A 121277-nucleotide genomic window follows, 5' to 3' on the forward strand; every position below is an offset into this window, starting at 1 on the left:
ACATCTAGTAATAACAAGTTACACAATCAGTAGGGGATCAAATAATTATTTTCCTCATTTGGCATCAACAGGGCTGGCATGGTAAATAACAGAACCAAAGACTGAGCCGTGTTGGACTCTTCTGTCTCTGTTTACAGGATCAGAGGTGATGGATCAGCTCTGAGTTCAGGGTTTGAGATGTTTCTCTCCCAGATGAAGACCACAGGTGCTTCCTGGACTGATTCTTTCAGTTCAGTCGATGCTTGTAACTGTCATCATGTTATTAAAGTGAAAAGCCACAGCTAACGGTGTGGAGGCTGCAGAGCACAAACCCACACAGCTGCAGGAAGGAGGTTTGATTGGCTGTCAGCAGTTTGTTCTGTTCTAATAACCACTGAGAACAGATTCATATCTGCTGCTCTACAAACTCATCATCTGCCCTCCATCTCTGTGGTTTGTTTCTGCTTCCTGGAAACATTGTCTCTGTTTTTATTTAAATGAACATTAAAGGAGTCCAATTAGAGAACCATCATCATTTATTCTCAGTGTTCTCCTAAATCCAACTGACTTATAAAACCAAGTAAAATAAAACATTACATGCTGCAGAAATAACAAGAACATTTAGACCAAATCATAGGATTTGCACCTTAGAAACACAAAAATTACAAAAGAAAGCAAGATAAAGTTTTCTCAAAGAATCTTTTTCTATTTCATAATTTAGTTGCAAAATAAATGTGGTTTCTTTTGGGCAAAACAGCCGACTCTTCTGGGAAAAATCTGTTCAAAACAAAACTTTTGTTAAAGTCAAAACTCTGCTGGAAATGATTCTGATTCTTTAAAAGCAGCTGGTTCTGCTGTTTGTTCAATTTGTTAAGAAAATCTTACTTTATAAATGTGAAGGAGCTCAGAAGTGATGTTTATCTCACATTAAATTAAACATGAATAAATCATTTTCAGTGAGGATTAATAATTAGGTCATTAAATAATACAGTTCAGCAGGGAGCAATTACAAGCTCAGACAAACAATGAAAGGAAATAGATGTTAGAAATGACACTGCATGACAGAAACATGTCATCATCTTTTCTGCAACCAACCACAAAGTTTTAAAGCCGACTAAACTGCAGCAAAACAACGATGAGAGGAAGAAAAGTTGGAGAGAAAACAGTGAGTCAGCAGGTGTTCAGATGGTGGACGGTCCCTTGGTTCTGAGCATCATCAGCAGAGAGAGTCCACAGCAGTACACCAGACTCTTCACTATCAGCACCGTGTAGAGCAGGCAGAGCAGCTTCACCCTGCACTGAGACTGGAAGGACACTGACAGACACACAGAGACACAGAGACCTGAGACATCTAGAAATCCAGGTGATGATGAGCTGAAGATGATCATGTATTTGTCAGCAGGAGATCTTACAGTCAGCTTGCTGCAGAGCTGCCAGGTCTGGTCTCTCTGGAGGACAGGAGGCTGCTGGAGCTGGAAGCTCTGGAACAGAAAAGGAGTCAAATGTTTGGAGTTGCAGTGAGAAATGTCCGTCCTCTGCTCCTCTGCTCTCTTTGACAGCGTCTCCACATGAAGCTGAATCACTGCTGAACACAGTCACCAAGCCTTCATTACCTTGTAGTGTTTGGGCCTCCACTCTGCCTCCCTCATGCTGGACAGAGCAGCTGTATTTAGATGAGCCGTTCTCCTGCCGATGGACCAGTAAGATGGAGGCGGTACGACCCGACTCTCTGAGCTCCAGCTGCTCTCCCTCAGCAGGGGGCAGATCCTCCAGATCACCGTCCTTCTTCTGTCTTTTCCAGGAGATCTGGACCAGAGGAGGAAACATGTCTGAGGCCAGACACAGCAGGGAGCTCTTCCCCTCCAGGTGGGCTCTGGATGCTGCTGGGTACACGCTCACCACGGGCTTCACTACCTTCTCATCTGAAGTTGGACAGCAGCAACAAGCAGCACAGACACACATTGACACAGTCAGCAGCAGCTTCCAGCACTGCACTGCATTCAGTCTGATCCTGGAAACTACATGGACTCTGATCACTAAACTACTCATCAATACAACACAAAGTTACCTGCAGACACTGGATCCACCTTCACATCAAACACTAACTCATGGCAGCTCCACCAGAGGTTATTATTCTGAAGGAACGCTACTCTTACTGGAGAACATTTCTGGTTCCTCTCCCCACCTCCAGTTACTTCACTGAATGAAGAAAACATGTTTGACCCAGAAATGCAGCAGAACCAGACAAACACCTACAGCTGATGTTAAAGTGAGACTTCTTCTCCACAATCTTCATGGTTCTGATGTTGGTTTCTCTCTGCTGGGCCTGCCGGGCCAGATGGAGGTCAGGTGAACATACAGTAAACAGTAGATATCGTCACTGGAGGACCTTTGACCTGTTCTTGGGGTTAACTGTGGTCCAGTAGGTAGACCAGTCATCTGGAAACCTGAGAGTTGTGGGTTTGATTCCAGCTTCCTCATGTCAATGTGCCTCTGAGCAAGGCACTTAACCCCAGGTTGCTACCGATCTGCGTGTCGCTGAATGAATGTGTGAGTTAGTGAGTGTGACTGGGTGAACGTGGTTCTGGTGTAAAGAGCTTTGAGTGGTCGGTATGAGTAGAACAGTTCTATATAAATTCAGTCCATTTACCATTCTAACATATATATACAGTCATATTTAACACATTAGAATCTGGTTCTGATCAGGCCCGTTTGTCAGATTAGAACCTTTAGAAAATAACAACCTTTCAGCAGGTATTAAACATACTTCTCATTAATCCCACATTTCTGTATTAAATGTTTTTATTGGTCTGATGTAATATTCTGATTTTAAATGCTGTGTTTTCATTGGCTGGAAGCAGAAAATCATCATAATTAACAGAAAAAAAGACTTAAAACATCCGTCTGTGTGAAATTAATCTATATAATGTGTTTCACTTAGTGATGGAGTTATTGGAATAAATCAGCTGTTCAATAATATTCTCATTTATTGAATATGACTGGATATTAACTACTGGAAGAACTGGTTTTTAAAAAGCTTCATGTTGTAAAAAATTAGATCAGTTTCTTCTGCCTGAATTTCTTTTCTAATAATGTCATTTATTTTTACTCATTTCTGATTTTATTCTTTAAAATACCAGAAACTACGGAGGCCATAAAGGGACTTTGAAGGGAAAATAAATACATAAAGTTTCATGTTGGCACCAGATACTTTCTACCAATTCATTGTGTGACTCTCAGGATCTTTCAGAGTGTTTCAGGCTGCTGTGTTCATTGAACTGGAAATACGTGACCTAATGGTGCTATATTTCCAGTTTGGGCTGCAGACAAAGACATTGCTGCGTTGCTTGCCAGACGTCACCGTTATGTTGTTTCAGAACCACATTTAAAACTAATCTGAAGCTGGAGAAAGTATTTGGTGCACAGGTGAAATGATCTGCTGCACCAGAACCTTTATTATTTATTTTCCCTTCAATGTCCCTTAATGAGCTCCGTAAGAATCTACACCTAATTATATATTTTAGTTTTCCATCATTTTCACAAATTAAATCAGATGTTCTGATCCAACAGTTACTCAGAACCTCTGAGCTTCAATCATCTGATCATTAATCATCATAAAATGTCAAATTACATTTTAATGTAGTTTTCTATCATTCATATTTATAAACTAACATATTTAACAACAAAGAATATTAAAATAAATTTTTTTCTCGTTGAAGTTTAGATTTTTTTAAATGAATCAAGTTTATAAAAATCTTGAAATAAAATCTGATGAAATTTTTCAATATTTGATTTTTCTGAAGTAATTTTGCTGAAAAGCTGCAGATTTCTGACATTTATCTGATTTAATGAATAAAATAATAAAATGTTTAAAAAGCTCAGTGATAAAATCATATTAATATTTGTTCAAGATAAGCTGGTAAAATATTAAATCTGCATGTCCAACATGTCAATAAAATACTTTTTATTTCTATTTATGTCAGAAACTAAAACGCAGACATTTTATGAATGTTTCACAATTTTTCTCATGTTTGATCTTTTGTTTTATTATTTTTCTGTTTGATTTAATAGAAACAAAGTTTAATAACTTTAACCCACAGCTTTAATAACCTGAGTTGTTTTAATTCATCATAAAATTATTTAACTAAATTATTTATTTCATGTTATATGATTAAAATCTTTTATTTATTTCTCTTTTTATTGAATAGCTTTTCTACATATATATATTTCATTAAACTGGAACTTGATTTTTGTTATTTATATGTATAATATATATATTTATATATTTATTATAATGTTAAAATATTTTTTATTCTGAATAATAATAAACAGAAAATCTTTAATGTGAAAACATCCGTCTCATTGAGTCATTAATAAAGATAAAATATTAATAAAATCCAAATTAAAACACCATCTTCATCATTTCACAGTAAAATATTTCATGGATCAAACATTTTGACTCTAAATCATATTTTTCAAGGTTTTTATGGAACAAGTTTTCTTTATTTGATGGAAATCAGACAGAAAACCAGGCAGAGAAAAGGAAGCTGTGCAGTAAACGGGCCGGGCTCCGAGTTCTGACCCAGAACCGCTGCATCCAGGCCCAACAGTGTGAGAACTTGATGCAGCTGCTCTACCCACTGATCCAACCTGCAGCCACACTGAACACGGGTCAGAACCAGGACGCTAAAACCATTTGATTCATGGCAGGAAAATGTTTCTGTTGCTCGACTCTGAAAACTCAGAAACTTTGGAAGTTTGAACTCATTGAAACATTTTTACATCGTTGCTGATCAGATCACATTTAGGGTTTTATTACCAGGGAAACTTTCCAACCTTTAAAAGTTAAATCTTTGATACATTCAGAGACATTTTTCATCTTTTTCTGTCTAAATTATATTTTCATTTGATGCATTTTCAGCAGATTAAACAGGATTATTAAAATGATCAAATAATAAGTAGTTTGAAATCCTGAAGCAGCAGAAAGTGACTTTAAACACATTTTAATGTCTATAATAAACCAAGTAACGGAAAACAAATGTTTCTTCTTACCTGTTACATACAGTTTGGTTCCAGAACCAATCAAGGGTTGCCCATAGGTACTGCCATCACTCAACCACACAGTGAGAAAGACGGCTACAAAAACCTGTCTGCTGTTTTCTGGTCTTATTATATTCAGTTTTTCACTGTCAGCTACATGAAACACTGAGTTTTAGCAGTTAGTAAATGTATAAAGAATATTTGACAGTAATTAGACGTTTATCAATAATATCAGCAGATATTACAGGGTTAGAGTTACTGAGAGTTTCACATATTATTCTCTAATATTTGTAGAAATATTAAATTTATTTCATAAAGTTGTTGAGAGACTTTTTAACATGTTTTTATAAATGATTGATATTTTCATGATGAATTCTCTACTGATGATAAAAACTAACATGTAAATCCTGAAGCAGCAGAAAGTGACTTTAAACACATTTTAACTTCTACAATCAAACAATAAATGTTGCTTCTTACCTGAAACATACAGTTTGGTTCCAGAACCAAAGATGTGGTACCAGAACCCTCCACACAGTGAGAAAGACTGCTCCAAAACCCAGTCTGCTGTTGAATGGGTCAGCTGAGGTGAACCGGTCCAAATGATGAAGCAGGACCATATTTCAGCTCCATGATGTGTTTCTCTAATGTTCACATCAACATGACTGTCTCTTCTTCTCTTCTCTTTTAGCCACACTAGCAGCATGGTTCTGATGTTGATGTCAGTCAGTGGGTCGGTCCACTACTTTAGTCCACATGGACTGGATCTGGGAGTTAGTTCAGATCTTCATGTTGTCCTCAGGATCAACTGGAATAAAGTTTGCTGCTTCTTCATGATTGGATGCAGATTTAAAAAGTGTCTGAATGAGAAGAAAACAGTCCTGTAATATGAGCTGATGTTCAGGAGATCATACCTGAACTGTCTTGGAGACGTTGCTCTGAGCTCCTGTCTGGATCCTTGGCAGAAACATCAGAAATGTGCTCTGAAGATCCAAAGCAGGTCTGAAGGAAGCTCTGCAGACATCATGTATGAAAGCTCTCATCTCTCCCAGTGTGTCTCCTTGTTTGTTGGGATGTTGTCTTGCTGAAAGTCTTCAGTGTGTTCAGTCTGAGCTGCAGCTGCTGAAATCTCCTGTGATCATGAATGCTGCATGGTGGTCTGTGGTTTCCTGGATGCTGATGGTGTCATGAAGCAGAGTGAGAGCTGCGTCTGAGTTGGGAATGGAAACACATCAGGAGAACAGAGCTGGACTCACAGGAAGGAGAAGGAGCAACACTTGGTCATCAATATTGTCCCATCTGGAGACTGATGTTTGGAGTAGATGGAGAGTGTCTGCAGCTGGAGGACAGAGGTGGAGGTGTTGGAGGACAGAGGTGGACATGTTGGAGGACAGTGGTGGACATGTTGGAGGATGGAAGTGGAGGTGTTGGAGGACAGAGGTGGACATGTTGGAGGACAGTGGTGGACATGTTGGAGGACAGTGGTGGACATGTTGGAGGACAGTGGTGGACATGTTGGAGGATGGAAGTGGAGGTGTTGGAGGACAGAGGTGGACATGTTGGAGGACAGAGGTGGACATGTTGGAGGACAGTGGTGGACATGTTGGAGGACAGTGGTGGACATGTTGGAGGACAGTGGTGGACATGTTGGAGGACAGTGGTGGACATGTTGGAGGATGGAAGTGGAGGTGTTGGAGGACAGAGGTGGACATGTTGGAGGACAGTGGTGGACATGTTGGAGGACAGTGGTGGACATGTTGGAGGACAGAGGTGGAGGTGTTGGAGGACAGAGGTGGACATGTTGGAGGACAGTGGTGGACATGTTGGAGGATGGAAGTGGAGGTGTTGGAGGACAGTGGTGGACATGTTGGAGGATGGAAGTGGAGGTGTTGGAGGACAGTGGTGGACATGTTGGAGGACAGAGGTGAACATGTTGGAGGACAGAGGTGGACATGTTGGAGGACAGAGGTGGACATGATGGAGGACAGAGGTGGACATGTTGGAGGACAGTGGTGGACATGTTGGAGGACAGAGGTGGACATGTTGGAGGTCAGAGGTGGACATGTTGGAGGACAGAGGTGGACATGTTGGAGGACAGAGGTGGACATGTTGGAGGTCAGAGGTGGACATGTTGGAGGACAGAGGTGGACATGTTGGAGGACAGTGGTGGACATGTTGGAGGACAGAGGTGGACATGTTGGAGGACAGTGGTGGACATGTTGGAGGACAGTGGTGGACATGTTGGAGGACAGAGGTGGACATGTTGGAGGACAGAGGTGGACATGTTGGAGGACAGAGGTGGACATGTTGGAGGACAGAGGTGGACATGTTGGAGGTCAGAGGTGGACAAGTTGGAGGACAGAGGTGGACATGTTGGAGGACAGTGGTGGACATGTTGGAGGACAGAGGTGAACATGTTGGAGGACAGTGGTGGACATGTTGGAGGACAGAGGTGGACATGTTGGAGGACAGAGGTGGACATGTTGGAGGACAGAGGTGGACATGTTGGAGGACAGAGGTGGACATGTTGGAGGACAGTGGTGGACATGTTGGAGGACAGTGGTGGACATGTTGGAGGACAGAGGTGGACATGTTGGAGGACAGAGGTGAACATGTTGGAGGACAGTGGTGGACATGTTGGAGGATGGAGGTGGACATGTTGGAGGACAGAGGTGGACATGTTGGAGGACAGAGGTGGACATGTTGGAGGACAGTGGTGGACATGTTGGAGGATGGAGGTGGACATGTTGGAGGACAGAGGTGGACATGTTGGAGGACAGAGGTGAACATGTTGGAGGACAGTGGTGGACATGTTGGAGGACAGAGGTGAACATGTTGGAGGATGGAGGTGGACATGTTGGAGGACAGAGGTGAACATGTTGGAGGACAGTGGTGGACATGTTGGAGGACAGAGGTGAACATGTTGGAGGATGGAGGTGAACATGTTGGAGGACAGTGGTGGACATGTTGGAGGACAGAGGTGGACATGTTGGAGGATGGAGGTGGACATGTTGGAGGACAGAGGTGGACATGTTGGAGGACAGTGGTGGACATGTTGGAGGACAGAGGTGGACATGTTGGAGGACAGAGGTGGACATGTTGGAGGACAGAGGTGAACATGTTGGAGGACAGTGGTGGACATGTTGGAGGACAGAGGTGGAGGTGTTGGAGGACAGCGGTGGACATGTTGGAGGATGGAGGTGAACATGTTGGAGGACAGTGGTGGACATGTTGGAGGACAGAGGTGGACATGTTGGAGGATGGAGGTGGACATGTTGGAGGACAGAGGTGAACATGTTGGAGGACAGAGGTGGACATGTTGGAGGACAGAGGTGGACATGTTGGAGGACAGAGGTGGACATGTTGGAGGACAGAGGTGGACATGTTGGAGGACAGAGGTGGACATGTTGGAGGATGGAGGTGGACATGTTGGAGGACAGAGGTGAACATGTTGGAGGACAGTGGTGGACATGTTGGAGGACAGAGGTGGACATGTTGGAGGATGGAGGTGGACATGTTGGAGGACAGAGGTGGACATGTTGGAGGATGGAGGTGGACATGTTGGAGGACAGAGGTGGACATGTTGGAGGACAGAGGTGAACATGTTGGAGGACAGAGGTGGACATGTTGGAGGATGGAGGTGAACATGTTGGAGGACAGAGGTGAACATGTTGGAGGATGGAGGTGAACATGTTGGAGGACAGAGGTGAACATGTTGGAGGACAGTGGTGAACATGTTGGAGGACAGAGGTGAACATGTTGGAGGATGGAGGTGGACATGTTGGAGGACAGAGGTGGACATGTTGGAGGATGGAGGTGGACATGTTGGAGGACAGAGGTGGACATGTTGGAGGTCAGAGGTGGACATGTTGGAGGACAGAGGTGGACATGTTGGAGGACAGAGGTGGACATGTTGGAGGATGGAGGTGGACATGTTGGAGGACAGAGGTGGACATGTTGGAGGTCAGAGGTGGACATGTTGGAGGACAGAGGTGGACATGTTGGAGGATGGAGGTGAACATGTTGGAGGACAGAGGTGAACATGTTGGAGGATGGAGGTGGACATGTTGGAGGACAGAGGTGGACATGTTGGAGGTCAGAGGTGGACATGTTGGAGGACAGAGGTGGACATGTTGGAGGACAGAGGTGAACATGTTGGAGGACAGAGGTGGACATGTTGGAGGACAGAGGTGAACATGTTGGAGGATGGAGGTGGACATGTTGGAGGACAGAGGTGGACATGTTGGAGGACAGAGGTGGACATGTTGGAGGACAGAGGTGGACATGTTGGAGGACAGAGGTGAACATGTTGGAGGACAGAGGTGGACATGTTGGAGGATGGAGGTGAACATGTTGGAGGACAGAGGTGAACATGTTGGAGGACAGTGGTGAACATGTTGGAGGACAGAGGTGAACATGTTGGAGGATGGAGGTGGACATGTTGGAGGACAGAGGTGGACATGTTGGAGGATGGAGGTGGACATGTTGGAGGACAGAGGTGGACATGTTGGAGGACAGTGGTGGACATGTTGGAGGACAGAGGTGGACATGTTGGAGGACAGTGGTGGACATGTTGGAGGATGGAGGAGTCAGCAGACTCTTACTTCATCCAACCTGTTTTCTTGTGATCTCATGTTTCCAAGCAGGAAGCTGAGCTGGTGGAGATGTTGGTGTTCAGGTCTCCTCACCTCCATTATAAACAGGTTCACTCTCAATAAAGTTGAACATGTCCATCATTTCTCTGTCCACAGCCTTGTCCCCAGTGGTGGTTTTCTAAAGATAATAATCTTGTAATCAAGAACAAATGAAAGGTGTTAACTCGCTGTGGTCGAGACATTTTCTGGTGATCTACCATAAAATCATTCCTTATGATCAGATATTTGCTTGAGGAAAGTTTTTCATTTTATGCTCATAAAGTGACATTTGCTTAAAAATCTTTAGTTTTTCTCTTGTATTCAGTTTATTCCATCAGCATATCTGTGTTTAGACAGATTCTGTCCTTGATGTGGTAACATGATCTGAATATATGTGCACTCTGTGGTTTCTGATGATGTCACGATGGGGAAAACTGTGTGTGCTCTTAGTGCTGAGTCAGTGTGAAACAGATGGAGAACGGGAGAATGAAGTAGAGAGACGCAATGATCACTGATCAACTCCACACACAATTAACAAGTTGTTCCCAGCAGGATTAATTAAGCTAAAAATTTAATTCACTTTGTTTTAATCTCAAGATTATATCCAGTCCTCCTGCATCCATATGATGCAGGATGACAGGATATAATCTTGAGATTATCTTAGTTTAAATTCATGTTTGTTGTTTGTTTGTCTGGTTTCTGCCAGGGTCTCACAATGAAGTGGGAGAAACACAGAAATGTTCTGCTTGGGAAAACTTTATCTTCCTCAGACATCCAAGTTCTATCTAGCTCTAAAACCACATCACCTTTCCTACTACTCTACACTGGTGGCTTTTGCTAAGATGAAGGAGAGTGACTTTGGGTACAGCATCCAAGATGTCCACAAGTTAAGGGAGCTCTAGGCCTGCATACACTATTTTTTGGAGTTATTCGTGTAAAAATGCAAATATTCTAGTCATTTAATGCTCGCCCCGAAAACTTTAACTTCTTTAACTTCAAAAATGAATCTCGGATGTCTACCCAGAAAAGTCCAGGGCATGAGGATGACCATGTTATCGCTGATGCTCCCCCAGCGCCCCCTAGCATGCCGGAGAGTCTTGAAAAGTTGTTTGTAGAAATTTAAAAGATGAACGACACGCTGCAGAGCATTGCAACTGACGTTTCATCAATTAAACAAGCAACAGCATAGCTGAATAACACGGTGACGGTCATGCAGGAGATACACCTGGAAGAGGTGTTGGAGGAGCTGCTGAACAACAAGGAAAGTAATAATAAACAGAACTGTGGAGCTGAGTACAAGTCCTTGAAAATCAAAGCAGGCAAAATAATGTGAGGTTGGTGGGCCTAAAGGAGACCTTTGGTATTAATGGGTCACGGCTTGACTGTGTTCGAGAGATTCTCGCAGAGAAACTGGTGGGGAGTTGGAGATAGAGAGGGTGCACCGGCAACCAGCTCCGATGCCGATCACAGACCAGCCTCCAAGGCCGGTGTTGATCCGTTTTTTGAAGCAATCTGCGAGGGATTAGGTGATCAATGCAGCTAAGGAAAAGCGATGATTTGTCTCGCCTATCTGTTTTCCCGGACATGTCTAGAGAGCTGGCACAGAAGAGGAAAGTGTTCACACCGGTGAAGCTCAAGTTACACCAGCTGGATATTAGATACACACTAGCCTTTCCCGCAGCACTACTCTTCAAATGGAGGGAGCAAAATGTGAGTTGGAAGGCTGTCGAAGCTGCGGAGAAACGTATTAATGAGCAATGATTGGTAGAAACTGTGGGATCAGATAAATGGAGGGAGGTGAGCTTCTGTCTGGATCCAATGTTAGTATGTGTGTTTAGTATTAAAGTGAATGGATTCCTGTGCAGGCCGACGAGAGGACGTTACCACGGGAGTGGTGTTAACCCCACGGATCTTATGTGTTATCATTTTTCTTTTCTTTCAAGTGTTTCTCTTATAAGGATTTCAAAAAATAATATAAAGAAACCTGTGTACTGGAAACATTGGCACACAAGAGGTTTAAGCGCATCACTGTAAAATCCATTGGTGCATCTTACTAAAAGAAGGAAGTTATTCTTACTCAGTTTTGCTAAATAGTTAGAGTAATATATGGCATTGAGTGTAAAGACATAACAATATTCTCTCACAACCCTGTCCTGTCTGACCATTTCTTAATAACTTTTGAGTTCATTATCAGGCGATGCTGTAACAACCTTTAAATAATATGTTCCACTTTTAATTTCCTCATTATCACAGAAAAACACAGTGGAGGGCAATAATTTTGTTTCTGCCCCTTCACAAATTCATTATTTTGTTCATAGTGTTTCTTCATCATTACGTGATGCATTAGACAATGCAGCCCCCTTGAAAAAGAAGGTAATCATTAATAGGAAGCTAGCTCCTTGGTTTAATTCAGATCTACTTTAAAGCACAATGTTAGAAAATTGGAGAGAAAATGGCGCTCTACACATCTAGAGGATTCCTGCTTAATCTGGAAAAATAGCCTACTGTTGTATAAAAAGACACTTCACCAAGCTAGAACAGCTTATTTCTCATCATTAATAGAAGAGAACAAGAATAATCCTAGGTTTCTCTTTAGTACAGTTGCTAAACTTACACAGAGTCATAGCTCTGTTGAGCCATCCATTCCCTTAACTCTTAGCAGTCATGACTTTATGGGATTCTTCTTAAATAAAATTGATTCTATTAAAAAGAAAATCTTTGACATACTCCTGAAGATGATTATTTCATCCTCAGCAAGTGAGACAACATTGGAAATAACTGCAGAACCTGATCTGTGTTTGGACTGTTTTGATCCTGTGAAGCTTCCTGAGTTATCAGAAATATTAGCTTCATCTAAACCTTCAACTTGTATGTTAGACCCAATCCCAACCAAATTATTTAAGGAAGTGTTCCCTCTGATTACCAGCCCCATTTTAGACATGATTAATCTATCTTTAGTAAATGGATCAGAACCACAGGCTTTTAAGTTAGATGTAATTAAACCTTTACTTAAGAAACCCTCACTTGATTGAGATGATTTAATAAATTACAGACCTATATCCAATCTTCCATTCTTATCTAAAATTATTGAGTAAATAGTTGCTAATCAAATGTGTGAACATTTATACAGCAATGACCTGTTTGAAGAGTTTCAGTCAGGTTTCAGAGCTCATCATAGCACTGAAACAGCTCTGCTGAAAGTCACTAATGATATTCTTATGGCCTCAGATAATGGACTTGTGTCTGTTCTGGTTCTGTTAGATCTCAGTGCTGCATTTGATCCAGTTGATCATAATATTCTCTTAGAAAGGCTGGAATATGCTGTAGGGATCAGGGGAACAGTGCTAGGCTGGTTTAAATCTTATCTGTCTGACAGATTCCAGTTTGTTCATGTAAATGATAAATCATCTTTAAACTCCAGGGTTAATTGTGGAGTACCACAGGGTTCAGTACTTGGGCCAATTCTCTTTACTATATATATGCTTCCAATAGGTCAAATTATCAGGCAGCATAGGATAAATGTTCACTGTTACGCTGATGATACTCAGCTTTACTTATCCATAAATCCTGATGAACCCAACCAGTTAGATAGACTACAAGCATGTCTTGAAGATATAAAAACTTGGATGACTTTAAATTTTTTGCTTCTAAATTCAGACAAGAAAGAAGTTGTCGTCTTTGGACCGGAGTCTTTAAAAAAGAAACTGCTTAGTTGATCACTTAACCTGGATGGCAATAAATTGACCTCCGATAATAAAGTAAAAAACCTTGGTGTTAACTTTGACCAGGACATGTCATTTAAATCCTATATTAAACAGGTTTCTAGGATTTCCTTCTTTCATCTCCGGAACATTGCCAAAATAAGAAATATCCTGTCCAGGAGTGACGCTGAAAAACTAGTCCATGCATTTGTTACTTCAAGGCTGGACTATTGTAATTCTTTACTATCAGGATGTCCACAAAATGCAGTTAAAAGCCTTCAGCTGATTCAAAATGCTGCAGCAAGAGTTCTGATGAAAATTAAAAAGAAAGATCATATTTCTCCTATTTTAGCTTCCCTTCATTGGCTCCCTGTTAAATCCAGAATATAATTTAAAATTCTCCTCCTCACATATAAAGCCCTTAATGATCTAGCTCCATCATACATCAGAGATCTGATTGTTCCATATGTTCCTAACAGAGCACTTCGTTCTCAGACTGCAGGTTTACTGGTGGTTCCTAGAGTCTCTAGAAGTAGAATGGGAGGCAGATCCTTTAGTTATCAGGCTCCTCTCCTGTGGAACCAGCTCCCAGTTTTAGTCCGTGAGGCAGACACCCTGTCTACTTTTAAGGCTAGGCTTAAAACTTTCCTTTTTGATAAAGCTTATAGTTAGAGTGGCTTAGGTTATCCTGAGCTATCTTCCTTATTTTTTACCTCCCTGTTGGTTGGAGTAAGGGGGAGTAAGGTTTAGCCTAAACCGGCTCAGTTATGGTTGAGGTGCAAACACACCCTCCATTTCTGCTACCTGTATGAACCCTTCTCTTTACCGATGGTTATAATCAGTCTGACAGAGGGAGGTATCCTAATCCTTGTGGTTTTTAGTATAACAATGACCATCAGTGGGACCCTTTGTGGGGTTCCTTGAGACGACATTGTTGTAAATAAGCGCCGTTTAACTAAATAATCTGAACTGAAACTATCTGTGTAATTATGCTGCTATAGGCTTAGGCTGCTGGAGGACATAATGACCACTTTCACCCTCTTCGCTACATTCTCACACTACTCTCCAATTTTGCATTATTTGCTGTTATTTCAGTTTTTAACTTTGTTCTCTCTATTCTCTTCCTAGAAGCTACACCTGGCCTGGCTCTGTGTCTACCTGTGACACCTTTCTGAAGAGGGGCATCGTCCGAGCTTCTGCTGGCAACAACTTAATGCTCACCTTCTACAGATGATACACTTGGCCCTGTCTTTCAGTGTTTAACCCTTTCTCTCTCCTAGACATGGCTACTGACTGAGCTTCTACTGTGACTAACTCTATGTTCTCTCTTTCAGACTCTAACCTTGAAAACTGGCTCAGAGTTTATCTGTTCTTTCTTTCTAGATGAAACGACTAAAGGAGCTACATCCATTAACATTTACTTTTCCTTCCCATAGAAAGTACTCCTGGATCAGTGCTTCTTTGTTCTTTTTGTGTCTCTGCTCTGTTCTCTCAAACCCCCAGTCGGTCGTGGCAGATGGCCGCTCACACTGAGCCTGGTTCTGGTTCTGCTGGAGGTTTCTTCCTGTTAAAAGGGAGTTTTTCCTCTCCACTGTCGCTACATGCATGCTCAGTATGAGGGATTGCTGCAAAGTCAACACCAGTGACTGTCCACTGTCTCTACATGCTCATCCAGGAGGAGTGAATGCTGCAAGTCACTGACTGGATGCAATCTGCTGGGTTTCCTTAGATAGAAAAACTTTTTATCTAATTTGAATAAATAACTGAATCTGACTGAACTGTTCAATGGTTAGGATTAATCAGAATGTATGAACCTGACTGTTGTGAAGTGCCTTGAGACAACATGTGTTGTGAATTGGCGCTATATAAATAAAACTGAATTGAATTGAATTGAACTTTTATGAATTGTGTTAAGTAGATCCAAACGTTGACAGTGTAAGTAAAAGTGATATAGTAACTCACTTCTAATAAGTACACATATATCTTTATAAAATTTTGAGTTTTGTTGCTTTAAACTATTTAAGTTGTGATCACTGAATTATTTTTATTGTTATTATTATAATCTATATGCACACAGGGGTTGGACAATGAAACTGAAACACCTGGTTTTAGACCACAATAATGTATTAGTATGATGTAGGGCCTCCTTTTGTAGCCAATACAGCATCAATTCATCTTGGGAATGACATATACAAGTCCTGCACAGTGGTCAGAGGGATTTTAAGCCATTCTTCTTGAATGCCTTGAGACAAAAACGTGCTAAGCCTGTCAATGGAGTTAATTGTTAATTATATCTTATCCTGTATGGAGAAATGTACCAAGTTTGCCATGTACCACACCTTTGAAAAGTTCAATAAAAACCTGAGTTCTAAAAATAAAGATGAAGAAGAGGCTGTTTGGGATGTTTTTTCCACCTCAGTAATTTTCTTTTTTGCACAAGACTGACCCCATGTTACCAACCATGAAGATGCTGATGCTTTTATGGAGCTTCTGTTCCTCACCTCCTAGCAGGGTCATAGTCATGTTCATATTAACTGAGCAGCAGCATCTCCTCACCCATCCTTAGCCTGCATAGATGTAGAAAACCTAAAGGTCAACAGTAATGTTATTAAAACACTCCTTCCATGATGCATTTTTCTAAATCTTAATCCAAGTTTTCTTGTTTATTACCCCAGTAAGGGTCAGATCTGAGTTATCTGGTCTGGAATAAAAGCTTAAAGGCCTTATCTCACCTCTCTTCACCTCTTTTCAATGAACCGTCTGTTTTTGGCCTTAAAATAAGATTTTGACACTTGTTGTGTTCAGAGTGATGAGCAGTGTTGATTATCTGCTTCAATGTAGACCAAAAAAGTTCAGTTTTGGTCTCTTCTGACCAGAGCACCTTCTTCTACAAGGTTTCAACAATATCTCTCTAAACAAGAATAAAAAAGTAAGTCATAAAGAAACCATCCCAGAGTTCAGTTTGTCTCTGAGGTAAAAAAGATATTTCACATAAAATCAAGAAATATTATAAATAATTAAATACAAATAATTATCTATGTGAGATGGAGGTGAAATCAGTGAACCTGGGCTGTGGTTTACTGCTCTCTTTCTGTCACTAACACTGTTTGACATCAGTTCATCTGGAGGTTTTTGTTCAGGCTGCAGGGATCATTTCTCACTGTGGTTCCAAACTTATAGCAGCCGCAGTAGTAGAAGGCTGAATGATCGGGTTTAACTGTATTTATCTTCAACTCACAGCCGTTCTGTGTGTTGCTCGCTGAGAAATCATCTTTCTGAGGATGATTGAAGTCGTTATATATGGTAGAATCTCTTGTATCAAATCTAAGTATCACTTTGAATGTTTCTGATTCTTTCTTCTGGTACCAGGTTACATAACCACCATCACACTGATCCGTTCCTCCACAGCTGAAGGAGATGCTCTGACCTTCTCTCCTGGTCATAGTTAAATCATCCTGACTCAGCTGTGTTGCCATGGCAGCCAGCGCTGTACAGATACAGACAGACAGGTGAAGGTCAGTGGGACAGTGTTTGTTCCAGGTGTTGGCTCCTGATTGGCTGGAAACACTCACCTGAACACAGACAGCACAGAGCAGCAGCTGGGAGGAAAAGCATTTTGTGCAGTGGTGTTTCCTCTGGTGAACCTGGGGAGAAGTGGAGCTCTGATGCAGCTGAGGCCAAACAAGGACGAGCTGTGAGATCAGACGAGGACCACGTGGTTTCTAACGGCTCCTCAAAGCTCCCATCAGCCCCTGCTGCCCACAGATAAGACTACTGCTGCTGATTGACAGCTCAGCTCAAGATGCTGGATGGTTTCATCATCTTGATTTAACAATGAAACCACAGCAGGTGGTGAGTTTAGGATCACAGATGGTTATCTGGTTCTCGGCTGGAAATAACAACCTGAAGATGGCGCTGTTGTGCAGAGCTAGATTATACATTAATGACACTGAAATGTTTCTGATTTCAAATCTTTTATGGATTCTTTAAAAGGTTACAGTTTCCAGTCAGATCATCAAGCATACTGGGACAAGTGGGAAAGGATCACAGAGTTCATGCTGTAAATATCTTTAGTCATGAGAGGAAAACTGTTTATCGTTGAATCAGTCATTTTCATTTATCTAAAAACATTTAGTATAAATATTGTTATAAAACACAAAGATTATTTATCTTGTAAATTATTCTCAATAGAAACAATCATGTCTGCACTGGATCATTTACTGCCTCTAAAAACCTGAACAGCTCAGCTGGTTCTAGTGTAACACTGAGAACAACCTGCAGATGTCGCTGTTGCTCCAGAGTCCGTTCAGGGATAGAAGCTTCAGATATTAGAGTTCATGAGTTCAGGAGGTGAAGGTCACAATAAGTAGCTGATTATTTCATGATGACTTCTGTAGTTTAATCAATGATTCATTTCTTTGTTTCCTGATTCTGACCCGAGACGTTATGAGATGGACTGGAACATGTGGGAAAAGGAGCTGGATTGTTCTGGACCATTAGTCTGGACTATTTAGTCAACATGTTGGGATATTAATGCTAGAAGGCAGATGGTGTAGCTGACCCAAACCCAGGTCCGGTTCTAGGGATGCATATATGAGGGGGAGGCAGAGATGTGAAGGGGGGACCATCATGCGTACACATTGTTAGTGTTTTCTCTATGGGACTGAAGTAAACTGTGAAGTGATGTGCAATATGCCAGACTGGACTGGTTTCCCCCCAGTTGGGCTTCTTTTGAACATTTTGAGCTGGAAAAAAATAGCTTTGGGCGCATTCTGTTTATAACCAAAGGAAACAGTGAGACAGAACAGCTCAGTATTAACATACAGTGAAGCACACACCTCAGAACGTGTAATAAAGGTTTTATTTACAGATAGAAAGATCATTACGACGGTCTAATCAAAGTAAAGTGAGTTGTTTACCATAAGCTAACACATTTACATAGCTTAAAAAATATGAAGGACACATTTAAACTCACCTTCAGGGCTCAACAGAACATCTTTGGCATCAAAATGAAATAATAATAATAATAACTTTCTTTTAACTAGACAACAATCCTCTGACTCAGGGGACCCAAACTCTGGTCCACAAGTAGCTCTGCTTCAGCACACCTGGATCAATTAACTGGGTCATTAGCAGGACTCTCTAGAACCAGACTACAGAGAAAGAATTTCCACCAGTGTGTTGGGCCAGAAGGTTTCAGAACATCGGCCCAGAAGGTTTCAGAACATCGGCCCATGAGGATCGGCTTAAATGATCCAATCACATAAAGATGCAAAACCCGTTTCTGCAGCATTTTCAGGTGTTTCAGACAGGCAGCTCTTAAATGGAGCTACACTGCAGAACATGATGGCAGAAACCAACATTTTATCATTTTAATTATATTTCTGAATATAAAACGTTGTTCTGATCCGACTGAAAACTAGAATCTGTTTAAGATTTTCTTTCTTTTCTCGTGTCAAAAAAACATTTATTTAATTAAGGAGTAACTAGTATGTTTGTTAGCTGGACCCTTCTGATCAACAGTAGGGTCCAATAGAACCATTTTCTATATTCCTGTTTATTTCTGTCCAAAATTCTATTCCTGACCCGGTTTATATTCCTGAACTGAAATGTTTCAACACCTCCTGATCTGAACCAGAGACATTTCAACAGTTTAATAGAAAATGAGGCCAAATGTTTCTGGAAAAACTGTATTTGTAAAATCAATGTGTTTTAAAGAGTCCATCACAGATTTGATGAAATTTCTTCCTTGTAAGAGAGAAAAGTGACGCATGGGTTTAAATCTGAGTAAAGAAAGTGTCGTTTTCTGTAAAACTCTTGATTTAAATCCAACACTGCATCAGTTTTACATGCTTTACGGTTCTGTCCCATCAAACGGATCCACCAATAAGGATGTTCCGGATGCTGCTCCAGTTTGGGTTTTTTCCTCCCAGCAGGAGTTTCTGCCGGGGAATCAGTTTGTTCCCACACAGAAATCATTTGGATTGTTCTGGAAAGTTCATTATTTGTTCGAATAAATTCAGAAATTCCACAATATTTTGGAGATTATTCTGATGTTGATTCTGTAACTCTGAAGCTATCTTGGTCTAGATTATCAGCCATCCAGAACAGGAGAATCCTAAATCCTTTAATAGAAACCCAAATGGACTTTCTTTCTTCATAGAGGTTCGGTTTCACCTCTCATCCAATAGGCTCCTTTGGTTCTCAGGAAGTCCAGTTGCTCCTATTGAAGCACTCAGGGTCTATGAAATCCCAGAGCCCTACGTTAGCTGGTCAAGGACAATCTAGAGCCGGGTCGGAACCGGGCCAGGAATCCTTTCTGAACCGGTTCTATTCAGGAGCATCAAACAAAAATGCCAATACAGCTCAGCTCCCGTAGCTGTTCTTCTTCTGCGCTGCTTTGGTAGTTCTTCTTCTATGGTTGTATTGTACTGTCTGCTGGAAAAGTTCAGAATGAAGAAGGGAAGATTCATTTTGAGGTTGAAGGAAATATCTGGAGATGTACGACCCACCGTCTCATTATAAGAACCATGGCTGGAGATCCAGTTCTCTGCCGAGGAACCGAGGTTCACTCAAGATACAAAGAAGGAACGCTGAGCTGATGAACTGAAGTTTATTCAGGGATTCACATGGTGAACATTTTATGGAATAATAACTTAAGTCTAGTGTAGTAATTGATTTATTGAAGTGTCTTATGGCTATGCCACCTGCTGGCAGAAATAGATAACTACATTTAGCTAAAATCTAGAGAAATAGCAACCGGTCCCGTTTTGCTCTTACATGCTCTTCTTCCAGCTGAAACATTTCCCGGTGTCTCACAGAACCAGTAATCCTGACAGGTCAAACCATGTTTAACGAAGCAGTTTGATGGAAACCCAGCAGAGAAGTTAGTGGATGCAACCAGAAACATCTACCCTCCAGCTCCGAGCTGTTTTTCCAAACAACGTGTGAAAGATAAACCTCCAACAAAACCCAGCGGTTAAAAGGGTAAAAACATTCCCTTCCACGGTTAGATCCACTTTCCATCCGTTCAGGAAGGAGGAACCTTCCTGTGTGTGTGAACCTGCATGTGTTTCATCAGACTGCCGCTCTGATTAAAACGTTTTCCACACGCTGAACAAGAAAACGGCTTCTCTCCAGTGTGGGTCCTCACATGAATTTGCAGAACGCCGTACTGAGTGAAATTTTTACCGCATGTTCTGCACTGAAAAGGCCTCTCCCCTGTGTGGGTTCTCATGTGAACGACCAAGCTGCTGTTCCTGGAAAAACTCTGCCCGCATGTTTCACAGGAGAAGGGCTTCTCGCCTGTGTGAGTTCTGGTGTGAAGACTCAGCTGGCTGCTGTTGGTGAAACCTTTTCCACACGTGACGCATAAATACGGCCTCTCTCCTGTGTGGGTTCTCATGTGAACGTTTAAACTACCAAGCTGGGTGAAGTTTTTCCCACACGTTGTACAGGAGTATTTCTCCCCTGTGTGGGTTCTCTTATGAACATTTAAATAGGACGGATCGCGGAAGCTTTTCCCACACGTCTCACACTTGAACGGCCTCTCTGCCGTGTGGGTTTGTCTGTGAACCTTTAGACTAAAACTTCTACAGAAGCCTTTTCCACACGTTTCACAGAAAAACGGCCAGTCGCCAGCGTGGGTTCTCCTGTGAACGTCCAGCTGGAAGCGGTTACTGAACCCTTTCCCGCAGGTCTCACATGAAAACGGCCAGTCGCCCGTGTGGAACCTCATGTGGACGTTTAAACTGCGGATCCGGGTGAAGACCTTTCCGCAGGTCTTGCATGAAAACGAGTTTTCGCCCGTGTGTGTTCTCCGGTGAACGTGGAAATGGCTGCTATACCTGAAGCTTTTCCCACACGTCTCACAGGTGAACGGCCTCTCACCTGTGTGGATTCTCATGTGGACCTTTAAGCCGCTGGGCTGCGTGAAGCTTTTTCCACACGTGTTGCAAGCATACGGCTTCACGCCTGAGTGGATTCCCTGATGCTCGACCAAACTGTGCTCGTATTTAAAGACTTTTCCACAGACGTCACACTTTACAGGCGTATCCGGGTCAGGCTGGGCCGGACTCTCAGACACAGGACAGCTGGTTCCTTCCTGTCTTTGGACCTGAGCTTCAGCACCAGATTGGCAGTAAAGATGATCAATGTTCGGTTCTGAATCTCTGAAGCTACTTTTCTGAGAAGACCAGGAGTCCATGAAGGCATCAGTTGAGTGGTTCACTAACAGCTGCTGTATCTGCTGACTGCTGTGGATCAGGAAGGACAGCAGCTGAGGTTCTTCGTGCTCGTCTTCAAACTGTGAATGTTCTGGTTCTCCACAGACTGCTACAATTCCTTCAGGTTCTGGTTCCTCCTGTTCTGCTACAATTCCTTCAGGTTCTGGTTCCGTGTGTTCCTTTTTAATACATGAAGGTTCTACTACACCCTGTTCCTCCTTAATGTCTGAAAGTTCTAGTTGTCCATGTTCTTCTTTAATAAGTAGATGTTCTACTTCCTCTTGATCTGTTCCTAAACCTGCAGATTCTGGTTCCCCCGGTTCCTTTGTAATATTTGAAAGCTCCAGTTCCTCCTTAATGCATAAAAGTTCTAAGTTATTCTGTTCCTCCACAATGTGTGAAGGTTCTGGTTCCTCCTGTTCCTCTTTAATCAGTGAAGGTTCTGGTTCCTCCTGTTCCTCTTTAATCAGTGAAGGTTCTGGTTCCTCCTGTTCCTCTTTAATCAGTGAAGGTTCTGGTTCCTCCTGTTCCTCTTTAATCAGTGAAGGTTCTGGTTCCTCCTGTTCCTCTTTAATCAGTGAAGGTTCTGGTTCCTCCTGTTCCTCTTTAATCAGTGAAGGTTCTGGTTCCTCCTGTTCATCCTGGCTGGGTGACTGTTGTAGTTCCTCTTTAATCTGTGTACGTTCCAGTTGTCCCTGATCTGCTTCATACCCCGTAGGTTCTGGTTCCTCTTTAATACGTGTAAGCTCTGGTTCCTCTGTAGTGTGTGAAGGTTGTGGTTCCACCGGTTCCTCTTTTATACGAGGGTATTTGAGTTCCCCCTGGTCCAGAGCAGAGTTCCTCTTCAGGTTCCAGAGCTGCTGCTCAGAAAGATCCTCCTCTTCTTTCTTCCAAACATGTTGATTCAGAACGTCTGAAGGAACAAAGCAAAACAAGAAATCTGTAACTTGTTGAATGTGAACCTCTGACTTTTGCTCAGTAAAATATTTCAGAAATAAGAAATATTTTTTTCTTCCTGGAATTTTGTTGAATCCCTGAAAGAAAAACGATTTTAATTCAGATCAGTTTCACTGTTTCTGCTACAGAACGGATGATGTTCTGGTTTCTGTCAGGGCTGCACCGTGGAGCAGGAAGAAGGTTCTGGGTTTGAATCCCGGTCGGGATCCTCCTGCATGGAGTTTAGATGTTCTAACTGTGCATGTGTGGCTTCTCCTGCTTCCTCTCACAGTCCATAAAGATAACTGTTAGGTTAACTGGTCTTTCTAAATTATCCTTAGATGTAACAGTAACTTTTTCAAAGTTTAAATAAATACATTTATTAACTGTAATGTTGATATGAAATAGAATCCGTTTTTTTTTTTATCATGATCTTGAGATAAAGCAACAACATCTGACTGCAGGCAGTTAGAGAACAGAAAGGAAAACTCTTCCAGCTCATAAAGTTGGTGGAAAATATTTGGAAACTTATCTGAATACTAACTTTTCAACGTTTACAGTGACGTGTCTCTTCGAACCGACGTGAGTCACGTGTTCTCTGTCTGAGACACCGAGAGGCAACAGCACCTACAGCAGCCAGAAGGAACTTCTCGTCAGGAATAAACAGAACGAAGAGCTGCTGCTTCCAAGATCCAGGCTCATTTCAACTCTGTTGACCCACAAAGTTTGTGGAAGTGAAGCAGGTTCATCACTAACTACAAGAAGACACCAGCACCTCCCCACTCCTTCTCTCATCTCTTCGACCGAGGACTCCCTAGAAGTCAGCAGAACAACTGCAGAGGTGAACAGAACAAAGACGGCTTAAGAACCAGGACTGGGTTCTATAAGATGTTCAGAGTCATGCTTGTAGCAGTGATCTCAGCTTTGTGTCTCGTTGTTTTCAACTCTTTCACCGTAAAAGGCCGTGAGAGGCTGGTGATGGGGGGCAGGAGTGGACCATTAAATGTAGCCGAGGATTCTCAGCAGTTCTGGTGAAACCGGTCCACGACGAGACCCACTTTGCTGTGGCACACCACGCCCCCTGTCTCTAAACATGCTTTTAAGCTGAGTTATTTACTAAACTGCCACTCATCAACATTTCACCCAGAAAATCATAGCAGCTTTATCCAAGCAAGCTCCACATGTATGAACTAATCCATTAATTATTTTTATTTAATTCAAACTGGGTCGGGGGCTGCTGCCTTTCTGTGGTGGAGTATCCAGTCCTTACAGGGAACCATAAACTCACACCTAAACGGCTCCACCAATTAACTGCAGGTTCTAGGACTGCAGCAGGAGGCCAGAGTACCTGGAGAGAACCCACACATTCCCAGGGAGACTATGATGCACTGCCTGCACCAAGTTCCCAGGCCTGGATTTAAAACCAGGCAACATAGGTCTACATGTTCAGCCTAATTTCTGCCCATCTGACCCGGTTCTCTGGCTGCTGGTTCATCCCAGGAACCCAACTGAGATAAACTGATCCGGCCTCATTAAACCACGAGATTTCAAACGTTCATTTAAGGCTCTAATTATGTTCAAATATTAAAGCTGTGTTACACCAACGGTGTGTTGGTGAGTTCTACGGCACTACATGTAAACCTGACGGGTAGCCAGCTATTTCCGATAGAAATGGACCGTTTTGGTTCCGACCGAGGCCCAGGAACCTGGAGTCCGTACAGCCGAAAAAAAAAAAAACACATATTTCTCTCTTTAAAAACTCTGAAAAGGATTTTCACTCAGTTAAGGTACATCTTCTGAGCTGAATAAGGCCTCCGTGGTAACATACCGACTCTCTGAGGCGATATTTCAGGTTTCCAGCAGATTTCCTGCGTTCGGCGCTGATCCTCCATCTCTTCTTCTAACCAGAAGATCTTGATTCAATTCCCGAACTCTCTCTGCTGCGAAAATTAACACATTGTTACTGAAACATTCAGCCGAGATACAACACAGCTGTGTTCCAGCTGAGTCCTCACCAGCTGCTGCTGTTTACTTCCGCTGGGTGTCACACTGAAAGCAGTTGATTGGTCTATTTACCGCCCCCTGCTGGACTGGGGTGGAACAGCAGCCTGGCAGCAGAACCAAACTCGCTTCTCTGTCTAAACTTTGGCCACTTATAATTTACTGTAAAAGTTACTTGTAGTCGTCGAAGTACTTAAGAGTCTTTTTAATACACTGGAATAACCAGTTGAGTGCATTGGCTACAATTTCAGAAGTTATATGTCAAATCTATTGTATCCAAAAGACCAAATAACCTTTTAGTATGAAGATCTTGCGAGTAGTGTAAAAATGAAAACACCTGAGCAGGAAGCAAACCCAATAATATTAGTGACCTGGAGGACTGGGCCATGATTCCTCCTAAAAGCTGCCAGAATCTGGTGTCTGGATATGAATGATGTAGCTGCAGGTCATAACAGCAACAGCTGCTCTACTGAGAACATCAGATGATTGACATGAGTCTGAGACCGTAGCGGCCGTTACAAGTTTGCATTCATTTTGCACGACTTTGTGTTCATTTAAATGTGACAATAACATTCCCAATAATGTCACCTATTAACCTACAATATGAAGAAATCCAAATAATGGTTGAAATTAAATTTAAATGACAAAATCATATTTTGATTATGTCCAAAGCATAATATTCAGACACAGATAAAGGCAGCAATACAACATAAAGATCTCTTATAAAAACTATTACATTTTTTAGAGAACTGTATAAAAAAATAAAAAATGCACAAAAGAGGCATGAAAATAAAACGTCAGGATCGGGTAAATCTGACCAAAGTTATCACAAGAATGATTCTTCCTTCTGGGATCATCTTCAGGTTAATGGTGGTAGAACTTGTTGAGGGAAATAAACGGAAGATTTTACTGGAGCAGTTTTTTAACACAAATGCAGAATTTAAAAACATGCATAATTAGAAGGTCGCCGATGTTTATGGGCTCGTCAGAACTTCAGTTTAATGACTGGAGATGACAAACCCGGCTCGCTGAATCAATGGGTTCAGCAGGTAGAGGTCACAGCTTGGTTCAGGTAGAGAAGGTCCAATCGGAGACACTACTAGTCAGTCATGATACTCCACTGCAGCTGAGACATGTGGAAGCATCATCTTAATGACAGCCTCGGTCTGCTGGTTGTTGAACAATCCAAGATGTCCCATCAGAACCTCAATGTCTTCATAAAGGAAATAAAATCGAACTTTCTCCTTCCTGCAGCTGTGTGGGTTTGTGCTCTGCAGCCTCCACACCGTTAGCTGTGGCTTTTCACTTTAATAACACGATGACAGTTACAAGCATCGACTGAACTGAAAGAATCAGTCCAGGAAGCACCTGTGGTCTTCATCTGGGAGAGAAACATCTCAAACCCTGAACTCAGAGCTGATCCATCAACTCTGAGGAAGAAGGAGACGATAATAATGAAGAGATAACAGAAAACATGTTGCAAAAAGTATTTTAAATTGGCAGAATATGATGATTACACAATTATAGAAATGATTCAATCAGTTCCTAAACAATGAAACATAAGCTGCTATTTTATGGGTCCAAACTGAAAGCCAATAAATTGACTTTCTGACGTGTCCGACTTGCTAAAACGGGCCTTGGATGACAGGTCTGAGCTCATAAGCCGTTTGCTACGGATGTATCATTAGAACTACAAATCAGAACAATCTGGACTCTGCACAAGAACCAAGTGGCGTCATTTTCATGAAACTGAACCCAAATAGGACTGAAGTGGTTTTTATTGGACCTGTTGGTCTACCTTAAACCAAAAAAAGAACAAACTGGTTTCTGATGACCCGTCAGGAGTCGATGCTCCTGACAGCAGCCGGGTCCATACATCCCAGCTGCTGTCAGAGAACGTCTAGGAGATGTTTGGACCTGACAGCAGCTGGGTCCAAACATCTCCAAGATGTTCTCTGACAGCAGCTGAGAAGCTGAATGAAATCCTACATTGATACAATCATAAAATCCTGTTCTGATTCTGTCTGGAAAACGTAGAGTGAGGCAGAATTCTGTATAAGACGGGTTTCATCCTCCAAGTTGCTGTATGCGCCGTGTCTCCCTTCCCAGCAAGCAGCAGGAGACGGGTGAACCTCTGATGCAGGGTGTCTCTGTCCCTTTAAGCCAGGCTCCAGTCATTGGCTGGCTCTGGCTGCGGAGCGTCTGATTGGTCCTTAACGAGGCTGCTTAGAACAGTTCTTCATTGTTTTTAACATCAGAACCGATCTATAGTGTTGAAGTTCTTCAAGTGAGCAGATGATAATCAGAACTCTAGATGTTAGTTATCAACTGCAGCAGCGGAGAGGGGAGAGGCAGAGACAGACTGGCCGCATGTGAACCAGAAATAAACCACCAGTCATCAGTTCTTTCACATCATAAATCATCTCTGAAGTGACTAATGTGTGTATTTATGACTTGATGCAGAAGAAACAACTGATTCTACTACATCCTGTTTCAATCACATTTATTTGAGAAGTTAATGTGAATATTTTAACAAAAATTAGTCATTTTAAAGTTACAATTAGTCATATCTCATTTTAACTAAAAACTGTCACTGAAAGATTATTTCCTTCGGCTGAACTTTTTACATAACTTTATACACATAACTCTGACTTTAACAAGCTAGATTGTTTCTATTTTTATTTAATGGGAAAAATGAACTTTTCTGGTGAAATTAATTAATTAATCATTTGATATTATCATTTATTCTAAAAAATAAAAATAATGTAAAATTATTAGCTGCAGCAAGAATAAGAAGAAACATTGGAAAAGGTGAAGACCCCGAACCTGACCCTTAACTTCTAAACCAGGAGAAACCAGATTCTGGGGGAGAAACCGGATCCAGATGAGACGGAGGACCTAAAATCAGCCGACAGTCACTTTCTACCTTTCATCTGTGTGACTTCTCATGTGAACGTTTAAATTTCCACTTTGAATGAAACTTTTTCCACATTTCCCACATGTAAACGGCCTCTCCCCTGTGTGGGTTCTCATGTGAACTTTCAAATAACTTCTACTAATACAAGCCTTCCCACACATGTCGCATAGATACGGCCTCTCGCCTGTGTGTGTGATCATGTGGACTTTTAACGTCGAGTTCTTGGAGAAACTTTTTCCACAGGTCTTACAGGAATACAGCTTCTCACCTGTGTGGATTCTCATGTGGGCATTCAGAAACCACCTGTCTGAGAAACTTTTCCCACACGTTTCGCACGAACATCGCCCCTCACCTGTGTGAATCCTCATGTGGGCGTTTAAACTTCGCTTCTGAATGAAGCTTTTTCCACATGTTTCACATGAAAATGCCCGTTCACCTGTGTGGGTTCCCCTGTGACAAATCAGATTAGCACAACTGATGAAACTTTTCCCACATATCTCACATGAATAAGGCCTCTCGCCCGTGTGGGTTCTCATGTGGGCATTTAAACCACCGACTTGTGTGTAGCTTTTCCCACACGTCTCACAGGAGAAAGGCCTCTCACCTGTGTGGGTTCTCATGTGGGCTCTTAAATGAGAACCTTGAGTGAACCTTTTGAAACATATGGAACACGTGTGAGCCTTCACACCTGAGTGAATTCTCTGATGACGGTATAAACTATACTTACATTTAAAACCTTTTAAACAAACATCACAGGTTACACAAGCATCTGTGACAGAATCGGACCGACTCTCTGACACAGGAGAGTAGCTTTCTTCCTGATCTCGGTTCTGATCATCAGAATCCTGAGAGTAAAGCTGCTCACTGCTCGGTCCTGCTTCACCAAAGTCTATTTCTTGATAAGTGGGAGTCTCCATGAAGGTAAGAGTTTCCTCCTTCAAGACAAACTCCTCTACCTCCAGACAGAGTTCCTCCTCTTCTTCTTTAACGCGTAGCGGTTCTGGCTCCTCTTTAATCTGTCGATGTTCCAGCACCTCCTGGTTAACTTTAAGATTTAAGGGTTCTGGTTCTTCCTGGTTTACACTGGGTGGCCTCTGCTGCTCATTGAGAACTTCCTCTTGATTGCTACCATGCTGCTTTAGGAGGTCTGGAGGGACAAGGAACACAACAGATCATTAATTGGTGAGAATCATTCGTCAGCACTGTTCAGGTCGCACATTTTTTGGGGATTCTTTTAATAACTTGATAGAAGAAAAGAACAAAGCAAACTTAAACAAATTGAGCTTAAAGCTCCTAATAAAACACAACAACCTAAAATGTTTGATTAAAGCACAAGCAGGCAAGGTTCTCTGTCCCTAAACTGTAAAACCGTCTAGAGTCATTTTGCTCACATGTCATTCTGCCTAAAAACAAACCCAAAGGAAACAGAAAGAGAGCTGTGGACCTCGACTGGTCTGGTCCATCCATTGGTCCAACATCCAGATGCCTGAAGGTTCAACATTCATCTGCAGGAACAAAACAGCATGGGGACGTCCAGCCAATATACTCTCCAGGAAGAAGATGGATTCTGTGTCCCAGGGATGACCGTGTTCAGATCTGAAATGTGTGGATCAACCCAGAATAAAAGCTAGTAACCTCTGGAAGATGCTGCTGAAGCTGATGAAACGAGTCCTGTGCAAACATGGACTGAAAGGCCACTCTGACGGGAAGAAGACCCCAAAAGGTAACAAAGAAAGCAAGATTACAGTTAGCTAATTATTCTGGGCCATAATGACCATGGTTACATTTTAATGAAACAATGTAAGCCAGCAAACCTCAGAACTGTGGCCAACAGGAAGTACAGGGGTGGCAGCATCATGCTGTGGGGGGGGGGGTTCTCCAGGAGGAAGTGGTGCACATTACAAAATAGATGACATCATGAGGAAAGAAGGTTATGTGGAAATATTGAAGCTACATCTCAGGACATCAGCCAGGAAGTTAAAGCTTGGGAACAAATGGGTCTCCCAAACGGACAGCGATCCAAATCACAGCACCAGCTTAATCACAAAGCTGCTTAAAGACGAGTCAATGTTCTGGAGTCTTCCCCACAAAGCCCTGATCTCAATCCAATAGAAAATCAGTGAGCAAAGGCTGAAGAGGGGCGTGTGAGTAAGGAGCCTGACCCAGTTATCCATGTTCTGTCAGCAGGAATGGGTCAGCAAAATAACCTAAGAAACTTGTGGAGGGATAACCAAAACGATTTAAAAGGTAATTCTAGCCAACGCTAAGCAGATGTAACATTCTGGATTTAAAAAAATCATAAACGTCCCTCTGTGTCCCACAGTAACACTCGTTATGATCAGGACCATCTGCAGATGTTAGCTTGTAATTCAGAAAGCCATTAAAGGCCTTCTCCCACTGATCAGATGGGCTAATCTGAATCTGGATCTGGAGAAAAACTTTTTAACAGGTTAAAATGATCCAACACCGCCTGAATTATTATTCTATAATTATTAGAAAATATCCAAAACATGTCAAACCTGAACTGAAGTGGTGCTAAACAAACATCCCTTAAAGCAGCTTGGGATCCAGTTAATTTCCAGTCTATATGTGGAAGAATAAATATTATTATACTGGACATCGCTGTGGCACGCAGGCATGATAAGTATCTGTCTCTCCAATTTAAAAAAAATATATATAGCTCAAATTAGAGCTAAACAAATTGCTGATGGTATGACAGATAGAAATATGTCCTCTCCCTAAACATACATCTATAAGCAGAGTATTATGGTGCTGACAGGTATACCTGCTGCGCTGCAAAGATCACCATGCTGTCCGTTGATTTTTCACAGCTCCAGCTGCATGGTTGTGATTATTGGATCAGTTTGTTGGTTTCTGGCCTTGATGCTGGACTCTCTAATATCTATCAATGTAAACAACAATCCGCAGCTGTCATAGATAATCAACGCGTTGTCTTTCTGGATCACGTTGGATCAGGCCCAGTTTTCAACAGTATATTAGATTTTTAAGTAAAGCTGCTCTGAGGTTTCTATGGATTCCTTAAAATATTTTCTTAGCAGCCAAAACGGAAGCTGAGACTCTGTGCTAAATTTAAGGTTGTAAAATTCAAGCTGCTATGAAGCAAAGAGACTGAGACCAGTTTGGAAACCTACAGCTCTGTGTAATTTCTTACCGGTTCTGGTCGTGTTTATCTGGGGTTTCCAGCAGGTTCCCAGCAGTCTGACGTCCTCCTCGTAGCGGACGATGGTTTTCTCAACCTCTGAGAAGATTTCTTCAGCAGCAGCAGTTAGTCGCTCTCTGATAAACTCTCTCAGATGCTGAACTGAAGACATTGTTACTGAAACTACTGAAATATTCAGCTGAGATACGAAAACACAACCGTCTTCCAGCTGAGTCCAAACAAGCTGCTGCTGGAGCCTTTAGTTTTACTTCCGCTGGACGTCACACTGAGACAAAGCAGCTGATTGGTCCGTTTTCCGCCCCCTGCTGGACTGGAGTAGAACAGCAAGGAAAAACAGACCAAATGATGGAAACTTTTAACATACGGTTGTGTATCTGTCCGACTGCCTTTACCTGATGGGTTTTAAGCTGCAGTTAAATAATATTCATCACTATTGCGTCTTCTCTGTATCTTGTCTCCACTGACTCTAAACAACAGCGCCATCTTCAGGTTGTTAATAAAAGCAGTTTTCCTAGCATCTGCAGCCCAATAACAGATAACAGTCTGTTTCTAAATTCAACTCCAAGATAAAATTGTTTGTGGAAACATGGATGTTTTTAGTGTTTCTGCATCATGTGAGGCAGATTTTTTGCATCTGTTGTCAGATTCAAAAACAATTAAATCATTCAGGAGCTTGAGCTGAGCTGTCAATCAGCAGCAGCAGTTTTATATGTGGGTTGGAGGGATCAAACTCTGTTTAATTATGTTAGTGCTCGTTGTCTTCCGTTTTATCCGGGACCGGGTCAAGGGGTCAGCAGACTCAGCAGAGACACCCAGACACCTCCTCCAGGGGGAGCCCAAGGCGTTCCCAGGCCAGCCGAGAGATAGTCCCTCCAGGGTGTCCTGGGCCTCCTCCCGAGGAAGGCGTCCAAGAGGCGTCCGGTATAGATGCCCGAGCCACCCCAACTGGCTCCCCTCGATGTGGAGGACCAGCGGCTCTACTCCGAGCCCCTCCCGGATGGCCAAGCTCCTCACCCTATCTCTAAGGGAGTGCCCGGCCACCCTACGGAGGTTCATTTCAGCCTCTTGTATCCGGGATCTCGTTCTTTCGGTCATGACCCAAAGTTTATGGCCATAGGTGAGGGTAGGAACGCAGACCAACCGGTAAATCGAGAGCTTTGCTTTTTGGCTCAGCTCTCTTCACCACAACGGACCGGCACAGTGACCCCATTACTGCGGCAGCCGCACCGATCCGTCTGTCGATCTCCCGCTCCGTTCTTTCCTCACTTGTGAACAAGACCCCGAGATACTTAAACTCCTCCACTCAAGGCAGGAACTCCCCTCCAACCTGAAGAGGACAAGCCACCATTTTCTGGTTGAGTACCATGGCCTCGGACTTGGAGGAGCTGATCTTCATCCCAGCCGCTTCACACTCGACTGCAAACCGCCCTTGCGCATGCTGTAGGTCTTGGCTAGAGGGAGCCAGCAGGACCACGTCATCTGCAAAAACAGGAGATGAAATCCACTGGTCCCCAAACCAGACCCCTCCGGCCCTTGGCTGCGTCCATAAAAGTTATGAACAGGACCAGTGACAAAGGGAAGCCCCGCCGGAGTCCAACATGCACCGTTAACAGGTCCAACTTAGTGCTGTCAATGCGGACCAAACTCCTGCTCCGTTTGTACAGAGACCAAATGGCCCCTGATAAAGGGCCTCCGATTCCATACTCCTGGAGCACCCCCCACAGGGACACAGTCGAATGCCATCTCCAGGTCCACAAAACGCATGTGGACCGGTTGGGCAAACTCCCATGAACCCTCAAGTGCCCTGCAGAGGGTATAGTGCTGGTCCAGTGTTCCACACTGCTGCTCCTGAAGCCGAGGTTCGACGATCAGCCGGACTCTCCTCTCCAATACCCTGGCGTAGGCCTTACCAGGGAGGCCGAGGAGTGAGATCCCCCTATAGTTAGAACACACCCTTCTGTCACCCTTCTTATGAAAGGGGACCATCACCCCAGTCTGCCAGTCCAAAGACACTGTCCCCGACTGCCACGCAATGTTGAAGAGGCGTGTCAACCATGACAGCCCCACAACATCCAGAGACTTGAGGTACTCAGGGCGGATCTCATCCACCCCCTAAGCCCTGCTAATGCTGAGCTTTTTAACCACCTCGGTGACTTCAGCCTAGGTGATGAAAGAGTCCAACCCTGAGTCCCCAGCCTCTGTTTCCACCAGGGAATGCGTGATGGCAGGATTGAGGAGATCCTCGAAGTACTCCTTCCGCAGCCCGATAATGTTCCCATTTGAGGTCAGCAGCCTCCCACCCCGACTGTAAACAGTGTTGGCGAAGCACTGCTTCCCCCTCCTGAGGTTCCAGGCGGTTTGCCAGAATCGCTTCGAGGCCAACCGGTAGTCCTTCTCCATGCCCTCACCGAACTCCTCCCAGGTCCGAGTTTTTGCCTCTGCCACAGCCCGGGTCGCAGCACGCTTGGCCTCACGGTACCCGTCAGCTGCCTCAGGAGTCCCACAAGCCAACCACAGCCGATAGGACTCCTTCTTCAGCTTGACAGCGTCTCTTACTGCCGGTGTCCACCATCAAGTTCAGGTATTACCGGCGTGACAGGCACCACAGACCTTACGGCCGCAGCTACAGGCAGCAGCATTGACAATAGATGCGGAGAACATGGTCCACTCGGACTCTATGTCTCCAACATCCCCCGGGATCTGGTCAAAGCTCTCCCGGAGATGGCAGTTGAATACATCCCTGGCCGAAGGCTCTGCCAGACGTTCCCAGCAAACCGTCACTATGCGCTTTGGCCGGCCAAGTCTGTCCGGCTTTCTCCTCCTCCAGCGGACCCAACCCTCCACCAGGTGGTGATTAGTGGACAGCTCAGCCCCTTTCTCCAGATGTCACTGTCATTTCCCACGTGGGCATTGAAGTACCCCAGCAGAATAATGGAGTCCCCGGGAGGAGCTCTATCCAGCAACCCCAACAGGGACGCCAAGAAGGCCGGGTACTCCGCACTACCACTCAGCCCGTAGGCCGAAATGACAATCAGAGACCTGTCCCCAACCCGAAGGCGCAGGGATGCGTCCCTCTCATCCACTGGGGTAAACCCCAACACAAGACGGCTGAGCTGGGGGGCAACAAGCCAGCCCACCCCAGCCCGCCGCCTCTCCCCGTGGGCCACTCCAGAGTAGAAGAGTCCAACCCCTCTCAAGGAGATGGGTTCCAGAGCCCACACTGTGCGTGGAGGCGAGCCAGACTATTTCTAGTCGATATCTCTCGACCTCCCGCAGAAGCTCGGGCTCCTTCCCCCCAGCGAGGTGACATTCCACGTCCTTAGAGCCAGCCTAAGCGTCTGGGGATCGGGCCGTTGAGGTCTCCACCTTCGTCCGTTGCCCAATCCTCTTTGCACCGGTCCCTCAAAGTTCGCCCTGCAGGTGGTGGGCCCACTGGGGGATGGCCTCGTGTCTCTCGTTTGGGCTTGGCCCGGCCGGGTCCCGCGAGGAGCAACCCAGTCACCAGGCGCTCTCCGAGTCCGAGCCCAGGCGTGGCTCAAGGGTGGGACCCCGGCTACGCCGTACCGGGCAACATCACGGGCCTCGATGTTTTGGTCCTCATGAGGGTGTCTTGATTATGTATGTATGATTATGTGTCTTGTAATTATGTAATTATGTTTGAATTGTCTGAATTCATATCCGTCTCATTTTAATACTACTAAGGTTTACTAATCTGGAGTAACAAAAAGAAGATGGTCTGAATATTATATAAGAATATTTCTTTTCACAAACAACATTCAATAAAACATTTTCTATTTAATTTCACATATATAACACAGAACCCGCCCCTTTTCGGCTTAGAGATCCAGAAAATCTCTCGGAACTGTACATTATATGTTTTCATATCTTGTACATCAGCTTCTGTCTTTGCTTATAGATGAAACTTCTGTGATTTTGGATCAATCTAACATTCAGGAGTCATTATGGTATGTCAATATGCTTCTCAGAACCCCGCTCCTGTTTCTAGAGGTTTGTTGGGTTTTTATGCAGTGGCCCTCACACAGCTACACACGATAAAATATATAAAAAAAAAAAAGAAACCTTGATAGATGACTTCAGATCTTTAATATTCTGTTTAATGTGACATATATATCTCATAATACAACTGAGAAACATGCAAATTAATTAAAATATAAAAACAAAGCAAAGAAAAACAACAGTTGGTCTGTGTGCACACCGTTAAACCAACACCTTCAGGTTAAATATCAGCACTCCGTCTTCTTTGGGTGGAGTCTGTCTGCATCCCCCATCTCCACATGGATCCTTTCCATGTCTCAGCAGGTTCAACAAAACATCAGACTAGTTCCAGCTAAAGCCAAACAGGTGAGGTCCTGATACAGTCAGAAACTATAACGAAGCATCGTGAAACCATGTGAGTACAACGAGAAGTAATCTCTACGTCTGCTGATGGGTGATCTTTGGACACTTCACAATTAGATTACAACTCGGGAAGCTACGATGTGATTAAACTGACGACAGACGGCCCCCTACTACGCCCCACCAGCCCCTCCATAAAGAAACAGATTAGGTACCGAAGACAAAATAAATGCTTTAAAATGTTGCGCTTTTAACTGACGGTAAATGCTTATGGACCGCTGACCTTCTCCACAAGACCTCATCTGGAACTAAAACTACTATTAGGTCCGTTTATTCGGTACCGACAACAAATGTTGTCTGAAGGCACTTTAAAGACAAGCAGGTCCGGTTTATATACATAACATATTTTCAATTCAATCAAACAGATGTATTTAAAGTCAATAACATAAAATCAAACTGGATCATAAACAGTTTATTATTCTAAGATGAAAAATGTTTTCTATCTGAGGGAACAAAGAAGACTGCATCAAGTCACTGACCTTGCAGCTTCCTCCTCCCGAACAAACATGGCGACACTGGACTGCATCCTTCTTAGCTTATGCTCCTTTTCCATCAGTACCTACTCTACTCGCCTCGGTTCGGTTCGGGTCGGGTTGGCTCTACACGGTTTGGTTCGTTTTCCATTACAACTGAGTACTGGACCTTGCTGATAAAACGATAGCAATATGTATCTCGATATCATTTTTTCTCAATAGACATATGACAAACGATTGATATAGACCTTTAATATACAGATAAAATGAATAGCCAATGATAATTGGAGTTGACCAATCATGTGGCTGGAATAGAGCCACTCAAAATAACGATGAGGCAGACATCACAGTAGCAGCCAGACGGGCTAACGGCGAATGTTTGTGCAGCTGTAGCCTCTAACTTCAGGCAACAGGTAAGACATCACTGACAAAAGAGAAAATAATGAGTTCCCCGAAAGACGAAAACGTGGAAAACCCAGCGAACGACATCGTTGACTAGAAGGGTCCGAGCAGTTCAGTCGTCCAAAGGTAATTTGCCGATTTAAAGGCGGACAAAAAAACACAAAAACTAAGTAGCGTACACTATAAGTCACATCGAGTGCATTTTCCCACAGTCGGGGAATCCCACAAATCTGTTTTACCAGAACCAGTTCCACACACTGGAGCACGCAGAACGTAAAACTTTACAATCACAGATGAGAGCGAGTGCTAAGCCCCTGCCGCCTCTCCACCCCCCTCCCTGAAAACAACGCCTGTACGGCGGCAACAACCGACCAACGAGTCGGCTTTCTCATGCCTTATGATAAAACAATCGAAGCGACACAGAGACGGTGGCGCTACAGAGCGCTGTCTGCTAAAACCAGCCGCCACAGAGACAGTTTCTTCCAGCAGACTTCCAGAACAACACCAGACATACTTGGACTGGTCTCACATTAGATTATTGTAAAGTCAACTGTGTTTATATGTACATTTAAAAAGATGTTTTTATTTCCATTTATTTATATATATATATATAAAATCTTCACTAAGAGTCAAATTCCATGTTTGTGTGCACATATTTGGCAATAAAGATGATTCTGATTCCATTTACCCAAAACAGTTGAATAATAATAAGAATTTAGACTTTATTGATCTCACAGTTTAGAAATCATCCTCTGCATTTAACCCATCCCCTTAAGGAGCACTCAGTTGGGATTCGAACCAGGGAACTTGTGGCTCTCTAACCACTATGCCACCACTCCCCCACATTATTTGAACATTATTCACTGACATTTTCAACTTTTGAAAATCAAAGATAAGCTCCTGATATCTTGAAATCTCACTAAACAGTCCCAGGGAACGTGAAAGACTGAGAAAAACAGTGATTTGATATCGACATCGACTGAACTGAAACATATTATCGTTAGAGGATTTCTTTCCATATCAACCAGACCTACTGAGGCGGCTCCACAGTCTGAAAAACTAATGTGATTTTATTATGCGACAGAAACACAACAACAACTTGACTGCTGCTCTACGGCTGCTGATCAGATCGGAAGAAGATCCAGCGATGGTTGCAGTTACTCTGGATCAGTACCAGGCTGAAGGGTACAAGCTAGAGGACGTGTAAAGGCAAGCTAACGAACAGTTGAAACCCTGAGTTTCATCCTCCGGCACCTGGACTCCACAGGAACCTATGCCAGGATCCTGTTTGTGGATTTCAGCTCTGCCTTCAACACCATCGTCCCAGTTCTGCTACAGGAGAAGCTCTCCCAGCTGAGTGTGCCCGACTCCACCTGCAGGTGGATCACTGACTTCCTGTCTGACAGGAAGCAGCGCGTGAGGCTGGGGAAGCACGTCTCTGACTCCCTGACCATCAGCACCGTGTTTTCTCTCCTCTGTTCTTCTCCCTGTACACCAACAGCTGCACCTCCAGTCACCAGTCTGTCAAGCTTCTGAAGTTTGCGGACGACACCACCCTGATCGGACTCATCTCTGATGGTGACGAGTCCGCGTATAGATGGGAGGTGGACCATCTGTTGGACTGGTGCAGCCAGAACAACCTTGAGCTCAACGGTCTAAGGACAGTGGAGATGGTTGTGGACTTCAGGCAGAACCCAGCCCCACCTGCCCCCATCACCCTCTGTGACTCCACAATTGACACTGTGGAATCTTTCCGCTTCCTGGGAACCATCATCTCCCAGGATCTCAAGTGGGAGCCAAACATCAGCTCCCTCATCAAGAAAGCCCAGCAGAGGATGTTCTTCCTGCGGCAGCTGAAGAAATTCAACCTGCCAAAGACTATGATGGTGCACTTCTACACAGCCATCATTGAGTCCATCCTCACCTCCTCCATCACCATCTGGTACGCCGCTGCTACAGCCAAGGATAAGGGCAGGCTGCAGCGTGTCATTCGGTCTGCTGAGAAGGTGATTGGCTGCAGTCTACTGTCGCTCCAGGAACTGTACACCTCCAGGACCCTGAAGCGGGCAGGGAAGATTCTGGCTGATCCCTCCCACCCCGGTCACAGACTCTTTGAAACTCTCCCCTCTGGCAGGAGGCTGCGGTCCATCCGGACCAAAACCTCACGCCACAAGAACAGTTTTTTCCCATCTGCACCAGCCTGGTTAACAAAGCCCGGAAACCACCCTGACACTCCCCCTTTCCCCCACACCCCCCCTTTTTTTGCTGACAGGACACCTGTAACCTGTAACTCTATGCGTTACATTAACGCTCAGCTTGGACTCCTGCTTTACTTGCACAATGATCACCTGCACTGTTGTATTGCTCTTGCATCTTATACTGCTCTATATTTACTCTCACTCACTTAAAACTGTGCACATATATTTATATTATATTGTAGATATGTTTATACTGTTTAATTTGTATTGTATTGCACCGACTACGCCAAAACAAATTCCTTGTATGTCCAAAAACGTACTTGGCAATAAAGCTTTTCTGATTCTGATTAAATCAAGGGTTAAAACCCATTTGTTCAGAGTTGCTTTTGTCTGTTCTGTTAGCTGAAAGATCAATCATCTCCGTCTGCAGTCCAGCTTTTCTTCTCCTGTCTTTATTAGACCACGGCTCTGTACTTTCCTGGGGTTTAGTTCAGCTCTTTGAATTGTACAAATAAACTGGCTTTGCCGAATGCTATCTTGCTATAGTGGTCATATACACAATAAGCCCAGCGAACAATGATTTTCCGGTTGAAGATATTAGTTATTAAAATATGCTGCGGCTGGTAACTCCGCCCCCTAACCAATCAGTGACCGACATTCTTCTGGCGTCACATTTTCAGCACGGGTCGCTTGGAACCGCAACCAGGTAGTAAAAATAACAACGGTTCCAAGGAGCCGCTAGTAATAGAGAAGTCTAAGAACGAGTAGAGCCATGCCGAGCCACGCCGAGTAGGGACTAGTGGAAAAGGGCCATTATAAAGCTCACTTTGGACCTGGATGACTCGTTTGGAACAGGAAACATGTAGCTGCAGCGACACACGATTCCATGGCAACAGCTCTTCATGCATTGCATGTTGGGGTGAGTTTAGCTGCCTGGGATTTTGTCACTTTGCTTTGGTGGAGTTGGGTGTGTAGATCTCAGTTTAAAGTTTTGATGCTATAAGAGCATCTCCAGAGAGCAAAAGACCGATTCCCAACCACTCTGGGTGGTCGCAGATCCTTTGTGGTAAATGTTGTAATTACTTGTGATTAGCTTCACATATTCCGACATTGTTAGCTTGGTGGTGTTCCAGTTTATGGTGGCAGGTAGCTGTCTAACTTCAGGGTGGAAACATTTACCATGTTTGTTGTTTTCCAGAACGTTTCCTTTTAGTCGCACACACCCCCCAGAACGCCTCAGACGTGCTTCCAAGTTCCACCACAAAAATTTGTCATGAAATTAGCATTTAGATAATCGAGTTCTGATACTAACGAGTCACCATCCTTCATGTCTGCAATCACTCACCGATGGAGTGAAACAGTTTCAATCTGAAGGAAAACTGCTCTTCAGTCAGCGTTAGCGTTTTCCTCCGTGTGACGTCTCATGTGGACGTTTAAAGTCCCTCTTTGAATGAAGCTTTTCCCACACGTTGCACATGTGAACGGCCTCTCACCTGTGTGAGTTCTCACATGAGCTTTCAGATCGCCTTTGCTAATGAAACATTTTCCACATCTTTCGCATAAATAAGGTCTCTCACCTGTGTGAGTCCTCATGTGGACACTTAAGGCGGAGTTTTTGGTGAAGCTTTTCCCACAGGTTTCGCAGAAATGCAGCTTGTCCCGTGTGTGGATTCTTCGGTGAGCTTTTAGATTTGTGTAGTTACTGAATCCTTTTCCACACGTCTCACAGGGAAAAGGCCTCTCGTCTGCATGGGTTCCTCTGTGAAAATTCAGATTAGTAATAACCGTAAAGCTTTTACCACATATTTCACATGAATACGGCCTCTCGCCTGTATGGATCCTCATGTGGACATTTAAACTGACCACTTGTGAGAAGCTTTTTCCACAGGTGTCGCAGGAGAAGGGCCTCTCACCAGTGTGGGTTCTGATGTGGTTTTTCAAGTGGCCGCTTTGAGTGAAGCCTTTGCCACATATTGTACAGGTATAAGGCCTCACGCCGGAGTGGATTCTCTGATGTCGATTAAAATGATGCTTCTTTTTAAAGACTTTTCCACAAACGTCACATTTTACAGATTTATCGGTGACAGGATCACACGGGTTCCCTGACGCAGGTAAACTGATTTCTTCGTGATCTTGGTTCTCAGCACCAGGAAAGTTCAGAGAGTAAAGACGCTCAATGTTTGGTTCTCCTTCACTGAAGTCAGGTTCCTGAGTCAGGGCCTCAGGAAAATGGAAGTGCTCCTGCTTCAGGATGAACTGCTCCACCTCCTGACTACTACAGGCTTCCTCTTGTTCCTCTTTAATCTCTGGAGGTCTTGTTTGACCTTCTTCTTCTTTAATCCCCAGAACGTCTGGTTTCTCCTGGTCCTCCTCAATCGGTGCAGATTCTGAATCATCCAGTTCCTCTTTAATCTCTCGATATTTCAGCTCCTCCTGGTTGTCTATAATTTGTGGAGGTTCTGTTACCTCCTGGTCCTGATTTAACCAGGGATATTTTGGTTTCTTCAGGTTGTACTGATGTTGTAGATGCCCCAGTTTCTGCTGGTTCGTCTGAATACGTAAAGGTCCTGGTTCCCTCTGGTGGTCAGTAAGAACTTCCTCCTCGCTACGATGATTTGGCCGTTCTGAAGAGACAAGTAATAAACAAGTCATTCATTTGATGATTGTCATGGATCTGCAGTCTTCAGCCAGAACATCCAGGGATGTTCATCAGGAGCTAAAGCAGTACCTTAATTCCTTCATGTTTTATCATCCTTAAGCTATCAAAATATTGAATCAGTCAAAATGGGAAGGTTCAGGTGAAACTGGAGGTTGTTTTCTTTACTGTTACTCTTAAAGGAAGACAACATCGTACCGAACAGACTGATGACCACCCTTTCCTCCCAGAGAAATGATTTCACTGACCCACGCATCTCCAGTCAGAAAACAACGGCAGAAAAAGGCCAAACTAGATAAAGAGGGTGTGATTGGTGCTTTTGTGACACAACATACTTTTACCTCAATTATCAAAGTTTAATTTTTCACCTTTGGCTATTCAATGGTTCAAATCATACTTGTTAAACAGGAAACAATATGTTAGAATAGATGATAAAAATTCAGATTTTATCAACCCCCAGGTTCAATATTTGGCCCTTTATTATTTAGTTTATAAATAAATGATTTACCATATTTATGCCGTTCTGATGCTATATGTCAGCTCTATGCAGATGATGCAGTAATCTATTTACATGTGAAAAATTAAGAAATAGCTGCAGAGAAACTGTCAGTGGCTAAAAACTTCAAATCTTCATCTCAACATTAATAAATCAGTTTGCATGTTCTTTTCGAAGTGCAAAACTAACCAGATCCAATAATTAAAGTGGATGGACAAATAACACCAGTACAACGGTATGAATACTTAGGTATTGTAATGGATTCCCAGCTTTCATTTCGGTAACATTTAAAACAATTAAGGAATAAAATAAAATTTTATTTATGTAATTTCAAACATATTAGTAATAATTTGACATTGGAAACTTCCAAATTATATTTAAACGCTGTGATTCTTTCTCATATAAATGACTGCATAAGTCGGACCACACTACAGACTCTAAAAGCAGACTTTAGACCAAAAAAAAAATCTAATTCATATTATCATTGCAAAATATTACAAAGTATGACTTTCTGAGTTGGGAAAACATGATCATTTATTCAGACATCATACTGGTATATAAAGTCCTTCACAGTTTGGCTCCATCACTGCTAAAGGAGTTTGTTGAACTACATTTACAATCAAACGTAAGTAGAAGAGCAGTCAGTAGGGGAGACTAAAACACCATTTTCTGTTTCTATATACGACCATCAGAACTAAGAAATATTACAACACTGAACTGTTTCAGGAAATCACTCAAGCAGTGTTTTTGGATAACCACAATTGTCCTCACGTTTTGAATACATTTTAAATTAAATGTTTTTTTTATTTTGTGGATGTGACTTGGTTTTATTTTTATAGCAAATGTTTACTGTAAATTCCACTGCTTTTAGTTATACATTGAAATCAGTCATAAATCATAGTTCATGTATGTTGTTATGCATGTTAATTATAATTTTTTTAATCCCTTCCACCAACCTGCTAGGGGACTGCAGATGAAAATTAGCCTCTCTGGCTTAATCTGGCATATTCACGTGATGTAATTCGTGTTGATTAATATGAATTGCCCCCTTTATGAAAACAAAATTAATCTATATCTAAATTAATTGCCTACATACATAAATGAGTTATATTTGTGATGTTATTGCAGCAGTTACCATGGAGGCCTGTGAAAAACCGACCAATCTTACCTGTTGTTACATCAGAGGAAGTCTGTGGTCTGGCTAACAAAAATGTAAAGAAAATTGAGACTGTAACGTACCAAGCTGCCCCTGCCCATATAAACAGTCCCTCATGGAGAAAAGACTTTAAGATCTCAGGTCAAATTGGCGACCCTGGACAAAAGGACAGACTAACCTTTTCCAGTCTGGCCCGCCAAATAGAGAATGGCCTCAGCAAAGGTTACCCTGAATCAGAGATATTTAATATTCCCCTTTTCAGGGCGATTACAGGAACACAGGAATGTAGAAAACTCCATTAGAGACCTGTGGCTTCCTAACTAATTCCTTAAAAGGAAGTTTCAAACCATCAGCTTTGAAGTAAGGGTATAAAATGCTTTAACACTTATGGTAAGACAGACCACTCATGATACGGCCTCGCTTTGCTGACCGAGTCTCTCCCAAATGGCTCTTTGGTAAAATCTTTCTTTCTTTGTATCATTCTTTTTGTATTCAATATGCATTGGAAATCATTGGACTTATTATTTACCAAATTAAACTTGTGTTAATCTTAATTTCCTGCTCTTCATCTGTTCTTTCTCACGGCATCCAGACTGGCTTGTTGAGGCTGTATTATCATATCTGGTGAAATTATTGTACCTCAACACTGGAGAGCGTGGATCATATTACCGTAAATATTGTATTTCTGCATTACAATGTAGGCGTGCAGAATCGGCATGAAAACTGTGTGAATCTGTGCTGTGGAGACTGAAGGCTCTCCGTCCTCATAATGACCGGCTGCAGCTTCGAAACTTCCTCCACGATACCGAAACCTTCGTCTCTGCAAATAAACAGCTACTGGAACTCTGTCAAATAGTGAGGCAGTAAGTAGCAGCTTAGCTGTGTTAAAACAGCATCACAGTACTTAATATTAACAGTGATAACCTGGAAAAAGGTTAATATATTACATTTTTTATCAACATTTTATCCTGGTCAAAAAGTCTGCTTTAAGTCTGATGTTTTACACAATAAAAAGTATTTTATACAGTCGACACTCTTTAATCTATGCTACAGTTATAGATTTAGATAACTGTTAAACGAAGGCAGAAGTGTACTGAAGGTTTCATGTTCAGTCTAGCGGCTGTTAAATTTTGCTCTCTTTTTCTGGTGCTGATTTGCAACTTTTATATAAACTTAAACAAATATTGTATAAAATGACTTCCTTCTTCAGTGTCTCAGAGCTCTCACTGCACCCAATAACAAGCTGTACTCAACTCCAAGATCCTGAGAGTTGGTTCATCTTAATAGTAATAATTATAACAATAAAAATAATAATAATAATAATAATATTAGCCGTTCTGGAACTGAAAACTCAGAGTTTTACTACTCTGAGTGAGAAAAACCAGAGTTCAGGAACATACTTCGAGTTTGTTTATCCTCCTTTCTGGAAAAAACTCTGATCGTAGAAACTGAAGCAGAACTTTAATATCCAGTTCTCCCACAACTGGTTGAAAATGTTCCGAACTGTTCGTTTAAAGTTCTGAACGCGGAGGTCTGAGCTAACAGACTGCTGGGCCTGGAGCTCTTTGGGACTGAAAACTGCTTGTTGCGCACTTTGTTAACATCTATATATTGATCAAAATGGCCACATTTCAAGAGATCTGCACAAGGATTAATTTACTACTCGGATTTGTAATTTCTTACCGGTTCTGGTCGTGTTTATCTGGGGTTTCCAGCAGGTTCCCAACAGTCTGACGTCCTCCTCGTAGCGGACGATGGTTTTCTCAACCTCTGAGAAGATTTCTTCAGCAGCAGCAGTTAGTCGCTCTCTGATAAACTCTCTCAGATGCTGAACTGAAGACATTGTTACTGAAACTACTGAAATATTCAGCTGAGATACGAAAACACAACCGTCTTCCAGCTGAGTCCAAACAAGCTGCTGCTGGAGCCTTTAGTTTTACTTCCGCTGGACGTCACACTGAGACAAAGCAGCTGATTGGTCCATTTACCGCCCCCTGCTGGACTGGAGGACGCAGCAGGAGAAACGAACCACATGAACAAATGTTTCTAAGTATGAAACATTATGAAACATATGAAGTATGACTCCACAGTCATATTGTCATCTTCAGGTTGTTATTAAAAGCAGTTTTCCAGCATCTTCAGCCCAATAACAGATAACAGTCTTTGTTCCTAAATTCAGCCCCAAACTGAATGTGTTTGTGGGAACATGAATATTTTTAGTGTTTCTGCATCATGTGAGGCAGATTTAGATTTAAATCAAGATGATGAAACCATCCAGCAGCTTGAGCTGAGCTGATAATTTGCAGCAGCAGTCTTATCTGTAGGCTGCAGGGGCTGATGGGAGCTTTGAGGAGCCATTAGAAACCAGACAGCAGCTTTAGCTGTGGCCCATCAGAGATTCAACACTAAAATATCTCAGTTGTTAAATTTTAAGTTTTCTCTATCTCCTCTTTAACCCTTTGTTGCACAATATGGGCTGAATGTTTTCTCTTAAATAACTTTCAAAATAACAAATATTCTTCTTCCTTATTTTAAATCCCATAAATTATTTGTGTTTTTCTCTCTTTCTCTTACTGTAGATAAAACTGTGTCCTATATTAAAACCATTATAAAGCACAATGGACAATACTGACCCATTATTTGCCTAATTCCTTTTAGATATGTTTGACATGAATCTATTTGATCAAAAGTCAAGACAAACACTTACTATGCATTTGGTCTTTTTTACATTGTTCCAATAATTAACCAGTTTGACCAGTTTCCACCTGAACTGGGGTTGAACTAAGAATTCTGTGGTCCATTTAACCTGCCGTGGTGATAAGCAGGAAATGCTTCCTGGAACATGTGCATCATTTTAAATTCTAGCTTCACCTGCAGATTAACGTGGTATTTACAGAAAACCTCATTATGTCAAACAAAGCTTTGTGATCAGTAACCCAGAATATATTGAATATATTGATATAACATGAAACAAAGATATGAGTTAAAACAGTATTCTGCTAATGGTTCACTTAGAAACAGTCAATCATTTTCTACCTCTTATTCCATAGTGGGTTGTGGGGGAGCTGGTGCCTTTCTCCAGCACTCTATGGGCAGGAGGTGGGGTAAACCCTGGACAGGTCACCAGTCCATCGCAGGGCAACACACAAACAACCACACACACTCATTCATTCATACATCTAAGGGGGATTTAGAGACCAATTAACCTAACAGGCATGTCTTTGGACTGTGGGAGGAAGCTGGAGTACCTGGTGAAAACCCACACATGCACAGGGAGAACATGCATACTCCATGCAGAAAGACCCCTGCTTGGGAATTGAACCCAGGACCTTCTTGTTGAAAGGCAACAGTGCTACCAACTGCACCACCATGCAGCTCTAAATGAGAAACAGCCACTGAAATAATATTTACACTAATAACCCATCAGATCCAAATAAAACTGGAATATTTTATCCAGGATTTTTAGCTATCAGTGTTTTTCCTGATGTATCAGACCTCCAGCTCTTTAACTGAGGATAAACATGATTTATTGTTTATGTGGAAACATCTGAAACGGATGCCCTATTTAAAACTCACCAGATCTGAGCCTCATGAACTCATGAACAGCATAATCCTTTGGTTCTCTTTAAAAATATCAAACTAACATTTATCTTTTCATATTTCTTTAGATTTACTGATCATCTCCTGAATCTACAGATGTTACATTTCAGACTTCCTTCTGATGATCCCTCTGAGGATATGTTGAACAATCTGAAAAATAAATGTCATCATTGTTTAAGACCAGGAAGCAAATGTATCTTCTGCTGAAGGTCAGTAACAGATTTGTCTGCTGATGTCATTAAGAGTTGGTCCAGATTCTTCATTATCCAGAATAGAGAAACTAGCAGAGCTGAGATTTAGAGACGACTTGTAGCTCTATAAAAATCTGGATTATGATCCTAAATGATGTCTTACCCAGGAGATGCCACCAACTCCCAGCAGTCCTTTGCTAGATCCCAGTGGAAATTCAGACAAATCAGCCTCCAGACTGTTAGCTGTGGCTTCTCACTTCAACACGACGACGGCTACAGTCATCCTTCCAGGAAGCTGCTGGGTTCTTCATGAGCGAGAAACTCAAACCCTGAATGATCTCTGATCGTATAAACAGGACAGACAAGATCGGGATGAAGAAGAAAAAAGTCAAAGGATTTATTCTAACTGAATAATTCATTTCATATTCATCTTCTAAACCTACATAATCCTTTCAGGGTTTGAAGGATGTTGGTGTTCATCTCCGGCGATCAGTGGAAGAAAGACGTAAAACAAGCTGAAGAGGTCATCATTTATTGTACATATGATTCAAAATGATTCAGTCCATATCACAACAAAACTACATAACAGGGTTTTAAAAAGATTTTCCCATAAAACCCAGTAAAATACGTTAGAAAAATCTAACCACAGGTAGAAACAACTGATCCCACTGCACATGTATTAATGCTGATCAGAATCTATCATCAGGATTCAGATTCACTGACATCTGCTCTGTTTGGTGGAGTCCCACAGGGCTCAGTCCTTGGCCCTGATTTAACCATCTTAGCACAGTGTCTCAGCATTGTTCTGCTGAGTTTAGGTTCTATGCCTCATTAGAACTTACAATCAGAACCATCTGGATTCTCTCACCATTCCTATCTAGTTCCTTTTCCCACCTGTGTGGTTTCTAATGTGGACATTTAAACTACCTCTTTGAGTGAAGCTTTTTCCACATTCTGCACATGTAAACGGCCTCTCACCTGTGTGGGTTCTCATGTGAACTCTCAGAGCTGAATTTTTCCAGAAGCTTTTCCCACATGTCTTACAAGCAAAGCAGTTCGTTCGGCACGGATGAGGGGTCTCGCCGGTGTGGATCCTCATGTGTTCATTTAAACTTCCCTTCTGAGTGAAGCGTTTTCCACATGTTTCACATGAATGCGACCTCCTACCTGTGTGGGTGATCCTGTGAACATTCAAATGACAACTTTCACGAAATCTTTTCCCACATGTCTCACATGTGAAAGGCCTCTCGCCTGTGTGGATCCTCATGTGGTCCTTTAAACTTCCCTTCTGAGTGAAACGTTTCCCACATGTCTCACACGTGAAAGGCCTCTCGCCTGTGTGGGTGCTCCTGTGAAGTCTCAAACCTGAACTCCTGCTGAAACGTTTCCCACATGTTTCACATGAAAAGGGCCTCTCGCCCGTGTGAGTCCTCATGTGGACTTTTAAATGACAACTCTGAGCAAAGTTTTTTCTACATGTTGTACAAGAAAAGGGCTTCTCGCCTGAGTGGACCCTGTGATGACGACTCAAACAGTTCTTCTGCTTAAAAACACGTCCACAAACATCACACTTAAATGATGCGTCTGGGACAGTTTGAGACCGACTCTCTGACACAGACGATCTACTTTCTTCTTGATCTCGGTTCTCATCAACACAAGATTTCTGAGAGTTAAACAGATCAAGGTTTTGTTCTTCTTCACCCAGGTCAGTTTCTGGAACAGTCGGAGTCTCAGCGATATTAAGGTTCTCTTTTAGCAGGACATGGTGTTCTCCATCCTGATGGCTGCAGACTTTCTCCACATCCTCTTTAATATGAGGAGGTTCTAGATCCTCATGTTCCTCTTTAATATGAGGAGGTTCTGGATCCTCATGTTCCTCTTTAATATGAGGAGGTTCTGGATCCTCATGTTCCTCTTTAATATGAGGAGGTTCTGGATCCTCATGTTCCTCTTTAATATGAGGAGGTTCTGGATCCTCATGTTCCTCTTTAATATGAGGAGGTTCTGGATCCTCATGTTCCTCTTTGATATGTGGATGTCCCAGTTCCTCTTTGTTCTCGTTACAATGTGGAGGCTCTAGTTGGTCCAGGAGGTCAGGGGGAACGTCCTCCTCATCATAGACATGTTGCTTCAGGACATCTGGAAGGACCAAGAACAGAAGAGATCTTTGATTTGATGAGTGTTTCATGTATCAGAGCTGTCTGGACTGGACATCCTCAGCTAAAGCTTCTGATTTTTTGGGAATATGACATCATGATGGAAGAGATCAACTAACAAGAGCATCTTATTTTTATACTCCTGAAGGAACTACTTAGAATGTTGCTTAATGAAGAACATCAGGGAAACTTGTGGTTTCTCTGTCTTTTACGTTTGTATTAGAGATCAAACTATCGGCTGTATGGATCGCCATGGTTACAAGAATAACAAAAACACTAAGTTTGATTTCCAAATTAAATTTTAGGTCCAGACCATCTGAAGCTCCGCATGAGGCGGCCATCATCAGAAGGTAGCTAATCTGTGGTTCATATTTTAGACTATATTGGAGTAGAAGTACTGCTGCTCCAGCTGTTCGACCTAAGCTCCAGACATGAAAGTAAAGCTGAATGATGTGGAGAAGATATCGTCTCCTGCTGCTGCAACCAGCTAATCTAATCCAGCTGAAAACTCATGAAGGTGCAAAAGGATCATTTCCCAGATTTCAGACCATTGAAGATAAAAATATAACTACGAGGGTTCTCTGAGAGCTCTAACTGGGAGGTGTTGAGGGAAGACGCAGCTCCAGATGATCTCAAGGACCTTTAATGCTACATCAACATCTGTATGAACACTGTCAGTACTAAAAGCACAGGTAGGGCTGAGCGACATTTCTTAACATGAGACCAAATCAAACCAATAATTCCAAGCGCCTCACATTGACCCACATCACGACATTTCAAATCCATTCTTCATCACCATAATAATGTTCTACTCTAGTATGGAGCTGAAAACACTAACTTCAACTTTGACCCTCATCACAACAGTAGAACAGAAGCAACAAACCTTCCAAATATCTGTTAAGATAATCATTCAGTAGAAGTTTAATCAACTAATGCCCCTTTTCCACTGGCTTGATTTGGCCGCACTCAACTTGCTATGTGAGCGTTTCCATTCCTGTTTTTTTCCGTACCGGTACTTTTCTGGTCCCTGCTCCTGAGAAGGTCCGACCGGGGCTGAGTCGGGACTAGATGTGATGTGAACAGACTGCTGTTCACTGATTGGCTGTGGGAGGAGGAGAAATGAGAAGGTTTTTGTTGAGACAGTGCAGGGAAAAGTTCATAAAACTCAAGAGCAACTGCAATAATATTAAGGACCACAGTGGCCAGAGCAGGTCCGATGTGTAATTTGACCATTTATGGGTCATAAACCAGCCTGAAGGCTGACAGAAAAGAAAAAGGACAAACCAGCTTTCTGAATAAAAAGCAGGCAGAGTGATGTATTTATTAACATCTTAAATGAGCTGATCAAACATAAAATCAGCTTAGAACTGATCTAGCTCCAAAACTACAGTACTTACAAACTTTCTGAATACTAAGTAGTATTGTCTAGTATCTCTTTGTGAACAAGTTTTATAATAAAAACAAGATTTTTTATATTTTTTAACATGAAGAGAAACATTATTAGTCTTCATTGTTAATGAAGCGCAGCTCAAGTCCCAGGTTCTGATCGGGTTATGAAAGAAGAGTAAAGTGGGTTAATAAACCTGAAAGCACAGAGAGAGGGTTGACCTTTAACCTGATTCATTTCTGTAATTTCTTACCGATTCTGTTGAGCTTTATTTGTGGCTTCCAGTTGATAACCATTATTTTGTGCTCTTCCTCGTAGCGGACGATGGTTTTCTCAACCTCTGAGAAGATTTCTTCAGCAGCAGCAGTTAGTCGCTCTCTGATAAACTCTCTCAGATGCTGAACTGAAGACATTGTTACTGAAACTACTGAAATATTCAGCTGAGATACGAAAACACAACCGTCTTCCAGCTGAGTCCAAACAAGCTGCTGCTGGAGCCTTTAGTTTTACTTCCGCTGGACGTCACACTGAGACAAAGCAGCTGATTGGTCCATTTACCGCCCCCTGCTGGACTGGAGTAGAACAGGAAAAACAGACCTCAACATCAACTCCTGAAAACGTTTCTATAAATGTTCTGTTATACAGGTCCTTCTCAAAATATTATCATATTGTGATAAAGTTCATTATTTTCTATAATGTAATGATGAAAATGTAACATTCATATATTTTAGATTCATTGCACACTAACTGAAATATTTCAGGTCTTTTATTGTCTTAATACGGATGATTTTGTCATACAGCTCATGAAAACCCAACATTCCTATCTCACAAAATTAGCATATCATTAAAAGGGTCTCTAAACGAGCTATGAACCTAATCATCTGAATCAACGAGTTAACTCTAAACACCTGCAAAAGATTCCTGAGGCCTTTAAAACTCCCAGCCTGGTTCATCACTCAAAACCCCAATCATGGGTAAGACTGCCGACCTGACTGCTGTCCAGAAGGCCACTATTGACACCCTCAAGCAAGAGGGTAAGACACAGAAAGAAATTTCTGAATGAATAGGCTGTTCCCAGAGTGCTGTATCAAGGCACCTCAGTGGGAAGTCTGTGGGAAGGAAAAAGTGTGGCAGAAAACGCTGCACAACGAGAAGAGGTGACCGGACCCTGAGGAAGATTGTGGAGAAGGGCCGATTCCAGACGTTGGGGGACCTGCGGAAGCAGTGGACTGAGTCTGGAGTAGAAACATCCAGAGCCACCGTGCACAGGCGTGTGCAAGAAATGGGCTACAGGTGCCACATTCCCCAGACCTGGGCTACAGAGAAGTAGCACTGGACTGTTGCTCAGTGGTCCAAAGTACTTTTTTCAGATGAAAGCAAATTCTGCATGTCATTCGGAAATCAAGGTGCCAGAGTCTGGAGGAAGACTGGGGAGAAGGAAATGCCAAAATGCCAGAAGTCCAGTGTCAAGTACCCACAGTCAGTGATGGTCTGGGGTGCCGTGTCAGCTGCTGGTGTTGGTCCACTGTGTTTTATCAAGGGCAGGGTCAATGCAGCTAGCTATCAGGAGATTTTGGAGCACTTCATGCTTCCATCTGCTGAAAAGCTTTATGGAGATGAAGATTACATTTTTCAGCATGGCCTGGCACCTGCTCACAGTGCCAAAACCACTGGTAAATGGTTTACTGACCATGGTATCACTGTGCTCAATTGGCCTGCCAACTCTCCTGACCTGAACCCCATAGAGAATCTGTGGGATATTGTGAAGAGAACGTTGAGAGACTCAAGACCCAACACTCTGGATGAGCTAAAGGCTGCTATCGAAGCATCCTGGGCCTCCATAAGACCTCAGCAGTACCACAGGCTGATTGTCTCCATGCCACGCCGCATTGAAGCAGTCATTTCTGCAAAAGGATTCCTGACCAAGTATTGAGTGCATAACTGTACATGATTATTTGAAGGTTGACATTTTTTGTATTAAAAACACTTTTCTTTTATTGGTCGGATGAAATATGCTAATTTTGTGAGATAGGAATTTTGGGTTTTCATGAGCTGTATGCCAAAATCATCCGTATTAAGACAATAAAAGACCTGAAATATTTCAGTTAGTGTGCAATGAATCTAAAATATATGAATGTTAAATTTTCATCATTACATTATGGAAAATAATGAACTTTATCACAATATGCTAATATTTTGAGAAGGACCTGTATGTATCCGATGTGTTCAGGCGGGACGGTTCGGGAAGAGAGGAGAGCGGCTGCCTTCTATTCACCTGGACAACGGTGACTAAAGTATTTTTGAATCAGTATTCAGAACCAGTCATGGCTGCACTTTGGGTCAGAAAATACAGGGGTTGGACAATGAAACTGAAACACCTGGTTTTAGACCACAATAATTTATTAGTATGGTGTAGGGCCTCCTTTTGCGGCCAATACAGCATCAATTCTTCTTGGGAATGACATATACAAGTCCTGCACAGTGGTCAGAGGGATTTTAAGCCATTCTTCTTGCAGGATAGTGGCCAGGTCACTACGTGATACTGGTGGAGGAAAACGTTTCCTGACTCGCTCCTCCAAAACACCCCAAAGTGGCTCAATAATATTTAGATCTGGTGACTGTGCAGGCCATGGGAGATGTTCAACTTCACTTTCATGTTCATCAAACCAATCTTTCACCAGTCTTACTGTGTGTATTGGTGCATTGTCATCCTGATACACGGCACCATCTTCAGGATACAATGTTTGAACCATTGGATGCACATGGTCCTCAAGAATGGTTCGGTAGTCCTTGGCAGTGACGCGTCCATCTAGCACAAGTATTGGGCCAAGGGAATGCCATGATATGGCAGCCCAAACCATCATGGATCCACCCCCATGCTTCACTTTGGGCATGCAACAGTCTGGGTGGTACGCTTCTTTGGGGCTTCTCCACACCGTAACTCTCCTGGATGTGGGGAAAACATTAAAGGTGGACTCATCAGAGAACAATACATGTTTCACATTGTCCACAGCCCAAGATTTGCGCTCCTTGCACCATTGAAACCAACGTTTGGCATTGGCATGAGTGACCAAAGGTTTGGCTATAGCAGCCCGGCCGTGTATATTGACCCTGTGGAGCTCCTGATGGACAGTTCTAGTGGAAACTGGAGAGTTGAGGTGCACATTTAATTCTGCCGTGATTTGGGCAGCCGTGGTTTAATGTTTTTTGGATACAATCCTGGTTAGCACCCGAACACTCTGCTCTTACTGGTGCAATGTGCAATCAATGAAGACTGGCTACCAGGCTGGTCCAATTTAGCCATGAAACCTCCCACACTAAAATGACAGGTGTTTCAGTTTCACTGTCCAACCCCTGTAGATCTGCTGGCAATATGCAGTCTTGAACACGACTTAATCTATTTACAAACTGCTTTTTTTACTCATTCCGAATTGATTCCTAACTGCCTGTGCTGTTTTAAAGCCTTAATAGTCTTGTCCTGCTTCTCTCCGCTCGGAGCCCTGGGCTCCAGCGTTTAAACTCTGCGTTTAATGCATTTCCACTCGTCACAAAACGCCCAAATTAAAATCAGTGGGAGAGTAAATAGTGTTTCATGTTATTTTGTTTCATTTGAACGACACCAAACAACTAGAAATAATCTGCTTATGAGCAGAGGACCGAGACGGAGATTTGACTGAAATAATAAATGACGCCACAGAAATTTCACACATTCTTCTGATTGGCGGAAAGACTTTCAACGTGTTTTAAATATCTGTTAGTTATCAAAAAAACAGGGGAAACATGACAAAATAGTCAAAAATCTGAATTCAAATGAGGATAGAATGATAATACAGAGAAAAACTAAGCTTAAATAATTAGTGATAAAAAATATTATTAGAGCCAGGGGCAGCTTCAGGGTGATTATTAGAATAGATCCAGAAAGGAGAACAGGTGAGGACTGATGTCAGGTTGATTTTTTTGGGACCATTTTTTATCATCATTACTTTATTTCCACAGTACTATAACGGTTTGGGTTAGAATATGTTATCAGCTGCCATCATGTGCCACCTTTATGCTCAGGAGCAATACCTTAGACATGCATCTCTGAAACTATTTAGTATGTTTAGGAGGCTTGAGGCATTTTTGACAAATAAAACATGTTAAGGTTTCCAATATGTGTCCCCCTCAATGTTTAACTCGTTCCTACACCCTTAAGGAGTCACTATATCATATTGTCAAGTACTTCTAATTTCTCCCTTATATATACAGGTAGCGGACAGTAAAATACTGAAATGTTTTATTTGTTTGGATTTGGACTTTGCTTCTTTAAAATGCATGAAGTGAGAGAGAGACCAATAAGAACCAGTTAACGTTTTTGTAATAGTACCAACAAGAATTTAAAACTATTTTTACTCCTGGATGTGTTTAAGATATATTACTACAGATGAACATTACTCACATTCATCTATGAAATATTTCAGTTAGTGTGCAATGAATGTAAAATATATGAATGTTAAATTTTCATCATTACATTATGGAAAATAATGAACTTTATCACAATATGCTAATATTTTGAGAAGGACCTGTACAATTAAATGAAATAGTATTTACATGAGCTGAGATATCCGTACTATTTGCTGTGAGATATTGAATGAAGCTTTTCCAACACGTAAAAGGGGTGAGTTCTCACATGAACTTCAGATCAGTTGTACTAAAATATTAATGCACAGTTCAGCCGAGTAACGTCTCACCTGCAGAAGTTATCAGGTGGGCTTTCAAAGCTTTTCCATGTTTTGAACAAATGCTGCTGTGTGGATTTTCTCCTGAATGTTGAAAGACCTCGTCGACATGTTTAACTGCAGGAAAGCATCTCCTTGGTGTGGATTACCCTGTGAACATTCAAACGACCATTTTAACCCTCTGGGGTCCAGGGTTTATATGGCAGTTTCTGACTAATTTTGATTTTACTTTTCCAATAAAAGCCATCACTGTTGCTTTATGTGGTATATTTCTTTCAGCACAACTGTAGCTGTGTGAATTTACACTTATCTTTTGTATTTGGACATTCTGTAATTGCATATCAGACCTCAAGTCACATAAAATCATAAAATCCGAGTTGGAAAAAAGTTTATTTTTTCATAGTGAAACCCACAAACACACAACGAATCGTTTTTATAATCTAGAAAGTAAATATACACTGCACATTTCTAAAGGTAATGTACAAATATAGCAAACAACACAGTAACATAAAAATGATTAAATAAGGAAAATGAGCAACTCCTCATTCGTTTGTGTACAACTATTTAAAACCTAAAAATCATCATCATAGGCAGTGACGGGACGGCCCCTAGGGGGCGCTGGGGCTTTTTCACCAGTGAAATCCCACAGACAGACTTGTATGTTTCTATCATGGAGCACTGTTCAGAGTAATGCAGCCAATCGTGTGCAGCTGCGAGGGCAAATGAATGAAAATAAGACCAATCAGTGTCGCAGAATTTCATGGCTTTGGGGAACTGAAAATATCGCCCCTAAAACAAAACGCTTGTGGGTCGCAGTCAATCAGAGGGATGATGGCGAACTTAACGAGCGAGGTGCAGCTTCCACTGAATTCAGACGGATCCTTATTTATCTCCCCGTTCACATGAAGGACAGTGGAGAACAAAATCCGGGTTAAGGAACTGGGACCAGACAAGCCCAACATTATCATCAACCAGCAGACCAAGGGGAAAAATAAAGTCTACAACCGGAGTTTTTAGCAAGAGTTGGTTCAAGAGAAAGTCGTGGTGGACCGGCTGTGGAATGCACTTTTGTTTTCTGCCAAATGTGATTTAACGTGGACACAGTTAAACCAACTAGAAGCATCTCTCTGAACACATTAAGAAGCATGAACAATCAAGAGTTCATGGAAAACTTTGTCATGCTAGCTGTGCTCGGAAAGATTAGCACAGCGGCGCAGCTGGATGATGGTAAGACGGCACAATGAAGAGGTTGATAAGAATTGTCATATTTTATCTAAACTCTTTGACTGTATTAGATGTTGTGGTGCTTTTGAACTGGCATTGCGCGGGCATGACGGTAAAGGGATGCTGTTCAGTGGTTTTCATCGTCTCCTGTTGATTTCATTTCATGTATTGGAGGAGGTAGAGAAATGTATTGTTACATCAGCCCCACCAAGAACATTTTTCACCAGTGATCATCACAAGATGCCAAAAATGCTGTATACTAATCCATGAACTTAAAAACCTTTACATGTTTCACTCAGTGCCTGTGTGGATTTAAAAAACGCTCATCTCTGCAACCTTACCTGCACGGCCCATGTGGATATTGCCTCTTCCTCCGTGGACTCTCGTGTGGGCAGTTAAACATTTCAATCTAGTGAAGCTTATTCCACATGTTGCACATGAAAATTGCCTCCGACCTCTGTGGGTTTTCCTGTGCACATTCAGTTGACTGACCGTATAAAAACTTTTATCACATGTGTCACATGAAAATGGCTTCTCCCCTGTGTGGGTTCGCCTGTGGAATTTCACATACCATCTCTCACGAAACCTTTTCCCACAAGTTTCACAGGAGAAAGGCCTCTCATCTGTGTGGATCTTTCTGTGAACTTTTAGATTAAACCTTCTGCTAAAACCTTTCCCACAGGTTTCACAGGAGAAAGGCCTCTCACCTGTATGAGTCGTCATGTGTTCTTTCAAATGAGACGTTTGAGCAAAGACTTTTCCACACATTTTACAACGAAAAGGCTTCTCGCCTGAGTGGACTCTGTGATGTCGCTGGAAATTATACTTATATTTAAAGACTCGTCCACAAACATCACACTGGAAACATGCATCTGTAACAGTTTCAGACTCACTCTGTGACACAGGACCATAGATTTCAGCTTGATCCATGTTCTCCACAACAGAAAGTTTGTTAGAGTCAAGGTGCTCAATGTTTGGCTCTTCTTTACTGAAGTCAGTTTGTTGAAGAGTCTGAGTCTCAGTGAAATTCACAATCTCCATCTGCAGGGCAAGGTGCTCTTCCTCCTGACTGCTCCAGACTTCCTCCTGTTCCTCTTTAATGTGTTCAGGTCCTGGTTCCTCCTGTTCCACTTTAAGCTGTGAATGTTTCGGTTCCTTGATGTTCTCATCATCTTGTGGAGGCTCTGGTTGCTCTTGGTCTTCATTCAAGATCATCAGCTGATTACAGAGCTGGTGGTCAGCGAGAGCTTCCTCTTCGTTATCAACATGTTGCGTTGGAACGTCTAGAGAGACAAAGAACATAAGAGATCATTAATCTGATAACTCTTGTCATGTATCAGTTGTTCTGCCTGGACATCAGGGTTGGACATTGTTTGAAATGAACGATTCCGGTTCTGATTCAGATTCCTCTTGATTCTCAATTCAGATTCTTTTAAGAGGCAGGGCCAAACCACGGTTCAGTCAGTAAGCGTGAGCGTTCTGGACAGATGGAACGGTTCACTTGCTGGCCCAGCGTTCCAAAAGCAGGAAGAGAGGATGAGATGTTAAAGCAGAGTAGAAGAAGAGTAAAAACACAGTAAGAGCTTGAAGATGGAAGAGTTTAAAAATGTCTCAAAACTATATTGGTCACCAAAGCAGCAACAGATACCCTTTAAGACGATTTTCTTCTCAATCAGCGCAACACTGCCCCCATTTCACCTGCATGACACCGCTTGGCCCGGACTGAAAAGCTCTGTGTGACGGCGAACCGGGCCAACATTTCTCACTTTTACCGATCCCTGGAACAGACCGGCAGTGTGAACGTACCCTTATCTGTAGCTATGCATTGTTCACCAGAAGTACATAATTCATCACCATTTCCCTGTTCACTTCATGGTGTTCTTCATTGCTGTTGTGCTCCCATGAGTTTGAGCCAAACGTGTCCAGCATAGAGCTTGTCTTGTGTAAAACTTGTGGCTGACTACTGGCAGAGTCATCTTGCTCAACAACACCTGCCTGGTGATGAAGCTTTTTCTGTTCACATCCTTTCTGTCTTGGCCTGTAGAGAAAGAGCCTGACCTTTGACTCGCCCTTTTAGGATGTCATCTGATGGAAGGAAGTTTAGCTTGTGGAACCGGGAATCAAGAGCTCCAGCACCATCTTCTCTGGGGACTTCTCCACATTTGCATTCTTCAGTTAACGTCATTTCCAGAGAGGTTACAAAGGATCAGAAGGATCTCACTCACCAATGGGGGGATGTGTTATGGCCTAAAGAAACTGGACTTCAGGTTGCAGCAAAATATTCCAAAGGATATCACCGTCCCACCGAGTATGACCAAAGGCTCAACATGCCTACTGTGAAATATGGTGATGGCAGAATCAAGATCTGGGGTTATTTTTCTCTAGATGGACCTCGGACGGGGGGTTCAATCAAGGTCAATTGTGAACCCTTTCAAATAGTCAGGTTTCACCACAAACCTCCAGGAACCCTGCTAGCAAACTACAGTAGGCGTCTACATAAAACCACAGTCAAACCTGGAAGACCTTAACAGGGGAAAGTCAAGTACTGGAATGGCCTAGTCAAAGTCCAAAACTAAATCTGGTACAAAACCTGCAGAGTCACCTGAAGAAGGCTGTGGACAACAGTTGTCCTCACAATCTGAAAGATCTCAGAGATTTGGAGTGGGCAAAATTAACAAGTCTGTTGGGTGGGGCGGGGACTCTTTTGAATGTGAACGATTCCGGTTCCGATTCTGCTTCCTAGCAATTTTCGATTCCAGTTTCTTTTAAGAGGCAGAGTCAAAAACGTTTACATGGTTCAGATAAGCTAGCTAACCAGAGTTATTTCCTGTGGACGCTATGTTGAACAGAGGAGCACATCGGTCAGCAGCCTGGCTAATGTTAGCTGGGTTTTTGCATTTTGATCCACCATCTTAGGTCGAGTATAACTTGTTAGCTGTTTCAATGCTGGTATGAGACATATTTTACTGATGTATTTACAAGGTTCTGACTTCAGTGCGGTGCTAGGCTGAGTGTTGGACCTGGAGGAATGGGCAGCAAAGGGAGGCTGGTGCGGCTCGTCAAAGATGGGGCACTCTGTTACTTCTACACCATGAATCAGAGGTGTTGAATCATGCTGGTCATGCTACCTCCTTTGTTAGATATAATTTTATTGCGAATGGTAATTTATTTTATTAAAACTAAGCCACACATTAGATCATCGCCACACAATGTCCGTGGTAGAGAACAAACTTCCTGCGGATTCTTCTTTGTTGGTGTTCTGTGGCTTCTTCTCCTGGTCGGCGGACAGAATCAGAATCAGAATCAGAAAAGCTTTATTGCCAAGTACGTTTTTGGACATACAAGGAATTTGTTTTGGCGTAGTCGGTGCAATAAAATACAAATTAAACAGTATAAACATATCTACAATATAATATAAATATATGTGCACAGTTTTAAGTGAGTGAGAGTAAATATAGAGCAGTATAAGATGCAAGAGCAATACAACAGTGCAGGTGATCATTGTGCAAGTAAAGCAGGAGTCCAAGCTGAGCGTTAATGTAACGCATAGAGTTACAGGTTACAGGTGTCCTGTCAGCAAAAAAAAAGGGGGGAAAGGGGGAGTGTCAGGGTGGTTTCCGGGCTTTGTTAACCAGGCTGGTGGCAGATGGGAAAAAACTGTTCTTGTGGCGTGAGGTTTTGGTCCGGATGGACCGCAGCCTCCTGCCAGAGGGGAGAGTCTCAAAGAGTCTGTGACCAGGATGGGAGGGATCAGCCAGAATCTTCCCTGCCCGCTTCAGGGTCCTGGAGGTGTACAGTTCCTGGAGTGACAGTAGACTGCAGCCAATCACCTTCTCAGCAGACCAAATGACACGCTGCAGCCTGCCCTTATCCTTGGCTGTAGCAGCGGCGTACCAGATGGTGATGGAGGAGGTGAGGATGGACTCAATGATGGCTGTGTAGAAGTGCACCATCATAGTCTTTGGCAGGTTGAATTTCTTCAGCTGCCGCAGGAAGAACATCCTCTGCTGGGCTTTCTTGATGAGGGAGCTGATGTTTGGCTCCCACTTGAGATCCTGGGAGATGATGGTTCCCAGGAAGCGGAAAGATTCCACAGTGTCAATTGTGGAGTCACAGAGGGTGATGGGGGCAGGTGGGGCTGGGTTCTGCCTGAAGTCCACAACCATCTCCACTGTCTTTAGAGCGTTGAGCTCAAGGTTGTTCTGGCTGCACCAGTCCAACAGATGGTCCACCTCCCATCTGTACGCGGACTCGTCACCATCAGAGATGAGTCCGATCAGGGTGGTGTCGTCCGCAAACTTCAGAAGCTTGACAGACTGGTGAATGGAGGTGCAGCTGTTGGTGTACAGGGAGAAGAGCAGAGGAGAGAGAACACAGCCTTGGGGGGAACCGGTGCTGATGGTCAGGGAGTCAGAGACGTGCTTCCCCAGCCTCACGCGCTGCTTCCTGTCAGACAGGAAGTCAGTGATCCACCTGCAGGTGGAGTCGGGCACACTCAGCTGGGAGAGCTTCTCCTGTAGCAGAACTGGGACGATGGTGTTGAAGGCAGAGCTGAAATCCACAAACAGGATCCTGGCGTAGGTTCCTGTGGAGTCCAGGTGCCGGAGGATGAAGTGAAGGGCTAGGTTGACTGCATCATCTACAGACCTGTTGACTCTGTAGGCAAACTGCAGGGGGTCCAGGAGGGGGTCGGTGATGTCTTTTAGGTGTGAGAGCACAAGGCGCTCAAAGGACTTCATCACCACAGAGGTCAGGGCGACGGGTCTGAAGTCATTAAGCCCTGTGGTCCTTGGCTTCTTGGGAACAGGGACGATGGTGGAGGACTTGAAGCAGGCTGGCACATGACATGTCTCCAGTGAGGTGTTAAAAATGTCTGTGAAGACTGGAGACAGCTGATCAGCGCAGTGCTTCAGGCTGGCTGGTGAGACAGAATCCGGACCAGCAGCTTTCCGGGGGTTCTGTCTCCTGAAGAGTTTGTTGACGTCCCTCTCCTGGATGGAAAGAGCCGTCCTCGGCGTGGGTAGGGGGCTGGTGGGGGGGAACTTCAGGGTGGGGGTTGGAGGTGCCAAGGCCCCTCTTGAGGTTGGAGAGATGGGGGTGGTGGATTGTGGCTGCAGCTGTTGGGGGGCGTCATGGGGGATGGTTGCAGGACTGTCCCTTTGTCTTTCAAAGCGGCAGTAGAACTCGTTCAGGTCGTTGGCGAGGCGTCGGTCGTTGATGTAGTGGGGGGCTTTCGGCTTGTAGTTGGTGATTTGCTTGAGCCCTTTCCAGACAGACGCAGAGTCGTTGGCTGAGAACTGGTTTTGGAGCTTCTCAGAGTACAGTCGTTTGGCCTCTTTCACTGCCTTGCCAAACTTGTACTTTGCCTCTCTGTATATGTCTTTGTCCCCACTCCTGAAGGCCTCTTCCTTATCCAGTCTTAACCTTCTGAGTTTAGCTGTGAACCAGGGTTTGTCGTTGTTGTAACTCACCCTGGTGCATGATGGTACACAGCTGTCCTCACAGAAGCTGATGTAGGAAGTCACAGCCTCTGTGTACTCGTCCAGACTGTTGGTATTAGTCCTGAACACATCCCAGTCTGTACAGCCTAAACACGCCTGGAGATTCTCCACAGCCTCCCTGCTCCACTTCCTTGTCGTCCTCACAACAGGTTTGCAGAGCTTTAGTTTCTGCCTGTATGCAGGAATCAGGTGGACCATGATGTGGTCGGATTGGCCCAGTGCAGCACGTGGGACGGCGTGATAAGCGTCTCTGATGGTGGTGTAACAGTGATCCAGAATGTTGTCCTCTCTGGTCGGACATTTAATAAACTGTCTGTATTTGGGGAGTTCGTGGGTCAGATTACCTTTGTTAAAGTCACCAGCGACGATTACTAAGGAGTCTGGGTTGGTCCGCTCCACACTCAGTATCTGGTCGGCGAGCATGCGCTGTGCGACCTGCACGTTAGCTTGCGGCGGGATGTAAACACCGACCAGGATGAACGAAGCGAACTCACGGGGGGAATAGAAAGGCTTACAGTTTATGATGAAGGCTTCCAGGTCTGGAGAACAGTGCTGCTGAATCACTGTCACGTCGTTGCACCAACCACTGTTGAGGTAAAAACAGATTCCTCCACCTTTCGCTTTGCCGGAGAGTTCCGTGTCTCTGTCCGCTCTGTAGAGCTGGAATCCTGCCAGCTGCAGCGCAGAGTCCGGTATTAATCCACACAGCCACGTCTCCGTGAAGCACAAAACTGCCGATGAATAAAAGTCCCTGTTTTTCCCCAACAACAGTTGTAGTTCCTCCATTTTGTTGGGAAGTGAGCGCACGTTAGAGAGAAATATTCCAGGTAACGGTGTTCGTAGTCCACGCTGGCGAAGTCGTACCAGCACCCCAGCCCGTTTCCCTCTCTTCCGGCGTTTCACCGCGTGAACAAAGGTGAGCGCACCTTTGACCAGAATGTCCAAATATTCCAGAGCAGTAGGCAGAAAAGTGGGAAATAACTCCTCTGGTGTAGCAGCCCTGATGTTCATGAGTTCTTCTCTGGTGAGAGAGCTCCGGGTACCATCACAGAAGACCGTTTTAAAGCAAAAAACAAAACAAAACAATGCGAACCAACACGCCGAGGCGACCATCTGCGGCGCCATCTTGGCGCCATCAAAACTATAAGTCGAAAAGTAAAAACGTTAATGATTCTGGGAGAGTTGGAATGTTAGCCCCAGTTTCAATCAATTCTTGATGCCCAGCCCTACAGTTGAGGCATTGGTTGGCTCAGCTGGTATGTGATGTGCAGAAGCTATAGCCCTCGATTCGGTTGTCTTGTATCGGAGTTCTGGACTCTGGCCATATGCTGCATGTCTTCCCCTTCTCTCTCCACTCCCTTTCATTTTAAATTACTGTTCAATCACGGCCACTAGGGCCAAAGCAACCCACAAAAAATAAAAAAGCCTGTGTACAGTCAACGACCAGATACGCATTCGACAACCCTTTTAATGTTTAGTCACATTTAAGCTTTAGAAATGCTTAAATTTGACTATCTGATTGTGTTCCATGATGTAAAGCAGGTAATCTGTGATAACTATTTTCCTGTAGTCCTGCCCCTGGACTCTACTGCTAAACAAATCCTAGATGCACGCATGCAACTCTGACCAATAGACCTTCTTCGTCTGGAAGAAGGCGTTGATCAACGAGTCTGTGCACCAATATGTGTGAAAAGGGTTACTGCCTCGGTCAGCTGGAAGGTGTGCTCTGGAGCCACCAAAATAAGAACTGAAGTTACCAATTCATTGACTACTTTCTACTTCTCAAAGAAAGTTTAAATAATGTAAAAGTTTTTCTTCAAGACTTGCCGTGAGATGTTTACAACTTTCTAGTAGAATTTACTTTGGAGATGCTTTTAAAAGATGGAGGAAGCTTCAGAATCAGGGCTGAGAACTGAAGAGTTGGTAAAGTTTCTTTAGAGCAGGTAAAAACTAAATGTACTGTATTTTCCTGACTTATAATGAAAATGTTCAAAGTAACACAAATAACGCTGCAGATAACTGTAATATGCTGCGTTTACAACGGGCCAGTAGGTCGCCAGCTTGACTGCTCACCACACACCTACATTATATGTGATGTCAGTCTGGAGTTTGAACATCAAGGTCACTGTGGAAGGAGAATCATCTTACATTGTATGTAAAGCAGGCTACGTGATCAGAATAGCGTTCAACCATGCGCTACATCAGCCTGTTTTATTTTAGTGAATGCCATGATGGTCTCTGGTCACACCTCGCACAGGAGGCGTGGCGTTCAGCTCCTTCAGGAAGAGAGGAGGAGCAGGGAGCTAAAGCAGTTAGATTCTCCTATCGCATCATTTAAGAAACGTTTTAAGGTTAGCGGTTTAAGGTTAGTCTTCCAGCTCCTAAAGGGGTTTCTACCAGAGGAACACCTGCACCACATCCAGAAAAATCTTTCATTTATGCTGATGAAATGTAAACTGTAGATTTTCAGACAAACAACAAAGTATTTGTTAAAGGCTGTTCACACATACAGCTTATAACCAGGTTATTGCAGCTTTTTTACTCCTTCCTTCTAACAGCTTTACTGTTGAAATCTATTAGATCCTAATGACCCGTTATTTTAACAGGTTTGTGTAGATGTTTGAGAACCACTGCACATCAGAGAGTGGAGGTATTCTTTGTTCCAGAAATAGTGACAGAAAAGAAAATGTTTAAAACAAAAACCAGAAACTGTGCAAACTTGTTCCACTGCCCTTATTTCCTATAATCCTTCCTTCCAAGTACTTAAATTTAGTTAGGTTTTGAAAGGATCCATATTGGGCCTTTCCCAAGATTTCTGAAGAACTTTCAAGTTTTCTCTTGACTTTTCTTCACTGTACTAAAAGAAACAAATCTTGATTCCTGAAAACACACACCAGCTCATTAGACTAACCTGTACCTATGTTAAACAGCCAATCACATGGCAGCAATCTGAGCATCAGAAAGCGACAGGCGGGGATGACTGCTGATGCAGACTGAGCTAAATATTTCAGATCAACTGAGATTTTAACAGGCAACCATCTCCTGGGGCCCACAGAGGTGGCCTGAATAAGATAAAACACTGAGGGAGGGACGGATGGATGGTTGACATCAAACCGTGACGCACATCCTACAATCTACATCAGTAAAATTTTCATTAACGAAGGATTAGAAACTGATTTATCAGACACTTTTTGTAATTTCTTACCGATTCTGGAGAGTTTTATCTGGGGTTTCCAGCAGGTTCCCAGCAGTCTGACGTCCTCCTCGTAGCGGACGATGGTTTTCTCAACCTCTGAGAAGATTTCTTCAGCAGCAGCAGTTAGTCGCTCTCTGATAAACTCTCTCAGATGCTGAACTGAAGACATTGTTACTGAAACTACTGAAATATTCAGTTGAGATACGAAAACACAACCGTCTTCCAGCTGAGTCCAAACAAGCTGCTGCTGGAGCCTTTAGTTTTACTTCCGCTGGACGTCACACTGAGACAAAGCAGCGGATTGGTCCATTTACCGCCCCCTGCTGGACTGGAGTAGAACAGCAGATTGGCAGCAGAACCAGACTCCGGTTTCATTCAAATTCAGAAATACTTTATTCATCCTAAAGGGAAATTAAATATTGTTGAAAGGAAAACTAAATGTTGTTGAAAATATTGTTGTTGATTCCCTGAATCAGACCAGAACTTGTTTAAACTGTCATTAATGGAGCAGATATTATGTGTAAGAATGAAGAATACCTGGATGCCTGCAACGGTGTTCTTCTCCTCGCTGGAGTGTACAGAATTATCCTTGAGGTCTCTAATCGTCTCTGGGTTGCGTTGACAGAAAAGGACTGAATGTGATACTGGTGTCAAGTCTTCAGAAAGATGCAGCAGTCTCATCAGGAAGTTACAAAAAGTTCCTAATCATCCCGGACTAAAACAAAAACAAAGGAGGGGAAGACAACCTGGACAAGCTGACTGCCACCTGGGAACCGGTGCCCAGAGACCCAGTCACTGCAGCCTTGGTGAGAAAGCTTCAGAGCTCACCAAGCACTCCGACCACGCCCACAGCCACATGAAGAGCATCAGCGCCAGCATCCTCCTCCGCCAGCCATGCCTCAACGTCAACCACAACCCCAGTGAGACCTCCTGATTCTAAAAGAAATGTATTTACCCTCCAGAGCTAAACAAAACCGAAACAGCAAAACGGATTAGAACTGAAAATGGTTCTGGTGTCACCTGAATTTCTTTATCCTGGTGTTTGAGAACCTGGTATCTTGTTGGGAAGGTTTCATCACAGACTAGACATCTGTGAATCTTCTCAGCTGGAGGATGCAGAGCAGTCTGGCTGAAGGCCCGGCAACCCAATGGATCAACCTAATGTGCTTGTCTTCATCGGTCTAGCTGGTGTAAATGCACTTGAAAGCATACAATGTGACAACATTTCAAAACTCTGCATAACTATGATAAAATTTAATTTGGCTCTTATATACTGCAATTAAAGATGATCATATTAGTTTCCATGTTTTGTTCTTCTTTTAAAATAATAATGGAATACTGTTTTTTAAATGTTCAATGACAACATGAATGGAAGCACTGGGCTGCTGTGTGTTGGAGTCACCATTGGCATCATTCTTAACTTTTTCAACTTGTAAAATGAAGAAATGCAGAACATTGCAATGGAATATGTGCAGTACTGATGCCAGTCTATACCAGCTAAACTGGCCAGGCTGCCTCGTTTAAGAAAGCTCACTTCTTGTAATTATACTACGTGTCTTCATTGAGTTGTTTTTATTTTTGCTTCTTTCATTTGAATTCCTGTAAAGTGTCTTTGTGTTTGGAGAGAAGATCTTATGAATCTATATATTAAATACATAATACATATATTACATGTTTTTGTGAAAAATATGAATTAAAAATTAACATGGCATCAGGGCACCCACCGCTGTCACCACATCTCTGGAACCTAATGAACCCATCAAAAGTTTAACTGGTACTAGTACAATATTTGCTGCTGGTGGATTGTACATGCAACAGTCTGCATACAGTATGCAACTCAACATACAAAATGTGCTAAAGCTTATATCTTAGTTCCTGTTTTTTATTGGAAGAAATTTACAACGAAACATTTCTTAACATTCTTGAAAGATAAGAAACAAAGACACTTAAATATAAATTCATAACTAGCTAACATTTATAAAACATCTTCCTCCATGTTTTGTGTGTGTGTGTGTGTGTGTGTGTGTGTGTGTTCCTGTCTTGGCATCAGAGTGAGAACCATTTTCCCGATTTCACCATCAAATTGAGGACCATTTGTACCAAAGTGAGGACATTTTGCTGGTCCTCACAACCTATTTTGCTAACGGTTAGGTTTAGGACTAAGATGTGAATTGAGTTTAGGTTAAGGTTAGGGTTAGGTAAGCACTGGTAATGGTTAGGTTTAGGGTTATTGTCAGGGTTAGGGCATAGAAAGGGTTGAAAATGACTGAAAATCAATGGAAGTCAATGGGAGTCAACAGATGGTCCTCACTACATATAGTAAAACAAGAGTGTGTGTGTGTGTGTGTGTGTGTGTGTGTGTGTGTGTGTGTCCCAGCAAGCTTCTCAAATAAATTGCCCTTACTGATGGGAATAATAAAATATGTATTGATAGATGTCATTTGACGTCAATAATTCAATCTAAACGAAGGCATCAAACTGTATTATTTTAGTAACGTCTGTAACTTACTTGCAAGCTAACTCATTGTTTTCCAACCAGCAGCCAGTGGGTTTTTTCTTTATTATTTCATAATGATTGTTTGAATTTCTCTCACTAATAAATATTTCAGTTTTGTTGTGTAATGGTAAAAAGAGCAGGAGAGACAAAGAGATCCCCATAGACTCCCTGCTGCAATGATGCTACCTGGCATGTTTATTTTACAAATATTCACATTTATACACCATGATACATATTTACATGATCATATGTTTAAAAAGGACATAGGAATAAGTACAAAGTTAATTGATTCTACCCCCCTCCTTTCATCTTTACACATTATTCTTCATTTAAAGAAAAACATTAATAAAAAAATAAAAATAAAAACCGGACAACACTTGTGTCATTGAACACAGTGTTTCTCACCTTCTTCACTGAGGCAACTGTGGCTCAGTAGGAAGAGTAGTCGTCTTGCAATCAGAAGGTTGCCATATGTCGATGTGCCCCTGGGCAAGGCACTTAACCTCAAGTTGCCTACCGATCTGTGTATCGGTGTATGAATGTGTGAGTGTTAGTGAGTGTGATTGGGTGAATGTGGCTCTAGTGTAAAGCGCTTTGAGCGGTCTGTATGAATGGAAAAGCGCTATATAAGTTCAGTCCATTTACTGGGACAAGCAGGAGGAGGTAGGATGGGATGGTCAGAGCTGCTGCCTACTCTGACCCATTACCATGGGCAGAAACTTGTGCCATCAGAAACTGAATTCGCTCAGACTGAATCTGTATTTAACAACCTGAAGCCGGGGCTGTTCTGCTGCAATTGATTCATTCAGTGGAGACAAAATGCAAAGCAGCAGATAAATGTAAATTATGTCTAACTGTAGTAATATAGACCTAAACCCATCAGGTAAATGTAGTAGGACAGATATAGAAACATTAATTATAAAAGAAGTGACCCAGATATACAGGGAGAATTAAAGGTGGAACTAAAAACTGACTCACGTTTCCATATGAATTATTAGAATGTAACGCATATGAGGATAGTAGGAAGACTCTGAAACAACTGAAAATAACTTTTACTGTAGAAAATATTTTTGGTTAATATCTGCTATATTAATGACAGTTTAGAAAAGTTCTGGTTTGATTCAGAGAATAGAGTCTGGTTCTGCTGCCAAGCTGCTGTTCTACTCCAGTCCAGCAGGGGGCGGTAAATGGACCAATCCGCTGCTTTGTCTCAGTGTGACGTCCAGCGGAAGTAAAACTAAAGGCTCCAGCAGCAGCTTGTTTGGACTCAGCTGGAAGACGGTTGTGTTTTCGTATCTCAGCTGAATATTTCAGTAGTTTCAGTAACAATGTCTTCAGTTCAGCATCTGAGAGAGTTTATCAGAGAGCGACTAACTGCTGCTGCTGAAGAAATCTTCTCAGAGGTTGAGAAAACCATCGTCCGCTACGAGGAGGACGTTAGACTGCTGGAAACCTGCTGGAAACCCCAGATAAACACGACCAGAACCGGTAAGAAATTACAAAAAGTGGCTGATAAATCAGTTTAATTAGTTTCTAATCTGAGCTCTCAGCTTTAAATACAGACTTCAGTCTCAGAGGCTCCGTTCAGATCTGCGCAACGTTTAAACTCGGAAGTCAGACTTTTTGCTTTCGGTTTGCTCAGAACTGTGTTTTTCTGACTAAATACTCGATAAATATTGTTTCCACGTCAATCATTAGAGTATTTCGGCGTGTTTTAAAAACTTTTGGGCGCTAAAACTCTATTTATTTTATCTAGAGAAGTTCCACCTTATTACGTGGCTCCATTTCCGCCTTGCTGTCACGCTATTGAACCTTTAAACAGCGTTTCATTGACACATAACTTCATGTTTTTTCTAAATAAAATATGGTAAGAAACTTGTGCCAAAAGAAACTGAATTTGAATTGTTTATTTAGACTGAATCTGTACTTGTGTAATTTGGAATTAAATGCATTAATCTGAAAATGAATTTTACTAAACTGAGACCCAATTTAATAGTTTGAAACTGAAGTTGTTTGCTTTGAAATTTGATTTGCTTTGTATTGAAAATTCAGTTTGATTACTTTCAGTTTCAGTTATATAATTCAATTTCAGTTCCAAAATTCAGTTTTTGTGTCACACAAGCCACAGATTAATCAAACCCAGATTTACTGATTTACGGATGTCATTCAGTATCGCTTTGTCCAGATTCAGGACTTCATCCTTTGAAGGACGCATTTGTGGGCTGACCGGGCGGTTGAGATGCGCTAAGCCCCCAGGGCACCGCTGACTCCCGGCACGTTGTTTTCAAACTTCCGCTGGGTTTCCCCAATAGATGGAAATGAAACAGATATAATTCAGTCAGATGATATATAATATTAATGTTTGGTTTATTTAATTATTTATTATTACTATAATGCTCTACAAATAAACTGATCTAAACTTTGTTCCTAAAGTTGTATGTTTAATATGTGAAAAGCTTATAAATTAAACGAATGGTATTTGTCATCAAACTATTTTATCTACAGCATTAGATTTTTATATCTTTGAACAGAAAAATTATTTTGAATCATTTTTAAATGGCTGAATAATGAAAAAGATCATAAAACAAGAACATTTTAAACAAAAAAAAAAAGTATTGTAAGCCATCAGCAATATGTAAAAGCGGTAAATAAAAACCATGTAGTTATTTACAGTGGAGCCAGCGGTGTTAACCTTCAAGCTCCATTTGTTCCGCGTTACAGCTCTGTGCTTCACGCTAACACGGTTGCTAGGCAACAGAAGTTACGCTTCTTAAGGGTGGGGGACGTAACACCGGCGGCGCGTGTTTAGCTAACAGCTGCAGGTAGCATAAGTTACTGTTTGACCTTCATTTGTTTCCATGACGCTTCTTATAGAAGCTCATTTAACTCGTTGATTGACATCCGCTAAGCTGATGTAGCTGCAGCTCAACATGCCGTAAAGGAAGTTTAACCTGATGTGAAACGTAAATCCAATCTGTGGCTTCGAGGACCCGGATGTGTGACACAAAAAACTGAATTTTGGAACAGAAATTGAATTTTAGACCTGAAAGTGAAAGTTGTAAAACAGAATTTTTAATACAACGAATAAATTCAGTTTCAAACAATTAAATTCAGTTTCTGTTTAGTGAAATTCATTTTCAAAGCAATGCATATTTCTTTTCAAATTACGCAAATACAGATTCCGTCTGAGCAATTCAAATTCAGTTTATGATGGCACAAGTTTCTGCCCATAATAAAACCTCTAGCATAAACACGAAAGGATTCAACAAATGTTCTGGTACAGCAAATTCTGGTACTGTCTCATTTAACAATGACGAAGTAGCATCCTTGATTATTTGCGGTTGGTTTTATTTAGTGCTCGGATTTAACAAAAAGTCTGTCAGTTTTTATTCTGCTCAGTACATAAATTAATTTTAAAAGCACAGTCTAGCTTAAGATTAAATCAAGTAAATATGTTTTGTGATGTTTCGCGGCAGCATTTTGGATCGAATAATATGAAATTAAAGAAGTTGACTGTAATGAAGGGCTGTGTGCAAATATATTATTGGTTGAGTGGAAGGAAGAAAGTATGATATAAAAATGCACAGACAACAGAGGTCACTGCAACAATAAGAGGCGTTTAAAACGAAGCCCCTTTAAGAGGTTTGTGGAGATTTACAAGGCAGTAATTGCAATTGGAGACGGAGCTTCATGATCTCATGAGCTACAACTGTCACATTCTTGTGATTAGCCACTCCTGAACCAAAGACAATGTGACAAGCTTCTTACCTGGACTGAGGAGAAAATGACTGCAGTGTTGCTCTGCAGTCCAAAGCTATCCTTTAAGATGAAAATAAATGTAACATTTTGCTTTGAAACATCTAGTGCAGCACCCCATCACTCTCCTTCTTGGTCAAATAGCCCTTACACAGCCTGGAGGTGTGTTTGGGGTCATTGTCCTGTTGAAAAATAAATGATGGTCCAACTAAATGCAAACCGGATGGATTAGCATGCCGCTGCAAGATGCTGTGGTCGCCATGCTGGTTCAGTATGCCTTCAATTTTGAATAAATCCCCAACAGTGTCACCAGCAAAGCACCCCCACACCATCACACCTCCTCCTCCATGCTTCACGGTGGGAACCAGGCATGTAGAGTCCATCTGTTCACCTCTTCTGCGCCGCACAAAGACACGGTGGTTGAAACCAAAGATCTCAAACTTGGACTCATCAGACCAAAGCACAGATTTCCACTGGTCTAATGTCCATTCCTTGTGTTCTTTAGCCCAAACAAGTCTCTTCTGCTTGTTGCTTGTCCTCAGCAGTGGTTTCCTAGCAGCTATTTGACCATGAAGGCCTGATTCACACAGTCTCCTCTTAACAGTTGTTCTAGAGATGTGTCTGCTGCTAGAACTCTGTGTGGCATTGACCTGTTCTCTAATCTGAGCTGCTGTTAACCTGCGATTTCTGAGGCTGGTGACTCGGATGAACTTATCGTCCGCAGCAGAGGTGACTCTTGGTCTTCCTTTCCTGGGGCGGTCCTCATGTGATCCAGTTTCTTTGTAGCGCTTGATGGTTTTTGCGACTGCACTTGGGGACACTTTCAAAGTTTTCCCAATTGTTCGGACTGACTGACCTTCATTTCTTAAAGTAATGATGGTCACTCGTTTTTCTTTACTTAGCTGCTTTTTTCTAACAGTCTATTCAGTAGGACTATCAGCTGTGTACTGTATCCACCTCCTGCACAACACAACTGATGGTCCCAACCCCATTTATAAGGCTTGAAGTCCCACTTATTAAACCTGACAGGGCACACCTGTGAAGTGAAAACCATTTCAGGTGACAACCTCTTGAAGCTCATCAACAGAATGCCAAGAGTGTGCGGAGCAGTAATCAAAGCAAAAGGTGGCTACTTTGAAGAACCTAGAATATAAGACATATTTTCAGTTGTTTCACACTTTTTTGTTCAGTATATAATTCCACATGTGTTAATTCATAGTTTGGATGCCTTCAGTGTGAAGCTACAATATTCATAGTCATGAAAATAAAGACAACTCTTTGAATGAGAAGGTGTGTCCAAACTTTTGGTCTCTACTGTACGTATGAATTAAAAAATTTTATAGTCATGCACTTATACATATTTGTATTATTGAGTAATTTTCTTGCAGTCGGAAAAGTTGTTGCTTTGATTCCAGCTTCCTCCTATCACATGTTGATGTGCCCTTGGGCAAGGCACTGAAGCCTAAGTTGTGTGTTTGTGAGCATGCCTAAATGTGGCTCTGCTGTAAAGTCAGGCGGGTTGTTGGTACAACTCTATATTAGTTTGGGTGTTTCTGGTTTACAGCGAAAGAAAACCCAACATTCAGTTTCTCCGATAATTTCAATAAAAATAAGTTTTACATCAACACTGAAAATGATGTTCATTTACAGGAGATGATCTGCACTCAGTACTTAGTCGGGGCTCCTTTTGCCTGATTTACTGCATCAATATTGTTCTGGTGTCCCTCATCTTCCTCTTGACAAGAGCTCATAGATTCTTTCTGAGCTTCGGGTCAGACCGGTGTGCTGGTGTTACCAAGGTGATAAAAGCAGGTATTGGTCCTTTTCGCAGTGTGGGTCGGTACTGCTGGATAATGAAATGAGCATCTCTATAAGCTTGTTAACAGAGGAAACCATGAAGTGCTCTAACGTGTTCTGGTAGATGCCTGCACTGACTGGACCAACACCAGCAGAGAACATGGCTCACCAAATAACCCATAACTGGGGAAAGTTCACACTGGACCTCCAGCAGCTTAGATTCTTCATCCAGACTCTGGGACCGTGTTTCCAAATGAAACATTAAATTGACATTGATCTGAAAAGAGGACCGGTCCAGTTGCTTTTCTCCTCAGTCCAGGTAAGAAGCTTCTGATATTTTCTCTGGTTCTGGAGTTAAATCCAGGAATGTGACGGGTGACCATGTCCTGGATCTGCAGTGGCTCTAGAAGCTCTGATTTAAGTTGAATTCTAAAAAAAATGTTTTAAAGATGTTAGAATCATACATGGATGTTAGAAGGTTTTCCTCCGTGAGAGAAGCCGCCTCCTCTGGCCGGACCGCTGGAGGAGGTATTGGAAGGACGGGCATGAACAGGGAACGGGTCTGCTGATACTTCTGGAACTTCTCATTCAGTCATTGCAACATCGACGTTATTCAGACATCAATGAGGTCGAGATTGACTCTATTTTCAGTTTTGAGGAGGTTTACGGGCGTCCATCGTTACAGAGCTTCATTATATTTATAATTATATAACTGAGCTGTCCTGATGTGAGTGAAGGAGAGTTCAGGGTGAAAACACTGAAGGTTTTAGGAGCTGTAATCCATATAATAATGAATGCAGTTTATTAATGAAGCTCAGGACTCCAGAACCAACTCATCTTTTTAAATACACATTTAACTATGAAGGTTTCAGCTGTTTATTCAGGTTTCTCATGGAATCATTTCGCTGAATTTCCACAACACCTAAAAGTATCAGTGATATGTTTTACATCGACTTTTTGTGTCATTGGGTTGGAAACTATTTTTATTTAAATATCAACATCCGATAGCAGAAAATATGCATCCTCTCACTAAAAGTTTTCTGTTTTTCCTCATTTTAAAACCTAAAAATGGAAATAAAATCTATTCTGTCAGTCTTTAAACTGACGACAAATTTCTTGAAGTGGATATTTATCAAAAATGATGTTTTTTGTCAAAAGGTTGGTTAACATTAGAGGCTCTGAAGTTTTATTAAGCTGGACTGAAGGTCAAAATGATGAATATCACCTTTTACAGATAAAAGTCACATAGAGAGTATTAAATAAAAGACAAAGAGAAAACTGAAATATCTAAATAATAAAAAATACGTTAATAATCAAAGATCTTAAGGAGACATGTCTGAAGAAGACCCACTGCCTTAGATTGTTGTATGATTCAAACTGGACATTTTACAGCAGCTCACCCTCCAGAACCAGGAACACCAACACACAGAACCTCGACCGGAACGTCATTCTGTAATGAAAACGTCTAACTTGAAACATTCGTCCCGTAGACGTTGTCCTCAGGAAGCGGCTGAGATTTATTGGATTTAATTGCTTGAACTTTGGAGACATTTTCTAATTATTTGAACCATTTTAGTCAAACATTTAGCTCTGCGAATATTTTACTTGTCATCGCGACATTTCTTCACGTCCCAGGCCCGGTTTTAAGTTTCAAGTTGGAATAAAACATGTTTGTTCCAGAGAGGGGCTGCACGGTGGAGCAGTTGGTAGCACTGTTGCCTTGCAGCAAGAAGGTCCTGGGTTCGATTCCCGGCCGGGGGTCTTTCTGCATGGAGTTTGCATGTTCTCCCCGTGCTTGCGTGGGTTCTCACCGGGTACTCTGGCTTCCTCCCACAGTCCAAAGACATGCCTGTTAGGTTAATTGGTCTCTAAATTGCCCTTAGGTGTATGAATGAGTGTGTGCTTGGTTGTTTGTATGTTGCCCTGTGATGGACTGGCGACCTGTCCAGGTTGTACCCCGCCTCTCACCCATAGACTGCTGGAGATAGGAACCAGCTTCCCCGCGACCCACTATGGAATAAGCGGTAGAACTGACTGACTAACTGACTGTTCCAGAGCAGAGTTCTCTGGGTCCAGAGCTCGCTCCTCCTCAGGAACCCGACCCATAAGCAGAGTTCACAGCACTGCGTCACCTCAGGAACCGTTCTCCCCTCGCTGCATCTGTTTCTTTTATGTTTAACAATGTTAGAGCGCTGCCTGTGCGTCAGAATCCTGCGCTGTGACCAGAACCATTCAGGATGGTGAGATCAGGCGTTGAGGCCCAAAGCAAACATTTTATGGACTCGTTAAGATAAGTTTTCATCTAAATCAGACAACCCACCAAACATAAGATTAATGATTGCTTCCCCTTGTTCCTTCAGGTCCAGACCAAGACAAACCAGAACCTCTACAGATTAAACAGGAAGAATCAGAACCTCCACTGATTGAAGATGGCCTAGAAGGGCAAGAACTTGTGAAAGGACACCAGAAGGAACCAGTACCTAGAGGAATTAAGGGAGAACAGAAGCAATCAGAACGTCTACAGATTGAGGACAACCAAGGGCCACCAGAACCTGTGGGGATTGTAGTAGCCCAGGAGCAACCAGAACCACCACAGACTGAAGATGAACTTACAGAACCACAGCTGCTTTATGACAACATTTCTGACAACCAAAAGGGACAGCCGCTGGTACCGAAGGAGGAGACATTTGTGGACCCTGTGATTTATCAACAAAGTGAATCAGAACCAAACACAGAGCAGTTTTACACCTATTATAGTTCTGAAGCTCAGACCCAAAGTCTAGAAGGAAACGGCTTCTCCGTGTCTCAGAGTCTGTCTCATACGGACACCGATGCTTGTCTGAAATGTGAGTTTTGTGAAAAAGTCTTTAACTACAAAAACAATTTGATCCAGCATCGCAGAACCCACACAGGGGAGCGGCCTTTTTCCTGTAAAACGTGCGGCAAGAGCTTTTCTAAAAGCTGCAATTTGAAGGTCCACATGAGAACCCACACCGGTGAGAAGCCTTTCATATGTGGCATCTGTGGCAAAGCCTTAAGTTCTAACAGACATCTGTCTGATCACATGATCACTCACTCCAAGCAGAAGCCCTACGCCTGTTCGATGTGTGTTGGAAAAACGTTTTCTCATGAGAGCTCCTACCAGTACCACATGAAAAGCCACAACGACGACAGAGCTTATTCTTGTGACACGTGTGGAAAAAGGTTCATTCTCAATTCTAGTCTGCTGAAACACATGAGAACCCACACCGGTGAGAGGCCTTTCTCATGTACGACATGCGGAAAACAATTTGCTCAGAACAGTAACTTGAGTGTTCACATGAGAATTCACACGGGCGAGAAGCCGTATTCCTGCCCAACGTGTGGAGAGAGGTTCTGTCGTAGAGCGGGTCTGCTCAGGCACACGAGGACTCACAGAACCGCCTGACTGGGAAAAAACAGACTGACGTTTGTGACACATCTGTGACATCTGTGACACCTGTTAGTTCATGCTGTTCTCATGCCGCCACACAAATCCTCAGAGGCTCTAACCGTCTGAATCATTTATCCTTCAGAGGATAAAACATTGTTTTCTAATCCGGTGAGGAAATGGTTAATGATCCAGAGCTGGAGAGGCAGGTATAACACAGCGTTAAATGAAGAAGTCGTCCTGGTGGACATTGTGACCTTCTACTGACCCCTCCTGAGGCTGTTTTACGTTGATATATTTTATGTCCATTAGAAGATCAGGGCCACCAAGATCCTGAAGCGTCCTCAGAGAGTTCCTCACTGAGCCTAAAAGTCCTGCCAAGAACTCTGAGCTAGGAGATGAGCGAGAAGGTGTGGTTGACCCTGTTGCTAGGTGTGATGCTGTCTTCTAAGAGCTGTGATTGGTTGTTGCAACTCCTGGGATAGGAGAATATCTCTCCATCTTTCCTCCATCTTCTCTGCTTCAGGCTCTTAGGTTCACTAAAAGTCCTCCTCACCGCTCTGAACATCTCCTCACGTTAGGAGCTCTCTGAAGGCCTCAGATGCTTCATGAATAACTTTTATCTCACTGAGGGAAAATTCTAGGAAAAATCTTAGGTTTTTCTTAGAAGGAGCTACTTTTAGTCTCAGGATTCTTTGGGAAGACGGGTTCTGGTATGTTCTAACTTGAGACTGAATTATTGGTGGCTTATGTGTGATATTTATGGAAACATGATCAAACTGAACCAAATCAAAACACAAGAACCAAACTGGACTTTCTGGACGGCTTCAATCTTACTGTAAAATGATGAATGTCAGCATTAAAAAACCTGTGAAGAAATCATGTGATGCAACATATGATTATTATTATGATTATTATTATTAAAGTCAGTTTTCCAGCTAGTTAGTTTAGTGCAGAACTGTTCAGAATCTGTAAGCATAACTTTCTCAGGCTCAATGAAATCAATCAGAGGTCCACATTTTCACTAAGCAAGAGTTATTTTTGTTCCACCGAGACTCACATAACCCAAACACTGAAAAACGGTCCTAACCCAGAACCAGTTTGCTGCTGGTCCAGAGGACAGAACCTCTTTCATCAGCAGTTAAAGGCGGGATCCTCGGGAGCAGCGTCCAATCAAACTGTTGTGAGCGCAACGTTTAAGCTGCAGTTTAGTTTCCTTTTTATTGGTCAGATTTGATGAAAAACCACTAAAAACATCATGTTTCAAGGATAATAATAAAGGATCCGATCAGCATCACAATAACTGAAGATAACCGTCGCTGATCTTCCTGCAGTTTGTTTTGAAATCACATCACAGACTTTAAGTAGGCCAATTTCTGCAGGTTGTTTTCCCCTGAGTCCATAAACACTGGTGGTCTTTTATTATCTCCAGGTGGAGTTGATGAATCTGGCTCTAAAAGTTCTGTTTACGTCCTGTTCTCCAGCTGCTGGTCCTGATGTCTCATCAGGATTATGAAGCGTTCACAAACACTGTTGATAAAGTGAATTGGTGAAATTAGACCTTCTGTTTGCTGAGATGCTAGAATGAATAGCCTTGTTTGTTAAAGGGAGAGACTTTTTTAACGCCTAACTCCATGCTGTTGTGTACTTGGAGTCTGTAGGAGTACAGAAAAGTTGAATTTAGTCTCTCCGGTTGCTGCGTTGATATTCAGTTTGACTCATATTTTTCACTCCGTTCAGTTTTCTCTGTCCTCTAGTACGTCTTACGTCACACTATTTGCTGCAGAACAGCCACCGATTTGCCTTTTCCGCCATTTTTATTTCTCGACCAAGCTCAAGTATACCGAAGCTGCAAGTAGATGGGTCTAAATGTTGGGTTTTTTGGTGTATTAATCCACATCGTCCCCCAGCATCAGAACCTCTTCAAAGTTTCTGGTGAAATTTTATTTTTCATTGAAATGTTCCCATCAGAGGGGAAACTCCTCTTCGTCTGCGTGAAGCTCTTCAAGGATGAGTTCTTCATCAGCCTCCTCCAGAATCTAGAAGGATTTGCTGAAAGACTTCATCTGATTAAGAGGTCGGTTCCTTCTATCTATGGAAACAACGAACGCAGCGAAGCAGAAAGCTGCAAATAATGATAAAATGACAACAAACTTTATTCTAGACATAATTTGTTGTGTTGATAGGACGTCCTGGCTGTGGTTCTGATAGCAGCAGCATCGTACCTTCTGCTGATGTTAGCGCTGTGTGCTGCTTTTAGCTCCTGGAGGACAGAACCGTGCTGCAGGTTTGAATATTATTATTATATATGTAATATGTTCTCTTTAAAGTGTCTCCACGCTCGATGATTCATCAGAAACCAGACTAAAACAGAAGGAGGGTCAACCATTAACTGGATGAGATGTTTATAATGATGTGGTTCTGACTTGGTGGCTGACAAGCAACCGATTCTTTTACAATACCAGTTAGGAACTGGGTCTAGCATGAGCACTGGTTAAGAACTGGCCCATTTAATGGAAAAGCCCAAACACAGATCTCCGTAGCAACCGTTTAACGTCACAGTTATTAAAACTAGTTGTTTAGGAGGCTTGACAGGAAAAAGCCTTTTCCACCACCTACCATCACAAACACAAACCTGTGGAGATTTCTGAACTCCTTTGGGTTTTTAACTGACTTCAGGTTAAATTGGACCTTTAGGGATTCATACCCTCAGGTTGTTTCTATGGGTCACTATTTCCATCTGTTTCAGACCCCTAATCAAACCATTTACTTTAGGTTGGGTCACAATAAATGGTAATAAAATAATCAAACCTTATAATTTAATTGGATTATAATCAGAAAACTGTATTTTGACCTTTATCTCCTTTAGTTTGGTTCTTGAATCAGTAGAATCCTATAAAATAAAACAATATGATCCTGGATCATTTAATACAACTAAGGTTCTTATAACTAAGTTATAAAAATGTTTGAATTTGAAGAGTGTGCCTCCGCTTTCTGGCAGATCCTGTGTGGAACCAGCATCTGCATGCAAAACGCAGCTTAGTGTAACCTGTGAATTATGCTTTAAGTTGTGATTGCATGGCAAAAACCAAAAAACAAAATGAAGGAAAATAAAAAGCTTGATGCCTGTGATTTAGTCTGAAGGTATTGAAAAGATTCTATACTGTGAAGATTAACATTTTTTTCCAATGTTTTACAATTTTAAAAAGATTTACTGTTTTGGGACCTAAACATAAAAAGTGTACATTTTTTACAATAAACAATCATTGCTCCACAAATAATGCATCAAAATCCATATTGTCATCAATTTTGGACCTAGTCAAGGCTGTAATACTCATTCCAAAATATTCCACTTTGGTGGAAAATGTCCTTTTTCAGAGAAATGTAGCATATTTAATGTTTTTCCCCTTTAAGAATACAAAGTTTTTTGAAAAAAAATAAATACATATATATATATATAAAAAACTACCAATGAGTGGGTCTTCAGTGGTTGGAAAGATCTGATGCAGTGTAAGTGAAAAAAAAATGAAATATAAATTTTTTATTTCACTTGTATAAGAGGTACCGTTTTGGGACATAGGGGTAAAAAGTGTATGTTCAATATAAAGGTGCCTCAAGGGTTAATATAATGTTTTATTAAAATAAAGTTTTAGTAAAATGTTTCATTTGCCTTCTGATTTTGCTTTTCAACTGTTTGTTGGAAGACATACCAATTGTTAACCTTAATTATTAAAACTAATTTGACCTAATTTTCCAGTTTTTTAAGGTAAACCTTGGTTCATATGGTGCATTCCATTTACACACGGAAGTCGGAATTTCCAACCTTTGAATAGCAGTTCGTTATGTAACATTTGGTCAGCCGTAAACGTACAACTTGTCAGAGTTTAGAAGACGAGATGTATCAACATTGAAATACATCGTAGAACAGTGTTATTGTAAGACTGCGGTTACAGTTGCTAGCAATACGAACAAAAACAAGCAGGAAACTGGAACGCTACAACTCATGACGTAAACTCCAACCTCATGGTTCCGATTTCCGAGGTCAATGGAACGTAGCATTAAAAATAATTATCCACGTTAAATTGTCATATCATTGCATCATTTTATGATTATGGTTTTTCAGTCATTGTTCCTTTATTTGCACACAGCTCCTGTTCACATTCCTTTATTCTTTTCAGGTTTCCTTGCTAGTCTGTCAATTGTTTCTAGCCTCCTCAGAGTTTATATGAAATATCTTAACTTGGAGTTTGTTAATAAATTCTTACATTTTGGAGAGAAGTTATTTTGAATTTATTCCATATGTGAGCAGAGTTTGTTGTTGAATGCCAGAGCTCAAATTATTCATCTGTTCTAATACCACAGCCATATTAGGCAGGTATTCTCTGGATAATACTTGACAGACTGAATGCTTATTTCACTGAACAATAAATAATTTAAGCATCCTAACTGCACAAAATGCATACAAATATGCTTATATACATAATTTATTTACATGCACACAAACACATTTCAGTTCAGTTCATTGTATCATGAAAGTAGGACATTAGGGTAGAAGCATGCAATGGTGATTGCCACATCTCAGTTTGTTTCAACTGTTTGTTGAAGCCAGTGGGGAGTAAACCACTACAAGAAATGTCAGTGTCTCGATAACGTGTCAAAGGCCCTTGAGCATCAATTACAGCTTGACGACGTCTGATGCTGTTCACAAGTCGACTTATTGTCTGCTGAGGCATGGAATCCCAGTCACTGAGGTTCTAGGGACTCTAGATGGAGAACATAGGAAACCTGTGGGATTCTGGGGTGGAGAAAGTGCAGGCCGCTCCATTTGAGGTACTTCAGTTTCCAGCAGCCATATTCAAGCAATGCGACCTCGATGAGCTGGAGCATTGTTATCCATGAAGAGGAAACTAGGCTTGTGTTGTTAAGACAGGGACACGATGATTGAATTAATTATGTTATTCAGGTAGTATGGACTTGTCGGTACTTTTCACAAAGTGTGGGGCAGTTCTGTGTTGACAAGACACACCTACTCACACTGTAACACCACCACCAAAGATTCATCTGGTGACAATGGTGGCTGATGCATAGCACATTGTTGGCGGCCATTATTTCTGTTCAGCATTAATCAACTTTCATCAAACTACGGCACTGAGGCCCACTGGTTCCTCATCTGGACCATGCAAGATGACAATGCCTGTAGCTGGTGGTGTATTCAGGTACCCTTGCAGGTTGTCTAGCACGTAGACCACGCTGATGTAAGTTGTTTCGAGTGGTCTGACGTGACACTTGGATTCCTCTCACCTCCCTTAAATCTGCCTGGGGTTGAGCGGCATTCATCCTGCAAGGCACTGTTCACAATGAAGCGGTCATCAGTGTGAGATGTGGCCAAAAGATGTCCACTCCTATGCATTTCTGTGACTCTTCCAGTCTCTGTATCTGTCGCAACCTGCTGACGGCACTCTGTGACTCTCTAAACTCAGTGGCCACATCCATCTGAGAACTTCCTGTTTGAAGCCTCGAAATCCCGAGGTACTGTTGATCAATTCTTCTTGGTCTCATGATGTCAAAATGTGATCAAACACCTTTGCTACTAAAATCCCCGTAAGAAAACAGCAAGTTGTTCAAAAAGTACTGAAACACTGAACTTGGCCATGTGCATTCAACAGTCTGTGATCCCAAATTTAGCACCAAGCTGAATGTTTTTTAGTGTTTCTGCATCATGTGAGGCAGATTTCTTCCATCTGCTGTCAGATTCAAATAGATAAGATGAAACCATCCAGCAGCTTCAGCTGAGCTGATCATTCGCAGCAACAGTCTGAAAACTGAACGAAGTTCATGGCTGGATGGACGTGGAACTGTTTGGCGAGAGAAGCTCACAAGTTCTGATTGCGGTTTTTGAGAAGGACTTCCTTTTTGACTTGGAGGTTGGTGTAACTGGGTCGGAATGGCATTAGAGATAAAAGTGAGGAAATACAGGTCCTTCTCAAAATATTAGCATATTGTGATAAAGTTCATTATTTTCCATAATGTCATGATGAAAATTTAACATTCATATATTTTAGATTCATTGCACACTAACTGAAATATTTCAGGTCTTTTATTGTCTTCATACGGATGATTGTGGCATACAGCTCATGAAAACCCAAAATTCCTATCTCACAAAATTAGCATATTTCATCCGACCAATAAAAGAAAAGTGTTTTTAATACAAAAAACATCAACCTTCAAATAATCATGTACAGTTATGCACTCAATACTTGGTCAGGAATCCTTTTGCAGAAATGACTGCTTCAATGCGGCGTGGCATGGAGGCAATCAGCCTGTGGCACTGCTGAGGTCTTATGGAGGCCCAGGATGCTTCGATAGCGGCCTTTAGCTCATCCAGAGTGTTGGGTCTTGAGTCTCTCAACGTTCTCTTCACAATATCCCACAGATTCTCTATGGGGTTCAGGTCAGGAGAGTTAGCAGGCCAATTGAGCACAGTGATACCATGGTCAGTAAACCATTTACCAGTGGTTTTGGCACTGTGAGCAGGTGCCAGGTCGTGCTGAAAAATGAAATCTTCATCTCCATAAAGCTTTTCAGCAGATGGAAGCATGAAGTGCTCCAAAATCTCCTGATAGCTAGCTGCATTGACCCTGCCCTTGATAAAACACAGTGGACCAACACCAGCAGCTGACACGGCACCCCAGACCATCACTGACTGTGGGTACTTGACACTGGACTTCTGGCATTTTGGCATTTCCTTCTCCCCAGTCTTCCTCCAGACTCTGGCACCTTGATTTCCGAATGACATGCAGAATTTGCTTTCATCCAAAAAAAGTACTTTGGACCACTGAGCAACAGTCCAGTGCTGCTTCTCTGTAGCCCAGGTCTGGGGAATGCGGCACCTGTAGCCCATTTCCTGCACACGCCTGTGCACGGTGGCTCTGGATGTTTCTACTCCAGACTCAGTCCACTGCTTCCGCAGGTCCCCCAAGGTCTGGAATCGGCCCTTCTCCACAATCTTCCTCAGGGTCCGGTCACCTCTTCTCGTTGTGCAGCGTTTTCTGCCACACTTTTTCCTTCCCACAGACTTCCCACTGAGGTGCCTTGATACAGCACTCTGGGAACAGCCTATTCGTTCAGAAATGTCTTTCTGTGTCTTACCCTCTTGCTTGAGGGTGTCAATAGTGGCCTTCTGGACAGCAGTCAGGTCGGCAGTCTTACCCATGATTGGGGTTTTGAGTGATGAACCAGGCTGGGAGTTTTAAAGGCCTCAGGAATCTTTTGCAGGTGTTTAGAGTTAACTCGTTGATTCAGATGATTAGGTTCATAGCTCGTTTAGAGACCCTTTTAATGATATGCTAATTTTGTGAGATAGGAATTTTGGGTTTTCATGAGCTGTATGCCAAAATCATCCGTATTAAGACAATAAAAGACCTGAAATATTTCAGTTAGTGTGCAATGAATCTAAAATATATGAATGTAAAATTTTCATCATGACATTATGGAAAATAATGAACTTTATCACAATATGCTAATATTTTGAGAAGGACCTGTATATTTTCCTGACTGGACTCCAGTGTTTGGAATAGGTAGAAAGGCAAGACAGACAACGATGCATAATGAGGATGTTAGAACTTCTAATAAAAGGTGTTTAGTTGAAGTCAGTCTAGATGAAAGGGGAGAAGTTCAAAATGTTCCTTAAATTTAGTAGGGAGAAGAAATTAATTTTGGTCCAATCATGTTGTCAAGGGAACTGAAAAAAAGCTGGGGGATGTAGAACTGGCAAAAGATCTTAGAGATGGGAATTTGTTGATAAAATGAAAAGATGAAAAACAGCTAAATAAATCTCTACATATTGAAAACATTTGCAAGAAACGGGTCTCAGAGAGGAGTTCTGGGTGACAATGTCTTGTGGAGTGATGTTTGACCTTCCTATCGCAGTAGATCTGGAAAAACTAAATGAATCATTCAAGGCGAGGTGAGAAAGATCAGAAGATTATAAAGAAAAGTAAATGGTGAGAGTTAAAAGTATGTGCACCTGGACTTTCAGGACTTAGTGCTGCCTGAACAAGTAAAAATAGGTTGTATGAGTTTTACTGTCTGACCATACATTCCTCCACCTCTTCGTTGCTATAAATGTCAGAGGTATGAACTTATAACCGTGGCCTGCAAAGGGAAACAAAGGTGTTTGAAGAATGTGGAAAGAATGAACCGGTTAAATGCAACAAGCACACTGTGATATATGGGGCTGTGAAGTCAGGAAGAGAGCTGTGGAAACTCACACGGTAAAGACAATAAATTATACTGAGGCAGTGACAAGAGAGTAAAAATAGACAAGGGTAGAAACGGATAAATTAAATCAAAGACTGCGACCAGGGGGCAGCGACAGAGGGGAAGTTAAACACAAAACTATTTAAATAATCAGAGGGTATGAAAAATTTCTGGAAATGAAGGAATTATCATGGAAAGAAATAAACAGAAGACTTGGAGCAGATGGGAGAACATGAAGTGTTGAGGAAAGACTTAGATGATTATTCTGCAATATTTTGCAGGTGAGTCAGATTGGGGCCAGTAGATCAGCACAGGCTTTCAGGTAGAAGAGGGAAACACCCTCAGGTCCTAGAGCTTCCCTGGTCTTCTGACGCTGAAAGACCCTATTTGCATCCTCCTCTGTGACTTTTAGTGCAGGCGGTGGGCCGGAGGGGACAGGAGAGGTAGTCGTAGAGTTTTATGTGGGGAGGTGAAGGTAGCCATTTTCTGTGGAAGTGAGATGTGAATGGCTGGCTTTCAAACCTATAAAAGAAGCTGTTGAAGTCATCAGCCAGTCGAGGGGTCATCACCCCAAGTGGAGATGGGCTTCTGTAGCTAGTATAGTGAGAGTACTACAACTCTTACAACATAATAAACACAGATAAACCCTGCGTGACTTGTTCTATCATGATCCAAACATATTTTATCTGAGAAGCTTTTTTCCAAAGGTCTCATCTGAGAAAGGACTTTTATCAGTATGAATTTTCTTGTGAATATTTAAATCACCAATTAAAAAGAAACTTCTTCCGCATACCTGTGTGTGTTGTCCGGTGTGTAGTTAATTGATAGCGTCTAGTAAAACTTTTGCCACATATTTCACATGAGAAAGGTCTCTCACCTGTATGAATTTTCTTGTGAACATTTAAAGTACCAATCTGAGAGAAGCTTTTTCGGCATATTTGACAAAAAAAAGGTCTCTCACCAGTGTGGGTTCTCTGGTGTATTTCTAAGTGATGACGTCGAGCAAAACTTTTCCGACATGTTTCACAAGTAAAAGGTCTTTCTCCAGTGTGGGTTTTGTAATGTTGTTTCAATATATACTTATTCTTACAACATCTCCCACAAAGGTCACACCTAAACGACCCTTTCTTTGTGTCGCTGTGAGCTTGACTCTCTGATATAATAGAGCTGCTTCCTTTCTGATCTCTGGTTTCATCTACAGGAGAAACATGAAAGGAAAGCTGCTCAGGTCTTGGTTCCTCTTCACCCAAATCACCTTCCTGAAGAGTAGAAGTCTCCATCAACGCAATAAACTGCTTCTGGACAAGATGCTCTCCCTCCTGACTGCGGTGGAGTCTAGTTGGTAAATGTTCTGGTGCCCGCTTTTCATGTTTAAGCCATGATGAATGTGGTTCCTCCTTCTTTTCTAATATCAGTGGACATTCTGGTTCCTTCTGTTCCTCTTTAGTCCATGAAGACAGGGGTTCCATATCTTCTACTTCAATCAGTGGATGTACTGGGTCCTCCTCTTCCTCTTTTATCCATGGAGGTCCTGGTTCCCAATGTTCTTCAATCAGAGGAGGATCTGGTTCCATCTGTTCCTCTTCAGTCCACTGAGGTTCTGCTTCCTCCTGGTCATGACTGGACTTCTTCTCCTGGTTACAGAGCTGTTGGATGGCAGAAGCTTCCTCCTCATCGGAGACATGTGGCTTTTGGAGGTCTGTGAGGACAAAGAAGGAGATCATTAAAATAATTCATGACTGTCTCATGCATCAGCCTGGTTGTTCCTGGAGATCTTGTACTGTAGGCGTCACACGGTTCATCTAAGAGTAGTTTGTAGTGTTTAGACGTCCGCTTTGAGTCCACGGGGTGAAGTAGACCACACAGACTATGTTTTGCCCATAACCCATTGCTAGGGATGTAACGATTCTTCGAAAATCGATTAAAATCCAATTTAAACGGCTTAAAATGTGAATCGATGTAAAAAGATTTGATTAGCAACAGCTTGTAAACAGCCGTAAACGTTCTCTCATGGCTCTGCTGTAAACAAAACTCCTTTCTTAAATGAGTTGATACGCTTGCGCCAGACGTCATTGATTGTTGTGTTTGTGGATGGCGGCAGCGCCTTGAACTCGAAACAAGCATGGCAGCAGCAGCAAGCGACTTCGAAATTAAAGACTCCAAAGCCAATGTAAAGTCAACAGTGTGGCAGCAATTTGGCTTCCTTGTGTTTACAAGAGAAACCGGTGAGAAAACTACTGACAGGACAAAGACTGCAGGACACTGATAACGGACTCAGATAGTACGACCAACATGTTACAATATATTAGCCGGCACCACAGCGAGCTATGATCGCCATATTCGGCGCCACAGGAGGGAAGATTCGCAAGACTACGCTGACGAACACATTTACACGTCCTTTAACTCACTCCAGTGCAAGGGCCAAAGCAATTACAGTCTGTCGATGTTTATTTGGCTAAAATCATGAGAACACTTTCAACTGTAGAAAACGACGGCGTTCAGGAGATGATAAACACATTAGAGCCGAAATACACCCTCCCTTCACGTCCACACGTCAGCCAGACGGTGCAAGTCAAAGCTATCGTTGTTGAGGTGCTTGAAACGGCTGATAGTGTAGCTATTACCACCGACAGATGGACATCTAGGGCAACGCAAAGTTACCTTACAATGACGGCTCACGTGATCGCCGCCGGGTGGAAAATGGTTAGCTTTGTGCATCAAACGCATCCTCTTTTTGAAACTCACAGCAGGACAACCATTGCACAAGAACTGGGAGATGCTGTAGTAGAATGGAAGCTGGAACGACTAAAACATGGCTTCGCTGTTGTCACCGATAACACAAGAAATATGGACGTTGCCATACGAGAAGCTGGACTCGGGCCTCATATTAAGTGTTTTGCTCATACACTGAACTTGGCAACTCAGGCAGGTTTGGCTGTGCCCCGTGTATCTCATCTGTTAGGTCTTATTAGGTGCACTGCCGCCTTCTTTCACCGCAGCCCTACTGCAACCGCCGTGTTAGCTACCAAACAGAAGACACTTGACCAGGACAAGCAGCACAAGCTTGTTATGGATGTTACGACGCGCTGAAACAGCGGTCGGACATGGTTGAACGCTATCTGGAGCGACAGGCAGCGGTTGCAGCAGCTCTTCTTACCACGGACATAAGACGAAATGCACTCTAGATAATTCTGACATTCATGATGCCGAGGACGTTGTGAAACTTCTGAAACCTTTAAAAACTGCCACCACTGTGCTCAGTGACACAATCCTACAGTATCCCTCATCGTTCCCCTAAAATACACGATTGAGCAAAGCATGCAACGTAAAGACGATGACTCACCCACAGTGACTGCAATGAAGGGGTCTATCCTGAGCAATCTACCTAACAGGTATGCAAGGTAATACAGCCACCTGCTGGAATGACCTGCAGCTGACCCCGGGTTTCACACCCCACCCAATCTGGAGGAAAACCAGCGTCAAAAGACGTTTTCACCAGGATCAAGGATAGAGCTGTGCAGCAGGTATTAACTATGTTCACTTTTTTGTTGTGATAATGTTTTCTGTTAATATTGCTGTAGTATAATATTCCCAGATAATGTGCTGAAAGCATGAAAATGTAAAAAAAATGAAATGGATGCTTTTTTTTTTACTTTTAGAAAATGTTTCTATTGTGTTTTGTTTTTTTTTTTACTGCTGTGTCGTCCAGCTTACCAGAGGAGAACAAAGGTGATGGAGGAGCAGAGCCCAGTGCTTCAACACCTACAGCAACAGCAGCCTCCTCCCCCCAAGAAGACAGCCTCAGAAGACCTTCTAGAAGGGACTGTTGTACACATGCTGCTCCAAGCAGAAATCACCAGGTACAGAAGTGAAGAATCTACACCTCTCAAAAGCTGTGCAATGAACTGGTGGAAAAACTATGGCAAGATCCACCCACTACTTTCTCCACTTGCCAAATCGTACCTCACGACACCAGCAGCATCTGTACCAAGTGAACGAGTCTTCTCAACAGCAGGGGACAGGGTTGCTTTGCAAAAATCGCAGCTTTGGCCTGAGAATGGTGACATTTTGGTATTTCTTTAAAACAAATATGCAAAAGGAGCACTAGTTTACTGTTTGGTGCTCTAACATGAGGTTTGTTTTATTTTCCAGCAACAAAGTTTTTTAGGACAAGTTCCAGTTGATATAAAGACATAAATGTTCAAATGATAAAAATAGGAATTTTTGATGATAAATGGATTTGTGATAACAATCAAATCGATTGTAAATTTATTTTCATGTTTAGTTCTGGAACTAACAAAACAGACAGTTGCAGTCTGATACGAGGACAAAGATCCAGACGTTATAAAAACAATTCATTTTCATGTCTTGTAACTTTTATGTTCTCTTACCGAAGTTAGTTTGTTATAAGGACAAAAATGACCATGTTATAATAAAAAAAACATATTTTTGATATATAATGAGTCATGTGTTTTTGAATCGAAAAAAAAAAAATCAAAATCGGGAACTTAAAATTGAAAATTGAATCAAATCGGGACTTGAGTGCATCGTTACGTCCCTACCCATAGCCCATCGTCGATGATCGATAAATTTGTCCAACCTCAACATCTTCCCAGCGGGTCAGTCTGGGTAACTCTGCCTGCTGCTGGCTGAACAGATTAAAAACTAATCATGGAAGCTGAAACTAACCACTAACACGACAGTCACACAGGGTTGACAGCTTCCACACCAAACTCAATGGAAATCCTGCCCACCTAAATAAAACCAGCCAAAATCGCAAGTTTCTTTAAACTTGTGTTAAAAACGTACAACTATTACATTTACAATAAAGAACATGTCATAGGAGCACAACTCCAACCTGAACACACACAACCAACCACAGAGTGTAGATCAATCTAACATTTCTTCTTCTGCTCCACCAACTTGGAACAAACTTCCAGAAAACTGCAGAGATGCTGAAACTCCGAGTTGTTTTAAATCAAGGTTAGAAACTTATGTGTTTAGATTTGCTTTTGACTTTTTGATTTAAACTATTAACTGAAGCATCATTCATTTTAATCTGTAGTCCAACTTTCCTTCATGTTCCCTTATTATCCACTGTTATTTACTTTGATGTGTTTTTTATCATCTAAAACACTTTGAATGATCTTGATACTGAAATGTGTTCTAATCAACTCGCCCTGAAGTAACAGGATAGAAACAGGTTCAGGTGCCGCCAGTTGGCAGAACAAATAATCTTATGTTTTAATACTGAAGTATATTTATATATACCTGATTTATCAGACACTTTTTGTCATTTCTTACCGATTCTGGAGAGTTTTATCTGGGGTTTCCAGCAGGTTCCCAGCAGTCTAACGTCCTCCTCGTAGCGGACGATGGTTTTCTCAACCTCTGAGAAGATTTCTTCAGCAGCAGCAGTTAGTCGCTCTCTGATAAACTCTCTCAGATGCTGAACTGAAGACATTGTTACTGAAACTACTGAAATATTCAGCTGAGATACGAAAACACAACCGTCTTCCAGCTGAGTCCAAACAAGCTGCTGCTGGAGCCTTTAGTTTTACTTCCGCTGGACGTCACACTGAGACAAAGCAGCTGATTGGTCCATTTACCGCCCCCTGCTGGACTGGAGTAGAACAGCAGCCTGACCAGAGCTTTTCTTCGGTAGAAAAAAATATGAAGAATGAAAGATTACCACATAGAAACAAAAGGGATTATTAAAAACGATCAAAGTTGATTTAAGAAATGGAGAATCACACTCGACCCCGCCATAAAGTTGGAAGATGAAATAAGAATAAAGAAAATCTCATTGCTGTATTTTTCAGTGTGGAGAAGGCATATGACATGATGTGGAAGCAGAAGCTTATGATCAAGCAGGATAATCTTGGAAAAAGTTATTTTTATACCGGACATAAGATTTTGTGTTATGGTAGGCACCGAGTTTACTGGAAAATTATACTTTGCAAGGAAGCATTGTCAGCCCAATAATCTTCTCAATTATAATAAATCATGTGTTTCATCGTATTGACCAGACCTTTGGAGTTTCATTGTTTGCAGACGATGAGGTTATATGGAAAAGGGGAAGGAGTGGTAAATTTATTGTTAAAAAAAACACAAGATGCAATAGTGGAGGTAAAAGAATGGGCCTTTAAATAGGGGTTTAGGTTCTCAGTGGAAAAACTAAAACAGCTATATCCTTAAATATGATCCATTTGGAGTGTGGGTAATAATTGGAGGTAGTGGAGACCTTCAAAAATTTGTGGATTTGGTTTGAAAAAAACCCTACCTGGGTAGGGCACATCATAAAAATCATTGATAAATCTAAAAAAGTAATTAATATAATGAGATGTCTAAGAGGTAGAGTGGGGTGCTGATGGATGTGCAATGAAGACACTGTATTTAGCTCTTGTGAGATCAGTTCTGGATTATGGGTGTCTAGTGTATCAATCAGCAGCACTTTTTCTTCTTAGAAAATAGGATGTAATTCAGTACTAAGCATTGAGATTGTGTTGTGCTGCAGTTAAATCTACACCAGTGGCCATGTTTACAAGTTGAATTGGAAGAAATGCTGCTACGCCTCAGAAAGGAACAGCTCACACTGGTGAACTGGGCCAATGTCAAGGGGCATCAGGATGACATCACACAAACATGTTACTACAATCAGACCAAGAAAAACAGAAAGGTCGGTTCTGAAGCATTGGCAAACAAGGATAAGGTTGATCAATTGGTAATAAGCCCTAAAAAGCCCTTTTAACGGAGCCACCTTGGATGAAGCAATCATTGATACTTGCCTTCTACAAATAAAACTCAGATGAAATCTAAATGAACAAGATGTTATAAGTCAGTTACAGTCCAGATATTCAGAGTATCAAAAGATTTACACTCATACTTCTAAAATGAATCTGAGTCTGTCTTAATTTCCACCGACTCCAGTATATATTTCTTTATTTTTAAAGCATTTTAAAAAGGCCACAGCTGCAACAACGTGCTGCATATGTAACATCAAGAACCATTTAAAACATAAGAAAAGAACAATAAAATCACTAAAACAATAAGGCAGAATAAAATATTCACAGATTCGACTTTTCCGGATCAATAACTCATCAGCGGAACATTGCTTCTACAAAACCGACACCTCTCTGCAACCACAGCAAGACAGACAGCGAGCTTCAATCGTATTTCCTCCAAACGAGCCCATAACGGCGCTGGGAGACGTGCATTGGCCTCTATGAAGAGCTGCTCCTCAAAGGGACCGTCTGCAGATTGCAACACCAGGAAAATATGATGGAGAAATATTCAATAGCGTCACCAAGGAGAAGTGTATTGTCATCATAATCACTGTATGTGTATGTGATCTCACGTTTTTCATACTACATTTCTTGGTTCGGAAAATAATACTTTTAAAAACATTTTTGGCCTAAGTAGCCAAAATATTCAGTAAAATCCCTTTTGCTCGGTGTAGGATAGAAAAATCCCATCACGAATAACAGTTTTTTTTTATCAATCAAAGAGCTTTGGTTAATAGGCTTTCATTTTAATTTTGTTTTACCATTAAAACGAGCAATAACCTCACTATAGCATGTTTTAGTGTCATCAAATTCAGAGTACACATAAAGCAGCTCATCTTGATCGTACTACAACTACTACTTTGGGAAAATGTACCACAGATGTTACAAATATTCTCCACATAACATTATGGGTTTTCATATGTATTATAATCCACAAAGACACTATTAGAAGCTGTAGGGTGACATAAAAATCATCACATCTTTTTCATATCACGATGTTTACGCTGCAACACTTGGCTTGTAATTTTGACTCAATTCTGAGGAAGTATTTTACCTCACAAAACAACACAATTTCTTTCTCATTAGTGTTTCTTTTACAGAGGTGTTATCTAAGATGGTTTTACAATGAGGGTGTATTTACTTAATAACTAGTGGGAGCTTTTTTACTTAAGAGAGGAAGGTTAACAGTTTTTTCAAGGTAGTTTTTTGTGTTCTGATATTTTCTTAAGCTGTTCCTGTTTGAACAGGTTTGTTAACTCTAAAAACTGTCTTTTATTTATTTAAATGCAAGAGGCCTTGAAGAGCACTGTTTTTATTCTATAAAGGACAAGCAACACGCTGCACCTCTCTGCAAGAAACTCACGCCACCTGGTGGTCAAATCATTGTTCAGGCCTGGCTGCAGTTGACCTGGAGGTGCAGCCGAGATGTCCTGGAAAGGCTGTTGCTTCCACAGCTGATGAGCTCGGCCGCTGTGTTAAATGCTAAAGGATATTTAGTGCATGAAAGTATTGATCAAAATAAAAAACTACTGTCAAAGTTTAGTGATTACAAGAAACTTTACAATTCAAACTCTATTGTGGTAGATGGTGATTATAACCTGAAGCCAGACGAATGGCCAGACAGTCGTCCTTCTACTGAACGCTTGAATCCTATTTTATTTGACTTTATCAATTCCAGAAATCTCATAGACGTATGGAGGGACAGAAATCCTGTTGCTCGTCAATTTACATGGAGAAACTAAATGGTAGCAACAAATCTAGGATGGATTTATGGTTAAAGACATGTTTCGCATATGTCCATATCTTCTACTTAATAGATCAACGTGTAATAACTCCTAAACTAAACCTAGCTAAGTGAAATAAAAGCAAAAAAGACTGATCGAAATGTATCGCTGACTTATTGATGGATGAGGGATATGTCTGAATAATTAACGACTTGATAGAAAATATGAAAAAGACCAGAGTATAGGCAGCGCTAGCAAAAGATGAGAATATTTCAAATTCAAGCTGCATGAATTCTCAAATTCATTCGCTAAGCTGACAACAGAATGAATCTGAGGCTCAACTGGTGCAAAATATAAATCATTTCTCATAAAGAATGGGGAAAATACATCTTATCTCAGTAATCTACTAAAGACAAAAGAGAAAAACATAAATTCTTTCATTATAAATGATTCACTGATCATAAAGATATTTTGGTGGAAATTTAGTCAACTCTATGTTCATCTAGATACAACCCTGTGAATTCAAACAGAAAAAATTAAAGAACATTTTCCATAAAAATATGTAGCTTTTAAGGAAAACTGTGAATCTGACTTCAGACTAGAGTAATTAGACATACTGTTGGAAAAATAGCTACTGGAAAAGCACCAGGCTAAAACAGTTTACCTGCAACATTTTTTCTGGGAAGATTTAAAACAGTTTTAATATTTATTATTTTTTAGATCAACTCATTGACCCCTACATGACCCCTACATGAGACAGGGACTCATCACTCTCAGCCCAAAACCAGCAAAACATAAAAATATTCATCCAATTACAGTTGTTGGACACTGATTATAAAATATTTACACTTGTGATCCAAGACGGGTTCAAAGATGATTTCTCTGTGTGGTTTTCTGAGGTTACTGGGATCTAATCCCAATAACCGGAGACTGGTTTCAGATCTGCTGGACTACAAATATCTTGTGGAGGATGACGGAGTCATTTTCTTTTTGGATTTTTAGAAAGCCGTCGGCATGGTTCAACACCCCTTTATTATAAAAACATTGGAGTATTTTGGTTTTTGGGAAAACGATCCAGTTTCTTTACACTGAAATCAATAGTTCAGTATCTTTACCATCTGGAACCTGCAGACATTTTGATCTAAAAAGAGGAATCCATCAAGCTTCACCTCTGTTATTGTGGTGGAACAGTTTGCAATTTTTATTAAACATAATCCAAGTATCGATCGTTGAAATGTGACGGGAAACTCACTGGTAATTAGTCAACCAACAGATGACACGACCCTGCCAAAGAATCAACAGTGAAGCAAACTAATCAATAAATCAGTGTTACAGTAACGTTCTGAGCCACATGTTGGGATTTATTGAACACAGTTCTGTTAAAGCTTGTAAACATGGAGACCCTGCTGGCTGTGTTCATACCTCTGATCTGCAAATAATCTGATCCCAGACTTTCCATCAATCTGGAGCTTCTACAGTTTGTTACTCATTTTAAACTAATAAGACCTAAAACAAGTTTGGCTAAAAACACTCAGTGGAAGCTCCATACAGATATAGTCATTGTCATTTTTCTGATCTCTATTACATTAAAAGTAAAACTTGACTTTAAAATATGATGCAGCAAAAATTTAGAAATCAAAACAAGCTGTCTTCAACTGCTAAACTATGCTAACATTTTGGTTTTTACATTAAAAGTCTAAAATAAATGCACCAAATGTGTGAAATAAAGTGAAACATTTCAAACAAAAGTATTAAAAATCAATTGAGCAACCTTTGTAAATTAAAAACATGTCAACAACCATCAGTAGTAAACCTCAGAACTGAAAGCAAAAACTATGATTCATTTAAAATTCACATAAAAATAAAAGCCCATTTAAAATAAATGAAAGTTGAGTTTGCAGAGATCAACAAAAAGTAACTAAGCATCAAAATCATTGCTGTGGAGCAACTTTCAGTCCTCTCTAGAACCCTGCTTCAGATCATTTACGGTTAGAAAAATCTGTTTCTGCACAGCTCTCTGAACATCAGAGGTTCAGTAAGTTTGAAGTCTGCCCTTTGACTAGACCATTCCAACCTTATAATTCTCCTTGTTGTAGCTCCTGTTGTAGATCTGCTGCTGTTTGGGATCAACATCTTGGTGGCGACCCAGTTTGGACCAAGCTCCAGCTGATGGACAGATGGACCCACATTTAGTTCTAGAAGACTTTGGTACACAGAGAAGTTAATGTTGAATCAATGACTGCAAAACAAGCCCACATCATCAACCCTCCACCACCATGCTCAACTACATGCTGTTTTATGTCCAATCATGGTGCTGTCCATGATGGTCAACCACCTCGACTTTGGTCCCATCTGTCCAAGGTTCATTACTCCAGAAGTCTCGTGGTTTGTCCAGATTCTAGTTTTCAAACCAAAGCTGTGTTGCCACATTGTTTTTAAGAGGCTTTATCACACATTCCTCCCAGGGAAGCCATACATGTTCAGTGTTTTTCCAAGTGTCATGTGATGAATATTAGCATGCTTCTTGCTAACTGACGTCTGTAGAGTCTTTGGCTGAGCTCTTGAGTTGTAATGTGTCTGAGCAACGAATGGTCCGAGTTTCAGCAGAAATTATGAGGACAGTGAAGACTGGGGCCTACCAGCAGGGGGAGGGCAATCTAAGTATGGGGAACTGGTTCCCACAACAAATAAATAAATCCAAATAAATCACCCCAAGCATTTGTGAACAAACATTCGATCGTGAACAAATCCAAACACCGGTCATGCGCACTGCACACAGGTCCAGTTCCCCTGGATGCCCCCCCCCCCCCCACCGCCTTCAGCTCTCATCCTGGAGACAAAAGAATGGGATTAAACAAAGCAAACACTAACTGAAAAGAACGACCCTACAATTTAGACATGAAATGCTAAAAGCAGGTTACCCCTAACCTCTGACATATCCAAGCATAAAAAAAAACAGGTCTTAATTACATAATCTAAGAAATACAGGCTGCTACCCGCAGCAAGGCCACACGGAACAATGGAATAACCCATAAACAAATTTAAACAACAAAAATAAAGCAGCAGGGCCTCCAGCGAGCTGCAGCAGCTTTACGTCAGAGCTGGACGACTCCACCCCAACCAATGAGTCCCTTCCGGCCCAACAGCAGGCGGATACTCTTGCCAATACTTTCTGTTTTATGTTGTCAAGCTGAACTGGGGGGGGTAATTTACAACCACAGCCAAGCAGGAGACTTCAGGCAGTTTTGATGTTAGAGTTTTGGCCCCTGCAAGCTAACCAAGCGACCTTCCTGCTGAAGTGCAACCAAATGCAGGCATAAAGAAAGCAGGTGAAAGAATCTCCCTTTATGCTCACACCTATTATGCAGTAATTAGATGCCAGGTGTCCTCCATCCTGTGGCAGGCTTCATCCTGCTACAGAGGTTAATATCGCCTCTATCAGGCAGTAACGCTGCGATTAATCTGATCTTAACAATAGTATGAAAAAGGTCTGTTTGTCCATGAGGTCCAAGCTGCTGGTGTTCAGACTCAGAAAAGTTTCTTAAGACCTGGTTCTGATAAACCCAACATCTGGCCTTCACTCCTAAGCATGTTTGAACAGAATTAGTTATGTTTTATTTTCTAAACTACTAAGAAAAGTTTAAATATATTATTGTAAATCTGTGTGAAAGTCTAATGGCTATTTCTAATTTTTGTGTTTTTGTTTCATGTGGAAATTTTGTCTCCGACCATCAATAAAGGTTTTTCTACACATTTCACATAAAAAGGCTTCTCGCCTGTGTGGATTCCCTTGTGAACCTTAAAATTACCAATATAAGTTAAACTTTTTCTGCATGTTTCAAGGAAACGGTCTCTTTCCACTGTGGGTTCTGTAATGCCGTTCCAATCTATATTTATTCTTGTAGGATCTGCCACAAAGGTCACAACTGAATGACCTTTTCTTTGTCTCAGTGTGAGACCGACTCTCTGACACAGTGGAGCCGAATCCTTCCTGATCTTTGGTCTCATCTACAGGAGAGACATGAGCGGAAAGCTGCTCAGTTCTTGGTTCTTCTTCACTCAGATCACCTTCCTGAAGAACTGAATTCTCAATCAAAGCCAATGACTGCTTCTGGACAGGCTGCTGTCCCTCCTCATATCTGTGGAGATCCTTCTGGTCGTGTCTAGTTGGTAAACATAAGAAAAACATTAGAATATCCGATTCAAAGTATGATAGGAGACACGGAAAGTTTTGAAGAGAATAAAGTTTATTCGGACCCCATAACTAAACACACACTGGCTATTTGGTTTAAAATACCGAAGTTACATAAAATCCAGAAAATGCATCCACATTAAAATGGTTAGCATATGATACCAATTTTAAACCTGCTTTGTATGACCACAATTATACAAACTGGACATACAGGTCCTTCTCAAAAAATTAGCATATTGTGATAAAGTTCATTATTTTCCATAATGTCATGATGAAAATTTAACATTCATATATTTTAGATTCATTGCACACTAACTGAAATATTTCAGGTCTTTTATTGTCTTAATACGGATGATTTTGGCATACAGCTCATGAAAACCCAAAATTCCTATCTCACAAAATTAGCATATCATTAAAAGGGTCTCTAAACGAGCTATGAACCTAATCATCTGAATCAACGAGTTAACTCTAAACACCTGCAAAAGATTCATGGGGCCTTTAAAACTCCCAGCCTGGTTCATCACTCAAAACCCCAATCATGGGTAAGACTGCCGACCTGACTGCTGTCCAGAAGGCCACTATTGACACCCTCAAGCAAGAGGGTAAGACACAGAAAGAAATTTCTGTACGAATAGGTTGTTCCCAGAGTGCTGTATCAAGGCACCTCAGTGGGAAGTCTGTGGGAAGGAAAAAGTGTGGCAGAAAACGCTGCACAACGAGAAGAGGTGACCGGACCCTGAGGAAGATTGTGGAGAAGGGCCGATTCCAGACCTTGGGGGACCTGCGGAAGCAGTGGACTGAGTCTGTAGTAGAAACATCCAGAGCCACCGTGCACAGGCATGTGCAGGAAATGGGCTACAGGTGCCGCATTCCCCAGGTCAAGCCACTTTTGAACCAGAAACAGCGGCAGAAGCGCCTGACCTGGGCTACAGAGAAGCAGCACTGGACTGTTGCTCAGTGGTCCAAAGTACTTTTTTTGGATGAAAACAAATTCTGCATGTCATTCGGAAATCAAGGTGCCAGAGTCTGGAGGAAGACTGGGGAGAAGGAAATGCCAAAATGCCAGAAGTCCAGTGTCAAGTACCCACAGTCAGTGATGGTCTGGGGTGCCGTGTCAGCTGCTGGTGTTGGTCCACTGTGTTTTATCAAGGGCAGGGTCAATGCAGCTAGCTATCAGGAGATTTTGGAGCACTTCATGCTTCCATCTGCTGAAAAGCTTTATGGAGATGAAGATTTCATTTTTCAGCACGACCTGGCACCTGCTCACAATGCCAAAACCACTGGTAAATGGTTTACTGACCATGGTATCACTGTGCTCAATTGGCCTGCCAACTCTCCTGACCTGAACCCCATAGAGAATCTGTGGGATATTGTGAAGAGAACGTTGAGAGACTCAAGACCCAACACTCTGGATGAGCTAAAGGCCGCTATCGAAGCATCCTGGGCCTCCATAAGACCTCAGCAGTGCCACAGGCTGATTGCCTCCATGCCACGCCGCATTGAAGCAGTCATTTCTGCCAAAGGATTCCCGACCAAGTATTGAGTGCATAACTGTACATGATTATTTGAAGGTTGACGTTTTTTGTATTAAAAACACTTTTCTTTTATTGGTCGGATGAAATATGCTAATTTTGTGAGATAGGAATGTTGGGTTTTCATGAGCTGTATGCCAAAATCATCCGTATTAAGACAATAAAAGACCTGAAATATTTCAGTTAGTGTGCAATGAATCTAAAATATATGAATGTTAAATTTTCCTCATTACATTATAGAAAATAATGAACTGTATCACAATATGCTAATTTTTTGAGAAGGACCTGTATAAAGGAATTACGGCATGGTGTACTTTGGAGAAGAAGGGGCAAATGGAGAGTTTTCATCAACTACAACAGAAATTTGATTTGGAAAAACACCATTTTTTTTTTTATCTCCAAAGGAGGGATAATTATAGAAAGGTATTAAAGGTGGATCCCTCCAAAGAAGAGAGTGAAGTGATTCAAATTATAACTAAGGCCAATGAGAATAGTAACCTCAGAATAATCACAACATTATATAAAGCTCTAACAAACATGAACGAAGGCACAATTAAAGCTGTAAAGAATGTAGAATGGTAAAATGTGTGGAAAGTACTCCGAACTACCAGCTCTCAGACGTGGAGGGAGTTTCCTTGGAAGAACTTAATATGTTTTTTTATTACGCTAAGGTTGAGAAGTAAGCAACTGAAAAGGAAACAGGAGTGTTGGAGAGGATGTGGAGGTGTTGATGTGAGCCATTCATATATTTTCTAGAAATGTCCGAAATTGTATGAGTTCTGGGAAAGGATCTGTGATGTCAAATATAATGTCTTGGGGTACAAAGTACCAGTGAAACCAGAAGTACCATACTTATGTAAATGTTCAGAGGGAGTCATCCATGACAAGGATGAATACTTAGTTAAAACATTGTTGATAGCGGCCAAAAAAGCAATAAAGAACTGGAGGAAATCAAACATACCATCGAGGACCCAATGGACTGCAATAGTGGAGGAAATATTCTTAATGGAAAAACCGACACACAGGTTGAAATTACAAGAATCACAAAGGGACAATTTTTATGGAGACACTGCAGATGTAAAGGTTTTGTTCCCGGGCAAATGTGTGGAATGTTTTATGTATGTTTGGTAGACAAACACTCAATAAATAATAAGTAACAAAAGAAAATTATCAGACAGTTGCCTTATTTTGCCCAGCAACTAAAATCCAATGTAAAAACCCTAGGAGTTACATTTGACTCTAACATCAGATCTATTTCTCATTCCTGTTTGTTTTATTTAAGAAGCATTTCTAAACTACGAGACTTATTTGTATCATTGCGTTTAGATTACTGTAATGCTGTTATTAGTGGGCTGGACGGATCCTCAGATTTAATGTCCGCAAGCTATTCCAAATGCAGGAGCCACACTTTTTATAAATCTAATGAAAACATTAATATCAGGCCAATTTTATACTCTCTACAAAGGCTCCCGGTGGATTTTAATTTTTGACTTAAAGCTCTGGGGCCTCATGTAGACAAGAGTGTGCAGCTTTCATACTAAAAGATGGGGGCAGAGAGAAAATCTGAAACTTGCTGCACACAAGAAAGTAAGAGGTACGAAATCTTGAGTTTGGGCATCACAAATAGGTTGCACGTATATTGAATGGAAATGCTTTCTATACACTAAAGTATATCGACTTCCAGATGGGGCCCTTATAGCAGTATGAGTGCAGTGTATAGCTCTGATTACATTCAGAAATTAGCTCCTCGATCCAATGAGAGCCACAGTTTAGGGGAACTTTCTATATCTGAGCAACATCTGGATGATGCCGACCCATATGGCTGGCATGGCCTGGTTCAGGGATGACTGTTAAATACCCGACCTGTCAGTCAGCTCCCTCTGAGAAACTCCGGTTGGGTTGAAAGGACCACAGGGTAATGAGAAGTGGAACTGGTACCGGAGACCCACGGTTCCTCCTGATTTCCCTCTGTAACACTGAGGCCCGCTCCATGCAGAGCTCCAAGATTTCAACCAAACACTCTGCTGCTCAAAACCTTCCGTCCCAAGCCCAGAATGTCCTGGCTGTTCCTTGTACAGGACTAAGAACTAAGGGAACCGGGCCTTCGAGTCTGTGGCTCCCAAACTGTGAAACATTTTGCTCCAGCAACCTCGCTTTGTTGACTGTGGACATTTTTAAAAACCAATTGAAAACAGTCTTGTTGCATTAGTGTTTCATTTTATGCTTTGATTTAGCTTTTTATAATTATGTATAACTTATGTATAAGTTAAATATGTTTGATGTTGTACAGTAATATGCCAGACGTATTAATATGTGCCAGGCAGAGCTGGAATTTAAGCACAATTTAGCCAAACGTCCCAAAACTGTGCCGAATGTGTTTTTCACCTCATAAAAAGCAATCTGGTCAAATAAAAGTGCTGATTTCTATTGTATGATTCTGTCTGCATATGACAAACCCTTTGGTTATGACACATTTACCCTGTGTATCATCAAAATGTGCCACTGAGCACAGCACAAAATCAATAAAATGAAATCGAACTAAATTGTATCGTTTTGTCTCCAACTGGAGGAATTTTATTGAAAAAATTGACTCTGTATGCAAACGCGCAAAAAAGAATTATCAATGAAAAGCTAATTTGACGCAAGCAGAGCGCATAAGTTACGAAGGAGGTGCTAGAAAGACGAGTTATGCCTTGTTAGAAAGGTGAGTGTCTCTAGTCTGTAATGATATCAGACCTGGGGGTTGCTTCAAAAAGAAATTTGCTCTCTGTACGGTTTTCTTCACAGAGTAAGCCATGTCCTAGGGACCTTTAAATGCCATCACGTGCGTTGAAATTGCTGTAAAACTCAACTCATTTGGGGAATTGTTTTGGGAAGATTCAAGCCTCCTCTTGCTAAGGATTTAAGAAAAGAACAAAAACTGCCAGCATGTGATCTAGTTTTAGAGATGGTGAAAAATGGTTGCTGCTCTGCCGGGCACGGCGGCGAGCCAGTCAGGCTTTGGAGGTTAAGACCTGGTTAAAGAACGTTCTGATAAACGCCACATTCCACCTTCACTCCTAAGCTTGTGTAAACAAAATTAGTGACTTTTCATTTACAAATACACTTTACAAAGAGAAACCTACTAAGAAACATTTATATTTATAATAAAAAAAACTGTAAAGGTCAAATCACTACTTTTACTCATTTTTGTGTTTTTGTTTCATGTGGATATTAACTCTCCTAACTTCAATGAAACTTTTTCCACATATTTCACAGGAAAAAGGTCTCAACCCTGTATGGGTTCTCTGGTGTACGTTTAAATGATAACGGCCAATAAAACCCTTCCCGCATATTTGACAAATAAAAGGTTTCTCACCTGTATGAATTTTCTTGTGAACATTTAAATTATCAATTCGAGAGAAACTTTTTCCGCATGTATGACAAGGAAAAGGCCTTTCTCCTGTGTGGGTTCTCCTGTGAACATTTAAATCACCAATTTGAGAGAAGCGTTTTCCACATGTCTGACAAGAAAACGGTTTCTCTCCGGTGTGGATTCTGTAATGCCGTTCCAATCTATACTTGTTCTTACAACACCTCCCACAAATATCACATCTGAAAGACAGTTTCTTTGTGTCAGTGTGAGACCGACTCTCTGACACAGTGGAGCCGAATTCGTCCTGATCTTTGGTTTCATCTATAGGAGAGACATGAAAGAAAAGCTGCTGAGTTCTTGGTTCTTCTTCACTCAAATCACCTTCCTGAAGAACAGAATTATCAATCAAAGTAGCTGACTGCTTCTGGACAAGCTGCTCTCCTCCCTGATACCTGTTGAGATCCTTCTGGTCGTGTCTGGTTGGTAAAGGTTCTGGTACCTGCTGTTCATGTTTAAGTCCTGAAGAATCTGTTTCCTCCTTTACGTCTTTCATTGGTGGACATTCTAGTTCCACCTGTTCTGTAAGCAGTGGAGGTTTTGGTTCCTCCTGTTCCTCTTTAATCAGTGTAAGCGTTGGTTCCCCTTGCTCTTCAATCAGAACAGGATCTGGTTCAATCTGTTCCTCTTCAGTCCACTGAGGTTCTGCTTCCTCCTGGTCATGACTGGACTTCTTCTCCTGGTTACAGAGCTGTTGGATGGCAGAAGCTTCCTCCTCATCGGAGACATGTGGCTTTTGGAGGTCTGTGGAGACAAAGGAGGAGATAATTTCAATAATACAACTGATGACTGTCTCATGCATCAGCCTGGTTGTTCCTGGAGATCCTGGACTGCAGGCGTCACACGGTTCATCTAAGATTAGTTTGTAGTATTTCATTTAAAAGGAGGTAAAATAGTAAAGTGTCCTCCACACTGATTAGCTGCCCTGGTAAAGATGTTCAAAAGCTTTAAATAAATTCAGCTTTTATTCCAACAGCACAATAATAAACTAATAAACCTTTAATTTGAAGACATTTACTCAGTAAAGAACTCAACTTCCAATAAGAAAAACGTTTTTAATAAAATCTCTGCTGCAACCACAAACAGCTCCTAGAAAATAATTGTAACTGGAGTATTTTAATAACTCACTTTTAAAGTTGATCAGATTGTGTAGGAACTTGAATTAGTAAAGCCTTGCATTCGGGTTCTCTGGGGTATAAATATGACGAGACACAAAAACTAATTTCTCTAATGAAAGATGAGTCTCCACTCATCAAAAACAGAAAGAGAAGAAAACATTTTCTTTAACTAAGACAGATGTGACCCGACTAAGACAACATTCCTTGTGGAGATACTGGAGTTTAGTTATTATTTACGTTTGTATATAATCAGAACCCCCTTTTATATTGAAACTCTGCTTTAAATGTAACAAAATAAAATAAACTGAGTCAGTTTTCAAGTCTAGAGGACGAAAGAGAGCACATACAGTTAGTCACAGTAGAAGTTCAGCCAATAGCTATCTCTAGCAGAGGGTTAAAGACTGAAAGACAGGGCCAACTGGATCATCTGTAGAAGGTGAACATTAAGTTGTTGGCAGGAGTAGGTCACCTGATGCCCCCCACCAGGAAGGTGTCACATTTAAACACAGAGCCAAGCCAGGTGGTAGCTTCTAGGAAGAACAAAAAACAGAGACAACATAGAATTAAAAGCTGAAATAACGGCAAATAATACAAAATTGGAGAATGGTAGGAAAATATAGCAGAGTAAGGGAAAGTGGTTACATCCTACAGCAGACTAAACCCATAGCAGCATAACTACAGAGATGGCTCAGTTTAACCTAAATATAACTAACTAACTATAAGCTTCATCAACAAGGAACATTTTATTTAATACTTTTTTGAAGCACTAGTGGCCTTTATGTTTCTTATTTTTTCAAATTGAGCTGACAGGAAATGGGGTGGAGAGGGGGAAGACATGCAGCAAAAGTCAATGGGCCAGGACTTGAACCCATGACTGGCTGTATTGAGGACTAAGGCCCCAGTACAAGTGCTGCACGCCATAGTGCCCCAAAGAAAAGTTTTAAGCCTAGCCTTAAAAGTAGACAGGGTGTCTGCCTCACGGACTAAAACTGGGAGCTGGTTCCACAGGAGAGGAGCCTGATAACTAAAGGATCTGCCTCCCATTCTACTTCTAGGGTGTATTCACACTTGCCACTTTTGGTCCGCTTTAAACGGACCAGAGTTCGTTTCCCCCTTTAGTCCGGACTTTTTGTGCAGGTGTGAAAACACTCAAGGGAACCCTGGTCCGGACCAAACAACCAAACCGAGACCCACTTTTTGAGGTGCCGCTTCCAAACAGACCCTGGTGAGGTTCGCTTATGGTCTGAATACAAACCGGCCCCGATCCGAACCAACTACAAAAAGCGTACGTCTCTTTGGACATAAAAAGGCCACCGTAACCGGTAGCAAAGGTGTGTGTTGTAAGGTAATCATACCTGATAAGCTGTGTGTTACTTAGCAACACTACTGGCTTGTTGCACGTAGAGAACGTCGGCGTTCATCACGCATTCTCGGACAGGGTTCCAACATTATAAATGGAACGTCTCAAAGTCTGTGTTGAATGAGCTGCTCTTCACCCTCACAATAATATTGCAGCTTTAATAACGGCACAAATATGCAGAACAGAGGAGCTGAACGCAGCACATCTACAGATGTTTTCCTACATTTCCGGGTCTATGCTCTGTCCCGTCCCCGTCATTTCTGTCCAATGGGAACAATGATTGTCACCCGCGTGGCTTTGTTTACAATAGTTCACTTGCAAAAAGTACAATGTGAAAACAAATCGCACCAAATGAAAAAAATAAAGTTCGTTTTTAGTTCGGACCAAACAAGCGGACTAAAGGACTTTCCTGGTGTGAATACACCCCTAGAGACTCTAGGAACCACCAGTAAACCTGCAGTCTGAGAACAATGTGCCCTGTTAGGAACATATGGACCAATCAGATCTCTGATGTATGATGGAGCTAGATCATTAAGGGCTTTATATGTGAGGAGGAGAATTTTAAATTCTATTCTGGATTTAACAGGGAGCCAATGAAGGGAAGCTAAAATAGGAGAAATATGATCTCTCTTTTTAATTTTCATCAGAACTCTTGCTGCAGCATTTTGAATCAGCTGAAGGTTTTTAACTGCATTTTGTGGACATCCTGATAGTAAAGAATTACAATAATCCAGCCTTGAAGTAACAAATGCATGGACTAGTTTTTCAGCGTCACTCCTGGACAGGATATTTCTTATTTTGGCAATGTTCCGGAGATGAAAGAAGGAAATCCTAGAAACCCGTTTAATATGGGATTTAAATGACATGTCCTGGTCAAAGATTACATCAAGGTACTCGTACTCATCTCCTTCCATTTCATCTGGGATCAGGTCATGGGGGCAACAGACAATAGAGACACCCAGACGTCCCTCTCCCCAGACACCTCTTCCAGCTCCTCCGGGAGGAGCCCAAAGCGGTCCCAGGCCAACCGAGAGTCATAGTCCCTCCAGCATGTCCTGGGCCATCCACCGGGCAGCGGCTCTGCTCCGAGCTCCTCACCCTATTTCTATTTATTTCACCCTATGGAGGAAGCTCATTTCAGCCGCTTGTATCCAGATCTCGTTCTTTCGCTCATGACCCAAAGTTCATGGCCATAGGTGAGGGTAGAAATGTAGACCTACCCTAAATAAATCGAGAGCTTCGTTTTTCAGCTCAGCTCTCTCTTCACCACAACGGACCGGCACAGCCTCCCCATTACTGCGGCAGCCGCACCGATCTGTCTGTCGATCTCCCGCTCCATTCTTCCCTCACTCGTGAACAAGACCCCAAGATACTTGAACTCCTCCACTTGAGGCAGGAACTCCCCTCCAACCTGTAGAGGACAAGCCACCCTTTTCAAGTTGAGAACCATGGCCTCAGACTTGGAGGAGCTGATCTTCATCCCAGCCGCTTTACACTCGGCTGCGAGCCGCCCCAGCGCATGCTGTAGGTCTTGGCTAGAGGGGGCCAGCAGGACCACGTCATCTACAAAAAGAAGAGATGAAATCCACTGGTCCCCAAACCAGACCCCCTCCAGCCTCTTGCTGCATCTAGAAATCCTGTGCATGAAAGTTATGAACAGTACCGGTGACAAACGGCAGCCATGCCGGAGTCCAACATGTACCGGAAAACAGGTCTGACTTAGTCCGGCAATGTGGACCAAATTCCTGCTCCGCTCATACAGAGACCGGATGGCCCCTGATAAAGGGCCTCCAATTCCAAACTCCTGGAGCAACCCCCACAGGGCACCACAGGGGACACAGTGGAATGTCTTCTCCCTGTCCACAAAACACACATGGACCAGTTGGGCAAACACCCATGAACCCCTGATTACCCTGTAGAGGGTATAAAGCTGGTCCTCTACCATGGTTTATTACATACTATTTATATTACTTTACTGTTTATTTATTACTATTAATTGACTGACTGAGCAGTTTCTTCTTTTAAGACTCTGGTCTAAAGACATCCCTTCCCCATCTCTAAACTAGACTTCTGTCTGGTCTAGAGATGGGTTTTACATTTGAACCTATGTGGTACTGACACCTGGTACCTGGGAATCAATATCGGTACTCAACAGCATAAATGTTTGGTACTTTTGTGTGTTTTTATGTATGTAATAATAAATGTTAATTCGTTTAATAATAAAATCTGAAAATGTTTCAATTTGACATATATATTTCTCAATATATGAACTTTAATGAATATATTAAAACAACATCCAGCTGTTTGTATTGTAACACCTCAGCTGGAGCTGTAGCCGTAGACCTGAGCCTGACGAAATTTGTGAATTCTTCAGCCTGGAGAGAAAAATCTTGTGCTTAACCAGGTGCTTCCTCAGAATAGAAGTATTCCCACTGCTGGCCTTGCACTTCACATCACAAATATTGCAGCGAGCGTACTCTGCACTGGCTCTCCAAACTCCATGCAGAAAGACCCCGGCCGGGAGTCGAACCCAGGACCTTCTTGCTGCAAGGCAACAGCGCTACCAACTGTGCCACATTTTGAAAAGTGGAGCCATACTTTCTAGCGCTTTCCATCAGCCATGCTTTGCTGACTGTATCACCGGCTACTTACGACCAGTGTTGGTCATGTTACTTTAAAAAAGTAGTTTAGTTACTAGTTACCTCTCCCAAAAAGTAACTGAGTTACTCCACTATAAAAGTAACTAGTTAACAGGGAAAGTAACTATTGCGTTACTTTAAGTTTAAATATGTCTACTTGCACTGAGCTTTTAGTATTTAGCTCACATGTGCGTCCTTGCCTTTTACCTCTAGGAGAATATTGTCTGTACGTCCACTTTTATATTTATATTATATTTCCTTCTAGACCCACCTTTGTTGCAGCCTACATCTGCTAGTTTGCAGGAGCAGGGCTGCCATGTGTTTGTGTGTAAACTTAACACTGCTCTGATTGGGTTACCATGAAAGCTTACTCTACCTTAGCCAATCATCATTGGCCAGTCATCATCACTTAGGCGATTGTCTCACCCCTCGCTCCTCCCTTCACCAAAGAAAAAAAGCCATACTCCTGTGGCTGTGAGCCACGGCAGATGAAAAGAGCTTTAATGAGTAGCTTTAATGTTTAACGAGCCCCATTTATTTGTTGGTAACCATAATGGCGTTGTACAGCTGAGATAAGTTATTCGTTTGATTACTCGTTACTGAAAAAAGTAACTCCATTAGTAACGCTGTTTATTTTAAAGACGTTATTCCCATCACTGCTTACGACATTATGCCATTGTGCTTCCAATGATGTTCATATCAGGGATGGAAAAATCACCCGCTCTTCCACCACCTCAGTGTCACAATGATGCGTTTAGGTACCGAAACATGGTACCGTTTGATTGGTAGTACCAATTTGGTCGGTCCTTAAAATAGTACCAAATTTGGTACCCATCCCTAGTCTTGTCTGAATTTAGAAGCTTAAAACCTAAAGTCATCCAAGTTTTTATGTCTTTAACCTGTTGGATTTATCAGGATTTATGGATAAATACGGCTGACTATCATCAGCATAACAGTGGAAATCCCTGTCAGAGTGTTGGAGAGCTAATAAATTTGACCAGACTCCTAAAAAAGAGCTGCTTTGTTTATAGTGGATGGATGCAGTCTCTCTAGATCGGACATTTTTTCCTCAAATGTTAGATCATTATCAATGTAATTTAATGCCGATTACCAGAGTTGGTTTCTGTGCAGATGTGCCAAAATCTATTGGTGGTGACACTTGTGCCGGGACCTAAGACTATGCTTTCTACGTACCTTCACCCAGTCGGCCTTAGGTCTCGGCTGCGCAGGCTCGGCTAAAGGACTGCTCAGGGGTACTACCCTCAGTGACTACGCGCTGGCAGGGACCATCAGCTATCTGCTGTTTTTTCAACAGTGTGGAGCCGAGCCTCCAATTCCAACACCCTAGCCTCCAATGCTACAAAAATGATAAATTTATTACTCGTGCCATTATCACTCAAGGAGGCAGAAGAGTAACTGAACATCTGACACACAAAGCAGGAGCGAGGAGGACTTTCAGAGGGAGATGGAGAAACAACAAGAAAGACAGAACTGCTAGCCATTGTATAAGTTAGCTCGAAGCTGAGGACCCCTTACCACTACGACAGAAAACATGACACACAGGTTCCAAAATATAATATGAAGCAACAGAAAATGTGTGTTTTACCATGCTTATGTGTTAGAATATGTCAAAGACATCACATTAAAGAGAATTTAGATTAAACCGAACAAGCCTGACACACCAAATAATCCAACAGCAAAAACAGGAAGTGATGCAATACGCCTTACGTAATCAGGTAACGAGTTTTGATGTTTACAATCACATGGTCCACATTGCAACAACGGCAGTCCTTTCTTGTCCACAATATATGGTATAATAATGATATTACTGACATCAAACCAAAGCCATGTACAAATAAATGAGACTAACCTTAAACTTAGATGAAATTAAACAGGTGTTTAGGTTGGATATTTCTCATAACCAGGGCAAATGTTAAACACAAAGAAAAATAGTGGTTGGTAAAATGTTTGAGTGGCTGGTTAAACGTTTGTGGCCGATGGAGAAAAACTTTAATTTCCGCCCCTGGTCCAGATTAATCCATCCAGCCTTATCACCAAAAATAATTAAATTCTAAACAACCTAAATTCATATGATGGAATGTAGGCTGATTTGGTTAAAAATGTCGTAGATAGAAGGGGCCAAAGACTTTGATTATATGAATGATGTGTTGAAACTGATATGACTAAGATAGTTTATTTAGAATAGAAACTCTATTATTCCTACCATAAGTTTTGGTAAAATGGGTGGAATAGACTTTTTGTTACAGTGGGATTTTGACTGCAGCTCATTACCAGGTGAACTCTCAGGTTTCCATCACTCGAATGAGAGCAATGATTAAAGAAGAAATTGTGGACTCTAAGAACAAGCTGAAGGCAGAGACCCAATAGAAGTCTCCAGAGAAATGTGTTTTTGCTGAAGTTTCTCTTTGGTGCAAGCCTTTCTTTGTGTAAGAACATTTAGGATCCAGAATTGTTGCCAATAACAGAGAAAACACGAAGAACTAAATAAAATATAGATAAAAATGTAAAACCTAAAAAAAAAAAAAAAACCCGCCGACAGCATCTGTCCAAATTCTTTACCAACATTAAACAAAGTTGGTTTGGATGATTATTTTCTGTTGGGTTAATATTTCTTGCCAATGAATCTGACACCGCCACATGGTTTGGGGCGACGTCTCCCTCACAGCAAAATCAAAGTTTGTCTTCATGCTGTCATTAGTTTGGAGTCTGGCTACCTACGACATGCCTGCCTAAAAAAACTGATACAATCTTCAACATTTAACCAGATTTGGCTTCTGGTCGATATGCGTTTTTTTATGAACATACAACCTACTGGCTGTGTTGAATTTATTTCCACATATTGAACAGGAAAAAGGTTTCTCACCTGTGTGTGATGCTGTGTGAGCCTTAAGGGAAATTTTGTGAGTGAATTTTTTCCCACACATTAGACAGGCATATGGTTTCTCTCCAGTGTGGGTTCTCTGGTGGGTTTTCAAATGAGGGATCTGAGTGAATCCCTTCCCACATATTTCACAAGTGAACAGCTTCTCCCCTGAGTGGGTCTTCATGTGAATATTCAAACAGCGAATGTCACTACAACCTCTGCCACATGTTTTACAATAAAAAGGCCACTCACCTGTGTGGATGCGAATGTGGCCGTTTAAATGATGTTTCTGAGAAAAGCTTTTTCCACATATTGTACAAACAAATGGCTTCAAGCCCAAGTGCACCCTGCGATGCCTCTGGGAGTTATATTTTGACTTAAAGGCTTTTCCACAAACATCACATTGTAACGACGAGTAATGAGAACCAAGTTCTGAAGTGTTCGGTTCTGTTTCAGGGAAATCCCTGTTCTGATGACTGGGAGTCTCTAGACATTGAACAGGCTCCTGCTTCAGTACCAGCTGCTCTCCATCCTGACTGCTGCAGGGTTCCTCTTGTTCCTCTTTAACCTGTGGAGCTTCTGGTTCCTCCTGGTCCATACTGGAGGTCCCCTCATGACTGCTGTGGAGCTTCTTGGTAGGATCTTCCACATCCTTACAGACATATAGCTGTGGGAGGTCTCCAAAGCAAAGAACGTACAAAACTCTTTAGGTTAATCTTATATTTAAGAAAACAACCAGAACATATTTTAAAAATGATTTTAAAAAAAACTGTCACATAGCAGCAACTCAAAGCGTTTAGGCATGTAGAAATGGTCAAGATGATCTGCTGTAGTTCAAACCGAGCATCAGAACGGGGAAGAAAGGTGATTTAAGTGACTTTGAACGTGGCATGGTTGTTGGTGCCAGACGGGTTGGTCTGAGTATTTCAGGAACTGCTGATCTACTGGAATTTTCTACACACTACCATCTCTAGGGTTTACAGAGAATGATCTGAAAAAGAGAAAATATTCAGTGAGCGGCGGTTCTGTGGACACAAATGCCTTGTTGATGCCAGAGGTCAGAGGAGAATGGCCAAACTTTGCTGAGCAAAGGTGAGCGCACCTTTGACCAGAATGTCAAAAAAGTCCAGAGCAGTAGGCAGAAAAGTGGGAAATAACTCCTCTGGTGTAGTAGCCCTGATGTTCATGAGTTCTATAGAAATATAGTAACATGTCATCGCACGTTTAAAATCTTGCAGAATAAACGTTTTTCTTACCAAGAACTTGCCCTAATAAAACATATTCACTCAAGATATACAGACAGAGAAACACATATAATACATAACACTATAATTTAGTTCACCACACACTTAAGACTTTAAAAAGAGTTTCTTGAACTTACCTACATTGTTACTCATATCATTTTTGGCCAGGACCTTACCTTTCTCCTAGTCTGGCCTAGCAAAGTTCTGTCTCCCGTAATACAACAGCCTTATATCATAACCACTTGGTGAGTAGACAAAATGTTAAACTGCAATGGGAGAATTTGCAGTTGAATTTAAGCTATGTTAACTTTTTTTTTTAAGTTCTTCAACATATTTTCAGTTTTTTTTATTTGTTTAAAAAAAGAACCTGATATTAAGAGGTGTTTGTCTGTATTTAGAACATCAGAAAATGATTATGGGGACGATGTTTTGAAGTCATTAAGAAACTAAATCATGCACTCTGTTGTTTCAATGCTATTGCAGCCGCTATGTCTAGTTGCATTAGAAACAAAAAAACCTGTCATGTTGCAATGGAAATGATGTATTTCATTGTTATATTTCAGTCAACCCAGAGCAGAAACACAAACACTGCATACTTACAGTGCATCTGGAAAGTATTCACAACACTTCACATTTTGTTGTTACAGCCTCATTCCAAATTATATTAATCTCTTTCCTCAAAGTTCGACTAACAAATACAGTGTATGTGTAGAATTGTGGGGATAGAGATTAATACAATTTGGAATGAGGATGTAACATAACAAAATGTGAAGTGTTGTGAATACTTTCCAGATGCACTGTAAGTATTTGTTCATATCGTCATCGCACTATTAAGCACTGTTATCACACATCGCAGGTTTCCTTAATATCGTGCAGCGCTAATCTACGCGCATTCTTCATGTTCTACAACCAACTGTAAGACCTTGTCATGGAACGGGGGGGTTGAAGTTGACCCACAAATGTTGGTCCACCTTGGGAAGAACTTAAAACACGTAAATCTTATGAAACGTAGGGGGTGATGGGGGCTGTGGAAACAACTGATGCATGAGTCTGTAGATACAGTGGGGCTAAAAAGTATTTAGTCAGCCACTGATGACTCATGACCATTTTGACCACACGGATGAGATCTTGCGTGGGGCCCCAGATCGAGGGAGATTAATGGTCCTGTATGTCTTTCATTTTCTTACAATTGCTCCCACAGTTAACTTGTTCACACCACCCTGCTTACCTATTGTAGATTCACTCTTTCCAGGCTGGTGCAGATCTACAATTTTCTTCCTTGTGTCCTTCGACAGCTCGCTGGTCTTGGCCATGGTTGAGTTAGTGATGGGTCTTTTTTCTTTTCTTTCAGCCTTCAGGCCGGTTTAGGATTAATAAATAGTAAAATTATATTTGGGTTTGACCCTCTCTGGCCATTGTGGTTCTGAATATCATTATAGTTGATCGTGACTTTATTAGCTTCTCTCTGCACTACCTCTTTTAAAACTGTGTCATTTCTCCTGGTCCGATGGCCAATCAGTGAACAGCAGCCTGGTGATCACATGTAGTCCAGACTCAGCCCCAGTCAAAGCAGGTACAGAGCTGGAAAAAACAGTAATGAAAACCCTCACAAAGCAAAAACGAGTGTAGTGGAGCCGGGTTAAGTGGAGCAAGTGGAAAAGGAACATTGAAATGCGCCACCTGGTTTGTAAATATTGTAGCACCACCAGGTGTTAATTAACCTCCACTGAGTAAAAAACTAAATCAAACCTTCCAAACCGAGCACAGATCTTCCCTTCACTTTTTGAACTCCAGGTGGTGCCTTTTAAACATCTTCTGGAGTTTATTAAACATGTAGCAGGACTATTTAAATGCCAGGTATGCTGAGAATATGTGTATATTGTCTAAAGATGGCTTTTCATATTCAGGTGATCCTCCAGTTTTTGTCTGATTAAAGAAACACATCGTTCAGCAGAATCGGCTGCAGATACCAACATGTTTAGGATGGCGCACATCAAGTTCTCTTGTATTTAAAGCCTTGAACTTTCATGGTGACTCTAACTCGGACCACGACAGAAGACTGGATATAAAACAGAAAGCTGCACAAATGACCCCGGCCAGGTAGCAGCAAGATGGCTGCCCTCTCCTTGAAGCAGTGGTCAGTTGGAGGTGCAGCTGCCACACACACACACACACACACATCTATATATTACATACACTACTCTAACTCATACATGATGCACATATAATATGATACACACTGCACACATTTCACTATAAATACACACCAATAAAAGTTATTCTGTCTGCATTTTTGCTGACAAACTGAAAATGTTTCTAATTGTCATTATTGTTTATGTGCATTAATAATCTCAAGTCAGGCGCTTAAATGATCTACATCTGGTTTTCAGAGACTACGGTGGACTTTTTAAGCTTGTGCTGCAACATTTTAGCCTGTGTTACAAAACTATCAACCTCTGTAGCACCAAAGCTATGAGCTAAAAGAGGTTCATTTACAGCTTGATTAGCAGCTGTAGCTTCCAGCAACATCGACGCTGACGGATCTGGGTCTCCAGAGAACACATAAGAACCTTTATCCAGACCTACCAGAACCTGGTCTCTGCAGCTCCATACCGATTCTGTTGAGCTTTATTTGTGGCTTCCAGTTGATAACCATTATTTTGTGCTCTTCCTCGTAGCGGACGATGGTTTTCTCAACCTCTGAGAAGATTTCTTCAGCAGCAGCAGTTAGTCGCTCTCTGATAAACTCTCTCAGATGCTGAACTGAAGACATTGTTACTGAAACTACTGAAATATTCAGCTGAGATACGAAAACACAACCGTCTTCCAGCTGAGTCCAAACAAGCTGCTGCTGGAGCCTTTAGTTTTACTTCCGCTGGACGTCACACTGAGACAAAGCAGCTGATTGGTCTATTTACCGCCCCCTGCTGGACTGGAGTAGAACAGCAGCTTGGCAGCAGAACCAGACTCTATTCTCTGAATCAAACCAGAACTTTTCTAAACTGTCATTAATATAGCAGATATTAACCAAGAATATTTTCTGCAGACGTTATTTTCAGTTGTTTCAGAGTCTTCTTACGATCCTCATATGCGTTACATTCTAATAATTCATGTGGAAACATGAGTCAGTTTTTAGTTCCAATTTTAACTCTCCCTGTATATCTGGGTCACTTCTTTTATAACTTTTGTTTCTATATCTGTCCTACTACATTTACCGGATATGTTTTGATATGTCACAACAGTTAAACATTATTTACATTTATCCTTAAAGCTGCTTTATATCAAAACTGAGGAAAATGTCAGACTTCCACCAAATATAAATAAAAAATATAAATAAAAAATAAACAGTGACCTTAATATAATCTGTAAAGCCCTCACAAAAAGACTAGAGAAGGTAACTCCTATCATAATACATCCTTACCAAACTGGTTTTATAAAAGGGAGGCATTCATCCACAAATTTATGCAGATTACTTAATTTAATAGACAGTAAAAACATCAGCCCCTTTCCATTGCCTGTAGAAAGCCCCAGGCTTTGTAAAGCTCACATCGCATTTCGTAATAAATTTACCCAGGTAATTTCTCTTTCCTGGGGCTTTACTTTTCTGGGTAAATGGTCCTTCTCTGTAGATGGTCTTTTCAGTTTTCCCTGGGATTTGTTAAAGGGGCGGAGTTGTGTGCAGCGAGGCTTGGCACCAGCATCAGTATTAATCACAGAGGTTACTATACAAATTTATTATTTTTATAACATTAATTTGTCACAAAAAGTAGTTTTAAAATTTTTTAAGCAGAAAGTAGACTTCCAAATTTCAAGTGAACATAAACGTTCAGTAGGTATGAGCTGAATTTACCTCAAATACCAGGAAATAAAACTGAATATTTTTTTGCTGAAAATTTGTGACATTTTAGGTAATTGTTAGCATTAATTATTACCTATTTTGCCACTGTTCTGAAAGACAAATATTTTAATGCAGTGCTGATGATCAGGGCAATTAAAATTTTCTGTGTACATAAAAGGTTTCCCAGTGATCCTCCTTACGGTTGTGTCTACGCATCTTCTACTTAAGATAAATATTTGGTTATGATTAGACAGTCAAGGCACCAATTCCCTGTAATTCTGGACTGAGTATCAGTTTGTCTATTCCAATGAATACAATTTTTACTTAAAACATGTTTTGTAGTTTTCTGATATGAGTTTACCTGATGATAATTAAAGAAAAATAACTGTGTTCATCTGTGTGTAGTAGTTATTGTAAATGAATCATGCAGTTGTAAAGTAACAACTTTGGCCAGATGCAGGGTGGTCAAACATCAAATACAAAATAATGTTTAAAATTTTTCCTACTTATGGATAGAGAGCAACTTAAGGAATAATGAAAGAAATTAATCAACTGTATAACTGTAAAGCTGATCATCATCCATTATTTATTAGTTGAAACAAATATGATTTATTAGTTTTTAAATAGAGTAAAGGCGTAGTGCCATCTGCTGTAATGAAGGCGTACTGCAGTTTTCTTCACAACGTCCCAATATGTCATTATGGTACTTTAAATAAATGTTCCTTGGCAATGGAAAAGAAAGTACAAGATTCCCTAGGATATCTTTACCCGGGTAAAACAAACCCCATGGCTTTAAATCCTGGGGCTTTCAGTGGAAAAGGGCTGATAGAGACTAATATGTTATCTTTAGATACAGAAAAAGCATTTTATATAAAGATATCTTGAAATTCTTTTGTTTGGTCTTGGAAACTATTTCATTAACTGGTTAAAAATATTATTCAGTACCCTGAACCAGTAGCAACAGCAATCAAGCAAATTAAGATAGCACAGTGACAAAAGCATCTGTTGGATCTACCTAAGCATCTTTAATTAGTTTAACACTATTGTTTAATGTACTGAAACAAAATGTAATATTATTGTGTAGATACTACTTTATATGCAGAATATGCATATTAACATGTTCCATTCATCTAAAGTGAATCTATCATATCAGTTTTCTCATGATATCGGGTCTCTAAAAAAGAGAATGAGGTCTTAGATCACAACACTGAAAAAAAGTCCTTGTAACATTATCTTGTGCAATGATAGACCGATGTGACTTTATGTTCAGGAGAAAGGTGTTCAAACACCACTGTGCAAAAAAAATATTTTGTCATAAAATCCAAACACACTAAACAATACAGTCCCAGACACATGAGGAGTACAGGATTAGCTCAAAGACCTAAAACACCAGACGCTGTGGTATCAAATCCCATGAAATATGCCCTCATCTAAAACTTGCCTCATTTAATGTTATTGGAATTTTAAAACAACATTTGTAAATTTAAGTGATTCATCAAAACAGAACATAAAATCAGTCTTTATGCGCATGATGTATTACTTTTTCTCCACCATTCAAAAACCTCTCTCGCTCAGGTAATTCAATTGATAAATTCTTTCTAAAGAGTTTCAGATTATTCTTCAATCTGATTAAAATCTACAATACTTTCAATTAATTGTGCTTTCTAAAAATCCGACACAACTGCACTCAGTGAATATAACATATTTCCCATATCATTCATGGGGAGGGTTACTTCAATAAAAATGATGGTTTTGCCAAAAACCTTATTTATTCTCAATGATCCCAAGCAAACCATCATCTGACTGGTTTAGATCTCTGCACTCCTCCATCACTAAATTTCTTTAGAAAGATAATTAGCTTAAAGACGCTACAGAAGACCAAAGATAAAGGAGGACTAAATCTCCTTAACTTTCACCATTAATTCTTAGCTAATAGGCTACAATACATCTCAAAAGGGTTTTTTGAAGACAAGCAGCTCAGGTGTCTCATTAAAGCTCAGTTAAATGATGAAAACATAAGTAAAACTGATACAGTGAACGTGAATATTACGTGTTCAGTTGATTATCTTTTTTAGGTTTAAATGTCTGTTTATTGGAGACTCAATCAAAATAGCTTCAGTTTTTGTTATAAGAAAAGCAGGTTTGTTATTTACGGTTGCAATTACGGAATGAGGAAAAACACATTGGACCAATTTCGTGTTTAGTTGGATCAAAAGGCAATAGAGTGAGATTCTGTCCTGCAGAACTTTTAAGTAAAATGACTACTCCGGTAGGGATTGCATTTATTATAATAGTGAATTCTTTAAACGGTATAATGATACCGTATTTCATGACAAAATCTTGATGTCATTAATGAACCACTAGAGTTGAGCAACTGATGAACTAAAAGTTTAAAGTTATTGTGAGTAAACCAATTAGGGTAGAATAAGGATTTGTTTTTATATAAGATGCCTTTATTGTTCCATAAATAGTATCTATGAGGGGAGAAATTGTGCTTGTAGGTCAGTGACCAAGAAAGAAGCGTCTGCTTATGGAAACCAGATAATTTTGCAGGGATTTCTTCAACATTATAGTTGCAAAACAAGAGGAACTGAAGTCCTCCTAATTTAGAGAAAATAAGGTTTGGTATGAAATTCCAAATTGAATATGGGTTCCTGATAAATTGTTTTAACTAATGTATTTTAAATGTATTATTTAAAGTGCAAAAATCTACGACGTTGAGAATTCACGATTACAGATTTTTTGATGTAATGCTTTGTATTCTTCCAAATAAAGTCAAATAACATCTTGTCAATATCTTTTGAGATTTTTTTGTTCATATCAAGAAATAGGGCAGCATATGTGAGACGGGAAAGTCCCTCAGCTTTGGTTAATAGAAATCTGCCTCTTAGCGATAAATCTCTTTATAACCATTGGTTCAGCTTTTTTTTGTCTTATTAATAATGGAGTTAAAATTCACATGGCATCTAGATTTTTCATCTTTAGTAATAATGATTCCTAGGTAAGTGATATAATCTTTTACCGGTATGCCACACATAGAGAGACTGTTACAACGTTTAATAGCCAGCAATTCACATTTTTTTATATTTAAGCAAAGTCCAGATGCAGCAGAGAAAGTGTTAAGTCAATCGATAAAGGTATTTGAGAAAGGTCTTTCAGAAATAATGTATCATCAGCCAGTTGATAATTTTGTTACCTGCTATTAAAATACCTTTAAGTGGGCTTAGTTTTATAGAATCAGTGAGTAATTGAGTGCCGAGCAAAAAAAGATAAGGTGATATGGGGCATCCTTGCCTGACCCCACGTTTAAGACGGAAACGGGGAGAAGTGCCAGCATGTAACCTTATTGAAAAATTTGCATTTTTATACATGGTTTGAATAGCGCTGCTAAAATATGGTCCAAAACCAAATTTTTCTATGGCGTGAAATATGAATTTATGTTCGATGGCGTCAAAAGTCTTGTAAATGTCTAAAAAGAGGATAAAGCTTTCATCAGGACATAACTCTGAGTAATCAGGTAAGTCAAGTACTAGCCTAATGTTGGAAAAATGTCTGTTTTTCATGAAGCCAGATTGAATCTCATCTATTATATGGTCTAAAACTGATTTTATTCTTTTAGCAAATATCAGTGCAAATATTTTGTAGTCGTTATTTAGTGAGCAGATGGGGCGCCAGCTGTCAATGAGGAGTAAATCTTCTTTTGGTTTTGGTATTAAGAGTTATGAGACCTTGGGTTAGAGTAGGAGGGAGGGATTCATTATCTATATACTCTAAGAAACGTTTGTGAAGGAAGGGTGCAAGTTGTTCAGAGAATGTTTTATAAAATTCAGAAGTAAGACCGTCCGTACCAGGAGACTTATTAAAATTGATCTGTTCGATAGCAAAGACAATTTCTTGTAATGTGATTGGTTCATCACAAGATTCTTCCAGGTCAGTGTCAATTTTTTTAGTCTCTGTGAGGGATATCAGAAACTCACAGGTAGATTCTTCACAATATTTGGATTTGTATAGCTTAGTATAAAAATTGGAGCAATATTTGGCTATTTTTTCACAGTCTTCTGTGATGATTCCATCAATATTCAGCTTCTGTATTGCACTATTTTCAAGATGGAATTTTTCTAGTCGAAAAAAGTAAGCAGTGTTTTGTTCCCGCTCCTCCAACCATCTTCTTCTGCTTCTTACAAATGCTCCTTCAGCTTTCTGTTTGTAACTGTCATATAATTTATTTCATAAACTAAATAAACGATTAAGTTCGTTTTTAGTTAGGTTTCCTGTTTTTTTTTTTTGGGGTTAATGATATTATTTCTGAGATTAAAACCTCTTCCTCAGCTTTTTTGGCTTTAGTAACTGAGTTTGCATATGGCCTCAAGAATTTTGATAATTCATATTTTAAAAGTTCCCAATTAGTAAGGAATTTTTTTTCTATTAGAGATTTGTACCAGAAACGTTGGATTAACAAGTGGATTATTTTTGTTAGCGCTTCATGCTTTAAGACAGTGTTGTTCAGTTTCCAGTATGACCCTCTGCGAGTATCAGAATTTAAAGAGATTTGTATAAGTATTGTTTTGTGGTCGGTTAAAGGACTGGTGAGGTTGTTGACATTAATCACATTGCCAGCAAAATGATTGGAAATTAGCCAAAAATCTATTCGTGATAAATTACTTCGGGCTTTGTTGCTCCAAGTATAAGATCTTGAATCGGGATTTTTTGCCCTCCAGATATCAATTAAATTGAATTTGTGCATAAATTGAATTAAATTAGAGGCTTTGAAATAATTTGTTTGTGGAGGCCATCTATCTTTAAGACCATTTAACACGATATTAAAGTCTCCCCCCATCACTATCAATGCATTTGGATGTATACTAAGCCAATGTGAGAGACGAGATTTTAAAACATTAAGGAGTGTATCATTATCATTGGAATTATACCCATATATATTAATTAGCAGGATTATCATTGGTGTCAATAATTAATATAGAGAAATTTCCTTTAGGATCACCTTCAGAATGTAAAATAGCCCCATTGAAAGAGTCCTTCAGAATAGCGGTTCCAGCTGCTCTTTCTGAGCCAGGCGAAAACCATATATGGATTGTGCTTTCCAGAGTTATGCATCAGTCTTTATAGAGTGTGTCTCTTGAAAAAAGAAAAAGTCCATTTTTTTGCTGCTTTGCAAATAAAAATAAAGCGTTACGTTTTACATTCTGTCTCAACCCCCTGGCGTTAAGAGAATAAACAGAGAACGTCAGTGTAACAGTTCACTGTGTTCTTCCAAAGATAAACGAAGGCAGGAAATCCATGGCCTCATCAGTTTAGCTGTTAAATTTGATCAGTAACCAATAGGGGGGAAATAAATGAGTTGAGGTCTTTTTTGGTTACAAACAATGAACTAAAGATCAACCGATCAATCATTGAACTATATAGTTTATCAGGTCATATCAACTGAAGCCCCCCATCAATATACAAATTTGTTGGAGTCCATATCAAAGCGCCTAAGGTTAGAAATTAGAACTCCAGAAGCGTGGAATGCGATATAAGGGAAAAAGACTATACAGAGCAATAAAAGAACAATATGTATCAAGGCCATAGTCATAATAGATCCTCAAGTTGGCATTTCACAAAAGAAAGGTGAGCTTTAAAGAAGGGGTCGCATTGGTATGTGATGTATCCATCTAGAGCCACTCAAGTTGTTCTGGGCGTACCTCTTTTCCATCGTTGATAACATGAGTACCAGCAAAATGAGCCTTCTTTCTTTGCAGCTTCAATTAGGGGCCATAGTTTGTATCGTTGTATCGTGTTGCTTTATCATCAGCAGTTAGATCTTCAGCAAATCTTAACCCGTTGTTCTTGAGATATTCATTCTTTTTGGCCATCTTCCATAGGAGGTCTCTTGTAGATCTATTTGTAAAAAGGATTAGGGTTGTTCTGGACCTGTTTGATGTTCCCTGGAATCTTACTAGGCGGTGGACAATGTCAATGTCATCTTTAATTTTGTGTTGTGAGTCAGGTATGACGGCACAGCAGATGTGGATAACCTTGGCCTTGATGTCTTCTGGATTATCTTCAGGGATGTCATGAAATCTCAGGTTTCATCTTCATTCATATCAATCCAGTTTGTTGAACTTCAGTTGCAGTTCTGCAACTTGTCGGTCGTGTCTTTCACTGGAACTTTTGACCATCTTCATATCGGTTTTTAGAGACTCACCTTCTGCAAAGACTAAATCAGTAGATTTTCTGAGAGCTTCAATACTTGTGTTCTTGGTACTCAAACCCTCCAGGTTATATGCCCGCTCATTAATTGTGGCAATAATGTTGTCCTATAAGTCCGCCAACGAAAGCTTAGCTTTTGGCTTTTTATCTTTTGGCTTGACCAGAGTGTCAGGGTTTAGAAAGTGGTAGAGGTATAAGGTCAGTATCTTGATTACTGGCGGGAGTTTCCGATACAGTATAACC

General features: G+C 41.5%; 7 protein-coding genes across 10 annotated transcripts; 1 reads left to right on the forward strand and 6 right to left on the reverse strand.

The window, feature by feature from the left end:
• Window positions 1–499: 499 nt before the first annotated feature.
• LOC124870147 lies at window positions 500–17231 on the reverse strand. Its single transcript, XM_047368672.1, has 6 exons — window positions 16924–17231; window positions 16468–16838; window positions 5497–5758; window positions 1593–1901; window positions 1392–1460; window positions 500–1294 (listed from the first exon to the last, which is right to left on the reverse strand). Exons 1-6 carry the CDS (start codon window positions 16964–16966, stop codon window positions 1161–1163), a joined length of 1188 nt encoding a protein of 395 aa, XP_047224628.1. The 5' UTR covers window positions 16967–17231; the 3' UTR covers window positions 500–1160.
• Window positions 17232–18193: 962 nt separating this feature from the next.
• LOC124870148 (zinc finger protein 12-like) lies at window positions 18194–31399 on the reverse strand. The gene is made up of 4 exons (XM_047368673.1): window positions 30603–31399; window positions 27440–28577; window positions 25882–25943; window positions 18194–22489 (listed from the first exon to the last, which is right to left on the reverse strand). The coding sequence occupies exons 1-4, from the start codon at window positions 30760–30762 to the stop codon at window positions 20382–20384; spliced, it is 3468 nt and encodes a 1155-aa protein (XP_047224629.1). The 5' UTR covers window positions 30763–31399; the 3' UTR covers window positions 18194–20381.
• A 6930-nt stretch (window positions 31400–38329) lies between these two features.
• LOC124870149 (zinc finger protein 813-like) lies at window positions 38330–89725 on the reverse strand. The gene is made up of 6 exons (XM_047368675.1): window positions 89404–89725; window positions 54473–54610; window positions 49996–50314; window positions 47081–48338; window positions 44092–44336; window positions 38330–40724 (listed from the first exon to the last, which is right to left on the reverse strand). The coding sequence occupies exons 3-6, from the start codon at window positions 50153–50155 to the stop codon at window positions 39487–39489; spliced, it is 2901 nt and encodes a 966-aa protein (XP_047224631.1). The 5' UTR covers window positions 50156–50314; window positions 54473–54610; window positions 89404–89725; the 3' UTR covers window positions 38330–39486.
• On the reverse strand, window positions 54832–64600 carry LOC124869727 (zinc finger protein 182-like). Its single transcript, XM_047367801.1, has 2 exons — window positions 64391–64600; window positions 54832–56967 (listed from the first exon to the last, which is right to left on the reverse strand). Exons 1-2 carry the CDS (start codon window positions 64548–64550, stop codon window positions 55997–55999), a joined length of 1131 nt encoding a protein of 376 aa, XP_047223757.1. The 5' UTR covers window positions 64551–64600; the 3' UTR covers window positions 54832–55996.
• LOC124869720 (zinc finger protein 569-like) lies at window positions 68063–80118 on the forward strand. The gene is made up of 2 exons (XM_047367788.1): window positions 68063–68366; window positions 74792–80118. Exons 1-2 carry the CDS (start codon window positions 68207–68209, stop codon window positions 75856–75858), a joined length of 1227 nt encoding a protein of 408 aa, XP_047223744.1. The 5' UTR covers window positions 68063–68206; the 3' UTR covers window positions 75859–80118.
• Window positions 83387–87617, reverse strand: LOC124869731 (zinc finger protein 570-like). Its single transcript, XM_047367805.1, has one exon. The coding sequence runs from the start codon at window positions 85821–85823 to the stop codon at window positions 84861–84863; it is 963 nt and encodes a 320-aa protein (XP_047223761.1). The 5' UTR covers window positions 85824–87617; the 3' UTR covers window positions 83387–84860.
• An 11155-nt stretch (window positions 89726–100880) lies between the features above and the next one.
• LOC124869724 (gastrula zinc finger protein XlCGF48.2-like) lies at window positions 100881–113914 on the reverse strand. Of its 4 annotated transcripts, XM_047367798.1 has the most exons (3): window positions 113576–113909; window positions 103332–103392; window positions 100881–102488 (listed from the first exon to the last, which is right to left on the reverse strand). In XM_047367798.1, exons 1-3 carry the CDS (start codon window positions 113760–113762, stop codon window positions 102461–102463), a joined length of 276 nt encoding a protein of 91 aa, XP_047223754.1. In that variant the 5' UTR covers window positions 113763–113909; the 3' UTR covers window positions 100881–102460. The 4 variants fall into 4 exon arrangements, with proteins under 4 accessions (XP_047223754.1, XP_047223752.1, XP_047223750.1 ...); XM_047367796.1 differs by lacking the exon at window positions 103332–103392 and having other exon boundaries at window positions 113603–113914; XM_047367794.1 differs by lacking the exon at window positions 103332–103392 and having other exon boundaries at window positions 113576–113914.
• Window positions 113915–121277: the final 7363 nt, after the last annotated feature.

This window comes from Girardinichthys multiradiatus, chromosome 6 (assembly GCF_021462225.1).
Source record: "Girardinichthys multiradiatus isolate DD_20200921_A chromosome 6, DD_fGirMul_XY1, whole genome shotgun sequence".
Taxonomy (NCBI): Eukaryota; Metazoa; Chordata; class Actinopteri; order Cyprinodontiformes; family Goodeidae; genus Girardinichthys; species Girardinichthys multiradiatus.

Bases quoted from the DNA above. Each gene is read 5' to 3' on its own strand.
- LOC124869727 (XM_047367801.1), bottom strand. From the start codon at position 64,550: ATGTCTTCAGTTCAGCATCTGAGAGAGTTTATCAGAGAGCGACTAACT. The intron at 56,968-64,390 runs GTAAGAAATTAC...TTGTCTCTCTAG, and splicing joins GATAAAACTCTCCAGAATCG to ACGTTCCAACGCAACATGTT.
- LOC124870149 (XM_047368675.1), bottom strand. From the start codon at position 50,155: ATGTCTTCAGTTCAGCATCTGAGAGAGTTTATCAGAGAGCGACTAACT. The intron at 48,339-49,995 runs GTAAGAAATTAC...TGGTCCTTCCAG, and splicing joins AATAAAGCTCAACAGAATCG to ATGTCCTGAAGCAACATGTC. The intron at 40,725-44,091 runs GTAAGAAATTAC...TTGTCTCTTCAG, and splicing joins GATAAACACGACCAGAACCG to AACGGCCAAATCATCGTAGC.
- LOC124869724 (XM_047367794.1), bottom strand. From the start codon at position 113,762: ATGTCTTCAGTTCAGCATCTGAGAGAGTTTATCAGAGAGCGACTAACT. The intron at 102,489-113,575 runs GTAGGTCTGGAT...TTGTCTCCACAG, and splicing joins GCTGCAGAGACCAGGTTCTG to ACCTCCAAAAGCCACATGTC.
- LOC124869731 (XM_047367805.1), bottom strand. From the start codon at position 85,823: ATGATCTCCTTCTTTGTCCTCACAGACCTCCAAAAGCCACATGTCTCC.
- LOC124870147 (XM_047368672.1), bottom strand. From the start codon at position 16,966: ATGCTTTTCCTCCCAGCTGCTGCTCTGTGCTGTCTGTGTTCAG. The intron at 1,902-5,496 runs GTAAGAAGCAAC...GTCCAACTTCAG, and splicing joins AACCAAACTGTATGTTTCAG to ATGAGAAGGTAGTGAAGCCC. The intron at 1,295-1,391 runs GTAAGATCTCCT...TGTGTCTGTCAG, and splicing joins AGCTCTGCAGCAAGCTGACT to TGTCCTTCCAGTCTCAGTGC.
- LOC124870148 (XM_047368673.1), bottom strand. From the start codon at position 30,762: ATGTCTTCAGTTCAGCATCTGAGAGAGTTTATCAGAGAGCGACTAACT. The intron at 28,578-30,602 runs GTAAGAAATTAC...TTGTCCCTCCAG, and splicing joins GATAAACACGACCAGAACCG to ACCTCCTAAAGCAGCATGGT. The intron at 25,944-27,439 runs GTAGAAAGTGAC...CTTCTTCCTCAG, and splicing joins AGAAGTCACACAGATGAAAG to AGTTGATGGATCAGCTCTGA.
- LOC124869720 (XM_047367788.1), top strand. From the start codon at position 68,207: ATGTCTTCAGTTCAGCATCTGAGAGAGTTTATCAGAGAGCGACTAACT. The intron at 68,367-74,791 runs GTAAGAAATTAC...TTGTTCCTTCAG, and splicing joins GATAAACACGACCAGAACCG to GTCCAGACCAAGACAAACCA.